This window comes from Gavia stellata, chromosome 9 (genome assembly GCF_030936135.1).
Source record: "Gavia stellata isolate bGavSte3 chromosome 9, bGavSte3.hap2, whole genome shotgun sequence".
In the NCBI taxonomy this organism is placed as follows: domain Eukaryota; kingdom Metazoa; phylum Chordata; class Aves; order Gaviiformes; family Gaviidae; genus Gavia; species Gavia stellata.
Genome location: NC_082602.1, coordinates 35,697,015 through 35,841,193, shown reverse-complemented (window position 1 = coordinate 35,841,193; position 144,179 = coordinate 35,697,015). Strand labels below are relative to the sequence as shown.

The window sequence follows — 144,179 nt, the reverse complement described above, 5'->3', positions numbered from 1 at the left end:
ATCGTGGTGAGCTGCCGTAGACGGAGTTTTGCTTAATTAACACATAGAGGCACGTCTGCTGCTAACCCATCCTTGCCACTTGCTTCAGCCCGGGCAGGAGGCTGTGATACTCAGTCTGGAGGAAGCGTCTGTAATCCTATAAACAGCTCGTTGAGGGGCAGGAGGAGAGAATTGGGAATTCATTCTCTTTCTATCTCAACTAGGAGAAATAGAAAAGCCCTTAGACCCTGAAACAGTCAGGGCAGAAAGTGTCAGACCATGCCGGCTACAGCGATGCCAGCGCTGAACTCCAACACCTCCATACATCTATGCTTTCACAGGCACCAGCTCACTTTACAAAAATTTAAGGCCTTCTGCGAAGTCCTCTGGCTCAGACCCCAAGCTCTAGGCTCAAAATTTAGTTTATGCTTTTTCCGGTGCAAATGTCAGTCTCCTAAGCCAGCTATGGAAAGCTGAATGCCATGGGAAAGTGGAACGGTGTTTGGAATTGGGGGGGGAGAATGTGTATTGAATAATAATAAAGTCTTATGGCCCCAAAAGCTCTAGCAAGCCTGCAACTCCTGTTGGCTTCTGGAGGGGTATCGTGCTTGTAGTGTAAGCCCCACTGCTTCATGGAGTTATGCGATGCGATGCGATGCGATGCGATGCGATGCGATGTTATGTTATGTTATGTTATGTTATGTTATGTTATGTTATGTTATGTTATGTTATGTTATGTTATTGAGGAACCTAGGGAAAAGAAAAGCCTGGGTTCTTGGAGGACTTAAAGTGACGTTAACCAATAATAAAGTAAGAGTAATATACCAGGAAGAAAATGGACACATTGACCAAGCAAAAATGGATGAAAGATGAAGAATTGGTACAGTCAGGCCAAACTTTTATCAATATTGGTCTATGCCTGCTTGTGTAGTTTTGCCGTAGTAACTTTTGGATAGTTTGGACAGCATAATGCGTGACAGCAGAAAGTGAAAATAAAGACCACAGGGACAGATAATGAGAACGATGACTGAATCAAGCAACCTTTTTTTCTCAGTACTCAGAGGTCATCTTTATTGCAAAATTCTGAGTGAGCCTACAAAGAAAATCTGAATACTTAAAATGGCAAAAATCAGCAAAGGACACACAGTTCAGAGAGGGGTAAACATCCTGCGGTAATTAAGAGCTGGCTGTACTGGTTGTGACTCAGTTGAGCTACATTATGTCTATGTATAAAAAGCTATTCACTTCACAAAGACACAAAAGAAGGGGAGAGGTAGGAGAAAAATGCAGAATCCCTTTCTTTTAATCCACTTTCCAATGTTTGGCTTAGTTACAGTGTAAGTAATAACAAAAGAACAGTGTGTATTTATTAACTGAATGCTAACACTTGTATATAAATGTCTATAGAAAGAAGAAAACCGTAACACTGGTGAAACCAGTCAAGCTCTGTCTCTCGTTGTTGGCACTGGGATCTTCAGTTTTGTCCAACTGTTGTCTAACAAATCTTCAGCTGTGCTCCTGAGACAAAGGAGCTACGTCTTTCCAGGGTATTGACCACCACCATCACCATCACCAACCTGCACTCCCTCAGAGTGATCTGCTTCTTGGTCTGAGTCCCTGTGGCCATGCCCAGGGAAAACCCACACCAACTCCCATGGGGATGAGCCCGTCTCTGCGTTCAGCCAAGAACAGAGATTGCAGCAGAGCCTTTGTGCATCATCAGTCTCAAATTGCCTTGGCCATTGGACCTCCCACCTTCTTCATTCAGCTTTCAGTAGCACAGAAAGTGGCACTTCGGGTGGCCAGAGCCTGAAACATTGGAAGTGTTTCAGGGATGTCAGTCACCACGTGGGCCTTGATCTTCCAAAGACCCACCTGGAGTCCTAAGTTACTTTTTTAAGTAGTGCTTAGGGTGATGTTGTGGTGGTAGATCCACTGGGAATGCCCAGCAGGAAGAGGCTAAAGCTGTTACTGTTGGAAGCAGTGTGTCAATAAAGCTATATATCAACAACTATTTACAGATTGACACCTTGGGACAAATCCTGGACTTTAAATGTTTCAGTCAATGCATTGGCACAGGTCTTCACCACTCGAGGGCAGAGGCCCCAGGGTTTACTAGCAGGGCTTTTGATTACCTTAATACATTTTCAGTTGATGACAGGCAACTGGAGCATACAACATATTGCCCTTCTGTATCTCTTTTGGCCTTTTCTGATGGTGTTGTGTGGTTGGAGCTGGTGGAAAAGATTCAATTGCAAAAGAAAACGTGAAGATATATTGAATATTTTTAAAAATTCCAGACTTCAATAAAAATGTAGCTATCTCTTCATTTATTTGTTTTAAATAGCTCTTTCATGTGTTGGGACAAAGGGACATTGTACTAATTGTGAAGTGTGAAATGTTTTTCTTGTTTGCTTGGGACAACAACTGGGAATACATGGATTTGCCTATTCACGCTTTATTGTTATGACAACTTTTTTTCACAAAGTATTTGAAAGCCAGTGCTATGAAAGGAATAAAGTTGGCTATAAATCTGGAGGAGTTTCATGCTTTTGTTTTAAGCTTGCGTGTATGAGCTTTGTCAAAATTGTGAGTCTTTCATCTATGGTGTCTGCCTGATTCAAGGGTTCTTTTCTTGTTCAAATATCCTTTAGTAAAACCCATTTGACTGAAAGGCTGTGCAAACATGAGCTGGCTATGATAAGAGTTCTACATGAAATCTTTAATGTGCTTTGTCAGCATGAGTTTTTTTCAGCTGTGTGCCCTAGTAAATATTTTTTTTTCCCCTCTACGGTAAGTTAATTTTCTTGAAGTGCATTTCTTATTTATAATTACTGTAATTTTGTGATGGATTTATGACAATAAACCATTATGCTTTAGGTGAAATGTTAATCCACTGTGGATTAGTGTTACTTGAAAAATACTGCCCTAGTCCAAGCTGTGTTACTAAAACAAGCTGCAGCAGAACTTAGGTCCCAGCCATGTCTGAGTTTGCAATGGATCTATTTTCTATGTCTTGCTTTCCTAAGTGAGCTGCCTGTCAAGCTTTCTTTAGCACCAAAATGCTAAAAGGCATCGTAAGGGATCTAATCCTGTAACTTCGCTAAGCACAGCAAAGGTGCTAGAGGAGAACACATTAATCAGCTTAATCAAAATTGAAAGACATTTTCTTTCAAATGTGGTTGTCATATGCGAGTACATCATTGCACAGGCAGGAACCAAGAACAGAAGGGTTCATTTAAACCCTCTTTCAGCTCTGTAATGTCCAGGATAGTTGTTGAAAAAACAGCTGTTTGTCCTGTAACAAACTATTTATATCATGCAATACGCAACCTATTTTCTCTAGCTAGTTTGTTCTGCAACTGCTTTATAGGAAGAACAAGAAGTAAAACTTTTCTTTGAAAAACTCTTTGTTTCGCTGCTGTTCATTCCTGTGTTGCTGTTTAAAAGTCTGAGCTTTTCCAGCTCCTATTCATCTCCGCTCACCTTTGCTTTTCTTGGTAAAAGTCTACACTGGCATACAGCTCTAAGACAGGAAAAAAGGAGAAATTTTACCACATGCCTCTGCTAAACACTAACTAATAACATGCTGGATACTTTCCACTCCACCCAAGCTGCATAATTGTTCACCATATGAAATGAAGTTAATTCTGTGTAATGTTTTGATGAGTAATTTTAATCAGGGTTCTGGAGAAACTGCTCTCAAGTCTGGAAATGTAAGTGCTTCCTGTAGTAAACAAATCTTGTGGTTTTAGCATTTCACTTAATTTGACTTTTCAGATGACAGAACACGTTCCATCTCTTGCCCTATGGTCTTCAAGCCTTAGGAGCACTTTCATAGCCAAATTTAATTTGTTCCTCCCTTAAACCAGCTAAAGGGGAGAGAGAAAAAGGTAGTTTTCATCCTTTGGCAAGTCAGGAGAAGTCTTGACTGTGACTTCTTTCATTTTACCTGTCCTTCATGCAGCAAGTGTGTGAGTCTGCTGTGACATCCCCTGAAAATAAGCAGTTTATTTGCAAAGTCCACAGTGGATCAGTGTCTTGTTGGAAGAATACATGGGGAAACTGGTGAGTGCGAGCTGATTTGACACTTTTCAGCACATGGCAATGTCTGCAGGCACCAGGAGCCAAATGGATCTACCAAGCAAATCTCTTGACTTCTGGCAGTGGCTGCCAGGATGAATTTGGTCCATAGGTCTTAAGCAATCTTTACTGCATGTCCTAAGCTCCCTGGTGCTTTCAAGGCTCCTAAATACACAAACTCCATTCCAGTCTAACATTTGAAAGCAGTAAGAAGTTGCAAAATGAGTGGCTGGTAAAAGTACTTCTGTTGCATAGTAGTTAACAAGGAGTTGTTCTTATTTGGGATGGAAGAGCCTGATCTGTTTTCTTCTGGTGCTGTCCCAGACAATCTACAGCTAAAAAGGCGAAGGTACTTGGTTGTCCAGAGAAATTATAAAATGGAAATTTGAAAATTAAATTTTCATTTGCTAGGCATGTTATCCATGGGCGAATGAAATAGGTTGTAAGTTCTGTACGAACTGCAAGAGTGCATTAAGGAAAAAAAATACCCAGATCGGCTGGCTACTAATTTCTTATCGTGATACTACAGTTTCATGCTCCCTACCCCTATAGGCTCCTGTGTGCTGCCAGGCAATGCATCAAAGTGGAGGGGGAGCAGGGAAGAAGGGACCACAGATCTCTGTGGATGTAGCATTTGTGTGAACACCCAACACCGCTCACAAACACAACTCTTGGAATTCTCAGATTCTCAGATTCTCAGATTTCCTGAGAAAATGTGAAGGGCTGCAAATCAGGAATTCACATTTTAAAAATGCCCTCCATGTAATTCTTTATTTTTATGAATTTTTCCATTAATAATCTCGTTTCCCAGAATGTTTCCAGAGAGGAAACACAAACAGGAAAGTCATGGTCATTTTAATATATATGTAAATAGGAAGACAGGGTGTGATGCAGGGGTTATTAACATTTAGCAATACTCCTCCATTTACTGTTGGTAAGCACCATTTCACACCCCTGTTGGAAGTTTAAAGTACCGGTCCCATGAGCTATCCCGTCTCCCTCTTTTAATAAATTCTTTGTCATAGATTTGTCCTTTGCCAAACACGTTACCTGCTATTTTAAAACTCAGAATCTCCAGATGTTAATTTTTTGCTAAGGCAGATTTAATGTTCCCCCTGAAAAATACCACGGCAAACGAAAGATGCATGCTGTTACAGAAATGACAGGTTTCTTTTTTTTGGCAGGTTTCAATAGGTTGGGAGTGCAGGGAGTGCCGGCTGAAGTTCATTATTCCCGAATTGCAAGAAATGTCTTTTCATTCCACGCTGCAGTGAATAGGGATGTGCAGCTTTTGTCACGGTGCGGCAGCTGTGGTGCAGGCTCTACCCTGATGAGAACAACAGGGGAGAAACTGTCCTACCTTCCCCTACAAAGAACTCTAGAAAATATTTCGCAAAATCTCCTCAAGTCTTCAGTTTCTTTCAGCCTTCATCCGCTAAGAAAAGCCACCTGTGAACTTTTGACTTGATGCGTCATGCTGCGACATCCAGCAGCAGCAATAGCCCCAAACTGCTCCACCGGCCTCGCGTGGCGGGTCAGCACAGCTTTAAAGGGCTTGAACTTCTAGTCACTGGACTTTATGCCTTAAAGCACTTCTCTATTGTAATCGTTGTCCCCATTAACGCAGCATCTACCACTCGGTGATGTTTTTGCTGTTGCCTCTCCCTCCGTTTGGGAGGGAGAACGTCGCTGCTCCCGTTTTACAGACCTGAAAAGCAGAATTAAATGGCTTGTGCAACGTCTCAAAGGGAGAGAGGTGAATTCTGAACTTTGGTCTCCCAAGACCCTCTCTGGCATCATAATTCCTTTCCCTTGTCCCAAAGGGTTCTGCTAAATAAGCCCAAATGAACAAACAGCATCCTGGGGTGGTAGGCAGCCACTTCTGCTCGGCCCAGAAAATGCTGCTGGCTGGTTGGGTGAGGTCTGCAAAGGTTTCCCAAATGATTGCCGTCCATGCAGTGCTGGGTAGGGATTTATGTTACATCTGAAGCACTGGTCAAATGCTCAACACAATAACTTGGGATGTGGAGACTGCAAAAAAATCATTGGGCTGGAAGGGAGTCCAAGGCATGCATGCTGCCAAGGTGAAGTGTGTGTAAAACATGTATTTGACAGAAGAGAACAACACTGATTTTCTATAACCTGGATGACTTCACATATTATTTTGGCACTACATTTTGTTACCTAAGCTGTTTAAGGAGCTACTGCACATCCATTAAAAAACCCTTGTAGCTCAGGCTTCCCTTGTCCTTCACTGCATAAGCATACCTCAGCTGTAGCCATTTCCTCTCAAAAGCATCATCCAATACTGCCCTTCCCTGTGTGTTAACCTGATTTATTTCTCACTACGTGAAACACTGTTTATCACCGGCATTTTCTTTGATTCTGTTGATAACACAGTCACAGCAAAGCAGAGGATTTGATAATATTTTAATATATTGGTTTCTTAAACATTAAAGGTTTCAACCCGCATTTTCTACAGACAAAGCGGGTTCTGATTCTGTCTGCAATGTAGGGCTCTAACTTTGGTGAAGCTTAGGGATGTACATTAACTGTAGTCTTTGATCTTCTGCCTCTTCCTTCCTAAGTCACCTTCAGAGCAAGTCCGCTCGGCTAGAGGACATAAGTCTGACTGCTTCATTTATGTGCAGAGACACTGGATCAACACCTGCAAGACGCAGCTCGGAACGGAGACCACATATTGTAACATTCACTTCCCGGAGCTCCCCTGCCTACGTGGGGACAGAACAGATTGTCAGCTTCTGTTGCAGCCATCTAATAACCCACCATCTGTTTTTCATTTTTAATTTAGACACAAGCAATAGACTTGAATCAAAACTGTGGTTCCAGATCCCATGAGGATTGCTAGAAATTCTTCTGAGTTTAATAATTAAATAAACAACAATTATTTAATCTCTCAGCAGAAATCCACCGAGCTGTGCACGTGCCTGCCATGAGCAACTGCACGCTCATTACCTCATTCGTTCCAGCCCCCGCGTTGTTAGGGCTTGTTCCTTGTCACATCTCAAGTCTGTACCATAATTTCTTCAGGGCAAGGACTGTGTATGTTTGCCTGGTATGTATCTATGGGAATAACATAAAATACCAATGGTATTAACAGCAAGTGTGAAAGGTAATTTGGAAACTGGAATTAATTTTGAAGTTTGGCTCTTCAGCTCATCTCAAGTAATTAGGCAAAAAACAGGGAGAAGAACGAAACATCCTGCTCCAATGTACTTAAAATTAGGATTTGAAATTAGAAGTGCCACCAAAGCCATAATTGCTATCAAGGAAACGGCCAGTGAAATCCACAGCCATGCCTGCACTGCTCACGAGCCCAGCCCAACCCCACCCCAGTGCGGACACCAGGACACGTGCTTCCCTTCGGTGTCTCGGGGCTACGAGCAAGGGTGATGTGACCGGGTGGGAACGATGCAGACCCAGCTAGGGGTCTGGCAAACAGCCTGGGTACAAAAGGAGGAGAGGCTGTGTTGGACTGCGGCTGGACTGCCCAGGGAGGTGGTGGAGTCACCATCCCTGGAGGTGTTCAAGGAAGGTGTGGATGTGGCACTGCGGGACATTGTTTAGTGGGCATGGTGGGGTTGGGTTGGTGGTTGGACTTGATGATCTTACAGGTCTTTTCCAACCGTAGTGATTCCGTGATTCTGTGATTCTATGTGTTGTCTTTGGAGCCTGGTTTTGGGATAAATCAGTCCTGCCAGGTGGAAGCGATGACTCAGAGGGACTGCTCCTCCTCCTGATTCCTCTCCTGTCCAGACCTGGTTCTCTCCCTACGGCCTCTGTCATCGCTTTCCCCCCTTCAGCCCTGCTGATGCATTCCCAGCCTGCCTGCTGGCAGCCTAGGATAGGTGTCTACCTGGAAAACTGAAGGAGCATTGGTATAAGAGAATAGTATTACCAAAATACAGGATTTGAGGGTGAGGCTTTCCAGGGACTGTCTCAAGCTACTGAGGACTGAAGAGTCATCAAGGTCAAGCTTTTAAAAGGAGCTAGTTCCTAAAAGGCCTTTTCTGTCGCATAAAGTGGTAACGCTAACAGGAGAAAGAGAAAAGGGAAAAATCTATGCTCCTGATGTGCGTCACTTGGAGATAAAAATAGCTGAATGAGCTCATGTCGCTCCACGGACTTTAATGGCATCATGCTGCTTTACGTAAACTAAAAAAGATCACCAGAGATACGGCTCTTGTGGCAAATGTTAAGACTTTAGCTTCTGCATTGCTACCAGCGCCTCCAAATTCATCTAAAGTGAAACCAGATTACAGATTTTGATTCTAGAATTAATTGTGTTGACTGGGTATCAAAGCACATAAACCTGGCAGGTCTAAGGGCTGGGGCATCTTCGTTCGACTTGTGTGTTCCCAGAAGTCTGGCACTTCCAGCATCTCCTAGCTCTGCCAAATGAATGAAGGAGTTCATCAGTGCTGTCAGAGGGCTGAAAAGCATTTATGGCGTGAACAGGTGAATCTCTCTACAAGAAGGACAGTGAATGGTCCAGTCCTTTGCTCACCAAGCATAATGCGTATATTGACTGTTGCGGGTCTACAGTACCCATTTTTTATTGTTCTTTCTCCAGTTTGGGGAGCCAAATGCTACCTTGGGATTCTCAGCAGCATCTCAGACAGCTTCCAAGTCCTCAGCAAAGAAGCGGATGTCATCAAACGAGGTAGACCTTCCAAAGGACAGAGTCCCTGACATGGCTGCAGGGACTTCTGCCGTGTGCTCCTATGCTCCTTGGGGCAGTAAACAGGGCAGAAGCCAGACTCCCATGGAGTGGAGCCAGGTTACAGGAATGAAGCAGAGGTGGATCTTCTGCAGTGCCGTGTCATAGCGTGGCCTTCGTCTGAAGACTGCTAGTGGGAGAAGTCAGCTGGAACTGCATGGCTGGATGTTGGCAAAGTGATGAGAGACGTCTCTCTCCTTTTGGCGTCAATAATAGTTTTATCTGTTTTGCTTCTCCCCTGACATGCCAGCGTGGTGAACAAGCTGGCAGCGTTCGTCTGGCACGAGTGCCAGCAGAGGAGAAGGGGAGTGGAGCAGCAGAACTGCTGAGAGCCATGAGGAAATTATGTGGGGCTGGGACAGACTGACAGACTTCCCTCTGGGTCTCGCCTATGTTTTAAAACCTGGAATGTAGTCTCAGAGTTGACTAGAGAGAGCTTCTACCTTCCTCCAGCTCCAGCCCTACCCAGGAGACGGTATCGGAGCTGCTGAGTCGGGGGGACTATTGTCATCCCAGTGCCTCTGCTGTTATATCCCCCCCCGAGGAAAACAAGCATGTGGCTCTGTGCATGGCGAGAGGATTTGAGCATTGTGTTCAGGCCTGGATCTCTGAATGGAAAGACTGAGCTCTGCACACCACTGAGCGAAGCTCCTTGCAGCTTTCTGCCCAGAAGATGTGTCTCCTGTGCCAACTCTCAGCCGTGCCCAGCTTTCCCAGAACGTCGTGCAAACCCATCCCACTTTCTGCTCCCAATCACAAGGAGCTCAAAATTAGGATTAGGATATGTGGGTATTGTCACGGCCCAGCTTTGGAAAAGCTGGTTGACAGGAGTACACCACTGAAAATATCCTCTATGGAGGTGATCCTGCAGAGGTCATCTAATGCGAAGGAAACAGCTTTTGTCTGAGTCTGCCAAACAAAAAGAGATTTTTTTTTTTTTTTTGATGTTTCAGCTTCTGCTGACTGTTGCAACCGTCCTGTTGTTTGCTGCATCATTCTTCACCCTTCGGCGGGAGGGACGTGGAAGGCAGCCCTGCTGTTTAATCACTTGCCTTTACTGCTCACTTGTGGCTAATACTTGCTCCTCAGCATTACAAGTGGAATGCAGTAGCACTGCTTTGCATTACCTCCGTGTAGCTGAGAACCAGGCCAATATCATCAAAATTCAAGGCATTCCTTTCCCAAACGCACTTTACATGGAAAAGTACCCTTAACTCTCTAGCCTTGAATACCAGGCTTGAGGGCCTCTTTACCTGCCAATGATGCTGGGCAAGCTTACAGCCCAGACAAATCACAGGCAGCTGGGGAATGGGCGGCGGTTCTTGTTTCACCACTTGAAAGGCAACTTTTAAAAATTGGTTGGAATTCAGCCTTTAATTTTGCACCCACGGATTTGAACCCATAATCAGATGTGAGCTTGGATCTGCAGATCTCATCTGCTGCAGCACTGGTGCCATCGCTATGCATATTGCCTGCCTAATGCAGAAGAACAGTTAGATAATTAAATGTCTAAATGTCTTTAGGTTTTCCCACCACTAGTTATGAACAGAGAATTAAAAGGCATGGGTCCTCATTTGGTACCTGTAAGTGCTCCCTGCAGCTTTCCCATTTATCCCAGGCTGCTTCCCTAAGAGGAGCCCTCTGACATGCTACTCCAAACAGAATTGTTTGTTTTAAAGTTAAAAACAAAACCCCAAACCCACACACTTCCTAAAATGAGACTTAATTTAGAGGGAATTCTTTAAAACAGATTTATTTTCTTTCCCTTTCCAAATCCAACCTTCAGGAAAATTTCAAAGGCAGCACAGGCAGCGTTCATGGCTCGGGGCTGTGCCTGTGGGCATCGATCACTTCCAGGGCAATGCTGCTCCATGCAGCCCGGCAGAAAATTGTCATTTTTACTGGCATTCCTACTGCAGCAGCATTTGGAGGAGGGCATGGAGAACTGCCCTGTTGTTCTTGTTGTCACTGGTGCAAAAAATCAGTTAAATTAAAATACTGCTGCCCCTGCCCTCCGCTAACGATGGGAAAATGGTCCCCTGGTCTGCCTCCTTACTTGAAATGTCACTCCACACCTGAAAGAAAAAGTAATGGAAGTAAAATGAAAAAAAGAAACATGTTTTTTCATTTCTTTCCTCAGTGTATGTAATAAGTATGAAAGGGGGGAGGTATATTTTTGCTGGGACACTAATTGAAGTAATCACCGAAATTTGCGGTTACTGCTGGATGACATCATATTTAAACAACTTCATTCACAGAATGATGGACTTCACTCATAGAATGAAGTCGAATGGAGCAAAACGACTGGACTTACCTTGAAGTAGGTGATTCTCCCGAGTACTGTATTATTTTATTAAGAAAAATTGAAGTCTCTGCACAGAAGCAACCGATGCTTCGTCAGGTTTTGGATGGCCGCTCACCTCTCCTGTGGGAGTATGATCTCAGTGATCTGACTGATTTCCAGCTGGAAGTGAATGTCGTCTGGGTGTGATCCCAATGCCCAAACACACTAACCGTGGATGATGGCTGGAGACTTCTCCAGGGAAGCCAGCGATGCCAGGAAGACATCTCTTACCATGAAGTCATTGGATGGGAGTCACATTTTGTTCTGAGGCTGTGGTCTCAGCTGCGTTTCTCAGTCTGGATCATGATTAATGCTGTGTCCAGGCTGAAAATGTAGATTTTTTTACAACTGGGCATTGAATTTGCTTTTTCTGTTTCCTGACTCATTTAAACCTGTGTCAGGCAAAGATGTTTTCCTTCCCTGGAAAAGCTCTGTAAGCCTCTTATCATGCACCCTTTTGGGTAAGCTTCTGATTTTCCTCTCCATCTTGCCTTTCGTTCTGGAACTCGCAGCACATGTATATTTGTCATAAGCACATACTTCTTTCTACGTCTTGAGATTCATATTCTTCTTTCCATCCTTCAATTGCATTCATTACCTTGCTTTGTTGCAGTTTAGACTGTAAAATCTATGGGGTAGAAATTTTACTCGTGTGTGCAAAACACACCCACGGTGGTATGCAAACAATAATGCAGAAGGCGTATTGTGTATTTTCATGGGCTACCAGTGTGTTTTCATGAAAAGCTCTTTTCTGCAGATGGACAAACAGCACGGAAATGAGGTGGAAGCTGTATCTTTGTAATAAGCTCCCAGAGATCAATTATTTTGTGCTCTTTGTCACGTTCAAACTATATGGACCACCAAGACAATATCAGATACCATGTAGGCAGTAGCTGGCTGGAAGATCACTCACAAAAACTCCAGGATTTGGGCATTCATAATGTTAAATCTAATGTTCATAAATTTGCTAGGAGCCATGAAGTGCGGAGGTACCCATCTCCCCGAGGAGCTGTCGCCACAGGACCCTGATCGCTCGCAGCCCACTGACGTTTCCATAGAGGGATGCTCGCTCCAGCCTCTTGGCCCACTTCCCAGTAAGGATAATTGGATATTTTTTTTTCATACCTGCATTTCCACTGCTTGTTAAATGCCGTATGGTATTTACTCCACGTTTGCTGGCCTTAACTGTTGAGCGGTATTGCTGAATGCTGTTACCTGCCCCAGTGGTGGAGGTGGTGGGGGGTTTGTGAGGCTGTGCAGGCTCCTTCAAGATGAAAGACCCTGTCTTAGGAATATCGGGTTTTATTATTTATTTGAAGGATGTTTTCATGACACTGCAATTTCTAAGCCGGCATGGTGAGGCCATAAAATAATAGTGGGTCTGTTTAGAAGAATGTGTTTTATTTGGCACATTCTGGAATAGCAGTACAAAGGAAGAAAATAAAGTTGCGATGTTTATGGCAGTTGGGTTCTCTGTCCGTTGGTAACCACTTACCACAAATAACTGCTTGCTGGTGCCCACACATGATATTTTAAGGTCCGAGCTCTTAAAAAGAAGCTCTTAAACATCAGCAATATTTAGTGCTGTACAGCCTTCTGGCCACCACATAATGACTGCAGTGTTTTGTATGAAAATGAAACTCATCACATTCTGGGCTTTGCTTTAAGACCTCACATCAATCACTCAACCCCAAGCTGTGCCTCACACCTTTTCAATTCCCACAGCCTTGTTCTTTCCCTTACGTTAGTCTTAATGTCTCTTTTCTGCCTTCTTCCTTGCTGCCTACTCCTTGAGGAAATATGCTCTCCCCAAAGCTGTTTGCTGAACAATTCTCTTACTGATCCAGAGGAGAGAGGGAAACCTGGTCAAGTCTAGAAGGCAGACATGACTAGCGCACAGTTATTGACTGTTTCTTACAATAAAAACTAACTGGGCATAGGTAGTGAAAAATTAAGCAGCAGATAAGACAAGTAAAGGCAAAATTATTTTTGTCCCATACAAAATTACCTGTGGGACTCATTGCCACAGGGTATTGTGAAGAAGAGAAATAGAAAGGATTTAAAACATGAACTAAGCTAATGAATGAAGTCTGGATTCACCACTCGTTATGAAACGCAATGACTCAGATGAAACAAGCCGCTGAGAAAGCCCCCAGAAAGCTGGTGGGAGCTGTGAGGACCAGGTACCCACTGCTGGTCCGATGGGAAGGGGGATGGATCTGACTCAGAGTCACCCTTTTGTGCTTTTCAGTCATGCTACCCATAAGGAGTAAACCAACTACAAAACATAATTACAAACTGTTACAAAGTATATAAATGCAGTTAATTTAAGGTAAGCATTTGTCTTACTGATGAAATGACCCAGTTCTTTAACTTTTTAATCTCTCAACTTCCTCTTTTCTGCCTAATATTGTCTTTCTCCTACTCTGCCATGATGAGTTTTGCTTGCATGCTCCCGAGGGCTATGACAGTGTCTTTCTTTCTGTAAGGTTGTCTCATGCGACTAAAAAAAGTACAGTAGCTTTATTCATTCACTCTTACTTTCTTCCATGCCTTGACAGCCCCATACACCAGGGTTTTCCCTCGCTCCTTAGTCTCCTCTCTAAACAGTGGACAACAAATGCTGCGCAAAGTCTTTCTATCAAGCAGGCAAATTGGTTGGACCTTTCCAAAGTGCTTGTCACAGACCCTCCTGGTGAAACTGGGGTTCAGCAAGCAACGAGGCCAATGCTGAGTGTCTGAAAACTCTTCCCAGCAGTCTCTTTTGCTTTGAAAACCTCCCACCCACTGGTTGTTTTGAATTAGGGTTTTGGCCTGGGATCACTGAATTACATGACGTGGCATGAGAATATATATTGCAAACAGAACACAAAGCCATTCTGTGGCCATTAGTTGCCTTTACAGTGCCTTAGCGTCACTATACGTTGTGACTTGGATAGTGCAGGCTGCCATCAGCTGAATTTCTTGCACTGAGACTGCACTTTTTCCTATCTAGGATTACGATACCGCAAAGGAAACAAAAGGAAAGATAAGCCACTGCTTCAGAAACCTCATTTATCTTGTCCCTTCTCATCTGAGATGCTGGTGAACAAAGAGATACTGATGAGCCTTGTTTCAGTGCCTTGTTGAGGACGCCGGGCGGTTGGGCGATGCTTAGTGCTGCTAGTCACCAGATGTCCCGATGCTGCAGAGTGCGAATGCGCCCACAGTAAACAACCAGGGACAATGGGGGCTCTAAGGAGGAGGAATGGGTTTGTACCAGGGCTAGTAACTGTACCTGCAATAACAAAGGGGCAATTCAGCTCTTTGGGACGGCGTACTGCGGCACAGTGCAGAAAGAATGAATGAGGAAAGATTAGCAAGGCTTGGCTTGTGCAGACTGGCACATGATAACATTATTGGTTCTGTCATTTGATGCTGGGTAAAGAATGCAGAAAGAAAGTGCTTTTAGTGACCTAAGTTAGCATATGATGTTGGTAAGGTTATTTGCTGGTATTTTCGGCTCCGTTCCCTTTTTCTGTACCCTGAGTCATTCCTTTTCTCCTTTCACCTGTTGATATCCCCGGTCATCAGGCAGCAAGACGGCCGCAGGATTCCTACCATAGCAGAGTCAGTGCTGACCCAGCGGGGATCAATACACTCAGAAATTCCCAGGGTGGCTTACCAGCAGCTTGGGCGGACTTTGAACGGATCAAAAACTGGGTGTCCGGCCTGGGGCATTTGTAGTGGAGGGAAAAAAAAGATCTGATGAAGTTTTGTACTCTGAGGAATCGGATAGCTCTGCTTAGGAGGGTGAGTATACTTTGAGAAACCCAACATTAGGCATCTGGGCTTGAAGATGTTGGTTTGTACTCTCCGTGACATACTTTGTAAAACAGAAATCTTAATGTAAATAGTAGCAGATAAAGGGTTTTTAAAATGGCCCATTGCCATGAAGAAAAGGAGTTGGGCAAGCAAACAAGCAAATGCAGCTGAGAGAATGAAGGTCCCATAACTCACGGTGCATTTGTTTACTTACTTTGGCATGAGACGCAGGTGTGAGTTCGTTCTTTGTTTCTGCAGGCTGGAGGAAAGCCCGCGTTCTCCTTGCCATGCAGGTAAAATAACTCGAGTACTGAAGAATATTCTTTAAAGCTGTGCTTTGCCACCTTTTTTTAATGAAAAGACACATGCCTTTTGGAAAAAGGAGTCCAAGAACCAGTTAAATTTAAATAAATAAAATCTGCAAACTGTTTCATGCAAGGCTTTAACAATGGTTTTCATTTATTCTCCTCACCTCGCCCTGAAATAAGCTAAACTTTGAATATGCATGGATTACTCTCCCCAGTTTTGCTTCCTGGCACGGTTCTTTGCACATTTTCACCTCTCAGGTGTTGCAAATCCCCACGACCCCCCTGACCAGAGCCTGCAGACTCTCTTCTTGGTTATATGAGTCTTTTGAATTTTAAACCTTTTAAGGATTTTTTTTTATAAATACTTCTTGATCTTAGCCAGCTTAGACCCTTTCACTGAGAGGTTAGTGGTGTCTTCTCTGAGGGCACAGGGAGTTTGGGAGAGGACAAAGTGTAAGAGCAGCAGTGAGGGCGGCTGAGCGGAGCCCAGGTAGGAGCTGCCGGCTGCAGAGGAACGGGTTTTGGGGAGGACTGGACACATCCAGTGGCAGGAGAGGGAGTTTAGTTTTCAGAACTAAATCCAGCCATGGGGAAGCCCCGCCTGGAGCTGCAGGTGGAGGAGGTGTGCTTTCAGGGCCATGCTGGATCACAAGAAGACAGGCCAGCTGTGTAACCTGAATACCTCTCCTGCAGGATGGGGAAAGGGGAGAAAAGGAGCGCTTGGAGATAGTAACCTGGGTGGACTGAGAAGTGGTAGCGGGTATGTGGAGATGCAGAGGCTGGAGAGCAGGGAGAGAGAGGAAGAGCAGACAGCTGCTCTGTTGATGGTCCCTATATTTGGCTAATGATGGTAATAAAATAAGATTAGCTGCTACCCCTGGATTGATGGCCGTGGCAATTGCCAGACACTCTGCTTCCCTTCTGTGAGTAAACGATGGTGGTGGCACGTGGAAATTACTTCTTAAAGCTAATTAGCTGGGTGTTAAGTCTCATCAGACAGTTAACGTTTCAGGCAACTACAACCTGAATGTAACTGCAGCCCCAGTGAATTTGTTTGCCCCATTAATACCTGTCACTATCAATTATTTAATTCCTCCTCAGCTGTTTGAATGCTTGTTTCAAACCAGGCTTTACATGGATATATTCATTTGTTTCTGGGACTGCCAGAAGATATCAGGAGCTTTTCTAAACCAGAAGGATATGTGTTTCCTGCTCCATGAGCTGTGTAATCTGGAGGTAAGAGATTAAGTCAGAGGCTTGAGAAAGACAGCGAGGACGGTGCGCTGATGCATCTTTGGTTTGATGCTACGAAATCTGGGGGGGATTGCTAGTGGGAGGGCAAGCCCAGGTTTGAAAGTGTTTGGAGGACTTGTTCAGGTCTCACAGACGTGAGCAGGAGCTCCCACCGAAGCGAACGGAGCCCGAGTCACGCAGCAGACTTCTGCTCCTGTTTATACCAGCGACGGGAGAACCATAGCAGCAGGAAAACAAACTCCGGGAGAGAGGACAGACAAATGAGGCAGCCCCAGGGAGAGGAGCGAGTAGGAGCCGGACAGGGATGCCGGAAGGGAGAGAGGGTCGCCTGCCCTGGAGCAGCGGGGAAGTGCAAGAGAGGTGAACTGTCCCTGCCAGCCTGATAAGGAAAATAATAATCAGGAAAAATCTTTATTAGAGCTGACTCAAACATTTTTGCCGTATCTTAAATTGCAATGTTTGCTTTTACTGCTGTTGATTTTCTTTTTTTCTGGCTGCCGCGTCTCTGCTGAAATTTTCGTGGCACAGGTGGCTCCCTGCTAATTTGTGTGTACGTCCTTTCAGGAATAATATGCTCCTCCAGGACAGCTTTTTTAATTTTTTTTTTAAGTGACACCTGTTTGATGTGAGTATTAATTGAAGAGAGCAATAAAGAAGTGGACTGACAGGTGAAAACCCTTCTCCTGATCTCCCTGTGCTTATCTTTAGTGCTTTTGAGCTTATAGTATCAAAATAATTAATTAAGGTGGCATTTCAGTGGTCAAAGGGAGAGTGCTCATTTGGCTCGCAGCTCTCCGCAGCTGCTCGGCTGACATGTAAGCAAGCATTTCTGTGCAGAGCATATGTGGCACGCTGCAGTCCTGGCGACTGAGCATAGGAGTTTATTTTGGAAACTGATAATGGCTTTGTTTGCACATTTATTCCCTTTGCTGAGAGAGGCTGCAAACTGTTACTGTGACCTTTTGTGTTGCTAAGATAAGAAGCTGGTTTTTGGAGGGAAGTAGGTCTGGTGCTTTGGGTCTTTGCAAAAGCCTTCAGCCCATCTACGCGGAGGGAGGTACCATGCTGTTTGCAGCTGGAATCCATAGGCTGGATAATAGTTGCTAAAATAAATATTTAGAATTTAGGCATAGGAATTTAGAAATAAAAAGAGGGTGATGTATATACTTTATGCAAGGAACTGGATTGCTCATTTTGAGGGTCCAGTTATGGAGGCATCTCCAACCACGCCAGGACTGCTTCAAGTTGATTTCCAATAGAGCAGAGAGACGCATGCGGAGGAGAATGCGCCTTCCTCCGGTCTTCACTGTGGAACCCTGCAAAGCTGTCAGATGCCAACAGAAGAGGGGCTTTTTGGTTTCAAAAAGGGGAAGTAGCAAACCACCCTGAAGACAGAGCAGCAGCGGACCTCACAGTGTTCTTCTGTCTTCAGACAGAACATAGCTGCAAAAAATTAAAGTTTAAATGTTAATTTTTATATAAGAAACAAACTATAAATTGTGCTTGTTCTTTATTTTTGCACTAGAGCTGCAAACAAGGCATGTCATATTGCCTTCATAAATTAACCCCAAACAATTAGCTCTAATTTACTTCCAAGTTTTGGTAACATTGGTTTCCATATATGTCCCCAGCTTCTATTAGTAAGAAAAGTCTAGTTATATGAATCATAATTTATGACAGGGAAAACTGAATTATGAAGACATTCTTACTGAAAGTCCTATGTGATGTTTTTTTTTTTTTTTCTTGGTTAAATAAGTAGCTTGAAACTGGTCATTTAAAAAAGAAAGAACAGTGCTTCTTGCTTTTGCAGTGTCCTTTTCAGATCGTGCATATAATAATATATAAAATGAGGCATAATAATATATAAAATGAGGCATGTTTCCATAGCTGCCATTCTAGAGCGAACAAAGCTTGTTATTAGATGTCTAGCCCAGTTTGTTTGATTTGAACTGCAGTCAGAGGGATGAGTGCATGCTTGACATTTCTTCCGCAGTAAAATGTCTAAAGCAATGCCAGCCTGGGCTCCATTATGGGAAACTAGTAAAATCCATTCAGTATGTTCATGAACAACAATTCTAACTTTTAATAAACTTACAAAGTATATAACCACTTTTGGCCGCATATGCAGCCAAATGTTTTTGATGTTTTAAAAAAAAATAGTGTAGGTTTTCTTAGATATGGAAAAAATACTAGCAAAATCCATATTTGTCTTATGCGGCTAAGCCTGTTTATATTGCCCATGCTAAGGATTATAGGCCCTCAAACAGGAGAGGAATCTTGTCCACAACTGTTGTGGAGAGCCTCTGTTGTAAAAGATGATGGGGAAAAAGTGAAGAAATTTCTTAATGAATATATAAGTAATGAGAATAGAAGACAGACCAGGAACAGTGACTTTAGCTCAGTTCCTTCAACCCTCGAAGTACTTTGAGTACATCCCTGAGCTGATCCCTGTTGAACAGACAACGTAAGTATATCTTTAAGTTTTGTAAGCTTCAATGGGGCTTACACACGTGTTCAATAACAATGTATAATAAATGCTCTGCTGAATTGGGGCTCCAGGTTTGCTTTTTAGGTCATGGATAATGCTATTTGTCCATCTTGTCCTGATACTTACAGATAAAGCCACTCTCTGTGTTCAAAGTAGTATTATCTATACTTAAAAATGTTGAAGTGTAAAGTGTATTTCTCCTTCTCGGATTCCTTGGAGACACCTGTCACATTTGACCGATGGTTTGCCATCCTTGCTGGTGCTTCTCAGCGCATCAACTTGAAGTATGGTGCTACTCAAAAGTTCTCCGACTTGCCTTCTCTTTTAAGCCGTAAGATCTTCACACCAAGGATGCTCTTACTTCCAGCTCTCAGTCCAAGCTCCAGTAGGAAGTGGCATTTCACTGAGGCTGCTGAGAAGCCACAAGCAGGCTAATGGGGTCTGCCTAAAATGGGAGCGGACTAATGTCACTTATCCTAGAAATGTAAACTCTCTCTTGCTAATGTCCCAGGAAATCAATCGAGGAGGCATCTCTTCCTACAGCTGTGAAAAACAGCAGAACCCCCAAGTCAGGACAGCTATTTCAAGCTTTTTGGTGCTATTGTAACCCAGCCAGGAGGGCTTGGCAGGTCACTGTTGGGGCAGAAGAACACGGGGACCTCCCACCTGGGGCGTTTGCACTGTAGGTATGCTCTTTGTTTCTTCATTCCCCACCCACCCAAATACAGAGGAGAGAAAAGGGGGATAAAGAGAGAGGAAGTCTAATATACCCCCCCAAATCCTCTGTTAGGTGATTAGCAGAACCTAAACTTTCTGATAAGAGCTTAATATGGCTTTTGAGTTGTGGCTGGGACAGAAGATGCTATGGATCAATATCGTAATCAGATATTCATCACTTTAGGTATTGCTGTGGAAGCTCCAGGCATTGCTCGTGCATCTCTTTTACTTAATGGAATTATTTATGTGTCTTTAGGTATGCACAAACCTTTCTTTGCCACAGCAATTAATTAACCAGCCTAAAGGCCGATATAAATGGCAGATGACTAAGACCAGAAATCAGTGCGCAGAACCTGCCTCTACCACACACCTTTACCGCTGGCTCTGCCGGAGCCCTGTTAAGGCTTCCTTCCTCCGACAAGCTGTGTCGGACAGGCCGGAGGGACAGACTAACTCGCACCCTGCAGCTACAAGCTCAGCCAAGACTGATGCGGTGGGAGGCATCCTGGCTCTGCCTCTTTCCAGCAGCAGCAGGAAGCGGTTTCAGAGTTCCTCCTTTGGGTTCATGCCACCCAAACGTGGATATTTTTTTGGTAAATAAAGAATGCGTGCAGCTTACTTTACCTTGGTAAATACAGGGTGAGCGTATGTGTAAGCTTGATGCTAGCACGGAGCTGATAACTTTGAGAGGCTGCTCTGGCAGCCGAGGAGCTACCAGCGACCACAACCTGGTTTTAGGGTTTCAGCCTTTGCAAGCAAAGAAGGCAGTGTTAATGCCATCGAGGCTGATGGAGCAGCACAGCAACCATAGCAGATGTTAACGAGACGTGCGCAGAGATGCTACTAATGGACCAAAAGCAAGAAGCCTACATATATGTGAGATCCCTTCCTAGATGAAGAAAAAAGAAACGTTACAACCCCAACTGTGCTAGCACATGAACAAGCCTGGCACAGCAGAAACACGTCCTCTCAGCGTTCACCTTGGGAGAGGGTCCTGGTTAGGGACCTGCCTCTCCACCACAGGCTCTTACCTGCTTCGGGTTTTTTCTTTTTGGCAGTTGGACTAGATGATTGTTGTAGGCCCCTTCCAACTGAAATAGTCTATTTTATTTTCTAATTGCTTCCCTCCTCTTATCTTAAGTGAGCCATTTTGGCCTGGCTCTGTAACACAAATGTGCCAGCAAGAGCACTGGTGTGATGAAGGATCTTCCATGCACAGGCAACCTCTTGGTAGGAGGCCTTCCAGGCTACTGAAGGCTAAGTCCCAATATGTCAAATAATAGGGATAATCACTAAAAACTCCAGATGAGGAGGAGTATACTGGTGGCAAAATGGCACTGCTGGATGATGTAATTAATCTGTGGTACTGTAGTGTATGCACAAGAACAACAAATCCATACTTTTTTCCCCAAATGATGAAAGACGTTGGGTAGCTGGGAACATTTATGAAGCTATTCAAGTCTGGATTGTGAATACAAAATGTAACTGGGTTGGTTTCACTTAAAGAATGAGAACAAGATGTCACAGATCGCTGTAGCACATGCAGCAAACTGGGGCTCTTAGTCACTGTCAGTTGTTTTTCTGGTGGCTGGCAGCTATCACTTGAATTTTTCTAGCTAACTAGATTGAGTCCCAAATATATGACCCCTAATCAATTTGTTATGGAGAAGAGACTGAGCTTTTTGTGCATTAAGATGTTTTTTCATCACTGTAAATTTGTGTTTCTATCATGAAATCCCCACTTTGGGATGTCCGTGATGTCTTTAAACTGTCTGTCTCAACATCTTTATATAAAGGTTCAAGGTTAGTGCTTGCTAGTAGCAGTTTTCCTCAACACTTCACATGGGACAGTGTAACTAACTTCTTATTATTTATTGGTTTGCTGCCTGGGGGAAACTTTGCTGATTTTTTTTTTTTTCTGAAGATTAATCAGGTCATCCAAAACAGACATTAATATGAGGATGAAGTCTTCTGTAAACAGAATTATGTTTAATGTTCCCACTTCCAAGTGGTTCTCAGCACTGTTGCATTTCTTAAATCCTCACTGTGGATTTTCTAATAGTTTATGATGGTGTGATGGTTTTAGTCTCTGTGTAAGAGCAGGGAGCTACTGCCCTGCCATTTCTACTGTCAGCTGTTAGTCTGTGTTCACCACTCCTTGAGTGCAATTAATTTTTGCATAAGGATCTGTTTTTTCTGAAGATAAACTAATACAGTTTGCATGCATTTCCATTCCTTTATGGATTTTTTTGGTGCATTTTGATTAAGATAATCTGTCAAACAAGTGTGTGACTGGCAGTGACAAACTGACCCTTGTGCCGTCATTGGTTCCTGTCGGGATGTTTTCAGCAGTGGTCTGGTAGTACTAAAGATGGAGACGAAGGAAAACAATATGGCCCCAATGAAGCTAATTGGAAAAACTCCCATAAACTTCAGCAGAATCAGGATTTAATCCCTGCTATTTTACAGTAACGCAAAGCTACATGGGAGAGAAGCCTTAAAAAAAAAAAATATTAAAGAACAGTTGTGATCTTGCATGTCAAATGTATTTAATTATAAGGATTTTTCCAGTATCTCTAGAGAATTTAGGGACATTCAGTGGGACCTTCTTTTCTGTTTGGAAAATACTTTGCCCATTGTGGGCACTGGGAGAGGAAAAAATTGAAATAAGCTGTCTCCAATTGCAGTTGGAAATGTAATACAATGGGAGAGGGCTGAGACCCACAGGGAAGCCAGTGGCAGCACTCCCATTGACCTTAATGGGAGCTGGACCACGTCCCGCATGGCCTCGGAGACATTTGTGGGAAAAACGTCTACTGTAAAACTGAAAGATGAGAATGAAGAAATGCATGAATTTCAAAACTCTGTGGCTCAAGTGGGGTCAGCGCCAAAACCCACTGAAGCAAACACAAAGTCAACGGTCAGGCTGACTTTGTTTGACTCAGTTATGTCTGCCTTTTTTTTTTTGGTGGAAAATTTTGTCAGTTCGTTAGCTACTAGTCTTAGAAAATACCTGTTCATCACACAGATAATATACAGAAAGAGACGTGTTGCTAACATATAACTGATATACTGGACTTTATTCAAAACCATAGGAGAGAGGTCATTTGTGTGTTTGCAATCCTCACTCATGAAGTCCATCAGAAGCTTGTGACCCCTGCTCTCCGGCAGTTCCCCACCTGGAGGTCCTCGGGGTTGTCTCCCATGGGATCAGCCAGCACGTGATGTGATGAGACCTGTGGGCAAGGGCTGGGTCACCTTGCAGCCTGGGTGGCAAAAAGGGGTCTTACAACGATGGGGTCTCTGCAACCACAAGGTGAGGTAGACCGTGGTGGTGTAAAAATGCTGGCATCTCACTGGTTTTAAAGACAGCAGCAAAATGAGGAGCAATTTTCATTAGAGGAAGAATATTTTCTGGGTTTGAAATGCAGCTGAGGGAAAGCTTGATGCTGAAAAGGCATTTGCTTCATGAAGAGGAAAAGGAATGCCTAAATGTCTGCAGAAAGGGGGTGAAAATGTCTTCTACATCAACACTTCAGGGCCAGCAAAGGCCAGAAAGCCCTCAAGCTGCTATTGTCTGCTTGCCATTTTGTGAAATTATGGAAAAAGATCTCCATCGTGGTTCAGTTCCTGGCAATCAGGTGTCCAATGTACAAGTGTGGGCAGCGGAGAGCTAAAGACAGTACGAACCCAGAGCCTCATCCTGCGTATCGGGACAAGCTTTGCTCCATGTCTCTCCAAGTGCATCAGTTCTCCAAACTACATGAAAAAGCTTCCAGAACCTTCAACAAAGCAGGGCTCACTAACACCAACTTTGGAGGAAATTAGGAGGGTCCTCACCCCAAACAGCACTCAGATAGGCAAAGACCCATTAAGGCACGGCAACACGCAGATAGAGCTCAGCTCCCGAGAAAAGGGTTGCTTGCGCTTTCAGAAGAACTTGCTAGAAGCCACAACGCCTCTTGGAAGGAACGGGGATCATATTTCAGCCTTGGATTTTAGGCACACGTTGTGACAGCCCGCGGCAGACATGCCAGGAACTTCATTCCGTAAATCACATTTCTTGCAAAGAAGGCCTCTGTGCTCAGTAGTAGTAGCATTTGTTTCTTCTTTTTCTTGGCTGCTTTGCTTGGAAGTAGTGTAAAGACTTAACCCTGGTGAGAAGGACCTGCAGAGAAATAATGGAGTATGTGAGAGCTCCGGCTTTTGCCTTGTTAAATGAAACTCAGTCTATATAAACACCCTTGAAAAAACCCACTGGTAATGCTGCAAACACAGGATTCAGCAGCGGGCTGTTTTCATTTAGCTTTTTGGCAGCATTTTTAACAAGAATATGTTTTTTGCGACTTTCAAACCAGACACATCATCTTGGATGAACTATAATGGTAATAAAAGCATTGCAAATATCTCTATTTCTAACCCAGGTTTTGCTGGAAACATCATACTACTTAGAGGAGAAATAGAGCCTTTGGGTACTGAGTGTAACAACTTGCTTAGAAGTGAGCGCAGACTAAAGCACATTCCTGTCTTCGCTCGCACTCCAACGTTACTCTTAGTGTTCCTCCTTTGGTTTGCTCAGTATCACAGCATCTTGTTGTGGGCGGCTTTTACTTTCATCTAGCCACACTGCAGAAACTTCAGAAGCTAGTGACCTGGTGCACCTTGCCTTTTCCCTCCGAAGTACGTGATGTGTTTGGCGTAATAGTGTTTCGTATACACAAAGGCTACCATCTCCGCGAATGATTTGTTTGTAGAGAAAAGTCTGTCCGGTCAGGCGGCGAGGGTGAGGAAGTTCTCTGCCGTCAGGTAAGGAGATGCTGTAGTCTGGAGCAAGGTCTGCTTTGAACACTTCTGAATAAATATTTTGCAAAGAAATGTATATACAGAGCTATGATGTTCAGCTTGACTATAGTGGCAACCCTAAAGAAAATGATAGTGGAGACAGTCATCACAAAGAGGGTTTAATTAGCAAAAGCACCCACTGATTTGCAGAACAGATGCAAGCAGCTGCAATTCCAAGTTCCTGCCTCTACCAGAGATACTGAACCCCCTCATCAGCTCTCACAGGCAACTGCCTCATGTAATCCTCTGCCTATCTATCTAGCTCCAGACTAAGGTTAGGTAGGAATTTGTCCTCATCTGGAAAGATACCTCGGAATCTCTCTCAATACCTAGAAACTTTCTAACTTCCAGCGAACTTCCATGTCTTCTACATTTTCTTGTCATTGCCAGCCGGTAAACTTGGCATAAATTGTCATTATTAATCCTCAGCAGCACAGCTTTATTCATTGTACCAATGAATTCAGTCTATGGTTTTAATTCTGGTCTGTTCTGATCCCCTTCTCCCAGAATGGACATTTCCATCTTCCTCTACTTGACAGTCCTTCCCAGTCTTATGCTATCAGCAAAATTCATCAACACGCTCTTATTCCCTGTGCCAAATATCTAAAATATTCAGCCCCAACACCAAGCTTCTGGGAGCTCTCCTCTTCAACTCCCTCCATGCTGACGGTCCCCCTTTCAGTTTCAGGTGATACCTCCAGCTTCCCTAAAAATTTCCCTCTGCCTTTCTGGTGGAAGAGTTGCCAGAAATACTGGGTTCTACCTGTTCTTCTGCCCAAAAGCTGGGGGAAGCCCCCCATGACCCGGGGTGAGACTGCTGGCTTGCTGCGCTCCGGCACACTCCTCCATCCCTGGTACGTCGTGCCCTTGCACCCTGCTAGTTACTGAGCAACTGCTGAAAGGTAGTAATGGTGGGTCAGCAGACTTAAAATGGCCAAGGGTTTGATTTGTGTTTCAATTGTTTTGCTATACAAAATACTGTAAGAATGTAAAGAAGCCCTAAAAAGTCATAATTTCCATAGTGAGTACTCTTTTAGAATAGAAATGAGAAAAATAGCCATCTGTTGACTTCAGAGGCTATGCCTAAACAAAATTGAAGGCAGTCTGGAAACAGGTGAAGGAGGGAGTGAATGGGGAGATGACTTCGGTAAGCTAAGCTCTGCAGTGCTTCTCCATTTTACAGTCTCCTGAGGCGGCTGAAATATGCTGTAAGCCTCTTCCAGCCTTTGACATGCAAGAAGCAGTCTCACTCTGGAGTGCGAGGCCAAGAAGTACATCTTTTTAAAATAAAGATGATCAGAAAATGCAGAACTCTTGAAGCTGGAGCTGTCTCAGAGTCAAAACACATTTGTTTGTTATCAGCCTTAGTAATGAAGGGTTGAGCGTGAAAATAAATTGCCTCTCCCACAAAAATGTTGGTTTTATAAGAATCATAGGTAATGGAATAGTTATCACCAAGAACTCTCCAGTAACTCATTGCCTTGATTCAAACCCAGGCTTGCTGTCTATGAAGGTATAGCTTCAGTATGGCCTCAAATAGCTGCTTGTTACCAGTGCAGCTTTTTTCCTTGAAAATGTGGCATCTGCACAGAGGAGCTTCCCCTGCTTCAGAGCACAGCTTCCCTCCGAGGATGCCAATCGTGCCACGCTCTGCGTACCCCAGGAGCTGCGAATGCAACCACCGCTGACCACAGTGGAAATCACCGCCTCCAAACTCATCGTCTGTTCTCGTGCAGAAAACCAGAGACCTTGCTGTCCCCAAAGCTGCGTGTTTACTTTTTCACCTCTGTTCTCCTCCGCCCAGCAAAGTGAACAGCTCTCAAATGTCAGTGAATCACAGCACGGCGCAGGATATTTCAGCATCACAACCTGAAGAAGGAGTGAGAGTGGAGTACTATTGGTGTGCTGGTCGTTATTTTACCCCGTGCGGTGTACCGTAAGGCATGCAGTGAGTTAACTTTGTATTGTGCTATCGCTTGGAGTTACAAGTCAGCCTCTTTGCACGAACACTGCCCAGGCAATGGGAAGAGCTGTCAAGCTGAAACACGCTGGAGACGCAGAGACACACCTATTGGAATGGTGCTTCGCCTCCCCCTTCGCCTTTCCTCGCTTTAGCCTTCAAAAGTTGAATGGAAAATAACAATCAGGTACTGTATTGTTTATTTTCAAATTTTCTGTGCCAAACACAATAAACATTCCCTACACCGTGAAGTGTAGACAGTCACAGAAACAGCCTACTTGCAGTACGTTTTCCTGCTGATTTGTGACTATGCACAGCTCTGGCATTTGCACTTTGGACGTGTGGTGACAACAGCAGCCTCAGCCCTGTGTATGCTGCGGTGGGGTGCTTCGGTTTTGTGTTAATATTGCAGTTTAATGATGTTCGATGTAATATGGTCTATTGTAACACAGGAGATGGGATGGGGGCTCTCGGAGAGGTGCCCGTGCCCTCCTGCGTGAGCTGCGATGGTTTGAGCACACCAGTGGGGGCCAGGAACTGCTGAGACACAACTTCACCCCAAGAGGAGTTGCTGTTGGCACTTCTTTGTGTCTGCTTCCATAACCCATTTGCTGCAAATCATCTCTCTCCTCTAGCCCATTGGGGTACTTAATTGAAAAAGAAAATTGTTACAGTAGTGCTATGGCTGTGTAACCACGGCTTTGCAGAGGGAGATGGACGGTATCACAGTGTATGAGGGTAACCTCTACGAACAAGGACTGTACAAGGAGCACTTGGTGGTGGCAGCGAGCCCGCCGCGAGCGCTGCCCTGTGCGGCATGCATGCTCGGGGCCGGGGGGCGGCTGGGGCTGCGTCTGGCCCTGGGATGGTGCCCTTGGCTGGAGTGTGGGGACCAGGGAGGGAAACGGGGCAGCAGGAGTGACATGTGGCTCCCAGGGCTCCTTCCCGCCTGGAGCCACCAGCAAACCTGGGATGGGCTGTCCCTGCTGTCGGTCATACAGCATCGCTGGTGCATGCTAGAAGCATGCTCTTGCCACACTGGCCATGCTAGATTTTCTTTCAAATGTTAAATTGGTCTAGATAAAAGATTGGATAGCCAACCTTAATTTATGTTACTCAAGAAATTCCTGTATAGTAAATTTACACTGAGTTTACCGTGCGAACTCTCTCCGACAGTACGTGTGTCACCCTATGCTTCTTTCTGTCGACAAACCATTAGTGCAAGGGTAGTTGTGTGGGGAAAGGGCTCTTTAATGAAGCAAAGTTATAATGAGGTTCTGCGGCTGAAAGCTGAAGCTGAAGAATTCAGACTAGTAATAAGGTGTGCATTCTTGGCCACTGGAGAATTTAATATCTGAAACAATTTGCCTAGGGACATGATGAATTCTCTCTTTGAAAACTTAAATTAAGATGGGGTTATTTTTTTCTAAACAATCTGGTTAAACCAGAAGTTATGGTCTTGATGCTGGAGGTACTGAGAGCAAGTATATGACCTACGCGACGTAAGAGTTCAGACCAGACCCTGCAAGTCTCCACTTGGATGAAATAAAATGTTTTGAATGGTCTATTAAAGCATTGCTTAGCCTCGTGTTTTGAATCTTAACTCAACCTCCCCTGCATGAAGAAATAGGGAAAAAGTGAGAACAAATGACATTTTCGGAATTGTTTCTTCTGTGATGTATTTTTACCTTTTTTTTTCCTATCCCTCCAATAATTTCTCACTGACATTAAATGTGCTTGACCTACAAGGAATCAGATCACCTTGTAGAGCTTCCTCATCTCTTTTCTTGTCCTGAGGAATGGGTAACTGCCTGCCTGGTAGAGCACCAGCACTAAGGGGTAATTCACCAGGAAATACCTCAGGCCAAGTAATGAACTGCACAGTACAGCAGCCCTCTTTCTACTCATTTTCCTGCAAAAACAATCCATGTATTTAAGGACTGCAAAATAAAGTGGTGGTAGTGACTTTGAGCTATTAAGTATATTTTTCTACTCTTCCCTTCGTATACTGCTGCATAGAGGGGAGTTTTACAAAAGCCCCTATGTTTGGCAGAGCACAGACCTCCCTGGCCGGAGCAGGACTGCTCCTTCTCCTCCTGGTCCCTTGTAGAGGAGCTGTAGCTGCAAGGTGGTGACATCCAAACCGCTGCTACCTGCCCCAATGGCCCCCGAATCCATGATGCCCTGCAGATGAGCCGGGATGAGTGTGGGCATGGAAATGTTTACTACACCACTGGAAACACCTTGGCTGGCAGGAGCTAACAAGACTGTTACCACGGCTGTGCTGAACAGTTAGTAACAGGTTTTTGATAAGAAGGAAGAAAAACGTGAGTGAGAAGAGGATCTTTGTTGGATACAATCCCATAGAAGCATCCCTCGCAACCCAAGAGTACCCTACATGCTCTTTCAGCATTGTATAGATCTTCTAGATTAAGCTGGTAGTGCTGATCTAGATGAATCCTTGGGCTTATTTCAGCTGTTTCTATACAAGAGTCCTGAAGAAAAAGGAAAAGAAAGGCCTATATACGAGGTCTACTTGGCTTTTCGCTGTCGCTAATGATAGTGGTGAATGAGTGTATACAGGGAGTCCCAAACTTAATTGTGTTGTATGTGAAGAGTGAGTCTTCTCTTAATATTCTGGAATCAGTAGGTAAACAAGAAACTGCTTTTTGGGGAAATCAATGTAGTGATTTCGGTATGTCCCATGATTTTACATCTAGATTTCTTCCGTCAGCTGGTTTGATCAGCCCTCAGACCGTGTCCCCACAACTACATCAGTCAGACTCCCTCTCTCGTGCTTTAGGAAATCATTCTAATAAATGTTGCTAGTTATTTTAACTTGTTATTTTACTGTGAACAGAGCAGGGCTAGAGGAGAACTGACTTACCAATTTACTTCATGTGAACATCTTGTGAAAAGCAGGTAATGCCCAAGGGATAAAATACTGGAAAGTGATTCTTTGATTTGTTGTCATGCTAAAGCCAGGACCCATCATTTTGCCAATGCTAAATTATTCTTTGTAGTGTATAATGCAGCTTCACAAATTTGTATTACTTTTTCAAGCTTATTGCCCAGTAGCTATTTAAACTAACAGGAAAAATTCATGCTTTCATGTCAAAAATGACACACTTTGGGAAAAAATTACATTTACCAACAAGAATTTTCATTTTTAAAGGAAAAAGGACACTTTACTGAAGAGTGTCTTGGGGAAAACTGCATATGTTTATCTTCCTGTGTTTACAGAAAATAAACAGAGAGAAGAATTTTCCTTACAGAAGTTCCCTTTACTGGCAATGAGGCACAGACCTGAAAAGGTCTGCTGGGTTTTGATGCCTGGTTGGCACTCAGGCCTGGCAGCTGGGAAAGTTCTTATGTTCTTCTGCCTTCATGGCTTTCACCAGCAGAGACGTGCAGGGTGGCAGTTTAAGGTTGTAGCTCGCCAGGAGACTAGGTACTAAGTTGGGAAGAACATCCCCTAGACAGGCAAGGCGGTGAGATTTATACGAGGAATTTCAAAGCATGCAACTGAGAACTACATGTAGGTAATTTTTGCTGGGCAGATGTTTCTTTATTGGCCTGGGACACACACTGCATTTTAAAATGCTTCATGCTGTTTGGCCAGTATATTATTTAATGGAACAAACAGTTAATCTTCAGTGTCCTAGCCTTGACTCTGGCTCTGCTCTTCAAGCTCGTACTTACTCTACAGCAAATGTTTCTGCTGACAAATTCACAGAGATTTTTCATGTTGTTGGCATGGTCTGGCACATTTCTTCAAGGAAAACAGATCTAGATATCAAAAGAGGAATATTTACCTAAGGAGAAACTGAATAAAGGCTGGCTATTTGGGTGTACCTTCCATCAGAAGAAGAAATTCATCCTTATGTTTAAATCTTGAAAGATTTTACTGACTTCAAACAGAAAGAAAAAACATCTCATTAAAAAGAAAGAGAGCATACTGTAAGCTCCTGACAAATATGTAGAAGCCTGTAAATTTGTACTCCTTCACAGAGCAGAGCTGGAACCAAACAATGAATAAAGACCATCAGTAAACTTCCAGTAGACGAGGCACACATGCAATGGCCAGAAACCTGCATCCCGGACAAATTAGATGGTATTGCCAACTAGCTTATACCTTTTTTTTTTTGTTATTGTAAGATGTAGAGGGCCTGGCATGCTGCATACATGCAAACACCGTCTAAGAGACTGCCGCATCTCAAATGAGTTTATAGTGTGCCCAGGACAGTTAGCAACAGAGCAGGCACTAGACCCCAAGTCATGTCCAGACATTTTTGTCTGGTTGTAAAAAAGATTCTGGATTGACTGAAGCTTTTTTTCTGTATTAACATTAACTGAAAGTGTCATTAGCATACAAGTATTTCTTCCTTTTGCTGCTCTTCTGGTGAAAGAATTTCCCATTTCAGTTTTAGTCCAGCAGGTAGTAAAATATCCATGTTTTAACTAGTGAGGAGTGCTGACATGAGAAGCGTGGTCATCAACCGGGTTATCAGGTGTGACCCTCTTGGGACGCGGGTTCCCCCGTGACGGAGAGCTCATCACCCACAACCCAACCCGCCTGTGCATTGGTGCTCTTGCTGTTGACTGTGATACTGCAAGAGTAAAGGGCGTCACGGCTCCCTGGCAATAGGGGCCACTCAATAATAAATCGATAGGAGCAGACATAACCAAGTGTGTATAACTCAGCCTTCCCCCCAGCACGATGATACGCTGAACGGAAAACTGATCTCAGGGAGATTAGTTGTATGAAGGCGATACCCGGACCTCACGCGGAAATAATTTCCATTGCTTATCTGCAAGCCCCTCTGCAGTGTGGGTGAACTGAAGTCAAATATTACACTTTAAAAGACAATTACGTGTCCTTCACTTCCTCAAGCCCCTCTAAAGCCAAATAGTGCTATCTAATCTAAACCACTCCAGCTCTTCTCCATCCCCTCAGACACATGCTGTGCATTACATCTCTGCAGAAATTCATTGCAGTTTGGTTCAGCAATCCCTTTGAAGTCCTTGGGAGCTTATCTGTACTCCAGCAAGCAAGGGTGTGTCTCCCGGCCAGCTTGCAGGTGACTGGAAAGCAGAAATTTATCCCAGAGCCCACAGGTGCCTCATTGAGGATTTTTTTTTCTGAGTATCAAGAAATCTCCTGAATTCACCCCAGAATAAAGGGCTGCATCCTGAGGCTGTCACTTGGCCTGAGGAGCTGCTGAGTGTGAGGGGGAATGCAGTGTGGGACACATCGCAGTGTCTCGTGGGCACGGTCCATGAGAGCTTCAAAAAAAAAAGCTTCAAGAAAGCACTGAAAATGGTCATAGCTGCCTTTTGGTACAACCGAGCAGGTAGAAACAAAGGGGGGGTGGCAGGAGGCATCTGGCTGGCTCCCCACCTAGCTCCGGCAAATCCTGGCATTTCAGAGCACCACGACCCCCCAGGTGCACCCACCAGTATCAACCTGTCCCTGCCTGGCTCCGCTCCCGCTCTCCGGAGAGAGTCCGGACCCCGCTCCCCCTGCCCCTACCCCCAGGGTCCCACATCCATCACCATTCTCACCCCCTTTCCCGGCAACCACAAATGCCTTAGCTAAAAATGCTGGAAAATTGTTTTACTGCCACGGGACAGAAGAAAAAAAAGTCTGACATTAATCCTGAGATGAAAATGGCTGAGCAAGTATTTATGTTGATTTAAGGCTGTTCTTGTTACATTCTTGAAACTACTGAGGTTATCGTGTAATCCATCTGAACTGCAGCTTGCGGCATTTTGAGCTAATTTTCGATTGTGCTATGTTTAACTATTCTTTACCTCCTCCTGCCCCTCAGTATATGTGGAAAAATGTACATCAGGTTTTGGAAACCCTAACCTATGGCCCCTGAGGTGTCTCTGCACCAGAAAATGGAGGCAGAGCATTCCTTGAGAAGAGAAATTTGGGGGGCTGATGAGACTTTTGAATCTGCTGAAAGGTAACACTTTTACAGTGCTGGGTTTTGGCTAGAGGAGGGTGCAGTTGAGCAGCACTCTTTCTGTTTATTTTCTGAATGTTTTGAGTGAATGCACGTCTCTACAGATGTTTAGAGAGCGGCAGTACTGGAGATGAGGTTTATTTATTCACAAGATATGTATCACGCAAACAGCTGCAAACTGCCTCTCCTCGCTGCCCTGTTAATGGGTTCAACTCCCAGCCCAGCGGAGCACCCGACCGGGCAGGGAGAGGTAGCGCAGCCTCCCCGGGAGCAGAGGTCTGCATAGCCAGGAGGCTGCTGCCTCCTCCAGCAAGTATCATACTGCGGGGCTTACCAGCTCCTCATGGGCACAAGCCTTACGAGGAGCGGCTGAGGGAGCTGGGGTTGTTCAGTCTGGAGAAGAGGAGGCTGAGGGGAGACCTCATCGCTCTCTACAACTACCTGAAAGGAGGTTGCAGGGAGGTGGGTGTTGGTCTCTTCTCCCAAGTGGCAAGTGATAGGACAAGAGGAAATTGCCTCAAGTTGTGCCAGAGGAGGTTCAGGCTGGATATTAGGAAAAATGTCTTTACTGAGAGGGTGGTGAAGCACTGGAAGAGGCTGCCCAGGGAGGTGGTGGAGTCACCATCACTGGAGGTGTTCAAGGAACGTGTGGATGTGGCACTGCGGGACATTGTTTAGTGGGCATGGTGGGGTTGGGTTGGTGGTTGGACTTGATGATCTTACAGGTCTTTTCCAACCTTAGTGATTCCGTGATTCTGTGATTCTGTGGAGGTGGAACTCTGTGCAGCAGGCTGAAAAGTGGACAAAAAGCTGGGCACGAGCCGGCAACGGCTGTTCGCAGCCCAGAAAGCCAAATGTACCTGGGCTGCATCAAGAGAAGCGTGGCCAGTGGGTCAAGGGAGGTGGTTCTGCCCTTCTACTCCACTCTGGTGAGACCCCACCCGGAGTACTGTGTCCAGCTCTGGGGTCCCCAGTACGGGAAAGACATGGACCTGTTGGAGTGGGTCCAGAGGAGGGCCACAAAAACAATTAGAGGGCTGGAGCACCTCTCCTATGAGGAAAGGCTGAGACAGTTGGGGTTGTTCAGCCTGGAGAAGAGAAGGCTCCAGGGAGACCTTATTGTGGCCTTTCAATACTTAAGGGGGCTTATAAGAAAGAAGGGGACAGACTTTTTAATAGGCCCTGTAGTGATAGACAAGGGGAAATGGTTTTAAACCAAAAGAGCGGTGATTCAGACTAGATACAAGGAAGAAATTTTTTACAATGAGGGTGGTGAAACCCTGGCAGAGGTTTCCCAGAGAGGTGGTAGATGCCCCATCCCTGGAAACATTCAAGGTCATGTTGGACGGGGCTCTGAGCAACCTGATCCAGTTGAAGATGTCCCTGCTCATGGCAGGGGAGCTGGACTAGATGACCTTTAAAGGTTCCTTCCAACCCCAACCATTCTATGATTCTATGATTCTAACATGGACACATGTTAGACTTTGGAAGACTTTTTTTTGTCTGGTGAAGTTAATTTCCTTCTCCCACCATTCTCTCTGTTAAGAGAACAGATCCAAATGGCTGACAGATTTGTCAGATTTTTGGATCCAAGGCACGAGGAGGAATTTTCTCCTGGGCCTGTTTGGTGATCTTCTCAGCATCCAAGAAAAGGAAGCCTCAGTACTAAACCCTGGATGTGACATATCCAAGGACCAGACAGATTTTCCCGGAGGACAAAGCAACTGGATATCTCTAACCAGATGGGATCACAGCATTATTTTCTTCCGGGATCTTTTGTAAGTCATTTCCTGAGGAAGGTGGAGTTAACCCTGTTATTTTTCACACCCCTTTGGAAAATGCTCCTGGTCTGCTCCTTACACCCAGACCACCAGAAACCCAAGTATCTCAGGCAGGCCAGGGTACGTGCAAAGAAACCTTGTATTTCCACATCATGTCCTGGCTTCACGGCAGTTTTAGTAGGAGCACCATATAAGCGCCTGCCTTCCCTCTTTCAGCTTCTTTGCCTTTTTGTCCCTTCTTCTGCCTCTCCCCAAACCAGGGGACCCACTGACCCCAGGGCCCCCCTGCGGCACAGGAGGAGACCGATCGCTTGTAGTTACTGCCGCCTGTTTTTTTGGGGAGACAGGGTTAAACAGTGTGTTATTTCTTATCGGTAAATGATGTTTTTCCTGTTGAGCACAATTACAAATGCAGCTCCTTTGCTTTTAGCTAAATTTTTCACTGCTTGCTTTCCCCCTCTTGGTTGTACGCTAGAGATCACAGTAGTTTCTGTTTAAAATGTTTCAGCTTCTCTGTTTTCCAGAATTTAATTGGGAGCCTGTTGCTACATGCTGAGCAGGGTGGGACTGCCGATTCCTTTTTTTTTTCCCCTCAGAAAGTAGATTGCTGAAGGTAAGGCTTCAGGGAATAAAATTTACAGGAGAGAAATTGCCTGGTATGTTTTTACTGTAGAGCTACCTCGCTGGACGATACAATATTTCACCCTTCACACGCCACGAAAATCTCTTATTAGTGCTAATGCTTTCTGTAACTGAGGGTTCAACCTTTCTCCAGTTCCCAACTCCTTACCACACTTTTCTTACCGTCTGTCGTGAAAATGAAACTTTTTGCTTTCTGATTCATTGCTGAATTCTCTTATTTACATGTAATGCAATGAATATGCCAGTTAAAAATTGGAGCCTTCTTTAAAAAGCTTCTTTTGGGAGATTTATCATCTGTCACTGATCATCACTACGGCCCTTTTCAAAGGACATCATACAGTATTTTGGGACCCATCCAGCCTGGGGAGGTGGGGAGAGGAGACAGCTTGTAAGAGGCCATCTCTTGCGAGCCCCCCATGGGGGACGGCCGTGGGACAGGGTCCTGCGGGTCCCCAGCCAGGAGCCAGGGCTGCCTGTCCGTACCCGGGGTGAGGAGCGCTGTGCGGGACGGGGGACAGACAGCACAGCAGGCCACCCCCGTCCTCCCGCAGACGCCGCTTCCTCGCAGGAAGCATCGTGGGGGATCTGCTGGGATGTTTTGCTTTTTTTTGCCTGTGTTTATGCTCTTAGGACCTGATCTTCCCAAACAGCCGAGGGCCGGGGCCAGGAAGCACTACTTCTTGTTGTGCACAGCCAGCTGGAAGGCAGCGCCGAGCAAGGTCCCTGAGTGCTCCGTGCTCACTCAACGCTTCGCAGCCGAGGGGAAAGCGTGCCCTGCAAGGTGGGATAAGCAGTGTGCCGGCTTCACCGGCATCTGGTCAAATGGATGCCGGCTGGGATGGGTGATCTGGGATGCAGCCATCACCTTTCCACGGCAGGGCGCGGCTGAGAGCGCCGTGCGGTTTTCTCGGTCTCCAAGCTTTTGTGCAGCTTGCTCTCAGTCTTTGCACTCACGATTATTTCAGACTGAACGAGCAACAGCTCTAAGACTTTATAAACCTTGTTTATAACATTTCCTCTTGCCCAAAACGCTCATGTTACCTGCTCATCACATGCAAGGTGGTCAGATAATCAAGTCCTGTTGGCTCTATGTGGCTCTCCTCGGCAAATTAAAGAAGCATTACCTCCAGCTAACACTAACAACCAGCAAAAGTGTTTCTGCACATCCACACAGACCTGCTGTATTCCTCCCACTAGAGGACGGTAGCTGGTGTACGCAGCCACCAGTAGCATTTTACAACAGAAGCAAGAATAAAACAGCCCTACCCTTCCTGTAGAAACTTGTTCCTTTCTAGTGGTTTTCACATAATGAATCCCAGTGAATATTTAACTAAGTCTCCCCGGTAATCAAGTTTCTGGCCTCCTTTCTTGTATCCACAATGTGAAACATTTCCTGACCCATGGTGTTCAGCAGCCCTGGGAGTCTCCGGCACTGTCTGTTTCTCTGCTCAGTTGGCATCAGAAGAGCTGCACAACTGTTACTGGGTTTTTCTCATCCAGCAATCACCGATACGACCTTTGCCATCCTTTAAGAGATGGAAAGGATCCTGAGGACCTCAACTTGGCCATCTAAATCAAAAGCAGGCCTTCTCTTCAAGCCCTGAAATATTGCTGTAGATTCATACGTACATGAATATTCATTGATACGTGTATGAATATTCAGTAATGCAAGTCTAGATTTCATGCAAACTGGGCTTCCCTGTAACCCTCCCTTTAAAACACACAAGAATGAAGGAGAAAAGTGTTTCTGGGTCTATGTGAGCAGGAAAAGAGGATGGTTTGTGTCTGTGTGGTGACTTCAGGAACCTTTCTGTGGTAAAACCTACGACTTAATCAAACACTGGAACAGGCTGCTCAGGGAAGTGGTTGAGTCACCGTCCCTGGAAGTATTTAAAAGACGTGTGAATGTGGAAATTAGAGACACGGTTTGGTGGTGGACTTGGCAGGGTTAGGTTTATGGTTGGACTCGGTGATCTTAAAGGTCTTTTCCAACCTAAATGATTCTATGATTCCAGGACTTTTGTTTAAGGAACTCTACATGCCTGTATCAAATAGCAAATCCCTATTTGTGTTTGGGCTTTCCCTGCCTGACCATTACCTTTCCATCCCATTTTTGGACTGCAGCTTGTGAACGCGGTTACAGAGTTAACAAATGAGGGCTGTTAAATCTCGATGCACCTCTGTTTACATGGAGGCTTTCTTGGGCAGGTCACTGGCTTCTCTCCAAGGCAATCCAGTTTCTCAAGTGAAATTGTGGGTACCTTAATCACCTGGCAAAATGGAGGAGGAGGTCACCTTACAGCGGGGACTGGAGCTGATAAAAGACATGGCTTTCACGGAGAGAGAGACACAGGAAGAAGCAAATCCCTGTGAAAACTCCGGTAGGAGATAGAGAAGTGAAATTATGTGCCAAGGATGGGGAGAGAAGAAAGAATATGAACTGCTTGGGGAATGCTGACTTAAAGATGTTTGAGGGATGTGAAGAATGAGGCAGGGAAATAGTTGTAGGCATTCAGTGCTTTATTACCCAGGGTTGTGGAAAGTAAAAAAATTACTTCTATTTTATTTTTTTGAACTGCTGAAGAGTGACCGTGCCTGTCTGCGTCTGCAGCCGGGCCTCTGAAAGAGTGAACTGGAAACGCGGAGCTTGGCAGTGCAGCGAAGGATGTGGGAAGCAGAAGGGGTCTGCAGGGATTCGGTGGTCGGGGATGGCTGGATGGCAGGACCCTACCCAGAAGGAACAGAGATCCTGCACTGTGGATCCCTGCCATACAGTTTTCTGTCCCTGCCAGGGTTTAAACTGTAACACGAACCCTGGTGTAAGCCCGACTTCACACCTTCTGCTCTGAGGTTGTGCCTGAAAGTCAGTCTGAGCACGCTTGCTGAACCCTGTGGTGTCACCAGAGAAGAATCTGATCTGATGTAACGTTGCATGGGAAGCTGCCACAACCACCAGTTGGTCTACTTAGACAACAGAGCTTCAGTAAAACAAACCAGCGTGTATTGATCAACTGGAAACAGAAATAAGAAGCGCATGGGCCAACAAGCCAAATATATCCAAGATCTGTAACAGAAAGACAAATTGTCTTTGCAGGCTTTGTCTTCTCATTTTCATAAGTCTGGCTTTGTCTTGCTGTGCCCTGCTCGGCGCTGAAAAGGGGTTTATTCACATGGTTTCTCTGGGGCCTGCTTTAGGGGAGCTGACTGTTGAAAGATATTCTCCAATGGATGTTGCTTTCCACTCTTTGAGAAAAGATACTATTCCCCAAGAGCCAGAGGTGCTCTACCAGGACAGCGTGTGACAAATTCTTTACGAGAGAATACATAATAAATTGAGGATTTGCTTTTATTTTGATTATTTAGTATTCAATATTTGCATTATGGAAGTGCCTGGAGGTTCCAGCTGAGATCAGTGTCCTATTGTTCTAAGCCATGCATAAAAACATGGTCAGAGATGAGGAGCTTACCATCTAAATAGATGAACTGGATAAAGGGTGGGAGACAGGAAGCGTCTATTATTCTCATTTCATAGCTGGAGAGCTTGGACACAGACAAATTAAGTGCCTTTCCCAGGACTGTGTAGGAAAGCCGACGTAGAAGGGCAGAAAGCATCAAATGTCCAGTATCCCAGTGTAATACCCTGCTCATAACACACCACATTTCCTTTAAAATATATCTTGCAACAGTGTAATAATAACAACAAATATTTTTTTGAATCTTTTCCTTAAGACGTACAAAATGAGAGGAGTGCCGGAAAGGTTACATGGCTACAAGGCATAACAGTCTGGAGGGAGTGTTGACACTCAAAATGCCATTACAAGACATTGACACGATAGTAGTGAAAATAATCTCTTTTTTCAACTGCTTGGCCCTACTGCCTGAAGAAGTGTCTCTTAGAAGATTCTGCTGTGCATAATGCAGAGAGAGATCAAAAACTGACAGGCAAAAGTAATTGATTTGCCACATTCTGTAGCTTAACCAAAATGAGGTTTTTTTGTTGATAAACACCCAGTAAAACTATCCCTTTACGGGCTGGGAACTTCAGCCCACCCTCCCCCCAAACCCCCCCCACACACCCTGTATTTTTGCTGCAAAAGAACTCGGTAGCCCACCTGCTTCACACTTTTATGGGTAATTATTGGATCTTCTGGCATTAAAATAGAGAAATTCTTATCTCAATTTTTCAGTTTAGCAGCATCTTGAAGTAATGAGGACTAGTGATGGAAGTCTCTCAGTAGCAGTTTTTATGTTAGAAAGGATTTGTGCTTATATGAAGTGACTTTCCCCTAAGACACTGACAAACATATAGCGCAACTTCGCCTACCTTTAAAAAGAAAAAGATTTTCAGAAGTGGGTTCCTATGATTTGCTTCTTTGGCACCCTAAAAAAAAGTTCAAAACTGCCAGGAAAGGGAGCCACAAATACTTTGGAAACCAGGTAAACACTTTAGCTGCCAGAGTTTGGGTTTAGGCACTTAGCTGTAGAAGAACTTTAAAAAAAAATAAATCTTGGACAAGCATTCAATTGTATCCAGCATGGTCAAGCAAAAATTTTGGACAGGACAGCTTGAAGAAATGTCGCTTCCCGTTGTCTTCCATGGAGAAGCTAAGCCCTCAGTGATGTGCACGGGTGAATTAGGATCTAGAAGATCTCTCCCCATAGTTCTCTAAAACTTTAACGTGTGGGTTTTCTTTTCTTTTTAGAAAACATTATTTAATTTTCTGTATTATATTCCTATTTTCATCAGGTAGATAGAAAAGTGACACGTTAGCAGGTCCAGCACCTGGAGAATAGACCAGTACTGGAGAATTTGCTTCCCTCGGGTACCTGTGGCCTCCCTTGCCATCTGTCTGCAACGTGGCAGGAGCTGGGGCTTGCTCCTCGCTGGGCTCCACGGAGGAGCCGGGTTCCGTGGAGCCCCGACTACACTCATATCTCCAGCACTTAAAAGAAATGTCAGAGGCTCTGTAAGGATTAGAACTGAGGAGTGCTCAGAGGCTCTGCATCATGTTTTTTTCTAAGGTGACTTTTCCCACATCACTCGGAGGCATCGGTTGCCTATCTCTCATCTCTCTATCGGTTGCCTCATCTCTCCGTAGACACGAGCTCTTTGACGTCTGCTTAACCTTCTGCCTTCACCCCCCAAAGCCCTTGAGTTGGGCTCTTGCGGATCCAGCCCGGGAGCAGCCTGGAGTCAGGCACGTCTTCACTTCACCCTGCCAGGTAAAAGAGTGGCCAGGTGGAAGGGAATTCATGTCCTCACCTCTGCCTGCTCGGCGTGGAGAGGTGGCTGAGCCCAGCTGTGCCCTCCCTGCAGCTGGAGCCCCTTTGCTTGTACCCTGCCCCAGTTGAACATTAACTGTATCCCTGCCTGCGTGCGGAGGGGGGACCAGGGTCCAGCTGACAGCAGTGACAAAGAGCTGGCGGGGCTGAAAGATTCAATTTAACTTTCCTCCTCCCCCCCCTCTACCACATGCGAGGGGGGACAGCACTGTTCCTGCTTTTGAAACTTGCGGTGCAAAGGAGCATTGGTGTCCTCATTTTCCTTCCTCCCTATTGATGTATCATTGCCAGGATGAAAAAGGACGTCTCAAGAGCTTTTGAAAAAATGGGTGACTACTCAAGACATTTTATAAAGGAGGAAGAATGGGAAAGAAAATAGGACTCGGTAGGGGGTAGAAGGAGCCTGAATGTGCGCCTTGTCTGTCTATTCTTTCTCTTGAAACCTGGAGCTGTTGTTCCTATTTCAGTTCAAACTGTCACCTTTAGTTCGTGATGGCTTTACTGCCCTTGCTCCTGAACCTCAACAGATTGGGGCTTATTTACCTATTCACACTCTGCTGTGGAACCTCATTAATAGGCTTATTAGCCACACCATTCACGTGCAGGAGGGCTCACAGAAAAGATCCCAGCCACTTTGAGAGGAGGAGGAAAAAACTGTAAAGAGATTATGCTCTCATTCAGCAGCCTAACTGCTATGAAAGGCTCCCTGGGCCCACTGAGATCTCTTGAAGCCTAAATATGATGACAGAATTGATCCCCCCCCCCCCCCCCCTTTTAATTCCAAACATGCTTCTGCTTTTCTCAGATGGAGGAGTTGGGCTGTTGTGGGCCACTTTAGGAGAATGTGGCTCATTTAAGAGAAAAGGCTGCTATTGATAGACTGCTATCTTTTCATCCCGAAAAAGAATAAATTCTGACAAGTGCCTCCAGACATTGGAAATAGGTGTTCTGATTTGTGATTTTTAGTGGAATGCTTCCTTTTCTTTCAGAGTATGCAAAGATATCGATGAATGGGGAAAGGTATTGCAGCTTCCTGTGTTGGACAATAATTTATGTGAGAATGCGTTAACAATGTTTTCAATGGGCGATGGACATGCCCGGAGCTGGGAAAATTGGATCTCGACTGTGACATCTCAGCTTCTCAATTAGAACATTCAGATGCCTGTTGCTTTAGGAACAACAAAAAATTAAACCTGTGTTTCTAATCAGTTACAAATTTGCCTGCCGTCCCTCATAAAGCCCGCATTGCTGCTGGTGGTGGTGGGAAAGGACTTTCTGGGAGGTAAGCACGTATTTTACAGAAAACTTGTTTTCAAGTTTTCGGTGTCTGGAAGTACGTAAATAGAGAGTTGCACTGCGCTGTGAGGCCACAGTCCTTGAAAATCCCCTTGATCGATATTGCACATGACATATAAAATGTACAGTAGGGCCACGCTTGAATAAAGTAACGTTAAATTGATCAACACTGATTTCATTTGAGGCAACCACCACGTATTGATTCTGCTGTCAAGCTGACTACAAAGCAAGCATTACACGGACAACCTTTTAGTTAATGGTATCTAAAGCAAATGTTTTATTAAGCAAGTATCAGGTTAAGTTATACTGAATTTTGAATACCAATATTATGCAGTTTTAAATCTGTGTGTCCAGGCAAATGGTATTTGCATAACTATTGGAGAGCTTTCCCTCTTCGGGCACCGCACGTACGGCCGTTAAAGGCGCACTGTCAGACGAATTCGGCCGGCAGTGGGAATCAGGCGTTGCACCGAACGCCTCCCAAACGGAGGGCGATTTTTGGAGTGGGTGTGATCCCATCCTCCTCTCTAGCTGGAACAGGCCACAGGCCGCTGAGCCAAAAATACTTCTGCAGAGGTTTTCCGGGAAACTTCTTGAGCTGGTACCATTTTGTGTGAGGATTTCGATGCCGCCTTGCCTCCCCCGGCTGTGTGCGGGCAACCGCCGGGGCCCAGGGGGGTGCCGGGCCGGGCTGGCGCTGCCCCGGGCCAGGCCCGAACCGCACCGCCCCGCTGGGACACGCCGCGCCCCCCACCCTTCCTTTCCATCCCGTTGGAGAACTTGTAGCGGAGCAGCGCAGGCGGAGCTGTGCGGGACTCCCCCCGGCCCAGCCCTGTGACGGCTGTGGGACGCGCTCTCCTGGGGAAGGCAGCGGGGGGACCCCTGCTCCCCTCTCGCCCCCTCTTTAACGCCGCTTCTGAGCGGCCACCTCCCCGCTTCGGTTCTACTGAGCCGCCCCCCGTGCCCGCCGGGGACGCAGCCCCGACCCCCGGCTGGGGCAGCCCTTCCGCGGGAGCGGGGCCGAGGGCTCGGCTCACCGCGCCGGGCCGGGCCGGGCCGGGCGGCGGGGGAAGGGGCTCCGCGCCGCGGCCGCCGCCATTGGCAGAGCCGAGCAGCGCCGTCCAGGAAACGGCTCGGGTTGCAGCGGGGGGAGTGACCAGGGGAGGGAGGAAGGGAGCCGCGGGAGTGCGCCGGGAGAGCGGGGGGGAGAAAAAAAAAAAAAACCACCACCCACCCACCCACCCACCCGAGGGGGGTTGTCGGCTTGACAAAGCTGCGGCGGCTCGGGGAGGGCGGCTGGATGGAGCGGAGCGGGACCCGCGGCGCTCTGCTCGGCGATGCCCGCGCGGGGGAGGAGGCTGCTGGCGCCGGGCACGGCGGGCTCGCCCCTCTGAGGCGGTAGCCGCTGCAGCCGAGCGAGGGGACGGGACGGGACGCCGGGCCGGCTCCTGCCTCGCCTCGCCTCCCTCCCGCTTCCCCCCCAGCCGCGTCCCGCGGGGGATGCGCCCCGCTGCGCCGCTGCGGGCTTGCCAGCCGGCCCCGCCGGGGCTGCCTGCGGAGTGACCGCGGCCGCGGAGGAGTTTCTCCCCGTCCCGGGGAGCCGCTGCCGGGCACCGCGCCTCAGCCCGCCTGTTGCGGGGGAGCGGACCCTTCCCGCGGAGCTCTCTCGCTGCAGGTAATGGGACCGGGCTGGGCTGGGCTGGCCGGGGGAGCGGGGCGGGAGGGAAGGTGCAGCCCCCAAAAAGCGAGGCGGTTGCAGGGCGGCGGAGGGCTGGGAGCCCCGGCGCTTCCCCGGCGCCGTGTGCCCGCCCGCTGCAGCGCTCCGGCTGCCGGCGCGGGGCCTCGCACCTGGTGCACGCCGGCACCGGGGCGGGCTGTGCCGGTGCGGGGCTCGGGCAGCCCCCGGGGCGGGCTGCGGCGGGGCGGCGCGGGGCTCCGTTCCCCCGCCGCGGCTGCCGGCCGGTCTTTCTGTCACTTGGTCGTCTCTGCGCTGTGTGTGTGGGGGAGCCCGAGCAACACCGCTGCCCGCTGGGTCCGCGCCGGTTCCTCCCCCCTCCCTGCCGCTGGATGCAGGGTTCCCTTTGGGGACGGTTTCCAGCGGTGACAGCGGGACGGTCCGCGGGGGATGAGAAAGGGAGGCTCAGCCTCGGGGGAGCAACCCCCCCGGTTCGGCGGCCGGCACCGCCTCGACGGGCCGCCCGGAGCCCGGCGCAACCGAGAAGCGGGAGGTCCTGCCCCGCCGTGCCCGCCGCGCTGCGCGGGGGAGAGGGGCCGGCGGTGCAGAACTGCCCCCGCCCGAGACACGGGGAGAAAGAAATCCTCAACGAAATATATATTTAAATGCAAACCGGCCCCTTCAAACAGGGACCCATTATGCGTTTGGTGTGAAACGCTATCAACATTTAAAACTTCATTGTCTCCTTTGTACCAAATCCCTGTAAATCTTCCACTAGCCTTTACTCATTTTCATCTGAAAAGCCTGTTTGGGCTGAATAGACAGCAATCAGCAGCCTCTGGACTTCCCTCTTTCTCTCTGGAATGTCAATTAAAATGCAGATCTTTCCCCCCCCCCGATCTCTTAGTGGCAAAAGACTTGAGAAAAACAGGATAGTCCTGGAAAGCAAATGAAAGAAGTTCAAACAATGAAAAAGTACTGAAGCTGCCAGCCGGTTCCCATTAGTTCTCCAGAATTAATGTTTAATAGCTATGATGCTCAGATTTGCTTGGAGATTGATGAAAAGTCTTGTTAGATATGTATGTGTGTACATATATATATTTATAGACGCATATATATTTGTGTGTGTGTGTACGCGCATATAAAGCTGTGAGCTTTGAAGCTTCATGTACCTGGATTTTTCTGATGAAGCTACTGGGCTTTTAGGGTGCTTGATATTTCTTTGGGGGGGAAGATCCATATTTCATTCAGATTTTGCTTAGAGAAAGACGCTGAAGAGTTGTACAATGAGCAATGTATTGATTTGGTTAACATACTCTACAAATTGTACTCTCCCTGGGGAGTGATAAACATCTTATAAACAACAATGGAAGTAGATTAAAAAGAACACTGAGCATTGAATTTAATTAATGCCACTGCTGAACAAGTACTACTTGTTTGTGTGTGTGATTGTGTTTAAACTGAAGTACAGCTTGGAGGAATTTGGTTGGGCTCCCAAACCAGTCTGCTTTCCCATGCTTGTCAGTTTGGCAAAGAAATTTGGGCAGGTATGTGACGAGGTGAAAATTGACTTGATGAGCGAGTGGCAAGGAGAGCCATCAATCATTGGAGGCTGACAACTCCTCCCCAAAGTGTAGGCTGAGAAGAGAGACAGAGTTCCCTTTCAAGGGGAAAAATAAACACTACGTGTGGCTTTCACTGAGTCTGAGACTCCAGGAGGGATTATGGTATTGTAGTCAGGAAGCCAGAATTGTGGAGGCCAAAAAGCATGCTGGGGCTGTGTTCCAAACATTGAGATAGAGGTACATAATTATCCAGCGCAGGAGGTCTTTCCAGAGACTCGTCCCCCAGCAACTGTGGCGACTAAACTATGAAAAGAATTTGGTTTCGTTTCATCTTCGTTGGACTCCGCTTCTTTTGGGAAAGGGCAATCCTTGGACCCTGGTCGCCGTCGTGGCGGTGAAAAGTGGTTTGGCTCCATGGATGATGGGTCCAGAGCTCTGATTTTTGCTTTGCTGCACCTTTGCAAGCCACGATTTTGAATTTTCTGCTGCCCTGTGGATGAAGAGTCCCTTCTTTCTGCTGGCAGATGTTCAGGTGCAGAAGCTGGCAAAAGGCTTCAGGTGAGAAGATGGGTGGTCAAGTGGCCTTGTGCTGCACTTCAGGGCTTGGGATGAGGGTAGGAACCACAAACGCGCTTTTAGTGTAGCCTAAAGATCTGAAACAGGTGAAATGTAAGTGGAATTAATGCTGTTAAAAAAGAGTCTGGAATATAGGCTAGCATTCTGGCATGTTTTCTTTTTGCAAAATCATGATTAAATTGTGCATTTATATACATAGCCTTTAATCGGGCTTTACAGGATGATTTATGGCAATTAAATTAGCATTACATCCAGTCGGTTAATGAGTGTTTCTACCCGCTTTACAGCTGGATAAACTGAGCTACAGAGCTGTGGCTGTCCCTTCACCAAATGCAAACCGGTCCCGGAGACAGAGCTCTCTTCAGTTCCACACCTGCTCTGCGCTTATTTAGAGAAGTGCTCAGCAAGCCCTTTGCATATGTTTTTGCAGTGGTCTGGTGGTGTTTTCGCTGGAGATTTAATAGTGGTTGCTAGCTTGTGGTCTGGGATGCTCACGCTACGCTTGAAGCTCTAAAGGAGGGACAGAGCTTTGAGCTGATATCAGCTGAGGTGAAAAAAGCTTGCCCTGAAGTATCAGGGATTCACCTGAAATACCGTGTGTTAATTATTTTCCCCAAGTGCCTTCTTTGTGTCATCTAAGATCTGTTTCCACTGACTCCAGAAGTTATTGTATATAGTACCCAAGATAAAAGATGCCTCAACAGCATTTCTGTCCTTAGCACTGTCAACTTGGTTTGTACGTGCAGGTAGCAAAAGGCGAATAAAATCTCAGTAAGCTTTTTAATGGTTGGCTTTATAAAGGGAGAATATTTGTCCATGTTTCTGTGTACTGTATGCCGAGGTACCACATCCAAATGACAGGGAGTTTTGAGAAGTTTTCCTTTATGGCTCCACTTTCCCCTTTTGTTATTGTTTGTTTGTTCTTTTTAAAAGGTGAAGGCAGGAGGGAAAAAGAGTTTCTTACTTTATTTTTCCCTTTGAGTGCTCTCTAAGCTTCAGTTGGGTTTCATCACATCTAAGATGAATCATTGGCCAGGTTAGAACAATTGCTGCAGTTACTTGTTTTATCCATTTACTGAGGTTTACCATCTTTTATTTTTGAAGCGGAAAATTTTCTAATTTTCTGGTTGAGCTGTTAAATCACCCTGTGTGGATGCTCTCCTGACCCTCACCTGGCATCTTAGTGTGGTGGCAACAGGGTCCCCTGAAGGGAGTGCCAGTTACTTTGGTACTGCTTCTCTTTTCTCTTCCATCAGCCCGTGCCTGGATTACCAGTTAACTCCATCCATTTAAATTAGTTTTACTGTGAATAAAATAGACTTTTTTTTCCCCATCTGAAAAATATCTATCATTAAGCATCATTGAGAGAGAGAGAAGAGAAACGCGTGTGCACGCCGTTTAGCATGTATGAATGGAGAATGATGCTGGGGCGGTCTCCTGTGAAGCTGCAGTCTGTGCCACACTTTATACAGATTTTAATTGTCTGTAATGCAGTGTAGCTAACCGGTATCCCTGCAAAGACTGGAGCCTTTCACCTGTACAGGACCCTCAGGCTTTGGAAGGACACTGAACTGAGTCAGAAGAAGGTACATCCATAGGGGAGCTGGAAGTCCTGAGGTGAAATAAAGTTTTACAGATTATCCAAGCCTAAAGAGTATTTTTCAACTGTTTTTCTTGTGGAAAAATACTGAACTCTTGCAAATACAGCTGGCTGCAGAACTGCCTAGGTGAAGGAATGAAAAACAAGACAAACTTACATAAACTTTCAAACAATAACAAGAATATAATTTGTATAATTGTGGTAATTTTGTAGCATTACAGGTTATGTGCCTGCACATGTGTGTGCCTCTCGTTTTTTAAAAACTGTGTATTTTTCTGTCAGTAAAATAGCTCTCTAAATATGTGCTGAGAAGTGATTTTGTGAAAACAAGGAGGACTTGGTTACGCCTCAGGTGATGATGGAAGCTGCTAACAGAAAATGAAAAGTCACTCACTTTTCACATATTCTCGAAGCTGGAAAACTATTTTTCCCATCCTCCTCCTCCCCTCCCTCTCACCTCGGCTCTGTTCGGGGCTTTCTGAAGTTTTTTTGGTTCGTGTTTTAAGATGTTCTCGCTGACGGTGTTAAATCTCTCTCCTCCCCACAGCAGCAGCCGTCGTTCCAAGGGAAGAGGTATTACCCTGGCCGAAGGCACTGCTTTCTCTCCATGCTTCTCTAGAGGTGTTCAGATGGGATTAAAGTCCACATGGAGATACGGAAATGGACCAGGAATTTACTCTAAAAAGATGGTCAGCTGGGATTCGAGTTGCCTTATCTGCCTGGTGGTGGTCACCATGGCTGGACTTTCCCTGGCTCGACCTTCGTTTAATTTAGTTGTTGAAGACACCACGCTGGAACCTGAAGGTAAATCACTCTAGAATCCTTAATTCTGCAGAGAAAAGTTAATTTTAAATGCCTGAACGTCTGAAATAAAGCACATAAAGATGTTGACTTCTGGTAAAGCTAAGGCAAGTAACAGATTAGCCCTCAAGAGTTATGTTTTTTGACTTTTCCTGCTCACACGTGGGCTGTGTTCACGCAAGCATGCGTTTATTTAATCTTATGCAAGCAAGTGGTGTCAGCGATTTCACTTGGGACTGTCATCACGTTGTATAATCAAAGCGTACGCCTGAAAGTTTTCAGGAACGTGTCTTTAAGGAAACCAGTCCGTTGCACTTACAAACGTGTTAGATGTTGCTATCTCAAGGAGCGAAATGGCTGTATAGCTGCATGTCTTTGTGATTGTCTTAGCCTGAGATGGTCAGCGAAAACTAAATCCCAATAGTGTTCAATCATGTGGCCTGAACCTTTAATTTTGCCAGGCACCCTGCAGAAGTGGTGTCGCAGCTTTGTTGGTGTTCGTACTTAGAATAAGTTTCCCTATTGCTGTTAATATCCAAGAAGGTATCAGCACAGGGTCTGGATTGCAAGTTCTGGCAGTCTAAGTGTTGTGATCTGAATAGCAAGGACGGCAGTTTATTACTGTGAAAGCAAAGGCTGACTGAGACCTTTACCTTGGAAGAGGTGTTTTGATTAAAATCTCCTATTTTGAGTCTGCACCTGTTGGTATGTTCTTGTAGGTATATCCGTTCCTCAAGCTTTGCACAGTGGTTTTCTTCTCTAAAGAGCTAAGGAGGGGCTGCTTTTTTATTGGCGTGAGCTGATTGTATTTAAGAATGAGTTTACTGTATTGTGTAGGATCTTCCCTGCTCTCTGAGCACCTTAGGGGGAAAGCGGGGCTTTCTTCATAAGGTTTTATCTGTCCTTTGGAGGAGCGATTACATTTCTAATAACTCAACTGTCAAACCAATATCACAGTCCATAGAGCATTTCTGATCCAGCAAGCTTGCTGGAGAGAATTGGCCCTTTACACGTTCTACTACTCATGTCCACGGATACAGCTTTGTTTTCGTTTAATACATTTTCGTGCAAAACTTATTTGTTTCTATCCACTGCCTCTAAAAATAGACGTCACCAGCTAACACATTTTTAGAATCCGTTCCAAGTACATTTTTATTGATGGCAGGGGATGAACTATTTAGAGACGATGAGCCCTCCTCCCTGGCAGGCATTCCTGAAAAAAAATTAACAAAGTATAGCAATATTGTCATCTGTCAGCCATAGAGATTGTTGATAGCAAAGATTTTTGTTTGTTTTTCTTTTGAAGGTAACTCCAGAATTAAAAAAAAGCCCGACTCTCATCACCACTTACTGTATGATTTGTTGATTGCACATCTGGTGCCTTTTTGGCTTTTCAGACAATGACAAAATCATGAATAATTCTGGGTTCAGATCAGCTGTTTGTAGTGAGGTCCCCTAGTTTTAGGGTTAAATCAGAAAGAACGTGATTGCATGATTGGTGGAGTATTTTACAGGGAGAAGAGTAATATTTTTTGAATTATGCCTGATAATTTTTCAGCTTTTCAGGGAAAGAATAACTTTTATTCTAAAAAGTACACTTTAAAAATAGGTTTCTTCCACACTGAATATCCAGGGGGTGGAATCTGGGTTTTATCAAAGAGTAAATTGTTAAAAAGGATTTAAAACTTCTTCCCTGGGCAGGAATGTTACTGACATGAAACAATTTTAGACGTGAGAACCCGAATCATTAACAGAAATGAGAAGGAAAAAAAACAAAAAAACAACCCGCTTCTAAGTTAATGGTATAATAAGATCTTTTATGCTGAGGAATACAGGGAATTGTGTGGGATTTATATCTGAGATTTGGGAAATAAAAACTCCTTTATGTACTTCGTTAAACCCCTTTAAAAAAAAATACCAAGTTTTTACACAGTCACCTTCTCTGGGTTTCATCACTGCCACCCACAAGCTCTCCAAGCTGAAAACAAAACAAAAAACCCTTCGAAAAATCTCTTCGAAGACAAAGCAGACTTATTTTTTAATTTAGTAAATGCCAAACATTTTGGCCACAGCTAATTTGGGGGGTCAGGTGCTGTAATAATGTAAATTTTCGCAGGGCTGCTGACTGTGCAGTCATTAGAGCTATGACATTTCATACCAGCTGAGAAGGTCGACAGGGCCGTGACCCTTGGTGACACGTGTTGATCTGTTCCTTAGTCTTCCTTCATGGACGTGCCCTAAATTTTGTCTTTTTTTTGATGTTGGGTGCTTTTGCTGTTACTATTTATTGTCTTAGTGACTCAGAATATTCAAAAAGCTGTATGCAATGTTAACAGGAATTGAGATTGTGGCTTTTGGTTCCTTTGATTGTAATAGAGATTATACTCGTCTCTTAGCTAAACATAACTTTAGGGACATTTGCAACTGTTTTCTTCAGAGTGTCTGGTTAAGTATGTACTTTAGTACAAGCAGTATTTATCTAATAGGGTAATCAACTGCATGGGTATGTGCAGATTACGTGCAAGGCGTCGTCATGCATCAAGGTACTTTACTTTTGGTTATCCGCAGTCAATCTGATCTCTTTGGTAGCACGCTTCACTCGGGTGCTTTTATAAAACGCTGGACTCGTTGAGCTCTGGATCTCATCTGTGACCGTAAGATATTACTCTGGTACGTATGAAAGTATTTGCACGGAAGATGGTATCTTGAGCCATCATAAATTATAATGTCAATATTGATGTCATGGGTGCTCACTAAGGGCTGGATCCTGGAGGATGGGTGTTAGTGGTTGAGGTGCTTTCTTCCTGAAGCAGTGATGGTAAAACCTGAGGCTGTTCAGCCGTGCGAGCAGAAACGACCTGCAGGAGTTAGTTTGGGGACTGTCAACTGTCGCTTGCATCAAGTGTTTACATACATGTTTTTTATCCTAGGCACTATAAAGACTTTCTGCTTTTAAATATTTAGAAATAAGTCTACCCTGCTGTGTACAAAGGAGCCATTCTCTTTCTGTGTACCCAGGCTATGAAGGCCTTTGATGATAGCCAACGTTTCAAAAAGGCTCTGACCGCACACATAGGTTGAAGGGTTACTTTGTGAACTGAATAATTAGTTTAGACATATATTTGATAAATAGCAAGCTCTCCCTTGACCTTCCCTTGCCCAAGCTGTGTGTTATCGTTCTGCTGGGTAGCTAATTTAGTCTCTTCCCCAATGCGATGCCTTGACGCTGTCCTTGGAGCACCCACTCGGAGCCCTCGCCTGGTACAGCAACAATCTCTTTCAGTTCTTTTAATTTAGGTCAAATTTCAAAGGACTAATTTAAGCTTTCCACAAGGGACAGCCTCATTCTGTGTCCCGTGAAAAACACAGTAGTTCCAAATGGCCTTAAACGTGTGTTTGGGAGGTTCCTAGGAGCAGCAGTGGAGGAGAGAGACCTGCTTTCATGGGTGGTGTGTGCTTATGGTGGGCTCTGAAGTTGTCATTTGGGTTTTAACTCGGTCACTAAACAACATACAAATATAAACACGTTCAGTGCAGTACCCAGAGCAATGCCTCCCTTTTTGTAAAAAAGTTGCATAATGTGAGCAATATACCTTCATTTTTGGAAAAGTGTTGGCAGTGCTTAAAGGTTAACGTCACCTGTGGTCACAAGGTTAACGTCACCTGTGGTCACAGCGGTTAGCACAATCCACTCGGAGAGTCTTAGTTAGTCACCGCAGCCTGCCTGGATCGGGACGTGGGGTCTTGCGGGGTGCTTCTCAGGCTCCCAGGGGGTGGGCAGGGCTGCAGCGTGCGGAGGAGGGATGCTGCGGTGGTGGGATGTGCCCCGTCCCAGCGGGAGCAGCTTGCTCCCCATCCTGGGATGCTCCCAGGGGTCCTCTCCGTGCTGGTGCCACCCTGCTGCGGGGTTGCAGGGCTGGTGGGACCCCCCAAGGTGGTCGTCTTCCCAGGGCGGAGGCGGTGGAGAAGCACCGGGATGCTGCTTCCAATTTGGTAGGAAAAAAGAAAGCAAAAAGTTCACCCAGGGTTCCCTTGTTACCTTCTTTTTACAAGAGCAGTGGCTTTGATATCTGCAAGTTATGATTAACAATTCCAACTGATTAGTTAAATCACGGGGTGGGTGTTTTTTTTTTTTAAGGAAGGGCAATTATCACAGCCCATTATGGAGGAATGTGACATCCCCACAGCTTCGGGTGAGGGCTGGATGCCCTTTCAGAGATCCGGTTCAGTAAGTTATTTGGCCCAGTACAGGAATTGCTAGCTGAGATTCTGGGGAATTGTACAAGCAGCCAGATTAAATCAGTCTTCATGTGTCCATTCTGCATTTAAAATCCACAGTCCTTTAGCAGAGGCATGGTCTTGAGCTGCAGACTAATTGGGCATGGGTAGGGTTGTTAATTCCAGTCGGTGTTGATGAGAGACTGGGAGTTGGTAATGTGTCAGCGTGGCAACTATTTTGCAAAGCAGCACAAATAATTGAACATTTCAGGCTTATCTGCTGTATTTTACACTTGCAGCTTTTTGAAGAAGGAAAAAAGTTGTTAACTTTTAGGAATTCGATTCTTTTAGTGTTTTTTTTTTTTGTTGTTGGAACCAGAAGATTTTCAAAGATGCTGAGTTGTGGGGTTTTTTTATTTTTTTATTTTTTTTTAAAACCACTTGTATAGATAAAACCCCAAACCAGCCACCAACTCCAATGGGTGCATAGTTTTCTAACCTTAAAATAGTTCTTCCTTGGCAGAGAACTTGCAACAAATTTCAGGCTATAGTAACTTTTTTTACAGGCAAGTTACAAACCCTTGCAAGCAGAATTTACAATGCAAATGCTGACAACTCCAGTTCTGCAAGGTTGTGTACGCATAAGGCGATGGACTATTGTGGTGTTTTAATAATAACCATAGCATAGCTCTTAATGAGCATATTTCTATATCCGGCTTCCCAGCTTCAGTAGAAATCACTTGCCTTTATACAAATACGTTCAAAGACTAGTATTTTCGTAGAATGAATGCTTAATTTAGGAACAGATGGGAGTGCGAGAAAAACACTTAACTGTCCATTTTTCTATCATTAATAGAGGAAAATTCCTTACTAGAAGGGTCAGATTTTTAAGTGTTAAACATTTGTGAGTCCTCAAGGTTGAAGCTTCAGAGTGAGAGCGGAGACTTTCTTTGTAGCAGCACTCCTTAGCAATATAAATCTGTGTTTCTAAAAGAACCATCACCCGCTTAGGCAAGTTATGTCTTGTCTGTTGGTAATAGCGCACCTGGTTTCACTAGAAGAGAAAACTTATTTCAGTGTAGTTAAACAAGTGCAAAATTCATGCTGAAAAGACATCAGGAACCCAAAACGTATGAAACGATGAAGAGCCTGGAGTTTTGCGCCAGTTTTGTGCCCCCGGTCGCGGGCTGGACACGTCGCAGCTGATCAGGTGGGAGCATCTTCTGCGGAGTCGGTCAGGACGCACCGATTTGTGTTTGTGGTGGCTGTGGGAAGGCGGACAGCACTTGATTTGGCGTGGAGCCTGCTAGGGTAAAATTATCCTTACAGCAATTTGAGAACCGATTTGAAATTCAGACCTTTGACTTTAGCACATCACGCTGTGTGTCTATAGCGGGTTTTTTGGGGGGGATTTGGCACAGCGTGCCCCCAAAATCAGACACCCCCATCTTGTAGTACCGGGGACTAAACTGGCTTTTTAAACTGATTGAAAGAGAAGTTGGAGCAACTTTGAATACAGGCAAATCTTAAATAAAGACCAGATTTGCAAGAGTGCAGCAGCCAACAGCTCCTGTTATAATTACGAAGTATGCGCTGGGACCGCCGAGCTCTTCTGGAAGTTTGGCCCTTCGGGTTTCGATCGGAGTTGAGAGCGTCAGCAAAACTGTGTCGGCATTTGCTGCTTGGGGACTGCACCTCTCGATGAGGACGGTTGCAAAATGAGATACTCATTTGAGTAAGAGTTACCCCCCCCCATGTAAGAGGGGTAAATATTTATGTGGATTTTTTTTTGAAGCTTTTAAAAACAGTTTATGATTTGTTTACCAATTACGTACATCTCCAGGGTATCCTTTCCCATCTCTTAATTATCACTGCTGTGTTTTTTTTTTTTTTTGACAAAGAACCCCTTTTTTTAGGGGTTTGATTTTCCTGGACCTACTTCTGAGTATCCGAGTAGTCAGCACCTGGTAAAGAGATGTATCTCATGGGCTTCACTTTCTGCTGGTTCAGGTGCTTCTGCTGCTTGTCACCACACAAATGACATTATCCCTATCAAAGAGAGGGACAGAAAGGCAAGCTAAGTTCTAGCTGAAATCTACTGTGCCGCTTCCTTCACTTGCCAAGCTATTATTATTTTAATTATATTTTTAAAATGACTGTGAGTGAAAGCATTTGGTGAACCTCAGCGAAGCTGAGGAGTTGCGTTCTGACCTACTTTGCTTCTCCTCCTCGCATGCCGTTGCAAGTTGTGTGTAATTATTGCTTTTCCTCCCCCGCCAAAGAACTGGCTCATCAGTTTGGGACATTAACCGATGTCGAGCAGCCTCTGCAAAGCGCCTTACGGTAGCAAAGCCACAAGAACTGAGAGGAGGGGAAAATTCCTTTGTACCAAGGAAACGGCTTGCGTTTGCGAGGGTTTACTGGGAAGGGCGATGTGCTGGGGGACGGGGAGGGAGAAGAAGGAGGATGAGAAGCTGGTTGGGGAGGAGAAAAATCACATTTTGGCTGTATTTTAATTTCTTCTCGCTTTTCATGAGTTTGTATTTTGAAAGGAGTTTTGTGACATGGTGGTTTTATCAACCTCAGGCTTTCTCCTGGGGGCTTGGGGCTGTTTCTGAGTGGGGTTTGGAGGTGGGTGCTGCGGCTGGGCACGCCGTAGCCGCCTGCGCTGAGCGGGACGAGTCTGTAGGAGGTTAAATGGGGGTTGGATGGAACGGAACTTGATCAGAGCACCATGCCGCAACTTAGTTTTTAAACGTAAGAAAAAGTTGCGCTCTTTCTTTAGGTTGGCCTGTGTGGGTGTGCAGGTGAGCGGCTGGCAGGGCCGGCTGCTGGCCAGCGAGGGAGAGTTGCGTTTGCGAGACTTGCTTTGCAAGTTTGTAAAGTGTCCTGCTCAGTGTCTCTGTGTTGCAATGTTTAATTTGTTTCAAGGAAAGTAATATGACTTGTAATTCTGAATGCCACCCAACAGTTCTTCAAAATCATTTTAAACCCCAGGTTTAAATTTGGAATGGTTCTTGAGCTTGGTTCTATTGAACGTAGTTCAATCATGAAAAATAATCCTGTTTACCTCTTACAGCGTTGAAGTACCCAGATTTATCTGATACTGTTTACTCACCAGGGTAGCACAGGTATTTCAGATGTGCGGGATTAACATGGAGGCTCTGTAATAAATCTGCAGTGCACCACTACTCAGTGATAGCCCTTCTCCTAACAATTCAGAAGCATTCGAACCATCTTCCATGAGTATGACAGAGTGCCCAGGAGCCACTGCTACGGTAAGGTGTGATGGGGGTGTCTGCAAATTAAAAATAACCCTTGTCATGGAAATGGTTGTGGGCCACCTGAAAGTGCGGATAGCCAGCCTAGCTGTTAACTTCGGGGCTTGTTCTGCTGCTCCTTCTTGTGTCCAGGTACCACTGGTGACTGTTCTCTGTGTGGAGCTGGAATTAAATTAGCTTTGGTGTCTTTTGACTAAATGTTGCTCTCGGTTAAAAGGGAGCCTAGTATGCCTTGAAGCTTTGAAGTGTTTGGAGAATATCCCATGGTTTATATGTGTTGTGGATAGGACTTTCAAAAGTGCTGAGGGGATGTTTTGGGGATATTGTTTCCAGTGACTTTTTTCAAATCTCACTTTAGGAAGTGGGGGAAGATGAATTTCAGGGGACCAGGGAAGATGAGACTTCCAGAGGAGCTGCTAAAATTAAGAGGATTTGTATAGTCAAGTAAAAATGGGACCATGTACAAAAGAAACAACTGCTGACTTGCTTATAGGGAATCTGAATAGGTGTTCTCTGCATCCAGAGCTAACACTTGAACATGAAATTGTGCAATTTTTAACCTCTCGATTGTCATTTATTTCTTTTGCATATTGAGTAGTAATGGTCCTGGGAATGGCCTTCGGCAAACCTGGAAGAAAAAGGTTGTGTTTTTGTTTGGATTTATACTATGTTCTGTTATGTTTTTATGTTGTTCTTGAAAGGCAAATAAAGAACCTGAAAAAAGCTGTAGATTGGAATAGAAAGAAAATACTAAAAGCAAGAAAAACCCTTTGCCACTAAATATACCTGCTCATACCTTTTCCCAAGGCTGTCTATCTCACGTGGACCCTTTCCCAAGCAGACTTGAATGCTGAGTTGGAAAACAGGAGTTGGTTAAATTGCTCTGCCACTTGGTTATGTGCAGCATACAGTCAGGAAGATTTGATGTTCTGCTGTTGCTGAAAGTAGAAACAATGAGAAAATGATCCTAGTCCTGGATTCTGCTTTTTAGAGAGAGAAGGGTAATTCTTTTTCAGCTTTTCATTTGAGGTTCTGGCAAAAGGTGATACATTTCCCCTTTGTATTGTATAGTAGATTACATGAGAAGTCTTCTGTAATGAGTTTGAAGAGTAGTTAATTATTTTTGAGATTGCATTACATGTGTGTTAGGTTTATATTGTACTCCCCAGTACACTTAGCACAGAGACTGTCACTCTGTTGCTTTAGGCAGCTGATAGAGCTTATGGCTTGAACAGAACTGGTCAAGATTTGGTGCCTGGAACCAAAGGTTCAAATCCTGAAGATGGCCTGTAGTTTCTCATCATACTGATGAAATTATAAAAGGCAGCATAATAATTTTAGGTGTTTTGGTGTGGCTGCTCAAGGCTGTGGGGGTGTTTTCTCCCTCCCTGGTTACCAAGTCTTTGTGCAGAAGACATACTGATGCTTTGCTATGTCTTGCTCTGTCCTGTATCTGGAGATAAATCCTATGGTGACTGTTGTATAAAGAGGTCTTCCTCCTGTAAGGAGCAGACCGTGAAGAACGGGGACAAACAGGAAGAAATGTCAGGGCAGTTCCCAGCAGCAGGAGGTGGCCTCGCTGGTCTCTCCGCTGTTTACTTTGAACTTGGCATGCTCTGAGTCTTCCCTGGCTTGGCTTCCGAAAGCATAAAGCACACAGCCAAGCCCATGAGCATGTGATACTTGGCATTTTTGACACATGTTGCATGGTTGTGCAGCCATAACTCAATGATCACAACTATAAAGACAGGTAGGAGCAAGCAGGCTACAAGTTGTAGGAATTTTTAATCTCTTCATGAAGCCTAGACAAGTACAATTTTTTTTTTTCCTTTTGAGAAGGAGTTGTCGTCTTTTAACCATGGGGTAAGGCACATCAACCCAACTGCTTTGCAGCCGTCAAAATCATGCTGAAATAGTTCATGTATCGCACCCCATGTCAGCCAACACACCAGCATAGCATGGGACCTCATGAGGGTTGCCCCCGCTGCTCTCTTCTGCTGGGTGTGATGTGGCCCTTGTGTCTGTAGCCAGGGTAAGCGCTGCTTGGGGGTAGTTACCTCAAGGAGTTGCAGTTCCATAAACTGCTCATCTGCCAAAGAGCATTACACAAGGCAGATGGATGTAATCACGTGGGGATGAGTTTTAGGTACATACGGAAAGCTTTTTTCTTGGCCAGGGGGTCCTGCAAGTGGTGAAACTCTTTACTGCTCACCAGAATTATTTATTTTTCTAAGTCTTCAAAGCTTAGGAAAACAAGTTAGTGCAGTGTAATATTTTCCCTTACCCATGATGACATTGGCAAGTATTTCAATTGGAGGAGATTCACTTTTTTTAATGACCTTGGGATATGTAACACTCAATAGGAGTTGACATGATGCTGGAGGTCCATGCTCTAGCAGGTCAGTGTGGCTGGAAGCTCTGCACTTGCTAGAGTACCAGGCATGTATTACGTGGCAATGCTTACTTCATTTTGCAAGTGTTCGCTTCCAGTGCAAAAGGATTCTTCCTGTTCCTCACATACTTTTTTGTTTTTGGTCTGGTTTCATCTCTTGTACCCATCAGATGACTAGGTCCTAATAGAAAAAAGATAATAGGGTTAAAGAAGATGCCAGGAAAAAAAAATCTCAATTTATTTTGGAGACCCTGGTGCTTAACGTTTTGTGGAAGTCGCTGTGCTTTCGAATAGAGCAGCCCGGGAGCTTGTTTTAAAGGAACAGGTGAAGACTTAGAATCTGCCATATTTCTTGTGTTTCTAACTATCACATATATCTCCTGCTCTTTAGTGCTGTTTGATGGTTTTTTACAAGACCTAGATATTTTTTGTCGGATTTGAAAAATGAATGTTTTTATACACGACGGGGGGGGGGGGGCGGGGGGGAATGATTCCTGCTCTTCGGGGTATTGTTCACAGTCACAAAAGATTTTTTTTTTTTTGTGTTTTAAAATTATAGAAGGAACTTGAGTAACTTGGAAAGGAAAGTATTTTATCAGAACAGAGAGACTTCCTGATGATGCCTGGCGGAGGCAGAGCTGGGCATAGCTGGCAGCTAGCTGACGGAAACGCGGTACAAATACAACAGCAGGAATCCAATGACTTCGGAGAAGCAAATGGATGAATTGCAAACTCTGTTTTGTCCCCCTTTGTCTAAGGAGACGTGCTTAGCCTTTGTGGCTTTGGTTTGCTGTTAGCTAATGGGAGGTAGCCACCATGGCCAGGAATGACTCTTTGCATTTTTAAACCGGTGGCTGTTTCTCTTGTAGGCTGAGCTTATCCATCATCAGAAGAGGACATGGAGCTACTCTTACTATTAGCCTGCCAACTTAAATTGAGGGAGAAGGCCATCAGCTTGTACCTGGGAGGTGGGAGGGAAGGTTGCAAACCTTCTGATGATACCTGGGCTTCCCGATGCTGCAGAGGCTGTCTCCTGGAGGGACCGTAAAGGCTTGGGTTTGACTCACGAAGTCACGGGGCCCGTGGCTATTCTGCTTCAGGCGCAGCTCAACATCCCCATTCCGCGTTGCTCATCCAGCCTGGTCTTGCTCGACCTTCTTCAATGACAGGAGAAACGGGAGAAGGGCTAGGAGAAGCAGGAGGAGTGGTAGTGGTTGGCAGCCTGGTGTTCCCTGTGGGGACATTCAATTTTGCAATGAACCTCTTGGATTCTTGACAGGTCAGGTCTGTTGACCCTTCTGGGCACGCTATGGTGAGTGTTCAGTTATTTACTAAAGCCTTTTGAGGGGAGAGTGGCTTGATGGGGTCTGAGGCTTTTGTCTTACGGAGAGTTGTGTGAGAATCTTTGCTGGGGTTAGCTATTAGCTGATTGTTTAATTATGTGGCTCTGTAACTAAGTAACTAAATGCCTTGAGCCTTAAGATAAGCAGCTCTTTGTTAACATTTTAATAAATGGAGGCAAATAATAATAATTTAAAACCCTAGGAAGTATAAATCTCTTGTTTCAGTGACTGAATCTTGAATAGAAGCATGATTTGGAATATAATTGCGTATCTCATAATAATCTGAAATAGCACATTCAGAATGTCCCCAGTCCTCTGTTGTGGTCATGGATTTTATACAAACATTATTTATTCCATTTGATGGCTGGATGGCATAAACCATGCTGCGAGACACTATGAGCAGGCGAAGAAAAAGTTCACGTCTGTTTATTTAACAGCAGCTTGGTTTTCCGTGGCGGCATTGTTCAATAGCTCCACCTATAAAGTTAAAATACGTTGTGTGCCACCGCTATTACAAATAAGGATGTAGCCGAGAGCGGACAATAGCAGAAGCAACGTGCCTTCCCCTGTCCCCCGGCGTTTAAGTACACCACCAGAAATTTTACACATGCCTTTGTTACTTGTTTGGGTTTTTAAGGGGTGATAGGTGTTATTCACATCAGTTAACGCACCTTTGCAGTAGGAACTAATGCCGCAATTACAGGATTTGCAGGAGAACTCGCCAAGAAAGGCATCCCGTGCCGCCGTCCCTCGGCCGTGCAGAGCTCGCCCAGCCGAGGGCTGATCTACAGGCTTACGGTGATGGCTGAAGGGTACAGTTTTAAGGCAGGGCTTCAGGGAGGGCTGGAGGAGCGCGGATGTGATACCAGATCAAACTTGCAGCCTTATTTCTCTGGCACACTCGAGAGACGTGGAAGCGGGGAAGGAATCCTGATGTCAGCCTCAGGGGAACCATTGATTTGATGGTGTAGCATGCTCGTGAGTTCAAAATTTGTCCCTCGATTTCAGAGCGGTGTGAAAATCCTTGTGCAGTGTCCTGGAGAGAGAGTTAACTTTGCAGCCTAGGTTGTTTATGTGCTGCCGGGAAATCTTTAATAGTTTAAACTGGTTGATTTTTGCAGTGGAGCTGTTGGGCGGTCTCATGCCTCAGAATCCCACCTGTTCTCTGTTTGCTTTTGGGCACCATTTCAAACCCACACTGGAAAAAGTTTATAGGCAAACATTATAAAAAGTGACAGTCTTAAGTGCTGCTACATTCTAGTTTGGCAACACAAAGGCTTACCTGAAATAACTCACTATTTCCAAACATGACTTCATTATTTCATGACAACACTTTGTTCTGTATCTTCCCCGATACTCTAGAGAGAAAGAAATGGAGGAGGTTAATATTTACCAAATGCTAATACCTATTTGAAACTTGTTTTTCTTTGGTATACTAGTAATTTTCCTTGTGAAAGGGATTTTTTGTAATTTTGAAATAAATTACTGTTCTTGAGTTTGGATTTGTGTTGAAAGACCTGGTGTAAATTTGGGGATAATAGTTGAAAAAGAGATGAAATCAAGGACAGGAGGTAGAAAATTATTTTCCTTGTCATTGTATGCGAGGAACCGATCTGCCCAGGAGGACACTGCAACCTGTGTGACTGTCCTGCAAGTTTCCTGGGGCTCTTCAGCGAAAGCCGCTAATGCACTTAAAGGAGCGTTGAGTTATCTTCACCCAGGGTGGCTTTAAAAAAGTTTAAACAAAGACACTTTTAAAGACTCCTGTACATTGTTGGCACAGTGTAAACTCTGTAAAAAAAATTTTCTTTGCAGGTAAAGCGTTATGAAGAAGTCTTAACAACTTCAAAGTAAATTAGCTAGCTGGATTCAGCTACTTTTTTTTTTTTAATTTGGCAGTGGGATCTGAATTAAAAAAAAAAATCTCAAGCATACTCAAATATACTCATTACTGATATGAAATATATGTAGAAAGGAGCCCATGCTCCTTCTGGAAATTAGATTGCTAACAGCATAGTGTGGTGCTCGGTGAAACACCTGCATTGCAGATCTGTGGATTCTTGACTGTATCAGCAAGACTGAGTTAGTTTATAAGGAGTATAAAGCTGTATTGTAGCTTGTCCTAGACTTCGAGATGGAACTTTGCACGCTAGAAAGTTTAGAGACCTTGTTATAAAATCTGAATCCGAGAATCTTTATGGTCTCTATGATTGGTCTTGTTTAGATGATTTTATGTGCTTCTGGCCACCGTCTTGGTGTGATGCATGTGTCAAATCCGTTGCTTGAAAAACCGTGTTTGCCCTAGGGAAAAAGCCAGGAGAAGCTTTGCAAGGGCACATCCCTGCATCTGCTCTCCCTTTGCTTCGGGCAAACTCCCACTGAACTCCCTGAAATTACATGATTCCAGGATGAGTGGGAGGAGATATTGGGCATGCTATTTTCAAGTGCATCGGTATAACCCAATATTTCAATGCATGAGTGTCCCACTGTGGTGGCCACTTCTGGTACTCATAGAATATCTCGAGTTGGAAGGGACCCATAAGGATCATCGTGTCCAGCTCCCTGCTCCTCACAGGACTACCTAAAACTAAACTACTGACAGAGCTTCTGCACTTCCAAACTCCTGTCCACAGATGTGACGCTTGTTTCAGACTTCTCTGCTGAAGGTGTGACACAAGAAATGACAACGCCGTGCCCCAAGGACGAGAAACGTGGGTTTCGGGGTTTTCGTATTTTTAGAAGCAAGGGTGGACACAGAGGGGTCGCCTATTTTAATACTCCCTCAGACAAACAAGAAGAGGTGTGTGTTTTATTTATGTATGCACACAGTGGTGCACAGTTGGTGCCTGCGTGGGGAAGGATGCGTGCCGGGGTGAGTGCCGGGGAGCAGCTGTCTGGGCGATGTGACCCTCCTCGTGAGCAAACAGAAGATGCCTTCATGCTGCTTTCCCTTATTTACTTTTCATGCCGGCCTGGGTGAGGCCAGGAGGCTCGTGGGAGAGGGATACTGTGGTTGTAGGGAGAAGGCAGTTACAAAAGCAGTCCCTATGTCTGGCACAGCCCGAGTGCATCATAGGTGTGGTGTGGGGGGTCCCTCCACCTGTGCCGGGCTGTCCCACCGTCCCTGTGGAGACGGGCCCCAGTTCCCCAGGGCTGGGGGTCCCTTTCCCCTGCTGAGAGCTGGCCTTGGAACGGGGTGATGAAGCCCTAGTAGCTGTAGGCAGGTGTAGTTTTCCAAGGATGTTTGTTTGGGAAAAAGAGTGTGGTTTGACATTCTTCTTGTTATTTGGTTAGAAAAGGGAACTGATGGATGAGCCATTTTGTTTTGAACTTCTGTGTATGCTGTGACTTTGAAAGCTTCGCTTGTGTTCCTGGGTTTCTGATGGATTCTGCTCAGGAGAGGCTGTGAAATAAGAAATGAAGCAAAGAAAAAATTAAGGGAAAAAGTTCCTGTCGCTGGGAGCAGAGCTTGCAGTGTAGAAGGCAAATGTAGAGACTTTGGGGAGGGTGCAGGGAGAAAAATAAAGGACATCATATATGCTGTTTATAGGAACTCATGTTTAGCTAGTGAAGGTTTTTTGGCTATCCTTTTCTTCCAACACTGCTCTTCTCAGTTGTTTTTTTTAAAAACAACTTACAAAATTAGATGGGGAAAGATAAATACTCGTTTGAATCATGGACACAAATGCTAAGATATAAAACTGAATTTGCTTTTTGAACACCTCCTGGCACCTCCAAATTCTTTGAAGCCCCCCCGGTTCAGCAGCACTCGTCTCCTCAGTGTCAGCAATCTGTGACCAGCGGGACGGGTTGTGCCTTTGTGTGACACTTGGGACAAGGCATGTGCCAAGACACCGATCAAAAGGGAACAAGCTTTGTTTGTGGTTAAATTCTTGAAGATAAAGCCTATCCCATACCTGCATATGGTTCAGTTTTACAAGACAGACTGCCGGGCTAATCTGGATGCGACTTTTTTATTGAACGTAACTTGATTTCTGTGGATGAAAAGGGCCTTCACTGACTTTTGTTGGAAATTATCTCCTTTCCCTTCTCTTTCTTCTTTTTCCTCCTTTCCTTCCACCTTCGCAGAGCCGCCAACCAAATACCAAATCTCTCAGCCAGATGTATATTCAGCACTTCCAGGAGAACCGCTTGAGTTGCGCTGTCAATTGAAAGACGCCGTCATGATCAGTTGGACTAAGGATGGGGTCCCTTTGGGGCCTGACAATAGGACAGTGATTATTGGGGAGTACTTACAAATTAAGGATGCTACACCCAGAGATTCGGGCCTCTATGCTTGCACTGCTGTTAGGACCCTAGACAGTGATACTCTGTACTTCATTGTAAATGTTACAGGTGAGTGAGTTAAACATAGGTTTTTGCATGTAGAAGCTGTAAAATGTGATATAAAGACACATTATGATATAACGTGAAACCGTCCGCTTGGGCACAGTGAGTTGAGCTGAGTTCTGTGGTTATTTCAGGTATTTTCCCTTCTGTCCTGACCCTGAAATGGACTCAGTTTGTATATACCCCTTTTACTTCATGGGATCTACAGTGATTAACAGCTGCTGAATAGCCCTCTGTTTTATGCCACTATGACAGGATTAAATTATACAGAGTTGCTGTGATGATGATAAAGCCAGTAGAGTGAATACAAGTTTTTTTCCCCCCTGCATCAAAAGAGGAAAAGGGTTGTCCTACACCCTTTAAGTTTAGAGATAAATTGTTCTGGAGACACTCAGTTCTGCCTGACTGAATGTCTTTAAGAAAAATAAAAATTTAAGGTGGAAAGAGATTTTTTTGGAGTTAGCAAGCTCCCTTTGGAAACTTTGAAGCATTTCAGGATTATTAGCTAGTTTTGTTAGAATTTTGTAAGAATAATACCCATTTTGTGGCTGGATTTTCTTTTTCTATAGCTTCTGCACATCTAACATAACATCTGTTCTCCTTGATAGATAATCTAAGATGTAGCGTATTGGTTTATTTGTCTGTAAAATAGGCTGGTTTAAATGCTTGATTATTTTTAATGTGCAGATGCTCTTTCCTCTGGGGATGATGAAGATGACAATGATGGGTCCGAGGACTTTGTGAATGACAGCAACCAGATGAGTAAGTAACAGCGAACTGCCAGAAGTCACTAGCAAGATCCACGTGGAAAATAATGTCCCGTCTTTCGCACTCCTGCCTTCAGAGCTTCTTGATTGTTAACTGCATGTGCTGTCAAATAGTGGTATCTTTTGTCCTTTTCCATTTTCTGTTTCACATAGTTCATAACTTGGAAAAGAAAAAGAAAAATAAACTAATATTCTTCTAAACATGCTTTACTGGTCTGTACTTTCTGTCTCCCTTCTTGCTAGCTTTTCTGCAGTTTCCTTTCTTCCTAAATTGAAGTTCAGTCTTTGTCTGGTTTAGGCTCTCACAGATGAACTAATTTTCCCTGAACCTGAGCTGAAATCTAACAGAAGAAACAAAGATGCCACTCACTTTTTTAAGAGGTGGTGTGGAAACTTTAAAAATAAAATTAAGTTGTAATGAGGCAAATCCTTCAATCCTTAATCTCGGCAGAAATCTCTCCGGGGAGAATGAATTTGGAGACAATGAGGTTCTTTTGTCTGCAAAAAACCTCAAGGTTTGTTGCAAAGAAAGCAACCCAGTACTAAAACCACATTTTGTGTTACTTACGCATGATGAAAATGGGCTAAAAGAGTCTTTAAACCTATCCGAACGTTAAACTTCAGTCCCTGTAGAGAATTTGGAAAGCTATTAATAGGCTCTAAATAGAGCAGTTGCTAAGAAAAAAAATACGTAAAATTCATATTGGTTCCTTATGCCCCTATGCACTCTTGCGAAATCCCCACGGTGACTGGTAGTTTGCTATCGCTTGTGCTTTGTAAAGTCAGTAACACAGAAATCCTTCATGGGAGATGTCAGCTAGTTACTGGCCGCAGTAGCCAGGTAGTATATTTGCTCCTCAGCCTGATTAGTAATTGGCAGCTGTACTGTACGCTTGAAACACTTGTTCAGATGATAAAGTACGAGCCTGATTCTAGCTCCCCTAGTTAGTTACTGTTGTATACGGCTGCCCCTGGTCTGAAGCTGTGAAACATTAGATGCTATTTAAAATGATATAAGTTCTTAGCTGCCTGTTTGGCCCCTGCCATCTGTTAGTGTGATTAACCCGGTCTGATTCACAGGTGCAGCTTGAAGTGGCTGAGATTAAGCAGCTGGAGGCTGCTCTGACAAAGGAATGTGGTGGCAAAGATAATTGGCGAGTTTGGAAAAGGGACACTGCTTTTAAAAGAAGTTGTCTAGGCAAAACCCACAAACCCAGGCAACGTTAGTGTTCCCCTGAAAAGGACTAGTGGGTAGAAATTCCTTTTAGGGAACATCCCTATGTCTGTTGTCACTTTAGGGCTTTTTTGGTGTTGGTCAGAAAAGAGCTTGCAATATTTTCGGTGTGTTAGTGAAGACAATTGTGCTTCTAATCCGTGCTGATGGCTTTGGAAATTCACTGTGAGCACAAGTGGAGTTTGGAAGCGCATATAGCGAGAAGAAAGGACCTGATCTCAAGGCAACTGTGCTCTGTAACGTCGTGGTAATGATTCCTGCCCTTTCACGCAACAGGGAGAACTAGGCAGTGGTGTCTTCTGTAACACTAGTGATGTTCTTGTAATGTGAGCTATCATTTTAAGCTACTGTTAATCAATCTTGATTCAGGACCTGGTGAAAGGCCATTGACTATTTCCGTCTGCCAGGGATGGGGTGTGTACTTTAGCAGGGGTCAGTCACACTTTCCCTGCTCAAAATGAAAGATGCCTCTAGAGCGTGAACGTTTAAACATCCCGGATGGCGGGCAGAGCACAAGCTCTTGCAGCGTAGACGGGAGGAAACTGCAAGAAGACAGATTGCCCCTGAGCAGAGTGTTGCACAAAACAAGTCCCCACGAGATTGCTTTTTGCAAGGTGCCCACAAACTGCTGCGGCTTCTTGCAAGCTGCAGACGGTGCAGGGCGCAGCGCAGCCTTCCTCCCGATGTCCGACCGCTCGATGGGAAGAGCTGGAACTGGAAGAACGATCGTGACGCCACATCCCTGCAAGTAGTCTGTTTTCAATGAAAGGTTGCATCATAGTAACTCAGTTGGATTAATACAGCATTGCTGAAAGAGGGTTGTGATTTGGCAAGATCAGAGCTGTATGAAAGTGAGGGGTGGGACTTGGTGTGGTGCTTTTGCAAACCACTGAAGCTTGCATATCCAGCGTCTTCTAAGCCTTCCCATCAGTTTCATTTGCCATTCCCCTTCTAGATTTCTATATCTTGTCCAGAAGGCCACATCTAACTTAAGAAACTGTTGCAAGACAGACTGAAAAGTGAACAAGGAGTTGAAGAGTAGCCTAAGTCCTCCCTGGGCACGCGGAGCGGCAGACAGCGGTGTGTAATAGTCAAATGCCCTTTACCACCTTCTCCTGCCTATGTTAGGCAGAACCTGGGGAAGTCCAGGACCTCGCAAGAGTCCCTGGTTGCTGCTCTTTAAGAAAAGTCGTCTTTTAAGTGTTTCCTGAATCATGGTTTGAGCTTTGCAGATTCTAAAACAATTTAACTGTTAATTTACATAGAAATTACAGCTGCGATCATTAAGGATAAGCAATGGAAATTGGCCTGGTTATGCCTTTACTGATGGAAACAAAAGGCCATAGTCTTCAAAGGTTGTTGCTTTTTGATGAAACAATTCTGATAAAGTCCAGCTGTCCTGGCATGTTAATTATGATGTGATGAGGCAGGAAATGGCTCTAGTGCCTTCCACAGGAAACTGAACCTTGGCATTCTCATTCCTGCATATTTAAAACTAAAGCAGACCTTTTAGAGCTGTTTTATTTACGACAGTAAGTATTCTTTTAAGCTTTTTTATTTTCTTTGCCTCTGTTACAAATACCTTTTCAGAGGCCAAGGTTTTCAAATGCAGGCTGGTGGGAAAATCTAGCCTGATTTTCAAGGCTGCCCAGAAAACACAACTGCTCTTGAAGTCAGCATGGGCTTTAAGTGGCTCGGTAGCTGTGAGGAGCAGCTTGTTCTTGGGAGAGGAGGGCACTCGTGTGTGCACACGTGCGCTTGACCGTTTGCCCTGAGCGTATTTTTAAGTAAAAGGCATGCCTGGCAGATTTCACTCTGCGTTTGGTGTCCTTCTAGCTTGACAGATATCTTAACTGTCTGAAAAAACACTGTGGTAGATTTGTTCCAGACTGCATCCTGAATAGCTTTTTATTACTTCCAGCTTTTGTTGAAGGGATTAGTGCTCATGGAAGGTACAGGATTGGTTCCACTGCAAAATAGTCCTCTCTCTCCACAAAATGGCTTTGCTGGCAACTCAGTTTTTCCCTCTGTTACCCTAAAGAGGTGCCTCTTGGCCGCTTGGTTCTGGAGGGTCACCTCCAAGGCTTTTTCTCCAGGACCTTTACCTGGGACTTTCTTGTACAAAGCTAAGGGCGGATCATCATCGGTTCCTACTGGCAGCAGTGGAATATACGTTGTTGGTACTTGTTGCCTCGTCCTCATCATGATTTTGAGAGGTAGCCCTAACTGAAGGGATCTCTGTAATCCTGGCTTGGTGCTGGCAAGGCAGCAGCTGCTGTGATGGTTGTGCTGAGGTCCACCAACAGTAATTTATTCTGGAGACCCCTGGGTAGCCCTGAAGATAGTGCTGTTCCCCCCTGAATTCTAGTCAGGCGACTGGAAGCTTTATGGCTTTTTTCCTTATCACCCTTTAAACAATTTCTTCTGGGCCAAGCAATGGTAAATTGGCACCAAGAACAAAAAGTATCTAAATGTAATCCACATGCTGTTCTTTTCATGCCTTGAAGAATTTCAGAAAGGATGAAACAAGGTTCAAATTCATCAAATCCTGTAGAGTGGAAACCCACTCAAGGGAGCAGCAAAAATTGGATGTTGCCTAGAAGTGTTTCTTAATTAAAGGTCAAATACAATAGTACTGAAAATCTTGGGGGGGTTTGATGTGGTCGTTTCAGGCGCACTATTGCCTGCTTGAGGTGCTTGTCAGGCAGGCTTGGAGTTCACCGCTTTTGTATTTCTTTGTATTGGATAAGTCCAAATAAAAATTGAGGAGTCCTGAAGTGAAGTGGTCCCCTGGGCTGCCTAATTTCAATTTCACATGCAGGAGATTTGCCTGATTAGAGGTAATGTATTTGCAGTGGAGTGCAGTGTGGGTCAGCAGGATATTTTCTTCACTAATGAGAGCTCTAAAAGCAATCAGGAATTCCCACCCGTTCCCCTGCTGCTCGTTACCGCTACGCGCCGGGGTCTGCCCTGTTGTCACTGGGAACGTTGAACAGCGGTGCTCCTGCTTCCACCTGTCCTGTTAGCAAAGATGGGACGCGATGGACACGGTCCGGAAGAGGACTCGGCACTTGGTGGTATATACTTGTTAACTATGTTCATTCTGGGTTTCAGTGAATCTGGATGTTTTTCCTCTCAAGACAAATAGAAGCAGTAAAAGGTGCTTTTAGGTTACGATAATTTAATCTGTAAAGAGACATGCCGTGCGTTAATCGGATCAGGCGCTGTATGAAAGCACAAAATGAGGGCGAGCGTTACGCTTTGTGGATGTTGCTGCCGTTTTCTCTTTTCCCTTAAACGTCCTGAGGAGCTGCCAATATATGTTGCTACTACCTAGTGAAAAATGGTAGGATGTCCTGAAGCGTTTTCAGATGGCATTTTCAACATGTGATGTCCGCATGTTTTTCTCCAAGCTCCCCTGTAATTCAGGAGCGTTGCAGGTTATGCCGATGCGAGGGTTGTGCGAGGGGAAGCTTTCCGAGCAGAGTCCTTTCTCCCAGCCCGGGGAGTTTCCTTTCCCCCTCTCTCTGCGGCACTGAGCCGCTTCGTTCCTGCCGGCACCCTCCCGGCCTCTCCTCTGTTCCCACCTCTTCCATAGAGCAAAGTCTTTCCTCCCTGTGCATTTGTTGTATACGAGGCTTAGCAGAACACTTCTTTTCCAGGAGCGGAGTTTTTTGAAGGATGAAGGTTGGTGGAAAGGGGGGTTATATGCAAGAAAACCCGAGGGTGAGCAGCCCTGTAATGCAGCACAGGCTGGTAGCTGAGTAGAAACCTGGCTGCATGGAGCAGCCTTGTCTGGGGAGCTGGTGGCGGATGGATCCTGACCGAGTCAGATGCCCTGGTCCCGGGCTGCACCCTGATGGGAGCTTCTCCGGAGCTTGGTCCACCCCGCCTGTGCGCCGCAGAGCAGCACTGCCATGGGCGAGCTGCGGAGCCTGTGGTTTGGAGGTTGTGCTTGCCAGCGACTGCATCCGAGCTTTCTGTGCTCTATAGGTGTGAGGAGGTGCGTGTGACGGGTGTGATGACAAGTGACCATGCTGGCTGCAAAGTTGCTGGGTGGGCATTGCCGTTTGGGGTCAATCTAGGCACTGTGCTCTGTCTGAGATACCAATATAACGGGTTTGGATGGTTGGTTGGTTTTGACCTACCACAACTTACTTTGACTTTGTGGGAATTGTGGGCAGAGCCCAGTAGTGGTCACCTTACATTGCCTTGCGGAAGATGTTTAGAGGTCCAGAGAAAATATCCTTTTCATACATCGGTACCAACACGTAATTCCGCCTTTGCCTGGTATGCTTGTAATGTAATTTGGTCTTTGCGTGTAGTAGTTAATTCCTTTGGTTGGCTTTGTTTAAAGTCTTCTGTTGTTTTAATGTGATCCTGGTTTTAGCAAATAATGTTAACAGTGATTTTCCCTGCATCCCTAATTCACTTTAGTCCGTGTAATGATTTCTTAGCATTGCAGTTACATTTTCAATAGTTACCTGATTTTCTATTTTGATTACATGCACAAATTTGCTTTGCTTTTCTACTTCATTAATTTTAACAGTAATTGCCACTTCAGGCAAAAAAAAAAAAATCACTTATCGTTCTTAGCATCATTATAAGACTTGCTTTTGGAATGTTTTCTTTATACTGAGAGAGACGTTGTTAAAGGGTTTATTCCTGTATTTTCTATCCAGCTGTATTTTTATTCGGAGAGGGGGGTAGCAGGATTTCTGAGTTTGCACTGATTGTAAGAACTGCTATAAATATTTGAGGAACGGAAGAGTTTATTTATAGTGGAGTGTTAGGCTGCTAATGAAGGAAATGAAACAGGGCTGAGAGAAATAGAGTTATTTTTCTGGACCCCTCTAGTCCTAAAAATTCCACACTAATCTGATTTGCTTCAGGAAAACTCCATTGTAAAAGAAATTAATCTTTCCTACTATTAAACAGATCTTGAATCTTTAACTTTTTAAAAACTGTTATGGTGAGACAACTGAAGCGATGTCACGAAGACGCTGTGCCATGTAGCCAAAAAGTGGTGCGTGGATCCAGAGCGTGGGATAACCTTGTATATGGATGTGTCTTCCCAAATTTACTTCTTGGAGGGTAAAACCAGATGGGTAGTTGTATGTTTTGTTCTGCTGTGTTTGCTGTACTGGTATATGACAAATGCTTGAGAACCTGGATGAGAGAAGGGTTTTCATCTGCTCCTCGTACTCCTGGTGTGGGCACAGGCTGGGCCAGGGCATGGGACGGAGTGAGCGAGAGCCAGGAGAGCCTTGCCAGGAGCTGGTAAAAGTGGTCGCTCCAGTAAATACGGGCTGAGAGCGACACTTGTTTTGTGCCATGGTGTTGGACATCACTGAACACTTGGGCTTCGACAGGCTCATGAGAGTGGGAAATCCCTGCAAAATGATAAATGCTATTGCTGAATTTTGCTGCTCCTCTTTGGTTAAGGTTTCACAAATATATTCTGTTTGTAAATATATTTTAGTGGTTTCTATAACAGTAACAGCACAGTTCACATTGCTGTGGTGCACTGTAAGTTTGAGCGCGCTGCCGGGCAGGTAGGTATGTTTATCCCCCTTCTAACAGATGGGGGAAGATTAAGGCAGATGCTTGCAGTGGGTCTTCGAACTTGGTCTGTCTGGCTTCACACCCAAGCTCCAAGAATTCAGAGTTTGCTGAGCACTCACAGTAATTCAACTTGAGGTCAAAAGCGTCTGATCATTAGAGTCTGCTGAAAACTCGGTCCCTCTGTCTTACTTGATGTACACAAAACAAAGGATATCTGTGGTTAATTATTGGAATTGTGTCATAAATTACATACTCAAAGCTGCAGACTGAGCCGTTTGCAAAACTCTGGTCAACACTTGCGACATATGATTTCCAGTCGTGTAGTCTTCCTAAACCACGCTTAAAATGAATACATGCAGTGCTTTATGTCTGTGGAAGGGGCTGGAAAGGGAGCTGGGTTTCCGAGTGCTGATGTTTCTGGCTGTATCTCTTTGAAACAGGGGCACCCTATTGGACACATACGGATAAAATGGAGAAAAGGCTACACGCGGTGCCAGCAGCAAACACCGTCAAGTTCCGTTGTCCGGCGATGGGAAACCCAACGCCGACCATGCGATGGCTGAAAAATGGGAAAGAGTTTAAACAAGAGCATCGTATTGGCGGCTATAAGGTACATTTTCATGATGTGATTTTGCAATTTCTGTTCTTGACCAAGGCTGTAAAAAACCCAAAACCCAAACTTGCTGAAGTCAACAGAAAATCTGTTAATGGCCTTGGATCAAACGTAGAAGCAAAAAAAAAAAAAGTAATTGTTTTCTTCTGGGGAAGGGTGGGTGGTTTCTTTGGCGGTTACTGAGCACTAATTCTGTATCTTTTTTTTTTTTCTCAAATTCAAGCTTGTAGCATAGCAGTGCAGCTAAGGAATATTTATAGAGACTTATTTGGAAAACTAAAGGCTGACTTTGCAAAGCAGAGTAAGACTATTTTGCTCTATTCATTTTCAGCTGCATTGTTAAAAACATGACCATCCACTCTGGTGTTTGTAGGCAGTTTAATAAAGGAAGGGTTGGAAGTCAAAAGTTATTATTTTCTATAGAGTTTATGGTCTGTGAAACTGAAATGGGAAGCAGAATTTGAGGGAAAGTAACAGCAATTACTTACAAGGGTTTGTTTGAATTTTAAACAGCTTCAGATTAGATGTTTCATTCTAAATTGGTGGTTACTGATTAAGAGAGAGTTTTAGGGAGGCCAGCTAGCTCTGTGGGTTAGTGCACGGACCTTTAACCTCCCGGTATCTGCCTAGGTCAGGTCAGAAGTCAGGATTCGGTCATCTTATCCCGCTCCTCACAGGGAATGGGAGTGCCTGACTTTGATGGCAAATTGCTGTTCAAGCACTACCCTGCCCCACATTTCTGAGTTACCATAACCTCTTCGGTGGCTTCCTCAGCAACTTCTCTCCGGAGATGAGACGTTTCCGAGTTAGTCCCCTTGTGTCACGGTTGTAAGCCCCAGCCTGGAACTTCTGCTGAGGAGCTCAGAGCAATTTGTAACAGTAATTAAGACAGAAGTTAACTGACTTTTCCAGATGACGGAGTAAGCTCAAGACCGAGTCCTGGGGACTGCCTCCCCCAGTACCGCACTGCTGCCTTACCCCAGCGCTTGCGGTATTTTCAGGGTGCCGTGTTTTGCGATGCCCTGATGGAGCCAGGGTGTATATTGCTTCGTGTGCTGTTGACTCAGATCCTGCTTGGTACAAAAAAATGTGTTTTCCAGCGCAGAGGAGGACAAGCCATAGTCTCCTTTCCTCTCTAGCTAGATTTACTGCAGAAAGTGTCAATTTTTCCAACATTCGTGTTAGCAGAGACCGAAGCCCAGAAAGTCTCCTCGCATGAACACTAATTATCTAAGTAGACTTTTCCATCTATGTTTGCTTACACCATAAATTACTGTTGCTTATGAGTGTACACCTGGCAACACCTTCTGCCTTTCATAACGCTATGGAGTGTTAATGAATTGGCTACAATTCAGTGATTTTCACCTTTCTCAGTGCTTATTTAAAAACAAAAAAAGAAGCCAATTAAAAAACCCCCAAACTAATCCTGTCTTGGAAAATAATAGTAACTGTTTCGGTACTAACTGAGATGTTCTTTGAACACTTTACATCTCATGAAGGGGAAATGCAGATACCACTCTTGAAAACCGTGAAGGAAAATGTGTCTTGCAAGGCAGGATGGAGATACCTGAGCTCTGGTTTGGGAGGGTGATCTTTGGCGGGGTGAATCAGCCCATGTGGGGCTCCGTGCTGCCACGGCTAGCCTGTGTTAGGGATCTGGGCGAGCTCATTTAGACTTGTGCCCATTAAGTGGCACAAATGAAATTTTTGCTCATGTGTACTAAACGTATACAATTTCCTAGGTATGTATGTGGAAGAAAACACAGATGCCTATGTCTAAAGCCAGCTGGATAAGTGAAGTATATACTTATAATTCTAAATCATAACTTCTTACATCTCTTTAGACTAAAGGAAAGAAAGGGGGGACACAGCTTTGGATTTTAGACTTTCTTGTTGCTCAGAAGTACATCAAATTTTAAATGATCTGGTAGCATTTACTTATCATTGTCATTCTGCTTACCAAATCTGTGTATATTGCAGATTCTGTTGGTGTTTTGAATAAGCATCTTTTTAACATGGAAGCTTGTTTTCAGTGAGTAGGTGTTAAAGAATCAGGCATCCAGAGCTTCTGGAGGCTGTGCCCTCTTTTTGTAAGAGGGGCAGGGTGAGCTCACTGCGGGCTTAGTTCAAAATTATCCAGAAACAGAGAGAGAACTGTATTTTCTTGACACCGCTATACCAACAAATTTGTAATGAAGGAATCCTTGGAAAGGACTGAGTCTTTCCATATTGGTCTGTGTTCAGTCAGGTATCACAGCAACCCATAATTCTTGTACACTAGTTTGTCTTGAATCTGGGCATTGCTATACGTAAAGCATTTCTGCTGGAGATCTTCATGTTCATAATACTTTGAGCGACTAGAATAGCTGGAACCAAACTTGGCCGTACCTGCCATCACCAGTTGATGTAACACCACCTGTCCCTTTCGGAAGAGGCAGTCATCCCTTGAAGACTTTAAGAACAAAGTAAAGGGAAGGAAAATGTGAAGCTTTCCAGTAATCCTCCAGCCACCTCTCTCCTGCTGCCTTGAGCTAAGAAATCTCTTCTCTTTATCGCAATCAGATAGTGGCCTGTAGCACTTTGTCCCTCTGACTGGGGAATGTCTTGAGTCAATTTGCACTCAGGCAGGCTAGCAGAAGGGTGTATGTGCTGGCCAAGATAGCTTCCAGAACGAAATTCCTCCACCATGACTAATTCTGGGTGGTGAATTTCAAAATCAAACCCTTTATGATTTTTCAAGGTATACCCAAAGTTTCTACAGCAAGGAGAAGGGGATCAGTTATTGAATGTCTAAACACTTTTTAGTCTTTTTTAAATCTGTCTTTAAAGTAATGATAGCTCTTTCTTGTGCATTTAAAGGCATTTTATAATGTCTTTGAGTGAATAAGATAAATCCTCTATGAGAGACCACCCGGAAAGCAAATGTACTTCTATCAGGTGTTACTGTTTAAGTATTAACAGGTATGTGTTTTCACATATGCATTTTGATAAGCTTCATCCCTACAGTCATCTTATACACATTTAAATTCAGCCAGGTAAATACAAAGTAAAGAAGGAGTTCTGACTCTATAGGAGCTGTAAAAAGCCTATGGCTTTTGTATGGATCTTCACTTGTTCTCTCTGCCTGAGCAGTACCAGTATATGTCTCAACTGTGCTGATTTTGTGGGGAATCATATTTTGGTTTCTAATCCTTCTTTCTTTTGAAATTCGTTTAAAATTGACGCCTTTTTACCATTCTTTGCTAAGTGACAACTTTTCATGATGTATCTGTTCCCTGCAGGCATGTATTTTAAAATTAAATAGAACTGTCCACGATTTTTTGTATGATACTCCAAAAGCAAAACATTTCTATGAAACACTACTTGCCCTTTCCTAGATTTCTGACCAATATTTCTTGACACTTTGATTCCAGTTTAGGTTTCCCACCTCCAAGGTACATCTTAAGGGTACAGTTGTATGCATTTGATATTGATAATTTAGTTTAAAAACTGAATTGTTTGGAGAGACCGTTTGGAAGAATTGGTTAAAATGAGAAGATGGCCAAAAAAAGCACCTCAGTAATTTGCTGGAAGTGTCCGTAACTAGTCAGGAAAAAAACCACGTTGAGATTATATTTGTTATCTCAATCCTTTTGCAAATAAAGTACAGTTTCTGGGTATGAAGCACAGATAAAACATGAAAATAGGTATTGCAAAGCAATAATAAAAAAAAAAAGAGGGCAAAAGCAGTTATTAAACTGCAGTGACAGAGAATCTGAAGGGTCAAGCTGTGATTTGAGATGCTTGGAATGTGGTTGTTCCCTGAATTTCCCCATATCAAGAAAAGGCAATGACAAATTGGAAGAGATACCCTGAAAACCAGGTGATGGAGTGGGTGGGACTGTGTGGGTGGGTATTCTCCAGGATTTTGAAAGAACTCAATATATGAAGTAGGGCTTCAGGGAGCAAAACAGTAGAAATAACAGGATAATAGCTGGCAAGGAGCTAGTTAGGAAACTCTTCCAGCTCTCCAACTACAACTGATAAATCTCTGGCTGTGGACACTTGTCCTTTGCTGGACCCCATATGCCTGGTGAGGATGCTCCCACTTTCAGCGTCTTGTTGCTACCCTTGTTTTATTTTCCTAGTGCATTAGTTCACGTGAGCTCCCACATATGCTCTGGCTGCCAGACGAGCTCAAGTCATCTCTTCAAACAGCTTAAATGGACCCAGTTGGTATTACCCAGGGAAACTTATTAGGGAATATTTGGAAAGCTGTAGGACTGCTGTCTTCAGTTAGAAGGACCCTAGTGAGCAACCAGGAGGCAGCTAATGGCTTTAACCTGCATCACCAAAGATACCATCTATTTGCAACTTTAGTCGCAAGGGTGGGGGTTTTTTGTTTGCTTTGGGTTTTTTTCCCCAAAAATGAATATCACTGTTGTAGTTCATCCGTACACAGAAGGCTGGTGTAAGACCTGCTTACTGTGGAAGCACTGCTTTGAACCTCTTTTGAAACTAGCTTTTATATAAAAGTGGTGTGATTTTGGTGCTGGTTGTCAGTAATGGCACCAGTTTTGCTACCCGAAGACAGGCTTTATTGGGACTAGGGAGTGACGGCACTTCACTTAAAAAGACCACGTTAACAAAGCCTGTACGATCAGGGTGTTGCAAACTGCGTGGTTGCAGGGCTGTGGCAGGACCGTCACCTGTCTGCGAATGAAAGGTTCAATTTGGGAGTCTTCAGCAGAAGATGCCGTCATCCCCAGCAAAGAGGAGTTCTTCTGGGCTTTGCAATGCTGCACTTGTAACCAGAAAGCACTAAGCCAACAAGCTGAATCTAGTTGAATCCAGATCCATGACATAAATCCAGTTGTGTGACGATGCGTCATAAATGCTTTGGGCCTCTACAGCAGTTGTTTAGCTTAAACTGAAGAGGCTTAAGCTGTTGTTTCATTATAAAGATATTATCTCTTCCCATTGGGGTTACAAGAAGGGAAATTGCACAAATACTTTTTAATATTGCCATCCAGTATATCCACTTGTGGCTGTAAGTTAGTTATGTTTTCTTATTGAATGCTAAACAATCTCTTGTGTTTTCCTATCAGATTAATTACTTCCAGCTTGTTACCAATTTTTATTTTGTTTTAACTTCTGCGGAACCATGATCTGTTCTTCCTGTTTTGCAGTCAAATAGGTTAAAAACTCTTGCTTTGATTCTGAGAATTGTGATGTAGCTTGTAATGGCAAAAAGTTCAGGTCGCTTTGACCAAGTCTCCCCCAAAATAGCTCATAAAGAAGTAAAATATTCAAAATATGTAGCTGTTGTATTTGTTATTTACCAGTGTTTTATGACGGTAATTCTTCCTGACCCAAACTTTGACTTTCAAGGTTGCTTAGCAGAGTAACAAGGCAATAAAATAACCCTGATAAACTCTTTCTAGCTTTGTAAACTTATGTCTTAGCTCTCCATAGTGTGAAAAATAATCAATATATAGTTTTGATGTATACCATCAAGATGGGGGGCTGGGAAGAGGAGCTGTAAGTTTGGGCTAGAGATTTTGGAGTCATGTTGTCACATTTTTCTGCAACATTTGGTTAGCATCCATGCCCTTCACCTGCTGCTGGCGTCTCTTCTCCATTTTCTTTGTTTTTCAAAGCCCGCATGGCCAGTGGTTAGCTAATATTATTAGCCGGTAACTGGACAGTAGTTTTAATAACTAGCTAATGAGCTAATTACTAGCTGGGGGGGACTAGGAAAGCCAGGAGCCCCTTACAGAGAGAACTGTCTTCTTCCAAGCTTTGAACTGAAGGCATTTTTACCTCCAGCACGTGTGAGGGCTAAGCTCTTGGCAGCGGGGACGCAGCCCTGCGTAGCCTTTTCCTGCTGGATAAGGACGCAATAGTCAGGCATGAAGCAGGATTTCAGACCTATAGTTGTAATGACCTTTTAAGAATGTATAGTTACTGGAAGTGTCACTGGATGGTCCATAAATTTTTCTGGTGTACTGCGCTGAATTACTACTTTCCATTTGGCTGATTAAAATGACTGTTCCAGATTGTATTTTTGTTCCATTTGCTAAAATACGTACTTCGCAGTTTAGAAGTTGTACGTTACAGCCACATAATGTTAAGATCTTTGAGCGCTTTGTCAAACATGTAACGCTAAAACAAGGGATTAGTGGATAGCCAGCAAAAGGTCATTTTGGGAGCCAGCTTATGATGCAGGAAATATATATGTGTACCGGATGACTCTATATCCTTCCAGTATTGGGCTGGATCCTATTTTCTGCAAGACCAATGCCAATGCTTCTTTTGAGTTCAAATGGGAACAGAATCAGCACCTTTAATACATACTGTCCGAGAAGGGTTGTATGAAATAAATGTATATCCTTATGCTCTGTTTCCATGAGGATTTTGTTCAGGCATTTTTCATGAGGCAGCATCTTAATTTCTTTCTTGTGGTACCCCAGAGCAGCAAGAGATGTGGCCGCTCTATGTGTCTTGGGAGGGATCCCAAACATTGCCCTTCTGTGCTTTGTTTCTCCAAAATGCAGGCTGTGTAATTGAGCTATTAGAGAAAGACGGAGATTTAGATGTTAGGGGATCATATCCATCCCGTATTGCTGGTGGGTAGTTAATATTATCAGATGATTGTTTGGAGACAGATGGGAAATACCCTGAGGGTGTGAATTTGCTTTAGAGCGGATCGAAAGGTAAAGCCTGGTAAGACAACTGCTGCTAATTGGTGCCATCCTCGTGAGCCTGGTAGGACTGAGTGTGCACCGATGTCTGCAGTGCTCAGATCAGGGACGAAGCAAATTTAGAGCACAACGCGTGAAAGCTTTCACTGCCGCAGCCGTGCTGTACCTGATCAGGAATAAATAAAGTATTTCAGTGTCCAGAACTGTCAAATGAGCACAGAAGAGGCTTTTAAACATGGATTACAAAAGGTTAACTTTTTGGAAACCAGTTCTTTTGGAGGGGGAGAGGGTGAAACTATGCTAGTGAAGTTCCCAACCTCTCTGGTTACGACCCGCCAGGTCCGCAACCAGCACTGGAGTCTCATCATGGAGAGCGTGGTCCCGTCTGACAAAGGAAATTACACGTGCATAGTAGAAAACCAGTACGGATCCATCAATCACACGTACCATCTCGACGTTGTTGGTAAGTAAAACTCTGTCACATGTAAGATGATGGTTTTAATCAATGAGTTTCTCTATTAAAACATTTAGAACTAAGCCGATACATTTTGCATTAATTTTGAAGATGATTTCACAGTAGTCTAAAGATAAGATTTCACTACATAACCAATTGCTACATAACTTTATATGTTCATCTGTCTCACCCGTGTCTATAGGACTAACCTGCCCATGCCTTGGCAAAGGTGTAATATCCATGAATGCAAGTGAGGTCTTGTTGCTGTGATCCACCTACAAGCTTACCGTGACGAACAAATGATAAATACTGATGCAATTTTAGTCATTAGTGTTACAACTTAATTATTACTTGTACAATTGTACTAACACAAATTTTAATAACTGCAGTTATGAAAACTGTCAAGTGATCCTTTAGATTGCTGTTATTATAGCTGAAACAATTTTTTTTTTTAATGAAAAGCTAGATACTGACTTTGGTGAAGCTAGTGCAGATCTGAAGCTTCAGGAAAGGTACTTTGCATTCCCAGCAGTATAACAGAGATCCAACCGTAGCCCATTGCATGGGCTGTGAGGAGTCCCTGAAACACAAGTGACAGCAATTGTGAAGAAATGGTTTTAGTTGAGGACAAATTCTAAAACACTGTCTGAATTCTTAGTAGTAGCAAAGCTGTGATTCAGCAGGACTATTAAGCACATGCTTAGTAATATTAACTTAATAATACCAAAATCCTGCTGACTGTAATAAGACTTACACGTATTTATTTAAGTACTTAGCTAAATTAGGGCTTGAAATCTCAGGAACCAATTCCATTCACCCCTACTCTTGCTGATTAGCCTGGATGGGTGTGAGCAGTTTTATTGACTCTGAAGGCATTGCTGTCCAAAAGTAATCAGTTTGGCTGTTATAATATGACCTGCTGGTAATACCTTTGGGGATCTGAGATTCAGTTGCTTAAGTACATCTTGAATGGGCTTTGCTCTCTCCAGGCTTGTGGGATGATCTGAGCGTCACAAGCTCTGTGAAAAAAACTTTTGATCAATCAGTATTGAAAGCAAAAATGAATTTAATTATTGTAAGCTGTTTTTTGGCCGGTGACTGACAGCCCAACTCACCTTCTATGGAGAATCTTACTGTGAGTTTGGGTTTATATGACCAAAACAGTGGCAAAATTTTCATTTCCCTATTTCTTGATTGGTTTTTACATGAATAAAAATGCATCCCTCGCATCGTTTTGGATGTTCTTTAAAGGTAGGGTCTTATTTTGTCTGAGACCACTTGGAAACCCCTAAATGCAAAGCAAAACAAGTGCCAGCTTCTCAGGCAGCAAGAAATGAAAACATTCTCTGCGAAAATGCCAGTGAGAGCTAGCTTTCGTGGAGCAGAGGAGGAAGAAGATAATTTTGTGATGGGGATGCCGTCAGACTGAAGCCCTACCACCAGCCCCAATACGTTTAGGTCTTCAAAGCCAGTCTGTGAACCACCCAACTTGCCTATACTTGGTTTTAGGTAGTCAACCCTTAAAGCAGTGAAGATTTTTATAGCATTGGCAGTATTTTTTCATCCTCGGTAGAGTGAGCTGTGGGTACTATTGAGGTGAACCAAGGGACTGGCAAAGCCATTTTTGTTTGAACACTTGTGTAAGCAAAGTTTATGGAGGGTGCAGCAGCAACGGCTGCCAGAGATGATAGTAAATTGTCTTCTGCGTGCCTCGGTCCTCTGCTGAGCACCTTGCTGGAGGGCACGGGCTGCTCGCATGGGCTTGCCAGGGATGAGGCTTGACTTAAAGCCTGGCCCAGGAAGAATATAAGGGGATGATGAGTTGTGGGATTTTTGGAGGATTTTGGGTTTGGTGTTTTTTTTTTTCTCAATCCTTTCGGGAGTGTAGATTGACTTAACTTCGGTTTTGCTTAAAACTCTTTTTTAGTAGTCTACTTGGGAGGGAAAAGCTAGTTTTGCAATATTGGGTGTTTTCCTTGCTGAAACAAAACTGGTTCAAAATGCTCCTTCCCTTCTCTGTCCCCTGCTTCTTTTCCTCTTTACCGCCCCAGTCCCCATCTGGCATGTTTCATGTTGACCGTAAATTTCCTTACCCATTTTTTCTAGGAAATGTTTTCATGTATGATGCGGACACTTGAGCAAATATTTGTCAGAAGCCCTCTCACCTCCTCTCCCCCTTTGAGCCTTTTGAATGTCATACATTGAGGAATATTATGCAGAAGTTTATTTTTCCTGGCAGTAAATTATAGTGTCATGAATGAATGAATGGAATGGTAATAAGGATTATGTAATTTATTTAAATGTCTATTCCTTTCCTATAGAGAGGCAGAAAAGTAAATAATGAGGTTTTTCAAAAGTGACTAGTGATTTGATGTGCTGAGTACCCAGCTGATGGCACCCAAAGTTGCCCTGGTTTTCCCTGGGCAAATATTCAGCATTTTCTGATTCTCAGGCCCTGTGAGATAGGAATCCAGAAGTCCAAAGGTGACTTTTGCAAGTCATGACCTGCATTTTGGAGTTCTGTGGACTTAATCATTTCACTTCATTTTTGCATTGAATTTGATGAGTTAAAGGGTGTAATTGTTAGTTTACTTTGAAAACATATGCATGGGAATGCACACCCTAGGATACCTGTGTTGAATCTACTGTGAGTCTTTCAAGAGAGAGTGCATTGGGACTTCAACCTAAAAGGGGGATTGATGTTAGAGAGCTCAGCCATTTCTGTCTTGCTGAAAGCTTGTAATAATTGTGGAGGTTGGGCATAAAATTGCTGAAGCAGTAAATTAAGACTGGCCAGAAGGGGAAACTCTGACAGTTTTTCTAGTTAAGAGTTCTACAGAAGTTAGTTTTGTGCGGTTTTTTCTGTTTTTTGTATGAATTTTCAGTTCCCACAGGGTTGTGGAGAGTTATGGATGTTTGTTTAGAGGCAATTGCGTATGTAGACCGCATCTTACAAACTTCAGGTTGTAATTTTAGGTCAAGTTGTGTGTGGAAAACTGTCAGTTGAAAGCCTCTGAAATTGCTTTTCCTATATGGTTTAACTGGTTCCAGAGCTGATTAAGTGTAAGTAATAGCAAATGGTATTAAACATGGTAACGTATTACACTAACATGAGCATCTGACTATATGGTGTAATGTAGAGAACCCTCTGATTATGTCACAGATTTGGGAGGTATCCCAGCAAAAATCGTGCCAAATAATGACACAATGCTAGTTAGGAATATCCAGTATTACTTGATGCCAATAACTTTCCAAACCTTGAACTCTTTTGACAATTAGAAGCCTGGAGCCAGCAGGGCTGAGTAGTTTTCAGTCAGAATGTAGGTGTGAAGTATTCTCGTTTTTACCTTGTAATTACTTGCAAGAACCCTCTTAAAATAGTCAACTCAGCTCAGATGGTCTCATTCAAATTTACAAACCTGGCAAAACATTCACTGCTTTTTTTCTTCAGTATTTTCTACTCCCATTGTAAAAAATTCAGTGCAAGTCCTTGGCAGCCTCTCTGTATTGCACAGGATACTTGTGCACGTTGACAGTGTTAGCGGGGAATTGTCCAGTCCAGTTGGCCAGGATATTCTGTGTTGGACAAAGCTATTCTTTAAATGTTTGGGATACCCCAATCGACTGCCTTTTCCTCTCTCCTCCTGCTCCATTTCAAAACAAGGGCTTAAGCAGGCTGTATGCAGGGCTTTGCTTTGGGATACAAATCTGTTAGATTGCAGTAGTGGCAAATGGTGGCGATCCAGAACTCCGTTAGGGTCTTGTAAAAGGAAGATGAGTTGATTTTTGCCTTGTTATTGGAGTACTACCCAGAGGCATCAATTAATATCGGATACTTATTGTCCAAGGCAACATGCCAGCGCACAGTAATTGCTTACGACCGAAAAGCGGAGGGACCGGGCGAAGGAAATGTCACTGTCCATTTTCAAGATGAAAAACCGAGCTGCGGAGCGATGAAATTTCTTGCCCTGGGTCACACAGGAAGCTGGTGGCAGAGCCAAGAAGTAAAGCTGGTACTTGAATCCTAATCCAGTACCTTAATTAAAAGAATGTTCTTTCCCTTGTACAGTTTAGCCCATCAGCTGGTTTTTTTACATGCAGCTGAAGTGCCTTTCTGTTCTTTTGTATTTAACAGTAGGTAGAAACTTGCATTTTTCTAGTAAGCTTTCTGATAGACTAACTCCATTCTCATTAAACATATATAAAGTCATGCAGTCTTAAGGGAGAACGATTGCAAACGATGTGGTTTTCACTTACGAGTTGTATTGTAGTGAATCCGGGTTGTAGGAAGCAACGTGGGAATGCAGCCACTGAGACTTGTATATAATTAGATCACTCTTGGATTGCAATTACCGCTAGAGTACAATTTCAGCAGTGGCAGTTCTGTTTAAGCATGGAAGTAACTAATTGAATTTATATTTTAACGGCAAAGAAAAAGGTTAGTCTTTGAACACTGCTAGTGCAGGTAGCCATTTCTGTCCTATTTAATGTCATCATCCAGGGAAACAAAAGGTGGTTTGGTTTCAGATGAAGTTCGGCACATTACCTCATTTACTGGGTTTTATAAGCAGCTGCCGTAGCACGACACATCTTCCAAGAATGTGTAAGACCCTGCTGTTCGCTATAAAAGTGAACATAACTTGTCACAATTTTTTTTTTATAAAAAAGTCCTTTTGCAGCCAGCGTAGCTGTAGTTTGACCCGTTTCTAATTTACCTAATAGCCACGCCTTTGGTTCTTGTTACTGAGGAGGGAACTCCAGAGGTGGCAGAGTACTACCACGCAGGTGTCCCTTAACAGTAATTCGTATTTTCATATGAAAACAGTCTGAAAATAAATTTTCATCCAGGAAGCATTTTAAATGACTCTCAGCTTAAAGCTTGTGCCTCAGAAATCTCATGTATGAGTGGTTTTTCTGATGGGTGTGCAAAAAATCACTTTTATTCTGAACTCTTGGAGGTTTAGAGGGCTTTGGGGTGAATTTTATTCTTGCTTTTCACAGCACGTTATTTAAAAAAAAAAATCTACTTTTTTTGCTATTCATACTTAACTGTTTATATTTCCCTTAGTTAAGGCAGAAGAAAAAACTGCTTTTGTTTCTACTCAGTTTTATTTTTGGGTTTTTCTGCATTCTGAGAGTCTTTAGCTGCAAACATGGCATGGAGGCGTACATTGTTTTTTAAAGACGTTTCCATTTTGTCATTCCCGAATTCATAAAAACATATGCATTGTTATTTGCTTTTTGCTGAGGCTTGTTTTAGCAAAATAAAGTTCAGAATTAGTTTGACTTAACTATAGTACCTTCCTTAATTTCCAAAGAATTATTTTTAGGATTCAGGTTGCATATGAAAAAGGAACTGACACCAACTAAATACATGCCTTGGATGTCGCATCACTAATGTCTGGCAGGAGTTAACCGTAGGTGTTACAACCAAGCCTAAACTTGCACTGCTGGCAGATGTGCCTGTAGTTGTTGACTGGCTCTTTGCAAGGACAAGCTTTGGCTTGACGTCTTCACCCAAGTGCTTGCGGCATGGGACGTGATGAGACAGGGGCTGGAAGCATGAAGGAATCCACGCTGATGCTTGCCCTCAGGTATTTGGTTAGGCCGAGAGGGAAGAAGATTTTATTTAATGTACTGATAAGCCGGAGTGTGGACTTTACACCTGGCACTAGGCTTTTGGCAAGGCGTGTGCATCTGAAAAGAAATTACGCAAATTGTTTAGTGCTGGAGGCTGTGCGGTTCACTCCTGAAAACAAAGACCACAGTGTGATGGTTCAGCTAAGGGGAAAGGAAAGCTTACGGGTTTTTTTCCCCCTTTTTTCTTAATGAGGTAAAAATATTCCAATCGCCTAGTTTTATAGCGTTAAAGCTTCTGATTTCATTGGAGTAGTCTGGCTAAATTACATTTTATGGACAAATGCTAGTGTCATTACTTCATCTGCTGGGTGAACAGCGAATTTGTCATGTTTGGAATGCTTCCTGCAGAGTCTGCTGGGAGAGGACTGGTCTCCCTGTCCCACTTTCTGTCTTATTACAGCCCCAAGGCAGGTATTTCTTTTTCTTTTGATGAATGATGAACAGGATATTGTTCCAGCTCTGTTATTATCATTTTTAATCATGCCTTCTAATTCGTGCGCTATCCTACTTGTGGAAATGCAAGTAGGAATTTGCAGGAGTTGTCTGAAGATGCTAACAAGACTGTTGCCTTGTTAAATGTGCAGTTGGCACGTGTCGAAAGCCATGTCTGTGCCTAATCAGAGGGCCTTTTTGACCTGGTCCAGTCTTTTCTCAGCAATGTTGTTACTGAAAAAATTGGCAGTTTATTTGGCAGTAAATCGGTAAAGTTACGTCCTCTTAGGAAAAAAAAAATCAAACAGGGCAGGGGGGAAAGCTTGAATTCTCACAAATACGGAATTGTAAATGAGCTGTGATACAGACTGGACAAATGGACCATATTAAAGGCAAACACAAGGTTATTAATCATGACTGCCTTATTAATGAGGAGTTTGCGCCTGCATTCCTTCGTGTTGTCCCCAACGGTGGGTTGGAAACGCAGAGGTGGGACAACCCCATGGCTGCAATGGGATAGCTGCCCGTGGCGGGTGAGATGAATCCTAACTGAGACCACCACGCTGGTGGTTTTGGGGATTAAACTAGGATTAAAAGAGAACGTAGCAGAGGTGGAAGCGGATGGAGATGGCACTCAGTGGTAGGCTGGAGTGGTAGGCGTTGGGGGTTGCACATGACTCTATTTAGCTGAGGCTGGGGTTGATGGCACTGGGAAGATGCAAGAGTGAAAGGGTGTGGGGGGTCTTCCTAGAGGTTTATAATGCAGGAGAGAAAAAATCTTGAGGAATGGGTACCGGTGGCTGAGCTAGGTAAGGGGGTGAGAGATCTGGCAGTACCCAAAGTGTGGACAAATCAGTAAAATGGGGAATTCTGTGGCTATTAGAGAGACGGTTGCACTTACAACCTCTGTGTTGGTGTCCTCTCCTCTCACTGCTCTGCAAACCACCATGTGATGTGAAATCCAGAGGTGGCTGTATTCTACAGGTTTTCCGGATTTTAAGTCATTAGGTCGTCTTTGGGTTACTACTGTTCCCATGGTGCAGCTTCAATAGCAGTCGTTCCATTTAAACATAAAAATAAAGTGCAATCTAGTTATAATTTAAAAGCCACATTAAAAACCATAGTTTGTTAAGCACATTTGAATATTGACCTGCTCTGTAAATATCAAATATTAAAATTATTTTTCCAGGTTGCTCTTTAAAAGGTTGCATGAAAATGTTGAAATTTTTGACTGTTCATGAAAGAAAAACACTGATACTGTCAGAACTTGAGCTGAGTGAAGAACTCAACATGACAGTGTATTAGTTGGAATAAAGTTAGTCTTTACCATTTTTACAAGATGCTTGTCAAAGTCTAAAATTCTATATATTCTTTTAGAGATTTTTAATCACCGCCACAAATCAGGTGATCAAAATAGTTGCTTTGAAGTTGTAGTCTGCCTTTACAAGTGAATATGCATGTGTTGGTTAGTGTTTATATCTGCAGCATCATTTCTGCTATTAGAATAGATTATATACATTACTGAACAACGTAATTTCATTTCAGCAGTTGGTTTTAAACGTACGTTTCCATTGATACCTATGCTAATGAACTGTCCAGAGTGTTGGCGAAAACCTCCTACGTCTACGTTTGAATGAATAATTCAACAAATGACTTTTCCTCCTCCACTAAGTTTGCGTCCAAGCGTGTCCAGCCTAAGTGCTTGCTCTGAAAGCTCTTGCATCTTCTGTCTTGCAAACTTTACCTGGATTTACCTGAATTGCTTGAAATATAATGACAAATGCGTATAATCAGGGTCTTCCCAAGAGCAGTCGTCTTCGGCATCTGGTCCAACGTTCAGAACAGGTTATGGATTCTGCGTTGCAGAAATGAGTATGAGCCTGATGGAGGGACATCTCCCCTCCTGACGTGGGGACCACATGATGGCAAACTTCATCACCATGGGAGGCAAGCCCGAAGGCTGAGTGAGGTCCAACACAGACACGTCTTGAGGCTGAGCCAGGATGGTCCAGCACAGAGCATTGAAACTCTGGGAGCTGGAGCTTCTCTCCTGCCCTGAGCGCCCGTGCACAGGTACGGCTGCTCAGCCGTGTCTAGCCGGGGGTGCGGAATACCACGGTCCTTCCGATAATTTCACACCTGCGTTCCTCAATAGAGCAAGTGTGCTGTGTAAGAAAAGGGGGAGGAGTGTAGAAATATAAGACGGCTTTTAAAGGTTTACATAATCGTTTCCATTTTACTTTAAAGGCAGAGCTGTTTTCAGGAAAGGAAATTTGGAGGATGAAAAATACGCAGTCAGGTCACAATAACAACAGCAACAGTAATTCCCACTATGGGCTTTATGGCATCGCTGGGTGTACCGGTGAGTTAAACCCACTGCAGCTGGGAGAGGACATCATCCCTGTGGGAGAGATGCTTTTTGCCAGGTGTATGGTAAACCTTTGGCAGAGCCTACTGGAGAGCCCAGTCCAGTGATGCTGGACCCCAGCGTTGCCTCTGGTTATTATAAGGCAGCCGAGTGCTGGGAGCTGTGCACAGTACAAAGGATGATATCTCTGCGCGTAAAAATGCGGTCTCTGGAAACAGCCAGAACAATAAAAATGTTCCACTTGTCTGTGAGAAGTCACAAGATGTTTTTCATATACTCTTGTGGCCTCTTTCTTTTAGGGCACACTGAAAAGAATTTCAATGAAAATTTCAGCTTCTCATTGTTCCGTTTCCTGTGTTTTTTTCAAACCAAAATAAGGCCTCTCCCCTCTTTGTTCAGACATGTATGAAGCTTTTGCTTATGCGTGCACTGTGTGAGGAATACTGCAAGCGAGCTCCAAGATCGGCGTTGTACAACTCTTGCTACTATGACTTTTTCTGCTCCACGGGGCTGATGAAACCCACGCTGCGTCAGCCTGACAACAGGGCTTTGCTTTAAAGACAAGCTGGTCTTAAAACCCTGTTGATAATTTCACGTTTTAAAACAAGAGCGTTCATGTTGCCTGCCTTAGCCCTGGGCTTGCTGGATGTTCCCGTCTCTTTTAACGCTCTGATATACGTGTGATTTGAAAGGGTAGCTTTTAACTAGTTCTCATTGTGATTTTTTTTTTTTCCCCTACTGTTTTCAATGACATCAGTGGGCTTCATATCAAGCCAAGTAAGTCACTCTTGCTTGCTTTCTTTTCCCTGGCTTGCTGCCATATGAGAAAGGGGTGTGCAGATGAACTTACGCTGTAAAGGTGTTATGCAAAGATGAATTTTAGCGAAGATGCACAGAGGACAGCAAGCTGAAGCTGTGCTGTAGAGCTATCCAAAGAGACAGATGGGATAACATCAGTGGGAGCTTTGCCTGCTGGAAAAACCGTGCCATTACTTCAAATCGGAGGTGAAGGTGGTGAAGCCAAGGACAAAGAGTTTGAATACACCTGATTTAGTTTCTGTAGAGATTTTAAAAAGGCGTTGCCTTTTGCTCGGCTGGCCTTGGTAAGTAGGAGGGCTTGGGTGGCGCAAGGAAGCGGGGTGGGGTGGCAAAGGCTTTGCTGTGGGTAGGAGGCTGCCCGATTCTGGTGTCTGTGACATTTAGAACTGAAATTCTTTAGTAGACAGTATTAAAATGTTCAATTTTATGAGAAAGTATTTAGTGACAGCAGGGAATATATGGAGTCTGGTTCCCTGCTGTCTCACTTTACGCTGATTGCTGATACTGGTCCACGAACCAAAGCAGAGGTGATGAAGCGTGTGAGACAGCAGCAGAAAGAAATGCCTCAAGTTTATATGAAAGCCTTCTAAATTTGAGGACAGAGGGAGTTTGGAAAGTGGTTATGGAGGTTAGTCCCTCACTCCCATCTGCATGAGCAGATGCCTGTGCTGCTGCGAGCCTCGCCGGGCTCACCTGGGGGGGCCAGGAGCTCCAACTGCAGCGATACCCCTTTGGGCTCTTGGCCACTGAGATGACTTCTTCGAGGAGCGTTGGGCCAATAGGAAATGCTGTACATGGAGACTCCTGCTGTACAGGAACATTGAAAGTACGAACGTTTGGCTAATGCCTACTGATAAAAGATGCCAAAATTTGTAAGGCATGATTTCATCATCAGTGGTAATGCTGGTCTGATCCATAAGCTATTCTGCGAGTCTGCCTGAAAGGCTCCTGTTCTTTATCAAGCGTTCTTGCTAGGGATGGTCTTTATCTCTCAGCGTTTAATGACAGCGATCTGTTATTCCTTCTAGCCTTAAAACATTTTCTGATTTTGCAGAGTTTGGGAAGAGAGCGTTGTCCCTAACTTGCTGTGGATGCTACCTTGGCATGTATAAATTACCTAGGAAGCGATGATTTGAGGGGTGTGTATGTATGTACGTATAAATGGAACATGACAGTTCAGCAGCGCTTCTGAATTTACTATAAACAACATACAATGCTTCACATTATGCAGAAAGGAAACCGAACTGACGTGCAGCTGGTAGAAGCTGCTCAGCTCCTGGCTCACGTATATATAGTCTATGACATTAATTAGTAGAGGCGTTTTGCGTACACCTGCTCAGTTGTTTCTGATCTTTGGAAAGAGCAACCAGCACTCAACCTTACTCTTCCATGCCATGGAGCAAATATTGGAGTTAGCAGTGTTTTCTTTCCAGCGTTTCACAGAGCACAGGCCCCCATAAGCAATTGCTTATTGCTGGAGAAAGGAAGCGAAGGTTTGGCTTGGCCAGTGTGTAGAAAGCTACCTTGAAGGAGGAAATTCCTGTGGTGACTCTTGACATCTGCTTGGTTAGACCCCTCCTACACCCCTCCACCGAGGGGTATGGAGAGCAAGTGTAGTTTCAAGTAGAGTCCTTTGTATGAATTTGGATAATGCTGGATCTATAGAGAAGTCTGCGTTGCAGCTCCTCGTGCCTTGGCTGCTCCTGGAACCCTCCTCAAAAGAGCTCTAATTTAGAGAGCAATAATTAATCCAGCCTCGGAGTGCTCATGAACTGAGACCAGATTTGCAGCTCGTGTAGGTGGGATCTTTCATGAAGGACAGTGATCCTTGTGTTTCTCCTTCCAGACTGCTTCCTTTGCTGTCAGCTAGAGCAGGATAGAAACTTGAAAGGTCTTCACTCACTGAAGGGTGAGAGATTGATAAGGATTGAATCTTTCTTCTAAGAGTTAATATTTAGCCCAAATAGGTAGTGATCAGAGACTGACAGCCTGTGGTTGGCCCAGTAGCCTTAGGAAATCCCTTCACCCGGTGGTAGGTATCCACACCACCAAGAAGCATCATCAGAGCCAGCAATGATAGTATGTACGTGTACAGTCTCAACAGGGATGCCAAAAATTGAGCGTAGAGACAGAGTGGCTTGCACAGGTAGAGAGAGGTGTTTCCTCAAACCGTGAGTGAAATGGCCATTAGTGCCACTTCTGAGGAGAAACGATATTTCAGCTTTGAGGTGGCAGGGGGTGCCCTGGGCCATGTGGGAAGCTGGAGCTATACCTGAGAGGTTTCACCTTCCTGTCAACTCCAGGCAGTGGTTAAGTCAGCTGAGAAGTTACCATATAACTGCATTTTCTGTTGGAGCAGTTTTGGTAATCCCGTGGATATAGTTTGGAAGAGGGCATGAGGAGGGGGCTCTGGGTGTCCCAGAGGTGGGTGACACCACTGACTTCCCACTCCACGAGGCTCGTCCGTGGGTCAGTTGGTGGTGTGAGGGATGTGTTGGGCACATGTACATCTGTCTGTAAAGTACCTGCCAAGGAAATCCCCAGACGTGACGTGTTGTTGGGTAGGAGAGGACACACACACGTAGTTAATCTGGGGACAAAGCCATGTATCAACACGTTCTTCCATCAGCAGTGCTGCTCCCTGAGCTCGGTGGCCTTCAGGGACCCCCTGTGTTAGGTACGTGGCTCAGTGGAAATGGTGGGAGAGTGCTGCCTACTGAAACACGGGGGAGAGATATTTCGGTCCAAGTGTATGATGAAAAGCTGTGATTGATTTTTAAGGCTGAAGAGTCAGTCTTGCAAGTTTGGGATGCTAAGCCAAAGACAAGGCAAGAGCCTGTGATTACAGTCTGGGCTAAAACACTGTAGGATGCTTTTGAGACCCATAATTTACAGGCTAATTAGCATTTGCCAAAGCGACAGATGTTGCACGATCGGAAGGAAGGTGGTTGGGAATGGGCAGTGTTGTCACCGAACAGGGTCCAGCCTGCTGCTGAGGACGTCCCACGCTCAGAGTCAGGCAAAATAAGCAACTAGAGCTGAACGTGATGGGCTGACCAGGGCAAGTGAAGAGGGCACAGCAGGTCTGTGTTTCGTGTTCAGCAGAGAGACAGCTGGAACTGCTTCATTCTTTATTCAGTGATGACCAAATACACAGAACCTCTATCAGGGGCTATCGATCCAGAACGGTTGCCGATCCTGCACTGAGAGGAATCTCTTGAGGGACCCCTGTGTAGCTTTACAGTGGCAGCCATCAAGACGACTCCTTAGGAGTCAGTAATTTTTCAAAACTGGTATTAAAGATGCTGATAAATGTGTCTAATGAAAAATTGTGGAAAAGAATTAGGTAACTTTTATACCTCCTCCCCACCCCTTTATCGATCATCTCTCCGTTGTCCCCAGAACTCACATTTGGTCTTGCATTTGCTATTCAGCTTTTATTTTCCGAGGCTGCACTTGAATCACACATTTGCAAGGAGAGGAAAAAAGCACATTCAAAAGGAGAAAATAAGAGTAGTTTTCATTTTTGGTGAAATGAATCAAATGCCTTATGCAAAGCCCATTGAATTCCATGTGAGTTTTTCCCCTGACTTCAATGGGCTTTGGTTCTGGCTTTTAGCTCCCATGAAAGGTCCTGAACTGTCTGTGCTAGGGTGACGAGGAGGCGTGGATAGACAATTACCAGAGCTCTTCTCAGCCCCTGGCACAGCCAGGTTGCTAAGGAGACTTGGCCTTGGGATGGGCCCCGGAGCTCACCCCTTCCGGCGTTATTGTCTCCTCTCCCTGCCAAGGCACTCCAGCAGTGGCAGAGCCACTCTTTCAGTCACAATGCGCTCTACTTTGGCCTCTGGCAACAGCAAATCCTGCCCTACATCTTCCCTCCGCCAGCATGCTCGGCGAGCAGCCTCTCTTCCCGCAGTTTTTCCATCCCCGCACCCCTCGCGGTAGGACCGGAGTGGTGGGATCGCATCTTCTGGGCTCTGTTGGCTGTGAGACTTGGTTTTTGGCCCCTATCACCCACCTCCGTACCCCAGCATCTTCAACTCATACATTTGCATCATGACTTTCCTGTCTCTCTCCTTTCTGATTTCCCTCTGTGTTGGCTGCAGCTAGTCAGCAAAAAAAAATTGGAGGAGATAAAGCCAAGGGTGGGAGAGAGATGAGGCCCTTTTGTAGGAACCACCTGTCCAGGCACTTAAACTTCTTAAAGAGCCAATTCTCAGGACTCCTTGTGAAGTGTGCAGGCTCCAGTAGTCACTTCCAGGATAGTTCTTCCCCTCCATCACTTCTTCCTCCATCATCTTGATATTAGGAAAAATGTCTTTCCAGAGAGAGTGGTGAAGCATTGGAACAGGCTGCCCAGGGAGGTGGTGGAGTCACCATCGCTGGAGGTGTTCAAGGAACGTGTGGAGGTGGCACTGCAGGACATGGTTTAGTGGGCATGGTGGGGTTGGGTTGATGGTTGGACTTGATGGTCTTACAGGTCTTTTCCAACCTTAGTGATTCTGTGATCTGCGGCAGGATGGGCTCCCACCCATCTCCAGGTGTCCTGCGGGGCTGGGAGCTTCCTGGGCCAGGTTTTTTTTTTTTTTTCCATTGTACCAGTTTTTTGGAAACTTGGAATTTTCCACCTTTCTGGATTCTTTGCAGTTTTCTCTCTTGGAGGAATGTATTCTGAAGTTTTAACATTAACAGGCTAAATGACAGTTTCTTCTAAGCCATTGGGCAGGTCCCTTTATCAGTCGTCTTTTCAGGTAGCTAGTCTTGTTTGTCTATAGATAAGCAAGCAGAATTGCTCAAGCAATTCTGAGCAGAAATGCTCAAGCCCTGGCTACTTTTATGGTGGTGTAAAATTTAGATGCTTGTAGCCTTGAATATGATGTTCCTCACGTGAGCAATCATTTTCGCTCTGCCTTTTGTAGATAATTGACTCCTCAAATGGGGATGATGTTGGTTTTGTATCTAAACTGCAAGTTGGAGAAAGCAAGCTGGTATCTGTCTCTTAAGGTGGGATCCAGTGTTAAGCATGCTTTCTCTTTAAAAAGTGTTATGAAGATAGATTTCGGGAAGAACTAGAATAGAAATGAAATGTAACGTATGGAGGCTTATACGTAATTATCAGTTTGGCTTGATTACTTTCAGATCAATAGACAGAAAATATTTTTCAGTTTAAACATTTTTTGAAACATCCATTACATTCGCTTCTAAACAATTATTACATTTCAGTTGAACCAGGAAGGTCTCTTTAAGAAAGCAGGGCATATCTATGAAAAACCTTGTAGATCTGTATGTAGTTCACTAAGTAATATTTATGGTAATAAAATTAGTATCGACTGCTTTCTGTGGTCCTTATGATGTAGTGTTTAGTATGCTTGAAGACAGCTAATCTATGGAGTGATTTTCTGTATTATAGCATATGCTGTTGACTTGTTTTTGAAACATGCTGTGTTAGCAATGAGAGTGAAACACTAAAATTTCAGTGGTCAAATAGTAAAGATTGATTTCTTGAGGTTCTGATTCAATTCAATATTAATGAGCAAGGGGAATATTGAAATCAGTAGGGTTACAGAGCTATGAGATTGGTTGCCAACTTGTTTTGTATGAAAATACTATTTGTCAGAGTTAAATAACTAGAGATGTAGATGGTCGTTGTAGTTTAGTGATGATCCTGATTATAATTATTAGGTTATGTAAGGCTAATGATAAAATTAGTTTCACCAGCTTTTAAGATTTATTTTTTAAAGGCAACTTTGAGTCTTTGGCTAGTCTTTAGTGAAAAAGAACACACCGTTTCCATCTAATACAAGTGTAGCCAGTTGTTTGAGTGTTGATATCTGCTTACAAACGTAAGGCTTGTATTTTAAACGCGAAATAGTGGTGCGAGATTTATGAATATGGTTTTGACAGTACCTATGCTTAAGCAGAGTCCTTGGTGTGTGCGGTCTGCAGAGAAATAGGAAAGGCAGGACAGCATCCTGAAATGGCTATTTCCAAGAAATGATACTGGACACAGTTATACTTGGTCTTTTGTAATTAGTGGAAGTTTCTCCATATGTAGTTATTTTCCCCAATACTGAGTGTATTTCTTGCAGTCCTTGGGCTCCAGGATTGTCATGAAACCCCGCTGAATTTGCATGATGATGGTTATGTACTTCTGTGTCGTTTGCCTGTGTGGGCACAGGAATACTCCCTTCCCCTGAAGTGGGGGAGGTGACAAACACTAACCATTGCTCCATACGGTGGAGGGCAACTAAAGTTTGTTTTTAACACATTTACCCTTAGAGAAGAGATTTTACAAATGTCTTAGCTATACAGACACACGCACTTTATTTAATTTTTTTTTTTAAAGGAATTTGGGACCGAGAACGTAAGAACTTTGCTTTTATTTCTTTGCTTTGCCTCCTCTTTTTTGGTAGAGGAAACATTTGACAGTCGTCAATAAAAGATTAAATCATTGATGGCTATCGGGATAAACTAAACACATTTCGTGTGTTGATGCTGGCATAGTAGGAACTTTTCCAAGATGTTTCAGGCCTCGTTCTCTGGTTTGTTTAAGGGCAGAGAATAAGGTCACAAAGGAAATCAAACCCTGATGTGGAGAAATGAAACATGAGGCCTACTGACTTCTAAAAAACATTTTAAATAACATTCTCTAAGGTTTCATTTTATACTGAAGGCAGCTGTAATAAGTTTTGGAAGATGGTGTAAGGTTTCTATTAAAGAGAGATTTTTGCTTGCTGTTTTTGTACCCAAATGAAGGAGCGAGGGAGATGGAATTAGAGTTTATTTAGTATAAGGTGAGAAACTAAAAGTTCTCTCCAGAACTGTAAAATGGTAATTTATATGTTCTACTGTAATTTACAAATTAAAAAATATTAAACTGTTCCTAGATCTTTGAAAATGACACACATAGCCATGGAATAATTTAATAACTGCAACACAAATGCACTTTTGCCACAAGTAAAATAAGACTGCTGCTTTGTAGTATGCTGCCAGCGTAGCCTCAGTGAATAAATTCCCAGTAGATGTTTGCCGCGTGCCAAATATATTGGACTGTATAAAAGATCCCATTGTTCCACGGGCATCATTATTTGCTATTACACTCGCAATGTTTGCTTGTGAAACAGTTTATTGGAAGCTAGTATGTTTAAGAAGGAACGCTTGATTTGAAATTCAGTTGATTTGGCTCGTAATGTCAAAGCTTTTACGGTGTACAGCCTCTAAAAATAAATATTTAGGTCTGCTGTTTTTTACTTATCTTCGAAAGAATTCCTGGAGCAGGGGGGAATGGACAGCTCAGGTTGGGGATGGGCAGTGGGCTTTTTACTTCTAATTCCTATGTTGGAAGTATGTGTAGGTCAGCATTAACTTTGCGTTCTTCCGAAAAGAAACGGGCAGAGTTAAGTTTGCACGCAGAAGGCGGCGAGCTCCCAGCTCGGCTGCTGAAACCGCAGCTCTCTGAAGGTTTCCTGGGGAGGGTGGTAGTGTCCGTCGCGCTCACTGGGTAATACAGAGATTTGGTCACCGGGGTGGTCATTTTGAGGACTTTCTCTTGTGCGATGTTTGAATGAAAAGTTTTTATGCTTCGCTCGTTTGCGTTTTCCAGCCAAAAAGGGCTGTGGGTGGCCTTGGAGGCTGGGGAGCTGGGCTCGTGCCCTGCCCACCACCCAGATTTTAGCAGCTTTTAGATCAGGCTTAGTGAGGGTGGTGGAAAGCTGTCTCGCTGTCCCATCGATGCTTTGCCCAAAGGCTATGTGTCTCGCATCCGCAAACTTGGGCTGGGAACGCTGGCTGCAGCGGCTCTCTGGGTACCCAGATGATAGAGGGTGCACTCGCTGTGTTCAGGGATGTACGCTTGGCCAAGAACATTTGATAAATACTTAAGCAAATCCATAGATTAAAAACTCTATTGGCTCACATTAAATACACTGCAGTTTTCCAGAGAACTCTGTATTTCCCTGTGTCCTGCTCAGAATGAGAAAGAGCGGGTATTTCTGCTGCGGGGTGTGGGTAAAGTAGAGAGCATCTATCGTGGTAGGACTGGTCAGAGCGTTTTGAAAAGCCGAGCTGCCTGGTATGCGCATCCTGCGTGAGGAGTTTCGGTGCTGAGGACTCTGCTGCTCGTTTTGAGAAATTCCCTTTGGTTTATTTTAATATATCAATCAGTTTTTTAAAATTAATCGATAATCTTTCTTCCTGATTTGTGGAGGTTTAGTCCAATTAGAATGTTTCAAAACTCAGAGGCACTTATTAGAATAGCTCAAAAAAAAAAAAGATATTTTACTCAATTCTCGCCAAGTTGAACTATGAAAAACACTTAAAGTTTTTAAGCAAGGTTTCTCCCCTGCCCCCAATAGCTATTCTTTATATTACAAGTGTAGTGCTCAAGTCATCTCCTTTGAACTGTAGTTTTTGTTACACGTTTTGGCTGCAGTGTTATTTCGGAGGAGTCAGCCAACAGACTTACAGGGCTTTTTGGCTCGAGTTCACTTACAGTTTTCTTGGCAGCTCTGCTTATTTATGCATCTTTATTTCTCTCTCTCTCTCTCTTGCTCCTTCTCGCTCCCCCTCCCCACCCGAACAGAGCGATCACCGCACAGGCCCATCCTCCAAGCTGGCCTTCCAGCGAATGCCTCTGCAGTCGTCGGAGGTGACGTCGAGTTTGTCTGCAAAGTCTACAGTGATGCTCAACCTCATATTCAGTGGATAAAACATGTAGAGAAGAATGGTAGTAAATACGGACCAGATGGACTGCCGTATCTTCAGGTTTTAAAGGTGAGGCTTTACAGATGCCGGCGATGGTGACGACTTCTTTAATGCATTGGGTTTATTTGATGTGAATCCAAGAATTTTGAGATCTGAACTTCTTTTCAAAATGGAAGTGCTTATGTTACAAATGAAATAATGAGTTAGATAAACACTTGATAGTCTAAACGCTAATTGTGCAGCTTATAGACACTACCGCTCTTTTTTTACTTCTGTGAAGTCCTTTTATCTCTGAACGTTTCAGGCATGACTTATTCAGAAAAAAATGAAAACCCTCTTAAAGAAAATCATTGACATTTACATTTCAGTAGAGCGCTTCCAAAACATAGCCGGGAGAATCTACTCCATTTCTTTCACGTTCCTTCAGCCTCTTTATTTCAAAGTAACGTGGCACCTGCTGCCAAAAGCTTGTTGGCAGGACTGGGTTTTCTGGATGCTGAGCCTGCAGAGATGTCCATTTTTCGCCGGCGTGCCGTGGCGTATCGGTGGTGTCATTCCTGCTGGCAGGCGTTTTGAGCAAGCCTGACCAAGGAAACTCCAAAATGTTCCGAGCTGGTTGGCATGGCCAAAACTCAGCGCATTGGCGGGCGGGACAGCCAGCTCTAAACCATCTTGTTCCACGCCGCCGATGTACCAGCCCAGGTGCTTCTTTTCCCCCACGCTGCTGTTTTCTAACTCCTCGTGTGATGCTTCAGATTTAAAAAAAAAAACAGCCAACAACAAAAAACCCAAACAAACCCCAAACCCTCAATGTTTTGACGCTAATACCTGTATGAAGTGGAAGGCATATTCTTATGACGTGTTGGTGGTGGGACCGTAGACAGATTGGTGTCCGTTTTGGGCAGCAGTGACATTGTTCTCCTGTGTTATTGGTCTATTCTAGCATTCGGGGATAAATAGTTCCAATGCTGAAGTGCTGACACTGTACAATGTGACAGAGGCGGACGCTGGAGAATATATTTGTAAGGTCTCCAATTATATAGGGGAGGCCAACCAGTCTGCCTGGCTCTCTGTTCTGCCAAGTATTCAAGGTAACAATGTTTTTTAAAGCAAGCTGGATGTAGAAGCTGGAAAAAATGGTGCTTTGGGAGACTGCAGGCAGCTTGTAGGATAACTCTTTGGCCTTGTGGTATATGTGTAATCCTCCTTCGGTGATGCAACTGGTATTACACCAGCAGCCATGGAAAAATTCCCACAATATTCTGTGTGTACCATAAGCACTGGTTTCTGACGCTGCTCTTTATTCTCTCTTGTGTTTGGTGTCTTTGTGTCTGTGTGTTTGCGTCCAGTTTTGTTGTTAATTCTGCATACTTTGCAGTTCACATATAGGATATGTGTTGAATAATGTAATTACGACCTAATTAGCGTACATCTTTATATACACGTATGTGTGTATATATATATGAAATGTTCACATAAGTAACCACTGAAGCATAAGTCGGGTCAGTTTAGTCACTTATAACTTCCCACGTCACCTGTGATTGTGCAGGGTGGGAGGGTTTTCCAGTTGTTACTCACCCGTTATTAACTGGGTAATAATCCATCAGTAACAATGGAGACTGGCAACAGTGCCACTGCAAGTCACAACTAAATTTACTTTAAAATGGTCTGGTAAAAATGTGTTTATTCCCTCATCATGCATTTCAAAGTAACATTTTTGAATGGAACAGAGACAAAAAGCAGCAAACAATAATTTCTCTAAACCTCCATCACCGAGACCTTGGCAGTGATGCCCTGCTGCGCCCACCTTGGGACAGCTGGAAAGTTCCAGGTCTAAGACTTACTCTATTTGTACAAGTCTGGATAATCACCGATACACTGGTTTGGTGCATAATGACTTGTCAAGCCAGAGACTTAGCAAGTCTGGAAGGAGACCAGAAAAAAACAAACTTCCAGAATTTTTTTTTTTCCAGTCTCTTAAGATTTAGAAAAATACATTTTATTTCCATCTCCTGGTTCTGGAACCTTTGGGGTCCAGTTTTTCTCCACATCTGTGAGAGCCACAACTGATCTTTTTTGACCAAGAGCTGAGATACCTTCCACTGTGCTTCTAAGCAAACCACCACTTACCAGACTTCAGACTAAATTATTTGGCAACACTGCACAACGTACAGTATTTAAGTGGAGTGCAGTGGATGATGCAAGGACCATACACGGCTTAAGACAGCTACTAAGTTGTGTCTTTTGGAGCAGAATTTGCCTTTTTTTTTTTTTTATTCCTTTCAGAGTATATTTTGCTAGTACATTCTTTCCTCTGAAACAGGTAACTACTTGTGAAGGAAGCCACATTCTGTCCTACTTTGCTTTCTCTTTGTTTTTCTTTCAACTTTCTTGTATTATAAAAGAAGAAAAAAAAAAATACGCTTTGTGGGTTAATTTTTCCATGTCATTTGATTGCATGCATGTTTAGGTGGTGAGTTTAGGTCTGGTGAAGGGTGTTGATTACTTTCTGAGGTGAGCTGGGACCTGTTGGTAAACGCCTTTTGGATGAGGGATTGTGGATGGGGAAGGAGCTTTGCATCTCTACACCTCTGCCTTTACAAAGTGCAAAGCCCTGTGGCTCCATCTCCCTATCCACAAGAATTCTCTCGATGTCTAGCTTTTTCTCTTGCTTCCCTCTTTTCTTTTTTTTTAGGCTGCCGGTGTTAACACCACGGACAAAGAAATTGAGGTTCTCTATATACGGAATGTAACTTTTGAGGATGCTGGGGAGTATACATGCTTGGCGGGTAATTCTATTGGGATATCCTTTCACACTGCATGGTTGACAGTTCTGCCAGGTATACACTGCTCTCTTTCCATGGTTTTTCCTCTTTTCTCCCCCCCCCCCCTTGTTGATTGCTGCAAAATTAGCACGGCTTCTGTCTCAGGAAAGGACTTTTACAATGATTTATTTAAACACAGTTGTCTCAAGCCAATGAATTGTCTTGTCACGTATTTGCTGCTCCAAAAAACTAAAAACAACAACAAAAAAAGGTGTGGGGGGAATGGCTATTGCACTCAATTGAAATGTTTTTACATCTGTTAAATGTTCATCAGAAATGCTAAGGAACTGCATTTCCTAAGCGCTTCAGTGAGATAACTGAAAATCAGCACGTTAATCATTGTAAACTTTTTCAAGAGGAGGAAATTCAAAGTTTCTTATGAAGCTTTGGGACTAATTTGGCCACAGTCGTGTACTGTTTCATTAAAATACCTGAGCTATTCAGTGTGCTTAAATTCACTTTTACCTATCATCCAATTCTCTTTTGGAAATTCTAATTTTAATGCCAGTGGATCGTGTACAGAAGCAGTGCCTTCCATATCTTGGGAATCGGCTCCGTGCATCTTTAAACATTGCATGCTCTAAGAAAACAAGTAGTCATTTGCTTTTACTGCAAAGCATGTCTTGCTGTTCTGGGGTTGATGATGTTTCTGTCCTTAAAAGAAACAAACATCAATGAGCTTTATTGCCTGAAAATTGTTATCAGCTGTTAGAAGATGTAACCGTAGTTGGTTTTGACACTAGTCAAATTTTCTCATTTATAACTGTTGGCAGCTGCCTTAGGAGTTCCTTTGAAAAAACATGAACCACCTGAGGTTTGCTGGGTCATCTTGTGCTTACCATTTATTAATAGTTAATCCTAAGTAAAAGGTACAAAACCTGCATGTTGCATATTGCTGAGGTTCATATTACGGGAGTGAAATGTTCCCTCTTTCTGCAGATAATTTCCTACCCTTTATTAAAATACATCGAACAAGGCAACTTTAATACATCTCGCTCTTACGTGAACACCGAGCCTGCGTGGTCTGTCACCAAGCAGGCAAAGCAGTACTTGTGTAGAGCTTGCTTCTGCTCGCAGTGTTTGCATTTTGCAAGTGCTTGAACAGCATTTTTTTAACCGATTTTCTTGAATGAAATATTTTTATAAGCCTAGAATGAGGCACAAGAAAATTTCAGCTTGAATGTGCATTGCTTGCGGAGTGACCTCTGATTGCTGTGGAATGCTGTTTATCCAGGGGTTGAATCCCAGATAAGGGATTAGGGACAGTGTTTGCACATATAACTGTCTTGAAGATAATTTCAAAATGGTTTCAATCAGAGTAACAGCTATGTAGAGCCACTCCCACTAAAATCTAATCTCACAGACTAGTAACCATTGATGAGGTTACTTGAAATACGCAGTCCTCACAAAAGAGGACTTGTTAATTAACGGATTGCTAGCAATTCAGCTTTTGCTCGCGTTACTATGCTTTTTAATCTGACCCTGGGCTCTTCAAAGGACCTCAGGGGAGTTAGGCACCCGGCGTGAACCGCAGTGAATTAAGCAGCTGGGCAGCCGGGTCCTTGAAAAACTCTTGAAACCCCTAACCTGAGTTTAGAAACATGATGAGGGACCGATTCATCCTGCCTTCCCTCTGTATTTTGAGATCTCAGTGAAAATTTTGGATAAACAGGCAATGCAGACTCAAGCCCAAACGTCTATTTGCGAAATTAGACACTTTTCTTTTAGGCTAGCTAATTAAATATTTTATCTTTAGATGTGTCTTTATGTGGTTAAAAAGAATTACAGTGCTTTTGAAGTTTGACTTGAGCAACAAAATGAACCTGAGCCTAGTTTGAACACTTCAGTTTTTTCTATTCCCCTAAGATTATGCTTAATCATCCAATATTTCAATGTATCTACCTACCTATCTAGGCAGACGCATGTATATGTCTATATATGTATACATACATGCACAAGCTCACACTCAATGGCAAACTGAGAAGTTAAAGCAGTGATCTAGAAAGAGGAATTACTCTCAGATTGCGAGATGGCCTAAACATCCACAGTATTCTGTACGTCACGCAGTCACTGCGAGAATTGCTGATGTTTTACCGTTTCATGTTGTTCCAAGCACTGTACCGAACTATGCTTGTACTGTGTGCTAACTCTGTGGCATGATTGTTCCCTCCTAAAAACTTCCAATCCAGCTCCCGAGAAAGAAAAAGAATATCCGACATCACCAGACTACCTGGAAATAGCAATTTACTGCATAGGGGTCTTCTTAATTGCCTGCATGGTGCTGACGGTCATCCTGTGCCGCATGAAGAACACCACCAAGAAGCCCGATTTCAGCAGCCAGCCCGCTGTCCATAAGCTGACAAAGCGAATCCCTCTGCGCAGACAGGTAACAGAAAGTAGATAAAGAGTTTAAAAAACTTTTACCAAACAACTAAGCCAGCCCATCCTTCTGAGGAGAGCTTTGGGAAGGGGAGTAAGCAAGCATCAAACCAAATTGCGGTAGGGGTGGGATTTAATCTGGCACCTAGGAGACTGGCGTGGGAAGAAAGAACGTCTTAACACAGCAATGTGTGTCTCAAGGCAAGGAAATCAAGGCAGGGATGTTAGAGGAGAAATGTAAAAAATGGAGGATGTTGTGTATTAGCAGTCTATAGATGGCAAAAAAATGTATTTAAAGTATTTTGGGGCCTGATCCCACAGCTCATTGAAGTCAATGGAAAAATTTTTGCTGGCTTAATGGACTTTGGAACAGGATCCTATTTAATTGTGTATTTATAATGTTTCTAAGGTGACTATTATTGTAGTAACTAGATAGCAGATACAGAGAGGTATTTTCCAGGAAGAATTTTGAAGACTGAGGGGAGGGAATTTCATAGCCAAGCATCCAGAAAGCACCTCAAAGTAGAAAAAAGACTGTAATAAAGTAAAAATAGGGGAGATACTATATCAGATCTCGGACAGTTTCATTAAGATGTCAATGCTTTTGAGTGAGGAACAAAAGCAAATATCAGATTTAAAATGCACACAACAGCATCACATAAAATATATTTTTACAATTGCTTGTGGCTGGCAATGAGCGTCGCTGGAGAGGGCGATACCCCGAGCAGCGAACCAGTTGAACAAGTAACAGGCCTTTGGCTTTGTCACAGGCCATCACTTGCCAAAACGGCCTCCATTCCCACATACTCTGCTCTCCTGAAAGACTTGTTTCTTTTGAAGCTGGAGTTGAATATGTTGTGACTTTTGTAATTTTTCTTGTCTTGCAGTAGGTCTTCAGGGTAGACCTCTAGACCCACCAAACCGCCCCCAGGTTTCAGCCCTGAGAGGTGGAAAGGGTGTTGACATCTGAGGCTTTGGTTCACCTCATTATTCAAAACAAGAACCATCTGCGGGGTTGGATCCAAGCTCTGGTCAGGGGGTTTGGATCTGAGGGTTGAGTGCGGGTCCATCCGCACCATGAATGCGTTGTGCAGAATTTCTGCAGACTGTTTTTACAGCCTGTCCAGGATATTATCACTGTCAGAGTAATACAAGTACCTTAAAAATAGTCCTTCAGTGGGGGTAAGTGTTTGAAATTTAGATGCACGATCCCACAGAGTTAGGGTGGAGCTTGGTCTTGGGATTTTGAACAGCATTACTTTTTTCTGAACTCTTGTTTCACGGTTTCTGAATCTCCTTGGTTAAAAATGCTACAGAGCAGTAATGCTTTAGCCACCTTCCTCTAAAGTGCAGTATTTTACAAAATCTCAAGGTGGGGGACATGAACTTTGTCCGATCTGAAAAATATTTGGGGTTTTTTGTGAGCAAAAATGTTAAGTCTTACTTTGTTTGACATTCTTTGCCACTTTTTTGGGGGGTAATTTTATGATTTTACTTACTCGCTTGAAAATCACTGGGAAGAAGAGGGACTTTTGCCTCTGAGTATGTCAGAAAGAGTGGTGAGAAGCCCTCAGCTCAATTCGCCCGTCTCTATGGCTAAAATTCTGTGTAGCTTTCTGAACAAAGAAGGCTTTTCAAATGTTGTATACTAAACCAGAGAGAGATACATATCAGCTGCCTAGATAAAAGACATTTATTACATTTCTGCCTGAATATAGAAGCATCGTAATGAATCAGAGATGAGTTGATGGCATAAAAAATACCTAGGGTTTGGTGTGAGCTCAGTTGTGTCAGCTGGAAATGGTCCCTCGGAGGGAGAGTGTTATTTCATTGCATGTGACAGCAGTGCCAACCGCTGCCCTCAGTTTAGTTATTTATCATTAAATGATGCAATATGGACCTTCTCCAAAGCTATTGTTTTCGCAAAGGAAAAAAAAATCTCTGTTTCATAACATGCTTGTCAGATGGGATTTTATCGGTTTATTTTGGTTTTCTAGATTTTCGTAGCAAAACCAGCATTTTGCTTTTAAAAGTGGGAATAATTTTTGAAAAACAGTATATGTTTGAAAATGCGAACCTGTTTCAACCCCTAAGCAAAAATTCCACTACTCTCAATTCTGCTGAGTACTTTTTTATTAACAGGCATTTCTCATTGAAAGGCTCTCTGCTTTCCTGTCTTCATAGAGGAAAATATAACTACTATAAGCGTTAAAAGAAATCTGTATTTCTGTTATGCTGATTTCACTGGTGGTTTCACTACTTGTGTGTATTAGCTTGCAGAGGTGAGACGAGCAGTCCCTGAAGACTTGCTCATCAACAGTGAGGATTCCTTAATTTTTCAGTTAGCATCTCCTTGGTCTCTAAGGTTGCAGCAGTTGTTTAGTTCCTGCATCTTTTAAAGCTGGTTTTGGATTTCAGAATTGCTGTCACAAATCAAGAATTAAAAAATAATTCAGGAGGTGTTTTATTTAACGGGTGTATGTTTCTGGATTATTCAGCTGGGTTTGTTTTGTTGTACTGCTGGGCTTACTTCTTTCTTTCAGTTTATTTGTATGTCAGAGGATTGTATTTAAAGCCAGGTGGGGTTTTGTCACTAAACCTCTGTCTATTGATCACAGAAGGTTCTCCCTTGCCTTTGCGCTGTGTGTGGGAGGAACAGAGAAAGTGGCCGAGTCGTTGAGAGGATGGGTGAGAGCGAGTAGGGGAGATGCTGGTGGCAGGTAGACTGTGTGAGCTGGGCAGAGGTCCGGGATCGGGTGATGGGATTTGTTGGAATTCCAGAGAAATGAGGCCATAGATTGGGGAATTCTTGATATTGTTTTCAAAGCTCTCTGCTGCTGGGTCGGGCTCCCTAAGGATCTGGGTATGAAAATAATCCTGGTTCACGAAGAGGCATTTGCACGACCGTGATGCCATCTTGTCTAAGCGGGATAAGAGTCTTGCTGAGTAACATATGGTTTGGTTTGCAAGCCTGGATTCTCGTACACTATTTAGTCTGAGCTACTACAGGATTTTATCATTCCCCACATGCAGGCATTTTTTTCCTGCCAAAATGCGGTTCTTTTCGCATTCATAGGAAGGGTCATGATGAAGTCAGGAATTATCAGTTCCCTCCCCCTACAATCCTCAGCCTCACAAGGATCTGGTACTTGGTTTTCGAAATAGAAACTGCTTACAGGGAAATCCAGCAAGCAGTTCCCCTTCTTTATATAGAAGCAGAGAGGTGTGGTGCTCTGTTGGTATTAGCCACGTTCTGCGTAGAAGTACCAGCCTGCGAGGGAGGGGGAAGGAGTATTTGTAGGATTGAACATCACAAGCCGATTTGTGGTATAGGCTTTAAGTGACAGAATGACTGAACCAAAAGGTAAAGAGTAGCTTTCAATAGGATATACATCTATGTTGTAGAACTTACTTTTCTTTTCTTTTAACAAATAAATTATAATTGAAACAGGCAAAAAGATGGTGCCACCTCTAGTTACTTGCCCAGTCCAAGTCAAGTACAAGTGTTAGTCATCACTAGAGCATTTCGTTAGTGCTATCACAGTTAACCTATCAACTTTGGACCCCCTAACTTGGGTGTATATACGTGTCTTAAATAGGGAGGAATGATTTCTTATGCTTAGTATTTTAAATACATTCCCATTAATTCATATCTACTGTCATTGTTGAGTCTAATCCTTCATAAAGATATAATGAGTGCATTTGTGATGAACAAAGACTGATTGGTTTAAAGTAAGACTTAAGCTCACCCAGCAAAATAGCTAATTCAAAATGATGATGGCAGCTGGAACCTGAAAAAAAGAAAAGTAATCTGGAACAAGTAAAGTAATGTAGTATTTCATGTAGTACTGAGCTGTAAAAATATCATTCATTTTAAGGAATAGACTCTGAAATACAAAGATTAATACACAACTGTCAGTAGGATACGTTGCAAGGAATTTACCTTAATACCTATTTTAGTTTCTTGCTTTGTCCTTGGATTTCTCTATATGGAAACCATTGACTTGCCTAGTAGTACTCGTTTCTTATTTTGTTGTTGTATAAATGTTTCAGAAGGAGTGCTTTTCATGAAGGGGTGGTGCATGTGTTTTAAATGTCAGTACTTTACATTAGGAATACTCAGTTTCATGTAATGCATTTAACCTTGTATTTTTCTAGATCCAGTCACTCAGGTGGACCATTGCTATCAACAGCTAATAGCATTACTTATTAATTATATTTATATGCATATGACTTCAAATTAACTTTTACAGCAGAGGCTTCAATAAGACTGACAATTATAGGAAATCACTGCATGGCTGCTAAAATCTCACAGCATGAGTGCCAGAAGTGACAGATCTAGGCTTCGGGACATGGTATAAATCATCAGTGGGGGAAAACACCCTTCATAATCAATTACAGACAATTACACACTGCTCTGCAGCTGATTTTGCCACATGGCATTTAAAGATTCCAGCAAAGATTTGTTTGTTTTAAATGCTCCACTGCTTAGAAATGCTTGTAAAGCATAATCTCAGAACTGATTAAATACAGCGTGTTGGCCGAAGGAAAAATATGTTCTTAAAATGGGGATATAATCATGCATTGGTGTGTGAGGTTTGGACACAGTGGGCTTTTCTCCTTCTGAGGTGCAGCTAGGGAGCTAAAGATCTGTCTGAGGCTGGTATTTTCCTTGGTTCTGGCCTCCTAAAAGCAGAAAGGAGGCACACAAAGAATATTTTATGGTGGAGGTCTACCTTCCTATTGAGGTTAACATATACCACAATAGTCCTTTCAGTGTTCTGCTCGAGTCAAGCCGACTTCTGCCTTCCTTGCTTTGACTAAGCACTCAAAATACCTCCTTAGTGTAGTGTCATCACTTAAAACAGGTGTCACCAAGACACTGAGTAGAGCTTGAAGATGTCTAATTCACCTACATCAGGTACCCTTCCTTGCTTCTCTGCCCTGGCTCTGCTTTGTTCCTTTATCGCTGAGAAGCACATGTTGGTGAGCTGGGTGATGCCCAAGAAGTTCATGCACTTTGACTAGATGTCCAGCTGCTGCTTCTTGGCACCTGGTAGACCCAAAAGTGGTCCGTATATTGGCCATGTACAATTACAAGCTTGCTGCAAAAACTCAGTATGGCTTCTAGTACGCCTGTGTCCTATGTACCTTGAATCTTTGCATAACGGAAAGCAAAAAGAGCATCCACATACTTGAAAGCAACTCCACACGCTGAAATGTGGGGTTCATGGCAGGAGCGTCGCTGGTTCTTGAACCTGCATGGTAAGGGGTTGGAGAGCAGTGCTGCAAGTAGCAAGCTGGGAAAAGGCTTTCTATATGCTGTTACTTAAATGTATACATGTAGATTAAAGTTGACCATGTCTACTGACCTTGGGAGTAGGTAGGGTTTTTCTCATTGTTTTATAATGCAATGAAAAAAGACGCTTAAGGGATGAGTTCAAAGGTTAACTAACTCTTTACTATTGCCGAAAAGGTGAAAGGCCATTTTGAAACAGAAAATCTCCTCCAAACACAGGCCAGCTTGGGTTGGCTTCATCTTTTTTGGAGCAGACTTTTATAGCCCTTGAGCTCCTGTAACTCCTTGTACTGCTCCAGTTAATCAATCAGAAGAATATTACCTGGGAGTACAGTCCATTTTTCTTCTCTCAGACAATGAGTAGTTCCTCTGGATTTCTCATCATTCCTATCTGTGTTAATGCACTTTGGTTACTTACAGTATCTCCGGCCAATTATCCAGTTATTGTGTGAAGTAAACATGTGCAATAGTGTTAAAAGGGAAACTGGCAGAGTCTTTCATCTGTTTTTTCTATACATTATTACTATTTAACTTCTGTGTTTGAAATGCATCACCAGAGTGTTTCAGTTTATTGCAAGTTTACATTTATAGGTTTTAACCATGCTAAGACTGCTGAATTGTGAGTGTAAGAGTTAGTGAAAAGATGAAACTCTGGCAGAGATCTGAACAGTGTCTAGTACAAATATTGTATTCATGAAAAAAAAAAAAGACCCCAGAACGTTTTGGGCCATTTCTGATACATAAGGGATATAATCTAAATTTTGCAGCTTCACTTCCATGCCTTCCTGATGTCCCATGAAAACAATGGCTATAATGACAAGGGAAGGTGAGAAAGTAAAGGCAGTGTTAATAAATAAATGGATAAGTAAACCAGGACTTGAATAAAGATTCAAGATACCTTGAATCTTGAATAAAGATTGTATGGAAGATACACCATTCACAACAAAAATGCCTGGTGGGTGGATTTTGGAAACATGAAGAAAGTGGTCGTAGAGTATTAGTGGTAGGTTTGCAGTGAGAAAGATTTAAAAATGGAATCCAAAATAGAAGAAATGAAATTCAGGGGAAGTCGTGGGGGACAGATGAGTTGCCGCATTGTTCGTGGAAATTTGCACATTTCTTAGTGCTGAGCTAGTTCATTTCTTGAAGCATCATTTTTTAAACTGTAGTGAAATAATGAAAATGAGCAAAAAATAAGTGAAAGTCCAATTCCGGCCCGGGTTCTCATGCTGACCTGCCGTGCAGCTCTGAGTGAGCAATTCGGCTCCAGCAGGTGTGTTCCCCTCTAGGCTGGGCGCAGCAGCATCTCTCTCGAAGGACTCTCTTCAGCATTCACTTACTGATTTATTCAGAGCTACGTAGTCTGCCTTAATAGTAGTTTTCTGTTTGTATCCCAAGTGATCACCATATTTATTAGCCTAGAGGAATGTGCCAGGTACTTACAGTTGCTGAAAGTAAATATTAACAATAGCGATGGTTGGATGGACAAGGGGGAAAGCAGTCCACCTCTCTTATTTGAATGGTAGCCTTAGTTGTGCAGCTCTACTCTCTTGTTCCATAGATACCACATCTCGCATGCAGAAGCTGGAGCTTCTGGTATCAAAAAAGTTCTGTCATCTGCAAAACTGATTACCAAGGTTAATTTTTTTACAGCAGTCCTTAATATTTTCTTCCTGATGAAACCTCTTTCCAGTCTTAATCTCTGGTCTTAGAAGAACGTGTCAAGAAGCCAACCCCATTTGATGAGATGGGTTTGAGGATGTCGACCTGCAAAAAGACCTCTCAAACAGAACAGGTTGTCAGAGTCATGATGAGAAATTTGTTTGAGAGCCTTAGCCTTGTCTTGTCAAAATACATTGTGTAAGAGCATGACATGGTTGCAGAAGTCTTTCAGCCCCATTCCTAGGAGCTCGAGTAATTCTGTTGGCTGAGACACTGTAATTGTTAATTAGACTTGAAATAAGGGAGCACTAAGTTGCACTTATCAGGTGTCATAGAGACAAGAGGATTTTGTGTTCATGTCACTCACTGTGTGTCACTGATTTGCACTCTAATGCCGTTAGGATCTGTTTGCTTATAATTGCTTTTTTTTTATCTTGTTATAAGACCTCTGGAACAAAATTGCAGCCTGGTGGCACTTTACATAAGCAAACTTGGTGTCAATGTTGACTCCAGGTGATGAGGACGAAGGTTGAGAACAGTAGTTATTCTGATGCTCTAGGCTTCCAGCCTGGGCAGGGTCCCAACCATGCTGGCCAAGAAGCACCTCCCGCCGCCTGATGTGAGGATGGGTACCAGCGATGGCATTGTGAAACAACCTTCATCCTGCCTTGGCCACCAGATTTGGGCTTGGCCAAGACTGTCATGGCCTGAAGAGAGAAGGAGGATTTACACCTAAAGAAGGGGACAGAGTGGCAATACAAGCATTTTTGTTTTGTATTCGTATTCACTTGGAACTCTGCGGTCAGCAGACAGTAGGCTGCCGCTTGCAGGTTTGAGGAAGGAGCCTTATGGAAGATACACCATTCACAACAAAAAAAGTTTTGTTACATGGATGGGAATAGCTGCCTCCTTTTTCAAAGCAGTTATCATTAAGTACCTTTGATGCTCTAAGGAAAATGTATTGCTGCTGAGGCCGATGCAAAATCATACTCCAAAGGGAGTTACATTTCAAAGCATTGGATGTTATAAATTATTTTTATGAGCTCTTCTCCACATTGCCTGCAGAATCTTTAATTAAGAGTGTAGTTAACTGAAGACTTAAATATCCCCCAATTATTGTGATAGCTTTTTGATGCTTTCAATATTGAATGCTTAGAAAATATGTGACAGAATCCAACATTTTGTACACAGTAACATACATTTGATCTTCATGATTGGCACTGATGAAAGTATGGGAGCCTTTGCAAAAAATACCATTTTTCAATTAAAAATTGAAAATTTCTATTTAATAGTAACACCAAAAAATAGTACATTGTATGCTGATTTGGCAAAAGAAATGGTAACATGGACAACTAGAAGTGAGCGGAAGAAGAGAGCTTATTGGTAACCTCTGCTCATGGAATAAGCTATCCACTTGGGTATCTGAGGGTGGCCATGTAAATACTCTCAGTTGATTAAAAAAAATATTCATTTGATAAGCAAAAAGAGAGAAAAGTTTATTTAATTTATCTTCTGAGTGAATGTATTTAAAACTTACATGGTTTTTGACCTATGGGACAGACTTACAGCCTTGGCAGCAGGTAGAGTCAGTATTGTGCTTACAAGGGAGGGTAAATGTAGCAGAATAGTGCACTAGAAACAAGACTATAGATTCAGCCACTTGTTCCTAATACCGCTGTTCTGAGCTGGCTTGGTTATCAGGTACTGCTGTTTTCCAGATATTGGGTCAAGGTTACATCTCCGCCTTTTTTTCTTTCTTTCTTTTTGCATCTTGTATTGCAACAACAGGTGTCAGCCGACTCGAGCTCCTCCATGAATTCCAACACGCCTCTGGTGAGGATAACTACTCGCCTCTCCTCTACTGCCGATGCCCCCATGCTGGCAGGAGTCTCAGAATATGAATTGCCAGAAGACCCAAAATGGGAGTTTCCGAGAGATAAGTACGTAGCATGTTCCTCTAAACACTACCTACACATGTCTGAAAAACATGGCACAGTATGAGAGGAAACATCTTCCCAATGTCTCCCAAGGTTTCTTTAGTTTAAAAGAAAATCTCAATTACCTGAACCTCCTCTGAAGATGGAGATCCAATTCAATTATCTGAAATCGGTCTCTTTTTTTAAATAGAAGCTGAATTTTCTCTGCCTGTCATTCTGATTTTATTTTCAGATTTCTGGTAGATTTTCAGATACCCTGCTGAAATGCAACTCCTTTGTTACGAAAGGAGTGAATCTGAAATGTTATTTCAAAATATATAAGATTTAGACTGGAAGAGATGTCCACAGACAAGCATTGTTGAAGGGCAGTTGAGATTTTCCCAAGCAATACCTCTGTACATTAAATCATATTTCTTACTTGAAATATTAAACTTAATTATTAAATATTTATAAGATAGGTAATAAAGTATCATGTAAGAGATAGAGAATGTCTAGAATATGGTATTAGACAATCTTTTCCTTCTGTCAGGACCTTCTGGGTAGGATTTTACGTTGACTTTGTAGTAGCCTGTATTAATGGAGATGATGGGTTTCAATTTAATGCGACATTTTGCGTATTGTGTACATATATATACACACACAACTTCTGCAGCTTAAAATTATTAGGTTTCAAGCACAGCATACTGAATCTTGATATATGCAAATTCATATGGCTGCATAATATTTTCTTCAAAGTCTGTTGACTAACATGCAAAATGAGCTGCTGAATAATCTAATTAAAGCTGTAACCATATTTCTTCATATAAAAAAGACATGTAAAAGAGAGACAATCTTAATACAGGTAGAACCATGGTTATGTATTAAAGTTAGTACTAACTTGAAGAAGTCTTTAGGTGGCTTTGAGAAAAAAGCACCTTTTATTATGAACAGTTCTCTTTCAAAGTTCAGCCGTGTAACTTTTGGATAGAAGAGCTGTAATTTTGAACCTTCTGACAACTCTTCTGGAAATTATTTTAATGATGTAGCTGAAAACTAGTGCAAAATGCTGTAATTGCCACCTGCAGTATTCTAGTCAACAGTGGGGGCCTGTATATGTACTTCTGTCAGCCCATACCCTGGAGGGGTACACTAAATGCGGAAAATTTTAGAGCGCTAAACATTTAAAACCAGCATTCAGCACAAATGTAGGTGGAGCAGATTTGCAATGAAAGGAGGCTATTTAGAGGCAGTTTATTAGGTTGGGGGGCAGGAGGCACACAATGAGGGGTTTGTTACTTTAGTCCTAGCAGGGCAATAGCACATAAATTAACCAGTTTCCAATGCAAATGTTTGTTCTCTGCCAAGATCCTAAATTCAATTTTAGTTCTGGAGAAAATGCAGGATGACCTCAGCATAGCATACGCTGCCCTTCAGTCTTTGCACCTTTTTAAACCCGCGTTTGCTTTAGAAACCAATCCAAAACAGCTCGAGGAATTCTCACTGAGGCAAAGACCGCATTTGACAAGGATTCTGCGGGCTGCCCTCGGGAGGAACCCCCTCTCACTTCTGTCTTGTGCCTGAGCAGATAAGCAGGGTTTTCAAACCACTTAGCCCTGGTCTAACACTCTTCTGTTGATGGTATGACAACTCTGCCTGTATTTCACGGGGGAAGACGGAAGTCCATGCTTTTAAGAATGAGTCCCTATTACGTATATCATATCTGTGAGTCCTGCTTTTCACCGTGGAAAGCCAAGACCTTAAGAACTCGGTTATGAAAAAGCTTATCCAAATCTGGCTCCTACACTGGATAACAGCAGCATCGAACCCGCCGAACACCCTCCCTGATTTCTGCCGTGGCACTGCTTCTGGAGTTAGATGGTAATTTCTGCGAGTTATGGAGCCTGAATGTGGCCCTTAAGCATTTACACTGGAACCAAAAAGATTTTGCCCAGAGGCTTTGAAGTTTCTTTTTTACATTACCTCTTTATCCTCCTAAAGTTGAGATCGACGTCTCTGTGTCTGTCTGTTACAGCTGAGCAGGTTTTGCAACCAGCTATATGCTCCACAAAATGCATTTTGCATAGCCCAGTTAGTGACTGCTCTTTTTAAAAGGTTTCTTACGTTGGTACTGTGATTAAAATGGAGTTCCAGTTTCCCCCAGTCTCTGCTTCCCACTCTCTGAGCAGAGCCCGGGTGCTGCAGAGAGGAGACGTCTTCTGTCACCCTCATACATGACATTTGTGGCAGCAAAGAGCCCGCAGCCAAGGAACAGGCTCTGTGCTAGACCCAGCTGTGGGTAAATAAAGCGTCCCGTCTCGCCCCTTAAAGGATCAAAGCGCTGGGGGAATGCGTGAGGATGTCAGAAGGGCGATCTTGCTGTGGGTGGGGAGGCTGTGGAGAAGACGGCTTGTAGGGGATGCTCAGCTCTGCCAAGTGCTTTGTCCCGCGGAGGTGCCGCCTTTGTGCCGCCGCTCGTGCGGCCGGGCAGGGAGAGCGTCGCCTCTGCGTGAGCCGCGCCGGGACTCGCAGCAGAAGAGCGGAGCCGGAGGCAGCGGCGGCCGAGGCTGCTCCTGGCAGCCGTTCAAGGCGTGTGAGCATCTTCAAGGCGCGGGAGCATCGCGGGCGCCTTTACCCGGGCTCTCGCAGCAGTAACCCCTCCCGAGCCTTCGCCGTGCGCCTGTCACCGGCCTCTTTCCCCTTCCCCTTCTCTCGCCTTCGTCCTCCCTCCTCTCTCCCACAAGGAGGAGGCTGTCTGGCCACCTCATCAGCCACAAGAAAGGGAAATGGGTGTGATAATTACCCGCAGCTGTGCCCAAACACGGTGTCTACTGACTTGCTGTCTCTGTCCTGTCTAATCCCTTCAGCCCAAGAGGTCATTAGGCAAATGTTCACGGCTCACATCCCCAAACAGAAAGCAAGAATATGAATTTTGAGCTAAAATTAAGCTGCCCCAGAGCATGTTTGATTTTCCTTTGTTTGCAGTGTTGCCCTTATATCACAGGAGTTTATAATATTTAAAACATCCCCCCACTCTTAATACCACCCTTTAGCACACGAATTATCAGCTGCCTGAAAGCCACCACATGGCAACCCACACAAAGAAACTTTTCTTTCATCTCCTCGCAGTCAATGTGAAAAAGAATACAACCGGCCGTGTTACAATGACAGGAAAAGCTTGCGTGTTGCTGGCTGCTCCTGAATTTCAGCCGCGGTCTGATGCTTTTTGAAAGCTCTGCCCCTCCACACCGTGTCTCGCCGCTAGCCATCGAGTACAGCTTTTTAGTATAAGGAGAGGGAGAGCTTAAAAGCTGGGCTTAGCAACTGATCTGCCCATATGAGACGTTCGCTGTATCGTCCCTAAGAAAACATACTGCAGCGCGCATGAAAACCGTCGCGCACCCGGGGTCTCATTAGTTCCATATGATAAACGCTTAATGCTACAGCAAGTTGTTGAAAGCTTTTTATATTTAGCCCTGGAATTTCACTGGCTCCATCCCTTCACCAGATGCTGTGTGTTAATCTCCTGTTTACACCTCTAGGCTGACGCTGGGTAAACCCCTGGGAGAAGGTTGCTTTGGGCAAGTCGTCATGGCCGAAGCGGTTGGGATTGACAAAGACAGGCCAAAAGAAGCGGTGACTGTGGCAGTGAAGATGTTGAAAGGTAAGAAAATCAGGTGATTAGGGATCAGAATGGGTGATACGGCAGTTCTCATCCACGAAAAGTTTCCTTTGTGGCACCTGAACTCTGTCATCTTGGGGGGGGTCAAAGAGCACATAGCTGACCTCAGCCTTCAGCAGTTTGGGGTGTAAATCTGTGCCCTTGACAGCCTGTTTATCTTGAGCAATGAGTATTTAGGAGCCAGGAGATGTATTAGCATCGTGTGGGTCTCTCTGCTTTTAGTTTAGCTCATGTCAGAGGCTGTCCACGTGTAGATCCTAGCCCATTCAGTCCAGGTGGTTGGTGCCGATTTATTTTGAATTTAATTGAAAGGTTGGTTTGCAAGAAAGGCATAGTTATTGGAGGTTTGATAGCTAAGGACAGCATTTTTGTGTCTATTACTGTGTTGCCTCTTAACATATAACATTGAAGAGATGGTCAGTCCATCAAAGAGGTTGAGGCTATTTTTTGTTAGGACATGACATAGGACTTCGTCTAACGTACAGTATATACTGGAAAACAAGTCCTGTATTCTGTGTTTTGAAGCACACATGTTTTACACCAACTGGTGAGCCTTAGTGAAGTTCAGGCTGGCACGCTAGAAAATATGAACTGAACCTGTGTCTCGTACAGATGATGCTACAGAAAAAGATCTGTCTGACCTGGTGTCAGAGATGGAGATGATGAAGATGATTGGGAAGCATAAAAATATCATCAATCTCCTTGGAGCCTGTACCCAGGATGGTGAGTAGAGAAAAGAAAGTAAACCAGGACTTTGCAACAGGTCTCCGAAAGTCTCCTTAATTATAATTTTTCAAGAGTTTTTACAGAAGCAGTCATGCCATGATGGGATTTTTAGATATTTCCCTAGCTTAGCAGCAATATTTTAACTTCTGTCTCTCATTATATTTGCAGCTTTAATATGAGAAAGGGTACTATATCATATGAAAACTCTCTTAATCCCTTGCTGTAGGGGAAAAAATGACATTTTACAGAGGCTTTACCCATGCCTGTTGTTCTGAATTGTCAGTTGTGCTGTAGTGGAACTTGTATGCCATGAATTTGAAATGAGCACTTTTACTCTCTAAAGACCACAGTGTTTTTATTAAAAGCTAATTATGTCATGTAAAGTGATGCAGCATGGCATAAAACTCTGGATATTAATAAACCTTAAGAAGCACTTTCCCCTTGTTTGAGATCTCACAGCATTTTTTGGTTGAAAATGCTTGCTTGTCTGTACATGGCATGGGCTGGAAGGAATAGGCACTGGGTCAGGGTTTAGGTACTTACAGCCACTAATTGTAGCTCTGCTACTGTCCTGCTATGGAGCTTTGGGCCAGTCACTTTGCCAGGTCTGGACCACCTTTTCTTTCGAGTTGTGCTTACTGATTTCACCGTTAAACATTTATTAATTTAGTTCATTTATTATAGAACGCTAAGAGCTTCTTTACATAAAAACATTTTACCTTTTGACCTTACTCCAGTTTTCACACGGTTCTGTTTATCCAAAGGTCCATTGTATGTGATAGTAGAATATGCTTCCAAAGGAAACCTGCGTGAGTACCTGCGAGCACGCCGCCCCCCGGGGATGGAGTATTCCTTTGATATTAACAGGGTACCAGAAGAGCAGATGACATTCAAGGACTTAGTGTCGTGCACATACCAGTTGGCAAGAGGCATGGAGTACCTGGCTTCACAAAAAGTAGGTAGAACTCGGCAAGTACTGCACAAAGCGCATGGTGCGTATTTGTTCGGCACTTTTTTTTGTTTAGTTTTGTTCTTGTCTCGTTTGTGTTCAAGAATTTGCTGGGAGAAGGACCTTTCTCAAACAGGTTGCATAATCCATACTCTTGGAGATCAGTGGGAAAATGCATACACTTAAAGTTTTTAATCTCTGTTTAATAACATTGCTAAAATGAGGCCCCAAATGGATCGTTCAAAGTAAATATTGCGTACATATCTGCACTTTGAATTCATAAGCACAGGTGGTCACTTGATTACACAAGTCACATCACTCCACCCGTGAGACAGCAGGCACCATTTGCCTTCTGTTTCCGGTCAAATCAACCAAATCAGCTCACGTAGTGATGTAAAATAAATGAATTCAGTTAGTGAAAGGATTTACAGAATGGTAACAGCCAGAGTTGAGAAGACCAGAAGATGCCAGGGCAAAAATTTTAAACAGAAGAGGCAAAAATAGGTGGAGTGAATTAGTCACTGTAAATTATGCGCTTTACTTAAAACTGGTGTTTGTCAGGAGACCAAGCTTGTTGAAAGAATTTATTTATCCTGTCTTGTCCCTAGACAGTTATTTCTTCAACTTTTCTTCAAACCTTTTTTTCACCAGTAATTTCATTAAATTATAGTTACGAAACCTTAAATAGCCCTCTATAGCTAACTCTGTAAACATATTGTGGCTTGGTGGACAAGCAATCATGAATACCCTGGGTGGTGTTTGGACCCAATGTCTAAAGCAGAGCACCACATATTGATGATAAACACTTCCTGCAAGGTGTGGAGTGGTTAGTGGGGTTTGTTCCGATTTGCAGTCGTGGCCGCTCCCAAGTATGGAGCTGTTTTTAACCAAAGACCAGAACTGAGTGTAAACCACCAGTCCTGTTGTGTAGAGTCATGATTTTTTTTTTATTGCTTTTCTGCACTTGTAGAGGTTACGAGGAGGGCGAATCGAGGTCTAATTTTGCTTTTATCCTTTTGTTTTGAAATAGTAATTCTCAGTACAGTAGGGTAGACAGGGAGACATGCATGACACCGAGACAAAATCTTCTAATGAAGTAAGCATGAGTATTGTATTAGGTAAAGCACCTTGGGATATCTTTTTCTAAGATTAATGAAACATTTGCCTGGCAATGAGCCATGTCCCAAGAAAATAGAACTGTTGTGAAAGGAAAAAATAAATCTTTTGATTGGCAAATCTTGAGAACAAGCATCTGCCTGAGAAGCTCTAAAGTGCTGTCGTAGGACACTGCCAAGAAGGTGTGCGTTAGCACAGATGCACATGGCAGAACCATTTCATCCTTGATCCGGTTCCTTTGCAAAGTTCGCTGCGCCGAACTTGACGGAATGTAAGGCATTGCACAAGGCAGAGGGTGGAGGGGAAACAAAGGCAGCACATAGCAAAACTGTGCATTCCGGCTCTTCAGATATCCCACCGTTTCTGTTTGTATTTCACTAGTTCTTTTCCCCTTAGGGATCCATTTACTGAACTGGAATAATAAGAGAGCTGGTCTTCTCACGGTATTTCCATCATGCAGGAATTGTGAGAAGGCCAGTGTTCTTGTTATTTCAATCCAATAAATGGCTCACTGAGACCAAAAAAGAAAAAAAACCCAACAACCCCAAACAAAAAAACCCCAAACAGACGTAAAGATTTTTGGGTGCCTCCTTTTTTGCAATTGTACATTGGAAATGGGATGTTGTTCCTAAGTTGGATGGATGCTTTTTAAAATTCTGTTAACGTGTCCTCTTCATCGTTCCAGTACTGCACAAGAATGACAGGGGAGCTCCAGATAGAGGGACTTCCAGACACAGGGACTCACCCAGATTGTTGCAAAGAGACAGCAAATCATTAGGCCGGGGGTCAGCTATGAAACCTGTCAGATGCAGAAATGAATAATGGCACCTTTTTGAAGATAGAAAGAGTCTCAGTTGTAAAACTGTAGGTGTGAGAAAGCAGAAATACACTGATGGAAGATAATAGGGTTTGAATCATTTGGTGTATTCACTGAGAGGTGTTACATGGCATTTGAGCTGCTCTGCGGTACCCTCAGCCTGCTGCTCTGGAAAGGCACAGGTCTCCTGTCATCAAAATACCTTGGGTATCACAGGGCATCTCAGATGATAATGTGTACTTCTGTTTGGGCGACTGAGTTGAGTTCCTAGTGTCTTGGAGGAAGTTCTTGTAGGGTTTGCGAACAGGGACAGGGAAGTAGGAAGGCTGGCCTATGTTGTTTCTGCTTCTGTAGCATTGCTGATGTTGAATTAGAAGACTGATTTGATGCTGAAAGCATGTACTGTTGTCTGGTCCTTCGCACATGAAGGCATTGCTGGGGCAGGTTTTTCCTGGCAGTTCCCCATGACTAACCCAGTGAGGAGCAGAAGCTTTGTAGGCTCGTTTTATCCGTGCAGCATAAGAGATCTCAGAAAATTCCTGGGGCAAGTTATAATGCAAGAAAGAAATTGGCTGTTGTACAGGGTTTTTTTTGTAGTGGTTCAGTCCAGCATGTCTATGCACATGCTGAAATAAAGAGGGCAACATAAAGAGTAATCCAAAATTGAGGATGAAAAAAAAAAAAAGATATTTAACTTGAAAAGAAGTAGAATAGCCCGGGGAGATTCCAAATGCAATGTTCCTTGCCATGTCCCTGCCGCCATCCCCCCTGATAAGGCTGCTTAAACACAGGAATAATATCCAGCGCAGTCACAACGTCCTTTCAGTGTCCAGAATCAGTTGCAAGTTTCCAGGATAATGCTGATGTGAAGAAGAAACCTCTGAGGAGACAGCATTTTCAGTTTCAGTATCAAAGCTGTTTAAAAAGCAAAGAGCCCAGGCCTGATTATGTTATTTTGGTTTGTGTTTGGGGTTTTTTTTAATTAAATTGTTATAGTCTCATGGTTGAGGTAAATACACACACCCTAGACATCTAGTTTAAAATTATGTCCTGTGGATAGATCTCATATTAAGATCTTTTATATTAAAAATGGTTGCACTGATCCAGACTGTCAGGTTTTAGCTCTGGTGAGATGATATAATTTAAGAGAAGCAACTTCATAAAACGCTCATTAATGGTATTTGTAATTAAAGCGCTGCAATACCTGTACCCGGGCACGTGTAACGGAGAGTGAATCACAAACAGCGTGGCACAGTTTGGGTCACCACCCAAGCTGTCAGCCTTAGCAAAATATAAGTCTTAAACCAGGCTTTTCTAAGGGGCTTCCTGGGGCCGTCGTTCAACTTGGAAACACCAGCTGAGGGGATGGATTGGAGTCATTAAGACAATCACATTTCACAGGCTTGTAGTAAATGTGTGGCTTTCCCACCGTGTGATTTAGGGTAAAATCTGTAAAGGAGACTTAGTTATGGTGTAGAAGTAATTTCACTTTTACAGCAGTTTATTTCAGTGGGCCTTTTTTGTTTCTTTTCTTTTCTTTCCAGTGTATCCATCGAGACTTGGCTGCAAGAAACGTTTTGGTAACTGAAAATAATGTCATGAAAATAGCAGACTTTGGTTTAGCCAGAGACATCAACAATATAGATTATTATAAAAAGACTACTAATGTAAGTGGATGGTTTTCTTATCTCTGGAAACAAGTGTTTCTTTCAAGGATTCACTTCAAAACTATGGTTGTAAACTTAATGGGCTTCTTGTACAGCAGCCTCACTTTTTGTCGCAGGCAGAAAACAGGGATCAAGGACATAAGCGTTTCTGTCCCCTCTTACAGTGACAGTTAGTTAAAAAGATAACCAAAGAGGCTGTATCTTGTATGATTTATTAGAAACGCTAAAATACAACAATTGTTTTGTGCGTGTCCTTGACTCCAATCACTTGAAATAAGTGGAAATATTCCTGTTGATTCCAGCTCATTTTGTACCAAGCCTAGGATCTTGAAAAACACTGTATTAACAGTGCTAGCAATAACCATAATAAAAATCCTGTTCATGTGTGGTAATGTCACATACAGCTTTATGCCTTTTGCCTGTACTTAGCTTGTTATGTACAAGTTATGGCGGTAGTATCAAAGCGGGGCTAGAGGTTGAGAAAATTGATTTTTTTTTTTTTTTTTTATTTTTTTTTTACTACCCACTCCGTCATCATTTTGCTGTTTAACCTGTACCGAATCAAGAAGATAAAACATTTCGAATGTAGTTATTGATGCCTAGGTTAAACAGCTTACACCTCCTTCTCAGGGGTTTTCTTAAGATCCTGACGAACTACACTTGGGTTTTGATGGCAACTTTGCAGAACTCATCCAGTTCTATAGACTCCAATATTTTGTGTAAATATTAATTATTATTAACAATCACGTTAAGTGGCTTATCTATGAAAACAAAGCACTAAGTGATTAATGGCATTTTAATGGTAATATCTGCCTACTTCCAAAAGACAGAGTAACCGGTATGGGTACGTCAGTACTGGGGGGAATTGAACCTTCTTCATACCAAATGCAGTGCGGTTCCTGGGCTCTGAGCAGAGCGGAGCGTGTGTGCAGAGCACCAGGCAGTTGTGCCTGTGAGCTTTGGGCCACTGCAAAAGGTGGACAGGGAAACCAAATTCTTGGGTTTAGCCATCAACTGAGTTTTGCGGGCAGGCCTGTTTTTCAGAGGATTATTGATGGGGTTTTTTTGTCTTTAAAGAGCTGTAGTGGAATAATCTTTTTCATTTTGATCTGCTTATCCTATCGTTCTCCTAGCAAGCAGTCTGGGAACTTTTTGGGAGCCCTTAATGCTTTTAATTTTATTTTCAATGTGTATATCCATTTTTCTTAACCGTCTCCCCGCTTTAGCCCATTTTACTTCTTTTTTCCAGAAAATTTTAAAGGTAAACTATGTGCTGGTTTGCATTAGCAGACTGTTCCCTGAGAATTGATTAATCTTTTAAAAAATTGGTGTTGAAATCATCCTGTAAATTGCTACCATTTTAATTTTTCTTCCCTTCCCCTCCAAACTTGCAGGGACGGCTTCCAGTAAAGTGGATGGCTCCAGAAGCTCTGTTTGACAGAGTTTACACGCATCAAAGTGACGTGTAAGTGGCCTTATTTGAATGGGGCTTTGGGGCTAGGAAGGAGGGTTGTTTTGGTTTGTATTTGTTAAAGTTTGGGATATTTTAAGTGTATTTTCCTGTTGTCCTTTACCTTTAAGCGTTTTCATTCTGTTTCACATATTAATAGATGGAACAGGACTTGCCCTTAGAAAGTGAGGATTTTATGGTAGACTGCTAACCAGTGCTCTGTTACTAATCTGCCCAGCTTCAAAGCACATGAAAGGTGGAAAACGCTAACCTCCTTCTGTCAGTGCGGAAGTTTCCCCCCTTGAACTTATTTACGGATGTGCAGCTACAAAGAGTCTAGCTAATTTGCTTGGCTTTTGACATACTCTGGACTTCCTTCAGGTTTTAAAAAAAAAAAAAAAAGAAAGAGGGGGGAAAAAAAAAAAGGTAGAGAGAAAAGAAAGAAAGAAAAGAAAGTCCCTGAAAATTTCGTATAAAAATTTGTGCTAAGGTTAGGTACAATAAAACATAGGCTGGATATACCAGAAACGCATTCTCTGATTTTTAGAAGTGGTGTTGCTTCCCAGCAGTACTTCGCATGTAATAGGAAATCATTGGACTCTGACACTTCAAAATCTTTTCATGTGTGCACAGAGCCGCTGGCTGATGCAACCGCTCAGGGTTTATTCTGCTTCCTATTACAGTTTCCTAGGCCCATCTACAGTACTTGCGTGCGTTGTGCTTGAAGTAGACATGTATTTTTTTTTTATGCAATGCAGATGAATATCTTACGTTTTTTATTTCTCCAAGAGAAGCTGTTAACCGTAAAGGGCTGGATGCTTCCCAGCACAGGTGTAAAAGGTTGTGCATGTCAGTGCAGGGTTAAAAAGAAAAAGGGCAGGGTGGAGAAAATCAGAGGTATCTCCTCTTTCTTTAACCTGAGTGCACTTCCCGTGCTGCCTCCTACTCAAGAAAAGTATTTACTGAGGCTTTTCTTGCAATCTTTGCATTATTTACAAAGGAAACTATATACACAGGTTAAGAGTGGATCAAACTTTTTTTTTAAAATAACATCTTGGCAAAATATTTAAGTGAATGTGAAGTAAACTACTCCACTGGTTCCGGACTGAGAGTCAGTCTGAGCTCCTCAGCAGCCACGGAGCACGAGGATTTCAGTGCTGGAACTTGGAGGCTCTTGGCCCTGTGGTGGATTTGAAGACAGCTAAAGAGAATGTTATTGTAAGTTTGTGCAAACAGCTGACTAAAATACACTGCTGCAAAGCTGGGAGAGCTGCAGAGAAGCTTGGGAGCCAGTGCAAGCTGCGTGCTGTTGCTCACCTGGCAGAGCAGCCTGCCAAAGAGCCCTAGGTTGCCAGCAAGGCGTGATGGGGCAGGCTCTGGAGGAGGTGGCAAGCAGGCAGGAAAACTGGCTTAAAAATTATCCTCCTTAATTTCCTAACAGAAATCAGTAAAATAAAAAAAAGCAGAATGATGCAAAATATTTTTGTTTTGAACAGCCTGCTTTTTCCAAAATATCCCGCCACGTAATTGCAATCCGGCTCAGCTGTGAGCATTCTGTAAATAATTAAGCACTGAAGACGCGGTTCTTTGCAGTAGCCTTGGAAGCTCGGGGGCTCAGAGCACACCAGGCAAAGGCGAAGAGTGTGTTTGAGAATAGTCCCTGTTCTGTGTGCTGCCCATGCATCTGACGCACATCACAGATCGATGTCCTGCTCAGGGCGGTCAGAGTTGGGCAGATGCTGATTTAAGCATCTCCTGAGAGGGACTGGCAGTCAGTCCATCTGCCGCAGACACATCTCTCTATTCAGCAGTAAGGCAGATCTCCTAATGCAGTTTTCTCTTTGATTTGTAGCTGGTCATTTGGTGTGTTAATGTGGGAGATCTTCACGTTAGGAGGATCGCCCTACCCAGGAATCCCAGTGGAGGAACTTTTTAAGCTGCTTAAAGAAGGGCACCGAATGGATAAACCTGCCAACTGCACCAATGAGCTGTAAGGACCCTTATTTGCTGTACCAGGACGGAAGGGCACAAACTGTACTCAATAAACGTGATTAATGCTATTTTCAGAATTGGTTGACGCTGAAATTGTGGAGATATGTGTGTGTGTAGATATGTAAAGAAAAGGTATGAAAAGGTCTTCAGGAAATGTTTGACAGAGGGTACTTCTTTACACACCCTGCTGTGATCCTGTTGAAAAAAGAAGAGATCACCTACATGCCAGTCTTCATCAGTGTTTTTACACTTGTATTTATTTTATTTTAATCTCGTTAACCTGAAAATTCCTAAATGGCACGCATACCACTAATCATATGTAAGCTACATCAGGCTGGTGTTGTACACAATTTGGGAACTTCTGCATCAACGCAGCATTATCTCCTGGTAATGAGGGGAGAGTGTTTTCTCTTTCTGGTATTTCAGTATAGTCCCTGACTACTTTTACAATTTTTCCCCCCATTTTAATTTCTTCACTTCACAAAGACCACAGTCCCTAACATGCAAAAATATTTAAGCATGTGTGATTTAATACCATTGAAATTCCTGGGAGAGAAGGCTGCAGAATTGGGTCCACAAAATGGTAATTTAGACACTGGGCAAGAGAGATACAGGAGTAGAAATGCACCTTTGGGGGAAGTGAGAGAATTGTGCCGTTTTGGGGAAGTCAGTGGTCCACGTGGAAGGGCTGTGGGGGCTCGCTGCTTTACTTGTGATGAAGAACATTGACTGTCTATGAAAAGGTTTACGAGAAGGACGCGTGATTTTAATTAAGCCAAGAAAATGCGTATTTCTTACAGCTATATGATGATGAGAGATTGCTGGCATGCTGTGCCTTCACAGAGACCGACTTTTAAACAGTTGGTAGAAGACTTGGATCGGATTCTCACTCTCACAACTAATGAGGTAGGTAAATTGTTTCCCTCCATAAGCTGCTGATCAGGACAAATGGTTCAGGAGACAGATGGAATTTATTCAATTATGAAATCCTGCTCAAGTTCGCTTCTTGTTCTGTTTGTCGTTGTCCTCTGAGGTTACACGCAGCTAAACTATGTATCCTATGAAATCCTCGGTTTCTTGCCATTATGCCTTGATTTATGTAAATAAACAGAAACACATTTTTAAAGTATTATTGTTTACTTCTCATTGCATCTTTTGATGTTTTTAGCATAGCAGTATCAAGGGACTACACGTGGCAGGTGGAGAGGCAATGTTTATGTTTCAACATGAATTTCATGTGAAGGAGAGACGTAGAGTTCATGGTGGTTTTCATTTGTCGACTCAGTTTGATTCCCAGCCATGATATCTAGGTCAGAAGAGGAGAAATTGTCAATGGTAGATTTCAGATTATATGTCTGAGAGTGAATTAGGTTTGCTGAAATAGCTCTCTGTGGAGGGAACGAGGGCCCACGGGGAAGGTGCAAACAGCCATCCAATTATCCAAAGGTCCTGCCTAACACTGCTTCGGGTTGGGATATATGAATGCGAAAAGGTTTTATTTGAAAAGCATTCTTTCAGAGGTCTAAGATATTATTAGTTTTAGCAAGGAACACACTGATTAGGGTATTCACACAGGAATCGGTTCTCTTATCACTAAATCACATGCCCCTTTGAGGAAGATGACAAGTGATGGAAATGTTGATTATTTTGGTGGAAACTTCTTTTGAGACAAAGTGCTTGGTGTCCCAGAAATATTTTACAAATTTCTATCATTTCTGAGAAATGTTATATATAATGGGAGGAAAAAAAAGCACAATGCCCTTACAGAGGAAAGTTGCAACAACTTGTTTTGACCATTTCAAAATACATTTTTCAGATTTTCTAAGATTATAGCACTTCTTTATAAGGGGGGGAGGGAAAGGTAGAAAAAAAAAGATTTGGATCACTTTATATTGGTCCGCAACATTACTTTCTAATTTTTCAGAATTGTTGGAGAAATAAAAAATGGTTTATTAAGCAGTATTAGGAAAGGCTGTATGCAATAATGACGACAGGAGAACCTGAGTAAAGAGATGCCATTTTTTATGGCCATCATTTGCCTAGTAGATCCAGTTGAAAAAGATTTTGGCTTCAGTAGCAGCTATAAATTTGTCTGGATTCTGTTTTGTAAGGTTTACTCTAAGAAGTGGCACCTTCAGGGGTGGCTCAGAGATGAGGCAGGAATATGCGCTCCCTACGGAGTCGGTAACACAGCTCTGCGTCCCATTACCGTTTTCGCCTCATCCAGTAGTGACTGCATCTTTTTCTGCCTAATTTATATATGATTTCACAAGACCAGTTGGAGGTGGGCTGGCTGCCACTGCGGAGTGCTGGGTGGCTTGGACTGGATATGCATTTGCAAATTCAAGAGGGAGGTTCTGGGCTGCAATTCTGAGCCTGGGAAAGGATATTGCTTTCTTTTTTGTGTGTGTTTAACCGTCTTGTCTTCCCAAATCTGTACTGCTCATGGACCTGGAATGATCTCAAAGGTAACCTGAAAAGGCCTTTAGGGTTATGTAAATTACTTTAGACTAGAATCATAGGAAAAACGGCTGGAAAAGTTCAGGAACACATCCAGTCCATCTGATCGGCCTACGGCAGCATCCACTATATGTTTGTCATTCCTGACAGATGTTTATGTAACTTGTCCTTAAAGATCTCCACTGCTGTATTTCTGCATCACCCCTTGACAGTCTATTGCTTTGTTTCGTTAGCTTTACTTCTTGAAAGTTTTTCCTAATCTCTAATCTTTCAACATAAGATATTGCTTTTGTCCTATTTACCCTGGACATAGAAAGCAAATTATTTCACTTGTCTTTGCAGCACATCTTACGTTCCTGAAAACTCGTCATGTTCTCACTCAGAGTCTCCTGAGAACTCCAGTGTGTTCCATTTTTGTCCATAGCTTGTGCTTTTGAGACCTCTATTTTTTTGTAATCTGCAGTTTTCCTGAAGCGCATTCTTTGTGCATCAGTCTGACAATACTTCTGCTTATCCTCTCCACAGTGGCACTTTCCCTTTTCCCCCCAAAATGACACTGTTGATACAGGGTCAGCCAGGTTTACCCAACAACTCAAAAAATTGCTAGGGCAGCCAATACCTTCTGCATTTGTGCAAGTAATTATTTCTGCTTAAATGGTAATGTCTTGCTCTTCTCCATGCTGAATCATCACTTGTTGGGGTTTTTTTGTTGGTGTTTTGTTTTTTGGGGGTGGTTTTGTTGAGCACAAGTCACCAAGCGTCAGCCCCGTGGCTGTGTCGTTATATCAACACCAGGAACCATCCTGATACTGGAAACTTCTTATGCCCCTTTATGTGACTTTGGCCCTTGACATTGGATAAGGAGGCTGGAGAAGGGTGAAGGATCCCACCTTCAATACTGAATTCATAACTGAATTATATCAAGTCTTTTGCTATGACAAGCCATGCCTGATATCCCATGAGAAGGCCCTGTTTCTTCCAATACCGGAATACTTTCTTCTTCTATCTGTCTGGAAAGTGGTTGATTGTTTCTGGTCACGTAGGACTGGTTTGCTAATATATAAATAAGGGTCAAGATTGTCCTTGTGGATCTTTTAAAAGCCTAGGCAGCGAGGTAGACAGTAATCATAGATCCAAACTGCCTTCTCTTGCTGCCTACTGTATTTGCAGGCATTCTAAAACTTACATTCCCCCCTCTTTTAAAATGGTGACCATTTTTTAACTATAATATGGTAACGATTGAATTTCTGACTTAAAAAAATATGTTAACCAAAGAACTAAATTACGCCAAACCTAAGCACAGCAGCATAAAATACTGACTGAGGTGGAAGACTTGTCTCATCAGTACGATCATAACTTGTGGTTTAGCAAATGAAGAGATTGCATTTAAATGAATGCAGCTGCCTTTAGAAGTTGAAAGAGAAGGAACGTTTCAAGGGGAAAAATAACTTTATTCTCCTGCCAAAACTGTTGTTTCTAGCAGAAGAGCCTTAACCCAAAACTTGGATTCAGCAGATATTATTTCCTTTTGTAATGACTGCTTTGGTCATGGCTACTCTTCACACACACACACACACACATATGAATATATAGTGTAAAAAACCCAAATCTAGTGAATTTAATTTTGTTTTCCTTTCAGTTCGTTTTTGCACGTATGCCACTGCATGTTTAAACACATATTTAATATCGCAGAATATAAAACAGATATTCAAACTGACCAAAGGAATATAAAGTTGGAAGTATCTTTCCCTCTCCAAATCATTACCATGTGCTAAAGAAAAATGGTTCTATTTAGGATGAAATTTCGTTTTTATCATTGCGAGTGAAAAGTCCTCTTTTGATGTGGTTGGCATGTTTATTTCCACTGACGCGGCTAATGCTGGTGATGTTGGACTTCAGAAAAGTACAGTGTTATTGGTTTGGTTTTTCTTTCTCTGTTCAAGCTCCTTGTTTGAGAAGATGTTTAAGCAACAGGCAGTTTTGAATGCAATTGCATTACAGAAATGAGTGTCGTTTTTAAACCGTTCTTTTATGCACTGTATAATCAAGCCAAATCAGAGCAGTGGTAACATGTTATTGACAGTTTTACTCACTGTCTAAAAATGCCATTTATTTCTTTTGTCATAGGAGTATCTGGACCTCAGTGGACCTCTCGAACAGTATTCACCTAGTTACCCTGACACGAGGAGCTCGTGTTCTTCAGGTGATGACTCTGTTTTTTCTCCCGATCCAATGCCTTATGAACCTTGTCTTCCCAAGTACCAACACATGAATGGAAGTGTTAAAACATGAAAAGAAATCATAGAGAGGAATAAAGAAACAAGAACATCAAGCTACCTACCCTCTACAAAACAAAATCTTTTCTCCAGGACCTTAATGTTTCTGCTTGTACATATGAAATATGGAAGAAGAAAAAAAAACAAAAGAAAACTTGGAGGAAAGCAGTCAGAACCTACATAAAGAATCTCATAATTTGCAACTTTTAAATATTCCCAACAAAGAATGTTTATGAGCTGTGTCTAGATACCCATCGCTATCAACTTTCTGGCTTCCTGTAAGCTGCAACAGACTTTGTACAATGGACCAGTTGGACTTGAGGCAAACTCTGGGTCTGCCTTTCTTGTTTATTTTGTAATATTTGGAGAAAATATATGTTGGCACACACTTACAGAGCACAAATGCAGTATATAGGTGCTGGATGTATGTAAATATATTCAAAATATGTATAAATATATATTATATATATTTACAATGAATTATTTTTTGTATTGATTTAAAAATGGATGTCCCAATCCACCTAGCAAATTAGTCTCTTTTTTAACAGCTATTTGCTAAATGCTGTTCTTACACAGAATTTCTTAATTTTCACCATCCAAAGGTGGAAAATACTTTGCTTTCAGGGAAAATGGTATATCATTAATTTATTAACTAATTGGTAATGTACAAAACAGTTAATCGTTTATAGGGTTGTTGTGTTTTTGTAATTTAAATGGCATTTCTATGCAGGCAGCACAGAGAACTAGTAGATATATTGCTCAGACTTTACTAGTTTTCAGATCTTTAAAAAAAAGAAATATTTACAGTATATAACTAATTTTGGGGAATTAAACTTTTGATTTATTTGTGTTTAAAAACTGCAGTGTCAGATGATTATTCTTATCAAAACCAAATCCTTTAACAAGAAAGTCTTTTATTCTCAATACCTGTCACTTTAAGAATTTAACTCTTCGGCAACGTTTCCAACGGCCAAAAAGCAGATTCATTCCACATACACACAGAAAAAAAGAAGAAAATATTAAAGAGGGTTCCTAAAGTAAGGAAAGACATGAATTTGTCTATAACCATAGCAGAATGTACTGCTCTAAAAGGAGCTGAGCTTCTACCCTGAGTTGCACATGCATCAAATTAACTACAATTCTCTTCCCTGAGTTGGATAATAGGTTCCAGATCTTCTGGCCTGGATCTTTTGCCTCTTAGACTATCCCTCTATTGTAACTTAAGTTAAAAAGAGAGAAGTTGTTTATAATGACAATTTGCCATAGGAATATCAGCATCTTTTTAAGGGATTAATTCATGCTGACTCCAGTATTTCCTTCTGATCCATTCCATAACAGTAGGTATAGCACTGGCCTCTGCTAGAATTTCACTGTTGGTTGTATCTTTTTACGGAAGTGGTGTGTTTTTACTTTCAGAACACTCACACTGATATGGCCATGCAATATGAATGCAAATTACACTGTTTTATGTGGTGGTGTGGTTTTGTTTTTTTTTTTTTTAAATTGGGTAAAAGAAGTATTAAAATCTGTTAACTTTTGTACTGACAATAAAATGTTTCTACAGATATTAATGTTAAAATTACAAAATAAATGTCATGCAGCTTATTTTTCCTAATCCTTTGTGTCATACAAAATGGTTTCCTGAACATCAAGTGATGGAACACGTCCAAAAATGCTTCCTTTTGACCTTACCGTCGATCCTATATTACAAAGCAATTCTTTCAGGAATAATACTTTTTGCCTCTGTCCTATAAAATGTCTGCTCATGAATAACATGGGTTATTTGAGTAAACATACGTACAATCTTTGGTGTTTGCGGGGTGGGACACTATTTGCTGGAAAATGGTTTGAAGTGTTCATAGTGTAGACATAAAATATTTTCTCTTTTTATTTAGTCACGCTGTATCCTTTAATTAGTGAGGTTTCTCATTCATATTAGAGAGGTTGGAGGATCATTTGTGTAGAAGATTTTAAAAACCCCATAACAGATGGAAAGACACAGTCATCATGGAAACAGTATAAAAGTTTTTTTGTTTTTTTTTTTTTTTTTTTTAATCTTGGAAACAGAAGGAAGACACACCAAAATAGCTAGTGCTTGAAACAGAAATGGGAACTTTATGGTCACATTACTGTTGCAGGTTAGCCAGAAAAGAGTTATTGAACCTGGTCTTCACCACATGCTATAAAAGTGCTCCAGACACCAAACTATTCTTTGGTTTCTTTTCATCTCTTTCTACTTTGACCAGAAATCCCGTACCAATCCCAAGAAACTTTCTAAAAAAGTGCCTGTTAGAAACTGGTGTTTTGCAGCTAAGAAGTATCTGACTGAAAAAATTCCCACTGGCTTTACTAAAAAGTAACGGTTCCCTTTCCCCACGACATCTATTACTATTAGCAGCAATGGTAGCTACTGTCTGGCAGAAACCACAATATTCTTAATGACATGCGTCTGGTTTTAAGATTCTCTTAAAGGGTATCGGAAGATCTTCAGTCTTGCTCTGCTCATGTTGAAATGAATATAAAAGCATCTTTACAACTTTGATACCTTTTAAAAATAAAAGTATGTAGACACTCAGAAACATGATGGAAAGGAGCTATTGAATAATGTAAACTTATTTGTTTACCCTGATTTGGTTCTAAATAGTTTAGTTGCTTTTCCTTTGTTCACGATTGGTTTAGCTCTCAAAGATTTAGATTTGCACCTTGGAGACAGACCACAATTTCACAAACATTGGCTGAAGTATATTCTGCCATCTTCCTAATTTTACAGTGTAATCCCTGGATTAAGCTTTTGTTCTTTCCTGCTATCTGAAGTCTTTCTTCTCTATGTCCTGCTGACTAATTTCCTTCTCTGAAAACACTGGCTCTAGAGCACGGCACAGGAGCACTCCCTGTCTGGGGGAGAAGCAGAACATCCTCTGTGTGTGGAGTTGCAAGAGGAAATTAGGCAGCAGAAAATAAAACCCAGCATTGAAATCTGTCTGAAGGGGACACGTACTTTATTGCCCTGCCTACCTTTGGCTCTTTCATGAGAAGAAGGGGTCAGGAATCTGGATTGCTAGCTCATCTGAAAATAAAGTTGCCGTTAATAACAGGAGCAATAACGAAGAGTAGCGTTATGTCAGGAAATGAGTTTATATTGATGTGGATAATGAGGATTAAGTTCTGTGTATAATCAGTTTCCTGCAGCATCTAGTTGTTTCTTGTTTAAGTATTGATTCAGATCAACTCTGTGTAATATATGAGAAAATACGGATATAGGAACCAAATTTATTATGGCTCAAGTTCATAAAGAAGTTCACGTTGCCTGTTTTGTTTTTGTTCCACTTTTTGACAGTAATAGAACAAGTAGCATGGGTTATATATGTCAGATAAGAAGATAGATTCTATTCTGCCACTTTTTCTGTTGGTTTGATATTCAGTATCTGTTATGCTTTTACAAAAGCAAGAGTTGAACTGTGTTCTGAGTTTCAAATTTGTCAAAAGGCAAGTCAATGGTTTTATTTCTGGAAGTAACATGAACTAATCTATGTAGAAAATCTGGTAAATTTTGTTTCTGTCCATTGAAAGGATATTGAGAAAAGCACTACAAAAACCTGAGGTCTAGAGACGATTTTTTAGTGAAAGATTCAGTGACCTCAATGTAATTAATCCGAGAGAGTTGTCTTGATCAGGGTATATAAACTGCTGTTAGAGTGAAATACTTTTTAATAATGAAGGTCTCTTCCATAAAAGCTCCAGATCCAGTGCCTGAAAGGTGGAGCAAGACCCATCCAGGCTAGGTGGAAAGGCATGCCTTTCGGGTGGTAGAAGTCATCGGTGGTAGGAGCAGCGTTCTGATGGGTGCCGTTGACCTTCCCCCGGTTGGAGCAGATGTGATCTCCTGTGGCTCAACTGTGAGCAAAATCCAGCAGTTAGGTGAGCTGGGCGGAGGGTTTCCTCCGGTCCTCCGAGTCTGTGACGGGAAAGCTCATGTCATGCAGATACTGAATGGCAAGTTTTGGAGACTTTCTATAGTCCAGGAAATTCCAAGCACGTGCAGAGAATGGCTGCTCGAGGCAGTATGTGATCGTTGCTGTTCCCGAAAGGTAAAGAACTGTTAAAAACCAAGTCCTTTAGCAAACCTTCCAGAAACCTTCATATGCTTTAGTTTCTTTTGGATGCTTTTAAGTAGCTTAGTGTACTCGAGGGAAAAACTGAGGCAAAAAAGTTGCTATTCGTAGGAGGAAAAAAGCCATAGAAGGGGAAAAAAACCAACCAACACCTGTTTTTGAAAGGTCATCTGTCCATTCTGTAATCAGGAAGTTCTCTATCTGCATAATTTGATCTAATTATTATAAAAATATTTCATTGATTTTTTTTTTTTCCGCAGTAAATGTCATAAATTTGTTGTGAGGAAGCATAAGTTACCTCCAACAATTTGTGCTTGGAAAGACTGTCAATCCTTCCACGCCTGTAAATATGTCTGTGTACTTCTGAGCGTTCATCACCATGAGTCCTGAATGATACAGCTTAAATGCAATAGACTTTGTGAAGCAAGTCATCTTTTTTATTGCCTTTTACCTATGCAGAACTCCGGTTAACCAGATTTTCCATGAAACTCCTAAAGGAGAGAGAAGATGGGGGCAGTCATTCTCTTCACTAGGATGCATGGAGACAGAACAAGGGGCAAGCAGAACCAGTTGCTTCAGGGTATTTCTGTCTGGATTTTAGAAACAATTTCTTCCCTGTGAGACCACTTGAACGCTGGGAATAAGCTGCCTAGAGAAGCAGTGGAATATGCCCGGCTGTAGATAAGCAAGACTTGGCTTGACAGGGCCGTGGATAACCTCATCTAAGGCCCTGCTTTCAACACAAGGCTGGCCCAGATGATCTCCGGGGTCCCTTCCAGCTGAGACTTTTCTGGGATTCTGCAAATCTGTGTTAATGGCCAAAGGTAACCCAGGTCTGCAGAGGAGTTCTGGAAAGCTGCAGTGGCTCATGTTGAGGTTGTCAGTGGGATGTATTGTTCAGTAAATTCAATTTAGTGATGCATTTAACAAGAGAGCGATCCCCTTCTATTAAGCATTCGGATTTTAAAAGTCAGGTCCTGGCTTGCTTGTGATTATCACAGCTGACCCACAATTTTCTGATTGAATTCCTATGCAGTGGAAAATACAATTTGGTCAAAAGCTTTCTAAAGCACGGGCATCTTGCAGAAGATAAAGTATTTTCACCTTATCAGAATGACATGACCCTATCAGAGTCATCTTGTCAGAAGGAAATGAAGTCATTTTATGTTGCAATTATTTATTAGTAGACAATAATATATGAAGTCAAAGTAAGAATGCAGTTTTTTGATTTTATCGAAACAGAATGGTTAGACTAACTCAAAGCGACACCCGAGTGCTGCAAATAATTGCACTTTTAAAATGTTTTATTTCCAGTTCCGGCTGATGAACAGTTTTTTTGCAAGTACTAGAATTTCTTGAGGAATACTCTTCTAAGTATCAATGATGTTTATATTGCTCAGAGCTCCTATGAATATTTTGACAGGCTTTTTCATGATGCACCAGCTATCATCCCCTACAACCCGACCGCTGTGAGCGACGCCAGGAGCCGGCATCTCTCAGGAGGGTTTGCGAGGAGCCTGGTACCTTTTCCACCGACCAGCACCGGGCTGCCTCCCCTGAAATAGTGAATTACTGGGCAAGCTTTTCCAAAGCCTCAAAGCATTTCCAAAGAGGACTAATATTTCCTTGTGGCAGAGGAGCAACTCATCTCTTCTGCTGTGGCATCGTGCCTTTGAATTGTCTGAGGCAACATGAAGAGAATGGAGAAACAGGACAGCAAACAAGAGCCCAGGTGTCACTGCTGTCTGGAGAAATCTATGCCCTGTTATACTGGAACCAAAGTGAATTACAATTTATGGAGAAAAAAAAATCAATACTGCCAAGGACTGTTTTAAAGACATCTCAGAGAAGGTAGCCAACCTGCAATATTTTGTCTAGATGTGTTTCCCTGGCACAGCTATAATTTTTTTTAGGGCTGTTCAGCAGCATACTGTACTTTCTTTTCCAAAAGTTTGTTGCCACAGAGATGCGCAAACTGAAAGGTGAATACTGCTGTATGGCTCAATTCAGTAAGTGAGGGATCTGCCATGGGAATGGTGGTTTGGGTGTTCAGAAGAGCAGGACACATCCAGGTCTGGAAAGGGCGGGTGTGGCACCACTGGAGAGAATGGAGTTGCATCTTCTTACATCATGCCTGAATTTCAAAGGTTACGTCTTAAGTCCTAAGTGCCAAGAGCACTTGAGAACAGTTTGCCACCACGGAAGGTTAGTGCCAGTGCTCCTGAGGAAACTCTGACCACGCATACCTGCAGCTGCCCTGCGATGAGGTTCCCTGAGGACAGCAATTAAGCGCCGTGGCAGAAGGTTGCCTTTGTTCTTCGCTCCACCAGTTGTTTTTGGAGAGGATAGGACAGAGCCCACAGTGTGCAGTTTCTGCTGGTGCAAAATTAGCTTGGGGATGAGGGACCTTTTCGGTGCAGCCTTCGCACTGGTGGTGCAGAAGATGCACGCAGAGGCCTTCAGCTGAAGGGAGTGATGGTCTGCCGAAAGCAAGCAATACGCTGCGAGAAAAGAGGTGAGAGAAGAAAACTTGCGGAGTTGGCACTGGCTCCTAATTCAAAGTGTTTCCTTATGAAACTGTTCATTTTCTCCTCATCAGCTCCAGGAAGCCGCCAGCCCGAATGCCTGTGTGCTCATCTCCTGCGGAGCTGCCAATGGGTTTGAAATGAAACTGCCAGCACGCAGCTTGCCTGGCACATCCAACTTCTCTGAAGCATTCTCTTTCATGAATACTCCCTCTTCTTACCAGTTTTCTTGACCATATTTCATTTACTTTTAAATAAGATTTTTTAAAAACTATTTGCATTTTTGAGGTCACAGATTGGGGGAAAAAAACCCAACACAAAAAAGGGTTTCTGCTAGAGATTTGTAAGTTATAAAAATTTGCCTATATGTTTTTCCGAATTCATAGTTTTCCTCTCATTTAAAATTTCCAAGACTTGTTCCCTGACAGCTGTTATAACAAATGGTGGACTTCTTCAGATGATGTAATCTAAGACTTCATTCATGTCAGAGGAGATGTAATATTTATTTATCAGCTGGTCAATGAAGTATGATCCACTAGTTTATTTTTAATGTTCCATAGCCCTTTTTTGGTATTTTTCAGTAAAAATAGTATATTTATCTCTAATTATTTATATAGACTAGATCTGTACAGGAATTTTTGTAGGTCCAGCCCTACAGGTTGCTAAATCATGAAGCTAATGCCATATAAATGTTCAGTAGTCCCGTAATAGATGTAATCATGACAGGGTTCTGGAAGAGTCAATAAAAATGTTACTAACCAGATAAAAATTCTGAAGGAGAAATGTTTTTATTGTGAATTTAAAGTGTTGAGGTTTTTTTTCCCCTTAGTATTTGGCAGCACTTTGCTTGCTCCTCATTTGACTCTTTGCTTCATTGTTCACAAATACTCTTCGGATCCTCATCTGGCTTAATAGTTGGGAAACAACAGTTACATTCAGGGTGGTTCCAACAAGTCTTAAAATCACCCCAGTATTTCATTCCTGGTCTCTCTTTCGATACTGACTGCCCTAAGTGTGAAGGCTGTCACTTGGATCTGGACTTGGATCTTGTAATCTCTTTTTTTCCCCGTATGTAAGTTGGCTTCACAGTTACATAGTATGTGTGCTGAGCTCCCTTTATTCTTGGTGTTGCAATAAACAAGGAGGAAAAATCTGCTGTGGTTTTCTTTAGGCTTTGTTTCACTCGTTGCAGACAGATGAGAAGGAAGAGGCAGCAGCCCCTTGCTTTTTGTAGCGCCGCGTTCCTTGTCTTTCTTGCTGGAGCCTCCTCCACCTCCTGCCCTCGCACCCGCAGCCCAGAGCACACGCCACATCAGTAGTTAAAAAACATACATCCTCAAAGACTTTCATATTTTGTTGAGATTTCTTTGTAACTCGACTACAGACAGCCGTTGCTCCATTAATCAACTCCCTCTGTTTGACAAGCGGTAGATTTATGGTACTGTGTTGATGAAACCAAAATGCAATTAAACACAATCAATCAGTTCAGCTGAAGTTTCCAGATACTGCTCGCAAAATCTTTTTCAAACATCATTAGAGTTGGGGCTTCGAGAAGCATGGAGTGAAAACAAAGAAAAGATGGTAGTTTTTCCAGGGTATTTTCAGTCTCTCAAAATACACCCCCAAAGGTCTAAATGTATTTTTTAAGAAATAAAGAGCCAAGGGGAAGACAAGAATCTAGGGGTTTACTCTCTGTCCTGGGGTAGGACTGGGGTAAAAGGAACAGCAGATGATGAAGTGGTAAGTCACTAAATTTTGGTTTCTGCAGGCCAATATCTGCTTTCACTCTGAGTGGCACAGCAGTCATGAACGGTATGTTCTTTTGGGGGGGAACATTCTCACTTCATTAATTAATAGCAAAAAACCGATACAAACACGGCAAAGTTGCATGCTGGATTTGTAAACACTTCCTTAAAAAGCCTTGGAGTTCTCCGTTTCCACAGTGTTTCTATATACACCCATACCCCAGCAACTGACTTCCAGAAAACGACCATCAAGCAGAAGTAGCTTGATTGTATTTATTTATTTATTTGCTATTGAATGCAATTCTTTTTCCTCAAAGTAGCTGCAATATTCATGTAGCGAATCCAAAACATTTTGAGGTTTTATTCTTCCGTCCGTCGCATATCCTTTGAGGAGAAATGCTTAGTATTCCGTGAGGTTACACACATTAACGAATGCAGTGGCAATATCATTGATATATCTGTTGCAACTAGAAGCATGTGTAAATTAGTATGTGCTCCTCGTATAGTATGAAAAGGGAAAGATACTCAAATATTAGTGCCTGTGCTCCTCATGCAATCCACATATTGGGTTGATTCTTAAATAGGACATCAAGAATAAATTCCTATACACACTGGGGGGGGATGTCCCAAGAGCTTTTTAACCCAGTGGAAAAAATCTTACAGTTTTCCGACAATGAAAGATGGGACTCAACTTTCGCAGCAACAAACAAAGTTAAGAGAAACCAAACCTTTGCCTTTTCACTTGATCTATGTGTTAGGTCACTTAATAAATCTTTCGGTGTTTCTGGCACCTAATTCTGTGTTTGATAGTCAAGAAAGACCAGTAGTTGTTCTCATATATTTATTTTTCATTACAACCCCATCTTTATCTGAACTGCTTCTGTTTTGAATCTGTTATGGAGCCAGTATACAAGAGTCACCATAAAAAAGTAACAAGGATCTCTCTCAGCAAAATCTATGTACGTCTGATGCCATTAAAAGTAGGCTTTTTGCCAGTAGCCAGTAGTTTCTTACGGTGCCAGAGTAACGTGGTGAGGAAGTTTCCTCCATCTCTAAATCCCCACCTTATGCCATTCTTTGAAAGGCAAAGAATATTTGAAGGGTGGGATGCTTGGCTTTTAGAACACCACTTTGAAAAATGAGCATCATGCACCAGTAACCTTCTTTCTTTTGAAGGTGGAATAGCCATGGACATCTAGATAGCCGTGAGTGTTTCAAATGCTGCGACTGTGAGCCTGTAGGAAATTATCACTGTGCGTTTGTCCCCCATGTACTTGGCCATTTCATGATAATAACAAGTTACAGAGAAGCTCCACGTGAAAGGAACGTGTTGACCGCTTTTAAACGTGCAGCCACCCCTACAGAAACGTGATGCCCCAGCTGTGCAGATGGCTGCAGAGCTGGCAGACGTGCTGTGTCCTAGCTCAGACGGCTGCGGGCGCAGCAGTCAGGATTTACAGAAAGGAGCCGCCTCGCCGCCGCGTTTTTTGTTTCCCATAATTAATAGAAAAATGTTGGATTCTATGGAAGCTTGTGGTAACTGGTGTGATATGGTAAACATTCGCATATGACATATCCTAAACCTGCTGTGATAGGAGGTTTACTGGTTGCAATTCTGGATCAGATTCTTGGACCACCGGGTCTGACAGCTTGCTGCTACCGATGCTCAGTACCCGGAGCAGTTTGCTGCTGTTTGTAGTCTCCAGAAGGGCTGCGGGGAGGCTTTGGAGAAAGGCACTACAACTCCAAAACCAAGTCCTTGAGAGGAACGTTGCTTGTAAGGTTCATCTTCTCTCTGTGAACACCGCCTCTGCTCCCTGTTGCAGTACCAATGACCCACAGCTTCTCCGCCTACAGCAGCGGTACCAGGGGAAGAAGCAGATGAAGGGGGTGAAAGTCTGTTCTCCCACATTTGCTTTTTCCCGCAAAAGGGACCCCCATCCTTGTTAAAGCTCCCCAAGTCACGTCTGCCTGACCCACATCAACACTGCTGGCTGCAGGAGCGAGCAGCTTTCATCCCAGCCTTAGCGGCAGCCACTTTACCTCCTAAGAAATGAATCTCAATTTTATTTTAGAACAAATAACCAATGCCAGTGCCTCTGCAGTATGATCTTCTAAAGACAGCTACTGCATTGACCATATAGCTTGGACACTGCACGCACTCTGCTGGATTTTGGATTTGGTTTAAATTTTCCAATTGTTAATTTTATAATGTGTCCCTCGGGTCCCTTATTAATGGACAGCTTACGGAGGAGGTCTGGGTTACTGTTTACCACAGCCCTCAATACTTTGGCATCCCTTGAGTCAAATTGAGCTCTCAGGCTTCTGCTTGCCAAGTTAAATCCTTTTAGTATTTTTATAATCTCCAAACACACGTTTCTTCATCTCTCGGACTCGGTCTCTGCAATTCAGTAAGCATTTGTTGCTTGAAATCAGATCATGATGAAATCTCTTAATAGTCGCTCTATGAAAATATTTTGTTTAAAAAACACTCAAAACTTAATTGGAATGAAAATACCAGCAGCTGGATTGTAGTTTGAAGTCATACGTCTGAGAAGCAGCTGGAACAGCGGGATTCAGAGAGACGCTTCTAAATCTTCCTCTTCCTACAGGAACGTTTCAAGGCTGCTCTATTTTGGCAGGCAATGAAAAGGACCCACTTGAGTTTAGCCTTCTCTGACCGATATCGTATGCTGCTGTTCCATCTGTCACTTAGCTTTGCAGATAGAGCACAAAAAAAGTTCTGTCTTTTTCTGAGTTTTACAAAGGGTTCTGATGAGCTCCATGTATTACCAAAACATCATTGCCGTTACTGCCACATCTGAATAATGACCTGCTCTAGTAAAGAAATTAATTTCTTCTCAGCTCCTCTAATGACACTTTCTGAAAAACATGCTGTGGAGAAAGATTTTGGATGACTTGTTCATTGGATGGGGTCTTACTCCTTCAATTGAACTGAGTCTGGCTCTTAACTTGTCCTAAACCAGAGATCTAATTAAACTAATACAAGCATTCATGAACTTGCTAACAATTATTATTGTGTTTTATTTATACTTGGTTGGAGAAGTTGTTAAGATTCAGATAGTTTGAGACCTTGGATATGCGCAGTAGTGTCCCTGCTATGAGTTCAGTTGGCAAAGTGTTCTAAGTTTTCAGACTAGTTCTCTGTCCAATTTCAACTAGATAAAATTCCTTCCATCACAAGAGCTAATTGATAAGGGTGGAATTAATTGCCTGGAGAAATTGCCTTCTCGGGGTCGAAGTAATCTTCACACACAGCATAGCAGCTTCTTGTTTGTATCTGAAAAGTCTGGCGCTTCAATTTGATCACTGTAGAACATTTTGTTTTAGATAAAGAGGAAAATGAATTTATAAAAAAATGTAATTTTGACATTGGGGCTGTAAGAGGTACATGGAAAAAAACCCCTAAATTAATGCAATCTTGTTGGAGCAGCCTTCAGATAAATTCTTCCCATTGGATGTTTACTTTAAAATTACACTTATGACCAGCAGGATATCTGGATGCCTAAAACATTTTTTAGAATTACAGATATAATAATACGAACTTGGCACGTAATGCAACGAGAATGTCAGCAACCTCAGAAGTCTAAAAGCATCCAGTGCACTCGCCTGGGTGAGGCATCCCACCCTCTGTCAGCAGCAATACAGGCACTCCAGTGAGGACTTTTGGGAGCTTAAAAAGGCATCCAAAGTGATTTAGCCGTGACTGCAATCTTAACAATACTGACGGGCTTTTTGTGTCGCTTTTTTTTTTTTTTCCCCCTGAATAACCGGTATGCAAACGGAGATCAGGAGGCATTAACAGCCGAGCGTAGTTGCAAAACTACATGGTTAAGGATATAAGCCAGGCTTCCAGCTTGAAGGAGTTGTCCTTGTTTTAACTCCTACTGAACAATCTAATTATCCTAAGGTAATCACCGCTGTGAGAATGAGGAGAGAGGGAGCAAGCATGTTTTAATGCAGAAGGGGAACGATTATCTCCTGTTACTCTAAGTCACTCCACCCTGACCACACTGTAGATCATTTATTAGAGGATAAAGTATGCTCCATATACATATTTTGCTTATTCTTTCTCAGCAGTATTATTTCAGTGGCTGTAAGCAACTTGTTTTGTGCTTTGGGTATTTCAGATGTAACTAATTTTTGCTGCCTTTTTAATTCCTCCATCAAGTGTTTGCTTAAGTGCGTGGACACCGTATGCCTGCAGATAAGGCTGCAACTCATTAGCGCAGTCAGAACTGCAGTCGTCTTCACTTTTTCCTAATAGATTTTATGGGACTAAAACTTGGGAGATGTGACTGGAGAGGTATCTGCCTTGTTCATTTAAAGGGGCTCTTTCTGAAACTCCTACACGGAGAGGTTCCCTCTCCCTTCCAGCCCTGCTGTAAAACCCTGGCGTTAATTCAACAAACTGCTTGAATACTTGCTTCACGCACGTCCTTTATTACCACCGAAATCAAGCGGAGCGTAAATCATGTGCTTATAACTAGAGTCAGGGCTTCTGTGTAAACGAGGGGGATGGAGGTGGCCTGCGGGACCGGATTGTTAGGTGCCTTGGCTACCCCGTGTCGAGCAAGACCCAGGCGCATGGCCGCGGAGCAGGTATCTCCTTGGGTACAGGAGCACGTTCAGCGTGAGCAGGACGTACCGCAGCTCTGGATTACCTTTCTGGGCCCACCTCCATGTTGACGCAAACAGTGCTCGAGTCAAAGTTGTCCTGAAGAGGAGAAGGTCTGTAACAAATATAAACAAATCACTTTTAGCAGTTGACAACTAATTCTGGAGGGTTTTTTTTGTTCCTTTAATCACCTGCCAAATTCTGTATTATGAAGATGCCTTTCTGGACAGCACTGTAGACAGCAGGAGTGTCTCATCGTTCGGCGATGTGAAATGGACACAGACTAAAAATGTGATGCAGACTAGACCTGGTCAATATTTGCCAAAATATTCTGTGAATATTTATTTAGATTTTGAACTGAATTCACTTTGGCCTTGTTCCCCCTTCTTGGAGCTCAAACACTAAGTGCACTGCCGTCTTGCCATCCCTGACCATGCATAAAAACAACCTTTAAAATCATTTGCTTCAGCAGACGTTAAGTTTCATATATTTGCCACATTTGCGCCACAGATACATGCCCAACCCTCCAAAAAGAAGGGGGAAAAGGCAAGTGCAGCACTGCTGGCTGATCACAACAGTCACTGAAGTGATAATGAGGAAGGGATGAATGTTGATAATTTTGCCTTGTAAGCATAGCAGAAGATTAATTTTGTGGGGGAAAAAGTGCAGGAAAATGTATTTGTTCCTGCCTTTTGCTGAAGGGTACATTTCACCCAGAGAATGGTGACATCAATTCTTAAATCAGTAGGTGGTACCAAAGGAGAGGAAGATGCCAGGTGAAGGCATGCGAGTGGAAAAGGGGACCTGGGACTCTACAGCAGTTTTGCTGCCACTGAAGAAAGTTTCTGTTATTGTAGATGACCTTTGTGTGCTTGTGTTCAAGCTGTGTTGAGGGTTTGTCCCCCAGGTTGTCTTACATACGGGAGTAAACGTAGGTATTGGTCTAACGGAGTGGGGCAGAACCAACTGGTAGCAGTGGCTGGAAAATATAGACGGGGAGGTGGGGGTGGATCAGTATCCGGTAAAATGGCTCTAACACAGAGTGTTTAGCAGCTCTACGAACAATCGGTAAAAGAAGGGAAAGAAAGAAATGTCAGAAAAGAAATCTTGGTGTGGTTTTAATGACGAGAGCATCCAAACAGGTTGTAATCTGTTCATGGAGTCTCTGCATTCGGGGGAGTTAAATCTGTCAAATACTTTATTGCCTCGAACATTCATTTGAGCAATCAGGGAGTGCTCCTAAACAAGCATATAAACCAACAGAAAAACATTAGTGTCAAGAATAGCTAACCATCCTATGGCCAAAAGCTGAGATTCCCAGTTATGATCTGTTCAAACTGTTTTCCTTTATCATACTGGAGTAGCCAGAATCCCAAATCGCTAGATTAGGCTTACCTTTCTGAGGAGAGTGCTTTTTTAAAAATTATTCTACCCCACAAATCCCAGAGCTAAAGCACAAGCCCTCATTTGTACTCTGCTGAAATTCATATCTGAATGCCATCATTGTATTGATCAGTTGACTATCACTGCAGATGTTTGAGGGCTATGGATTCTTTCCTGAGACCATATTAAATCTTAAATTAAGTTTCTGAATTACCAAAGTAAATGAGAGCATCAGCAAGTATAAATGAATAAAATAATATAAATGAATAACCAAGGAAGTGGCATCAATTTACGCAGCCTGAGTTTATGAGCTGTACTTCATCTTGTGCCAACGACACTCTCCTACGTCATTAAGTTACTGTTATGGTATCTGGTTGTGGCCATTTGATTGCAAAATAATTTTGTTGTAAAAAAAGCTGTCTTCTAATATAAATCATGTATTTAGCTTTCAGAATTTTCATGTGCTCTGAAGATATCAAGTAATAAGCAACCCTTTTATTCGCAATTTTGAATATACCCTTGAGCATAACGGATTTAAAAATCCGCTCTAACCTTTTGCTATTGGAATACAGCCTAGAAGGAGGCTGTACATTGTGCAATAGTTCAGAGGAGGCGAGACTATTGGTTTTAGAGTCATTTTTAAACTAGCTTTTAAAAATACAGGGCTTGAGAAACAGTTCAACACCTCCTGATGCTGGGCTACATGTAAAGTCTTTTTTGCATCCATGATCCTGTAAGCAAAATTATGTCGATGCTCTTCCTGGAACTGGCTAAATAGGGAAAAAAAAAGAAAAAAGAAAAGAAACCCACAACTGCCAATCTACTGATGTCTTCCAGGTGGTGTAATCAGGCCCCAGTGCCAGCCTGAGCCAATGCTCTGAGAAGCAATCTGTATGTTGAGGGATCGTAGTTGCCATGTTGCAGTATACGATAATATTCCCCATATGAGCTTTAAACCCCTGTTACAAGCAATTTTGTGAACTCCTTGCCACACCCCTTTATTTCACCTCGTTACTGGATTTTTCTCCCATTTGCGCATGTCTTTCCCATGCTAAAGCTGTTGTTACCTTAATTACTATTAGTCAAATGAGAAACACCTGACCAGCTTGCTGCTCCAAAGCAACGTAAAAACTGAAAGTATTTGCTGAAAGCCAACTGATGTGGCTTTGAGAATGAATCCTTGTTAATAGTATCTTTAGCATCATCTACTGTGAAATCAGGGATGTTTAGGTGTTGGGGAGTATTTCGTTTTTCTGGGTTGGTTTGCTGATACTTTACTCTTGTCCTGAAAGACAAATTCGAAATGACAGAAAGCAGCAGATACATCTACTCTTTTACTTCATTTATTATTCAGAAGAAGCACTTTGCTGCTTTCTTATAAATTATAAAGAATAAATAAAAGCTATTCTAAATTTTTGTTGCAATATAATTTTATAACCTTCAGAGTAGATACTTTAGTTCTAGGATAACTAACAGTCGGTAGATCTCATGCTCCATCTAACTTTATGGTAACCCCAACTATTTGATATTTCGCATCCCAAAGATGACTACGAGATGCCCAAAGCAGGACTTTGAGGCTGAGGTGCTCCAGCAGAACCGCAGTTGTGCGATTGTGTGCACCTCCCCGGGGGGGGGTTTGGCTGTAACCCTGAGCAGGTGGATGGAGTTGTGTGACCTTGAGAAGGTGCATCGAGTTGTGTGATGAGGTACTTGCATAAGTGCTGCAGCTGGTGCCTCCTTGCTCAGGAGTGCCTTTGGAGGGACTGCCTTGCAGGGGGCTGGGGCATGCAGGGGAGCTGGGTTGACCTGTCTGTGGGTTGGGGTGGGTGCATGCCTGTGTCCCCCACCTTGAGGACGACATGGCAGTGTGTGTGTGTGTGGAGGGTCTCTCCACCTGCCTGATGAAGTTAAGTTGCTGTGGGGAAAATGAAGTACAAGCCAACTGGGCAAGAGGTATGATCTGCCATGGCCCCTAGCTGTTGGCCC

At 43.2% G+C, this 144,179-nt stretch overlaps 1 protein-coding gene across 1 annotated transcript; it reads left to right on the top strand.

Annotated features, from left to right (window-relative positions):
• Window positions 1-45,155: 45,155 nt before the first annotated feature.
• FGFR2 (fibroblast growth factor receptor 2) lies at window positions 45,156-127,883 on the top strand. The gene is given in 18 exon segments (XM_059821494.1): window positions 45,156-45,292; window positions 47,458-47,714; window positions 63,035-63,301; window positions 63,983-64,057; window positions 71,302-71,471; window positions 78,497-78,620; window positions 96,455-96,645; window positions 97,520-97,667; window positions 101,591-101,808; window positions 110,530-110,681; window positions 114,197-114,318; window positions 114,949-115,059; window positions 115,827-116,017; window positions 119,489-119,611; window positions 121,006-121,076; window positions 122,914-123,051; window positions 123,854-123,959; window positions 127,641-127,883. Coding segments are annotated over 18 exon segments (2,766 nt in total). The 3' UTR covers window positions 127,806-127,883.
• Window positions 127,884-144,179: the final 16,296 nt, after the last annotated feature.